The 123,399-nt window shown below is 39.2% G+C and overlaps 8 protein-coding genes across 22 annotated transcripts; 2 read left to right on the forward strand and 6 right to left on the reverse strand.

The window, feature by feature from the left end:
* Window positions 1-1,130: 1,130 nt before the first annotated feature.
* Window positions 1,131-4,269, reverse strand: LOC120103899 (putative F-box protein PP2-B12). The gene is made up of 3 exons (XM_039114998.1): window positions 3,913-4,269; window positions 3,397-3,515; window positions 1,131-1,984 (listed from the first exon to the last, which is right to left on the reverse strand). Exons 1-3 carry the CDS (start codon window positions 4,180-4,182, stop codon window positions 1,402-1,404), a joined length of 972 nt encoding a protein of 323 aa, XP_038970926.1. The 5' UTR covers window positions 4,183-4,269; the 3' UTR covers window positions 1,131-1,401.
* Window positions 4,270-6,096: 1,827 nt separating this feature from the next.
* LOC120104222 (translation initiation factor eIF-2B subunit epsilon) lies at window positions 6,097-24,851 on the reverse strand. The gene is made up of 15 exons (XM_039115001.1): window positions 24,625-24,851; window positions 24,314-24,547; window positions 22,599-22,913; window positions 20,950-21,057; window positions 19,803-19,995; window positions 18,245-18,507; window positions 17,318-17,447; window positions 16,259-16,338; window positions 14,358-14,609; window positions 14,150-14,223; window positions 12,732-12,823; window positions 11,910-11,992; window positions 9,994-10,065; window positions 9,288-9,413; window positions 6,097-6,402 (listed from the first exon to the last, which is right to left on the reverse strand). The coding sequence occupies exons 1-15, from the start codon at window positions 24,757-24,759 to the stop codon at window positions 6,367-6,369; spliced, it is 2,193 nt and encodes a 730-aa protein (XP_038970929.1). The 5' UTR covers window positions 24,760-24,851; the 3' UTR covers window positions 6,097-6,366.
* A 20,216-nt stretch (window positions 24,852-45,067) lies between these two features.
* Window positions 45,068-46,902, reverse strand: LOC103696381. Its single transcript, XM_039115002.1, has one exon. It carries the CDS (start codon window positions 46,797-46,799, stop codon window positions 45,426-45,428), a length of 1,374 nt encoding a protein of 457 aa, XP_038970930.1. The 5' UTR covers window positions 46,800-46,902; the 3' UTR covers window positions 45,068-45,425.
* A 6,267-nt stretch (window positions 46,903-53,169) lies between these two features.
* On the reverse strand, window positions 53,170-67,611 carry LOC103696382. 6 transcript variants are annotated; one of them, XM_008777987.4, is made up of 18 exons: window positions 67,410-67,607; window positions 65,458-65,561; window positions 65,245-65,296; window positions 63,826-63,925; window positions 62,924-63,086; window positions 62,702-62,840; window positions 61,763-61,856; window positions 59,790-59,927; window positions 59,487-59,587; window positions 57,956-58,069; window positions 56,960-57,180; window positions 56,117-56,175; window positions 55,858-56,046; window positions 55,638-55,761; window positions 55,413-55,468; window positions 54,863-55,005; window positions 54,590-54,757; window positions 53,170-53,519 (listed from the first exon to the last, which is right to left on the reverse strand). In XM_008777987.4, exons 2-18 carry the CDS (start codon window positions 65,481-65,483, stop codon window positions 53,226-53,228), a joined length of 2,181 nt encoding a protein of 726 aa, XP_008776209.2. In that variant the 5' UTR covers window positions 65,484-65,561; window positions 67,410-67,607; the 3' UTR covers window positions 53,170-53,225. The 6 variants fall into 6 exon arrangements, with proteins under 6 accessions (XP_008776209.2, XP_008776208.2, XP_026656667.2 ...); XM_008777986.4 differs by lacking the exon at window positions 65,245-65,296 and having other exon boundaries at window positions 67,410-67,610; XM_026800866.2 differs by lacking the exon at window positions 65,245-65,296 and having other exon boundaries at window positions 63,826-63,914.
* Window positions 67,612-75,609: 7,998 nt separating this feature from the next.
* Window positions 75,610-84,600, reverse strand: LOC103696383. 6 transcript variants are annotated; one of them, XR_003383323.2, is made up of 12 exons: window positions 84,445-84,599; window positions 84,196-84,264; window positions 82,963-83,149; window positions 82,329-82,655; window positions 81,985-82,195; window positions 78,966-79,112; window positions 78,761-78,885; window positions 77,948-78,152; window positions 77,823-77,829; window positions 76,694-76,944; window positions 76,355-76,574; window positions 75,610-76,270 (listed from the first exon to the last, which is right to left on the reverse strand). XR_003383323.2 is itself a non-coding variant. In XM_008777995.4 (10 exons), exons 3-10 carry the CDS (start codon window positions 83,042-83,044, stop codon window positions 76,102-76,104), a joined length of 1,434 nt encoding a protein of 477 aa, XP_008776217.2. In that variant the 5' UTR covers window positions 83,045-83,149; window positions 84,196-84,264; window positions 84,445-84,599; the 3' UTR covers window positions 75,610-76,101. The 6 variants fall into 6 exon arrangements, 3 of the variants coding, with proteins under 3 accessions (XP_008776217.2, XP_008776216.2, XP_026656671.2); XR_602394.4 differs by lacking the exon at window positions 77,823-77,829; XR_003383322.2 differs by lacking the exon at window positions 76,355-76,574.
* Window positions 84,601-88,890: 4,290 nt separating this feature from the next.
* Window positions 88,891-97,648, forward strand: LOC103723718. The gene is made up of 11 exons (XM_039115003.1): window positions 88,891-89,051; window positions 89,203-89,286; window positions 92,011-92,106; window positions 92,185-92,260; window positions 92,348-92,443; window positions 92,583-92,671; window positions 93,006-93,110; window positions 94,024-94,161; window positions 95,360-95,465; window positions 96,375-96,574; window positions 97,231-97,648. Exons 1-11 carry the CDS (start codon window positions 88,983-88,985, stop codon window positions 97,297-97,299), a joined length of 1,128 nt encoding a protein of 375 aa, XP_038970931.1. The 5' UTR covers window positions 88,891-88,982; the 3' UTR covers window positions 97,300-97,648.
* Window positions 97,649-98,957: 1,309 nt separating this feature from the next.
* On the reverse strand, window positions 98,958-103,038 carry LOC103723989 (syntaxin-132-like). Its single transcript, XM_039115004.1, has 13 exons — window positions 102,917-103,038; window positions 101,806-101,916; window positions 101,470-101,526; window positions 101,307-101,355; window positions 101,129-101,217; window positions 100,876-100,949; window positions 100,365-100,407; window positions 100,213-100,273; window positions 100,092-100,117; window positions 99,921-99,998; window positions 99,743-99,823; window positions 99,474-99,539; window positions 98,958-99,366 (listed from the first exon to the last, which is right to left on the reverse strand). The coding sequence occupies exons 1-13, from the start codon at window positions 102,932-102,934 to the stop codon at window positions 99,199-99,201; spliced, it is 921 nt and encodes a 306-aa protein (XP_038970932.1). The 5' UTR covers window positions 102,935-103,038; the 3' UTR covers window positions 98,958-99,198.
* A 6,224-nt stretch (window positions 103,039-109,262) lies between these two features.
* Window positions 109,263-118,165, forward strand: LOC103721702. Of its 5 annotated transcripts, XM_039115007.1 has the most exons (11): window positions 109,267-109,402; window positions 109,485-109,556; window positions 109,636-109,702; window positions 110,195-110,711; window positions 111,677-112,095; window positions 113,225-113,474; window positions 113,670-113,835; window positions 113,941-114,043; window positions 115,893-116,021; window positions 117,414-117,633; window positions 117,715-118,155. In XM_039115007.1, exons 4-11 carry the CDS (start codon window positions 110,483-110,485, stop codon window positions 117,987-117,989), a joined length of 1,791 nt encoding a protein of 596 aa, XP_038970935.1. In that variant the 5' UTR covers window positions 109,267-109,402; window positions 109,485-109,556; window positions 109,636-109,702; window positions 110,195-110,482; the 3' UTR covers window positions 117,990-118,155. The 5 variants fall into 5 exon arrangements, with proteins under 5 accessions (XP_038970937.1, XP_038970936.1, XP_038970935.1 ...); XM_039115005.1 differs by having other exon boundaries at window positions 109,485-109,702; XM_039115006.1 differs by having other exon boundaries at window positions 109,529-109,702.
* Window positions 118,166-123,399: the final 5,234 nt, after the last annotated feature.

A 123,399-nucleotide genomic window follows, 5' to 3' on the forward strand; every position in this document is an offset into this window, starting at 1 on the left:
TCCAAAAGCTCTAGGGCTCTAGGACGAATCTGGCCGCATGCCGGACGATCAAGGCCTCTCTCCGCGTCACGAGAGACCGCACTTCTAGACTGCCAGAGCGGGTCGGCTGACAGATCGACTCCCAAGACACGAGATGCACCCCACGGCCCCCACCGAGCGATCCCCATAGAAAGCCCCTAAGGTGCCGCTCGATCCTTACCAGCACCGTCTTCGGAACTATAGTATGAGACATAAGGTAAATCGGCATAGAATACAAAACTGACCTGACCAGGGTCATCCTACCCATCATGGATACAGAAGCCGCTCTCCAACCCTCCAACCGCTCCTAGATGTGCTACACCACATCGAGGCACTCAGACATAGGGACACACGAAGCCTCTTCCCGAACATAGGGACACCCAAGTAACACCAGGACCACACTTGCTCCCTCATAGCAAAAAGATCCATGGATCTCCAGCCGAACCCGCGTCTCCATGCTCGGACTGCTCGGACTGAAACAGACTGCGAACTTGTGGAAGTTCATTCTCTAACCAGATGCCAAACAGTAATCCTCTAATACACTTATGAGAGCTCGACTCAGTTATTAAACAAGCCCATCGAGCTTGACTCAATTATTAAATAAGCCGAGCTAGAGTTAGGCTCAACTCATTCGTGTTCAGCTCGTTTACACCGGTTCAATTCTATATTGGAATCAAATCAGATAAAGAGATGGAGTTCAATATAGGAGTTCTATAAGAGTCTGATTTGATTGGAAAAGAAAGAAGAAAAAGCACGTGGTAGTTTAAGGTGAGCAAGAAAGTTAGTAAAACAACTAACATATGCTTTAAGGAAAATAGGAAGATATTTTCCGGTATAAAATGAGACAAAGGGAATCAAGGAAAAAGCATTTCCAGATTTAAAAACTCTCATTTTAATATACTACAGATTTATTTGGGAGAATGATTCTTGGAGTTCCACCAATCATTTCAAAAGAAATGATGTTAAGATCATCTCTATGTCAAAACACTCAAGAAAGTACCTCACAATATTTGAACATATAACCCCTTTGAACCTGGCATATGTGCATCTAAAGCTTGATATCACAATTACTCGAATATCTAGATGCATACATCAATGACAAACAGCATGAATTCTAGCAGTTTAACATAGGTTCACATTTCCAACCAACTTGTAATTTGTCTTCACATAAGGAGAAATTTAAGAAAGAAAACAGAAACCATGTCTTCTATACTGCAATGAGCAAAAAGTTAATGAGACATAGAGGAAATAAAAGTTCCAATTAGTTGTCTGAGAATGTCCATAGCTGCAAAGCATTCCATGTTTCTTGTTTATTTATAATGACTAATCAACTTACAGTTGTCAAGACAATCCAAACGCCCATACATAAAAGAGCTCTTCTGCCTACTTCTTAGGCCTTATCTCAATGCCTTGGATGGTGAGTCCAGACTTCCAGTTCCCTCCTTTCACCTCCATCAAACTCAGTTCCACTTCCCCATCCTCACCGTCATCATTGTAGAATTCCCCCATCTCCATCTCCATCCAACCATCAGCCCTTGCCTGAGGGGTTCTAGCTGCAATCCGGTTTTCCTCTGCATCAGCATGCCCTTCCTCACCGTCATCCTCGTAGCATTCCCCCATCACCATCCAATCACCATCCCTTGCCTGAGGGGCTCTAGCTGCAAACTGGTTTTCCTCTGCATCAGCATGCCCCTCCCCCGTGGCACCCCAAATCAGATTCAGCATACACCATCTGGTCCTCCGTCTCTTAGCAGCGATGGGTTGTATACTCAGAGTATGTTTGGACACCTGGGATCCCAGTTTCACTGTTGTTTCCTGATTCGGAAACCCAAGACCTCGTGAATTCTGATCTACTTTGAAGATGAGATAGGCGGCATAGATTGTTTTAGGAGTAAGCACTCTGCTTTGAATCGTGCCTCCAAGCTCCAACCAGCAAACATTTATGAGCTCCGCAACCTCTGAAAACCTTTTGGAGGAGAAGGTTACCTTGTAGTCAGGAATGCAACATGATAACATCCATAACAGTAAAAGATAATCCGAACAATTTCAACAGTAAAAAGAAAAGTTCATTTATTCTGAGCACCACTAAGCTAGAGCGAGAAAATCTACATGCCGTCATAAAAGAACAACGTTGATGGTTCAGGCACAATAAACAACGCTGAAATTAAGTATCCAAATCTTTTGAGGCTAAACAAAGGAGGCAGAGTTTTTGAATAAAACTCAGATGCAAATCTGTTCCAAAATCAGTACTCTATTTGCTCGACTCTCTAATATCAACCAATTAACAAATTGCTTAATTTGTGACGCTCAGAAACTGACTGTTGCAGTACTTATGTATTAATTTATGAAGAGAGACCGCCTTATTCCATGAAAATAATCAAAATGGATTATATGGTTCATAGAACAAAATAGAAACAGGACCATTAGCTTACTATGTTGCACACTGTGTTCTAAGAAAAATAAAATATGGAAAGGATAGCAATGATAACTTGTTTTAACATCTGAAAAGGTTCCAATGCTGAATTTGTTTACAGCAGGACCACATGTACAAACTGTACAGGTTCTAGCGGATTTCAATTGCATCTCTGTAATTGGAGTGAGATGCAAGCTCAAGTTCAATTGGAGAGCAAGAGGTTTAAAAGGGCCGGTGGTAAAGGCCTAAATAGGACAAGGGCAATTATCAATTACCAACCAAGCCAAATTGCTTGCATGAGAACTAAACTGTTATGATTTTTAAGGCAGCAAGCCTTGATAAGACACTGGTTGTGCAGCAAAGCGTGGCCCTCAGCCGGCCTGATTATTCCTTCACATGGAGAAAAAAAAAAGGCTACCAGCTTTGCTGGTGTGCAGGCCGAAGGAACCTGAAAAGGAACACCTCCAGGGTGCCCAATTTACTTGGATATCCTCTAGCTGCTCTAGTGAGCTCATACAATTCGGCTCGAGATTCATCCCCATCCTCAGTCGCACAAAGTAAAATGATCTCCCCGCATACATCAGTTCTTGCATATCTATTGAAATGGATTTGGTGCATGATTACCTGCATGACTCGAGCATATTGAGTTATTTGCCATGATGAACATAATTAGTCCATATCTAGCTGAGTCAGATCTAGGACTCCAATCAAAAAGAGGACTGTCCTAGCAATCACAAGGCCTTGACATGGAGACACCGCTTGTAATTCTATAACAAAAGAGAAAGGTGGTTTGCAATTTGTTTTTTGTCGCTCATTATATATTGCATTACAAAAATATAATTCCAGCCGATCTTCAATTCTCGCTCGATTTTATTTATGAACAAAAGATATATAAGAAAAAAGGGGAATCAATCAACTAATCAACTAATCAACCAATCAAGAGATGAAGGAAAGAAGGCACAAACCTGGAATCGGGTAGAGGATGCCACGTCCAATAATGGGGAGTATCCCCCCATACAATAAACAGCTGTCTGGCAGACAGCATGTAGCACTTTGCACCGCTCGATTTATCCAGTGAGAAACTCTGCAAATCAATATCAAGTTTAGCGTTTGGCATTGGCAAAGCTGCTGCAAAGAAGATATCTTGCGGGGAAAAAAGGAGTGGAAATAAACGCGAGAAACAGATCATTGGTGACAACTCCCTAATGGCTCCGAGCCTCCGAGTGAATACGACTGGATGATACCTGAATAAAGTCGGCAATAGGTTGCCTACCTACGCCGGCATTATCTATCTAAACAAGCAAACGGCATGCACGTCTCACCATCGAAATTTTGGGTTTCACGGGTAACGTGTGGTGGCCCGCCGAAATCGTCGGCGGGGACAGTGTCCAAATAATTTGTTCCCAAAAAAAACCCTAGATTTGGGTATAAATTACGATTAAAATTCGAAAGTGGGAAGACAGGAAGGAGTGGTAAAGTACCATTTTGCCGTCATCGATGAGGATGGGTTCGCAGAGGCGGAAGAAGAGCTCCTTCTTGGACGAGTACTCCACCGGATGGACGGCCCGCGACAGTATCGACTGGTAATCGGGCAGCAGGAAGCGCTCCCACACGGTGTCGGACACGGCGGCGGAGCGGAAAGTGGTGCAGACCGCCATCGACCGGCAAGAATCGGCCGGCGACGTCAGAGAGATCACGTGGGAGATGCAACCCTCCGGCAGAGTGCAGACATCACCGCTGCCCGTCTCCATCTCGATCGATCAATCGCTCTCTATATATATGCCCTCTCTTCTGGTTTTCGCTTTGGGCACAATAGAGAGGGGCTTTATATAAAGCAAAGGAGTCTCTTAGCCTCGAAGCATTCCATTATTCATAGCAATTACTTTACACGCGTCACTTAGCGAGGTGCAACCGGACATACCCGGTTGTTTAACGTTTGAGAAATATATTATATAATATTATATAACAGAATATAATAAAATATAATATATATTAATATATAAATATATAATATAATATTATATTATTATTATAATATAATAATATAAAAGCCTGGCTGCCATTGCCCTGCTGAGAGAAGTACCAGAGTCTGATGACATTGCCCGGCTGCCACACGTGCAGGTAGTGGTAAAAAGGAGTTACGGAGGTTAATAAATTTCATAACTTTTATTTTATTTTATTTTTTTTTTGTCAAAACGGCAATTCATATAGCTCGTGAGTACATCCTGCCAAATCAGAAGAAAGTAAAAAATACAAATGTGGCGGTAACTCCACTGTGGATGTCCAGTAGAACTCCCCAAAATGTCGTGCAACATGGGACTTTTATTTTCTTCACTCAAAGAATAAAAGCCTGGGACATTTCATGAATTACCAAGGTTATTAAATTATCACATAATCATAGTTCCTAACGGCCAGACTGTATTGATTAAAGGAAATATTTTTTAAAACAATAAGTTTTCGAGGTTAATTAAAAATTTTTAAATTTTTGGGATAATGTTTTTCATGGACTGCCTGCAAATGAGTCGAATAGCTCACAAACAAAATAACAATAATATTCTTGTGAGCTTGACTCGAATCCAAGCTTGACCTATCAAGCTCGAGCAGTTCGAATGGAATTTTTAAGTCAAACTTAAATAGCAAAATACTTAGCTTAAAGTCCCACGAGCCTAGTCTCCCAAGCAAATATTTTTAGTTTTCTACAAATCTAAAATAATTTTTCTATTTTTTTACTAAATACTATTGTGAAAGTAAATTTAGAAGATCAAAAAATACTTTTTGGCCTAATAAACGCTTTGCCAAATGAGCCTGAATCTTTCCCCTCTCTAAATTTATTCCCTCTCTTGGGGCTCGTTTGGTTCGCGGGAAGCATTTTCTTTCCTAGGAATATGATTCCTGGGAAACAAATTCCTAGGAAGAGGATGCCTAGGAAAGTACTTTTGGCATGTTTGGTTGACCATGGGAAAGTGACAAATTTCCAAGGTGCTTATGTTTGGTTGGCCATCTACTTTCCTAGGAAAGTTATATATAATTCCTATTATGCCCTTAATAAAAATTAAGTTTTTAATGCCTCTTTAATGCTTCTTTAATGCTGAAGGGACTTTTTGGGAAAAAGTAAAAATGGAGTGATTCCCGCCTCATGGGAAAGTAACTTTCCCATGTTTCTCATGGGAAAGACTTTCCCATGAAATGTGGGAATCACATTCCCATGGGAATACTACTTTCCCTTCTCTCTCCTTTGAAAACTCCAACCAAACAAGAGGCATCTCATTACTTTCCCATTGACCACACTTTCCCCCCTTTTTTTCCCGCGAACCAAACGAGCCCTTGATTCCAAATGCTCAAGAACATCACTCGAGTTAGTTGCATGCGCACTCGTCCCTTTCTTTTCTTTCCTCTTTTTTTTTTTTTCTTTCTCTGTAGTTGACCGATTACCAATTGCTGGGCAGCTACTGTTGCACGATCACTGACTGTTGATCGCAGTACAATGGGACTTGGCTTCACTACTGATATACAATTTCCTTCCTTTATTTTTATTCGGAGAAGAGAGCTTCGTTTCTGAGAATAAGCCTTCCAAAAGAAAATAACCTCTCACTAGCAGTCTGCACTCAAAGTGACTTTCACCAAAGAAATTACTGGGCTTTGGTAAGGGTTAATGTTCCACAGCGAAGAAGATAACACTTTGGATGGCACAATTAGCTATTCATGAAATACATTGTTTTCTTCTAGTCGATGCTTTTTGTACTGATTGCAGAGAAATATACAATTTAATTTGTTCCCCCTTATCTTCAAAAATGAGGGTACATGCACTCCAATTTTACATCTCGGATCAATTATTATACAACGGATCATTCCTTAAAAAGGATACAAATAACTAAACCAATTTGATGGATAGTGCACCTAGGTTTTGGATCCACCAACATATGAGTTCCAGTACTTCACTCATCTTCATCTTCGGAAGCCTCTCTCAGCCACTGCATCAGCCGACAGATACATCAAAATTTGTTGACTTGAGGAACAAAACAAGCAGAAAGAGCGTATAATATGAAATGATAGTTTATCATATTAATTAATTGTGCAGAGAATTAGATATTTGCACCCTGTCGAAGTAAGGAACCATGGCATATATGTTTGGAACAAAGGATAATACAACAACAGAGACTGATGCATGCCAATCAAAAATCTTGTTGCGTTATTTAATCAACTTTTTCTTTCAACATGAGTACAGAGATAAATATATCTTGTGATAACAGATGCCTGTGCCGAGAAATAGGGAAAAAAAAATCGATGAAGACATGAGCACCAAAATGATCCTAACAATGCCATCTCACTTATTGGAGCTATTGCATTTTGAGAGAGATTCTGAGAAACATGCTTCTGACATGACATGCTGAAAAAGATGGGAAGTTACAGGAGACAAAAATGATTGCTCGGTTCATCATGATACTATTAAATTGGGGAATGGCTGATAGAATAAAGTACATTTGCTCACAAGAACTTGAGCGGCAACACCGAGTCCCCTACTAGTGTCCAATTTGTTCTAAGATTTAATACACATTGAGATATGGTGAAAGGGTTGCTTGACTAAACAAAGCACATATATAATGAAAAAGAGGAAACTAAAGTTATAAGAAATAACTACCATTTGATTTTTGATATTCAAAGAAAATCTATGATAATCACAAACTCCAAAATGACATCTTCTTCCACGTTTCTCTCCCTGAAACCATAACCTCCACTCACCCTTTCAAAACCTAAATTATATTTTCCCAAGTCCATTCAAATCTCCTCTGATAAATATCTTTTTTTCCACTAGGAATCTCTAGAGTTAATCCATCCATGCCCGCCTAAAATTATTGCATTGTAGCATCATCCAATCCAACTTGAAGAGCATCAGCACTAAAGATATTAATAGACCCCTCCTAACACCAATTTTATCAAAATTATTCTATCTCATACTCTCTTAATGTCTACAACCTCATTTCCTTAACTCTTTATCTAAAATAATTTCCACTCCATTTTTATTCAAACCTTTCCTCGTATACCAAAAAGATTATAATAGATCTTACCAACTTCCTTTGCTTTCTTTGATATCCACTTTGTCTTTTGCAAGCAAGCTATGTTAACTCTCCTCCTAGCCGTTGTATCGATTAATTCCATAAATTTCCCATCAACGATCCTATATTCTAAGTTGCTAAATGTACCTTTTTTTTAGGACAACTTCTTGATCCACACATATCTATTTAAGTGAGAGAACACTTGCCTACTTCTCACATCTAAGTACCAATATGGTGCATTATATTTCTAGGAAGTGCACTAGTTAACCCTTGTCCACCTTTTACTATACCTAGGGTCTGAAGCAACGTGCCGCTAGTAGAGAGCACCCCAATGGTTTTCTCGAGCTTCATGTTCATACAATATAACTATAGTTTTAAGCTAGCCATCAACCTGCCACAACCCTCCTTTAATTAGGATTGGAACTGCCTATGTACAAAAACTAGGTGGAGTAACTTCAAAAAGATGAAAACAGGAAAAGAATCAAGTATACATGTAGAATTTGAAATGAAATCATTCATAAAAAGATAAAGATAGTACCAAAGGAGGATAAATTGAGAGAATGATGACTTACATAGTTCGGACATGTACAATGTGGGCTGAAGCACGCATCAGTATGAAATAGTGATTTGATTTTTGAAGAAAAAACAAATAGGAGTAGAGGTAGACCAACAATCACATGGGATGGAGTAGTATGTAAGGACTAAATATCTTAACATCATTCAAAAGTATAACACTAAATCTAGCAGAATGGAGGAAATGATTCACATAGCCGATCTTAGCTAGTTTGGTGACAAGGGTTGGCTTGACTTGGGTTCAGGTCAGGTCAAGGACCTATATCAAGTCCATAAGTGCCCGATGCAACCTGAAACAATCCAAGCCAACTAAGCAGGCTGACCTTCCTAAGTCCCAGGTAGATTTAATTTTTGGTTTTTTTATTGTTTAGGCATGAAAACTAAGCAAGTTATCAGAATGATCATTTTGGGCATTTTTCTGCTATTCTGGACTATACCTTGGGCATCCATTAAGAACTACCTATTTCCCATGATTAGTAACAACAATCTAATAGCAAGACATCTTCAATTGCTCATATTATCCAATATGTTTAAAAGTTTTAAGTTTTGTATTACTTTATACCAAGTGGCCATCTAAAGGCCTCAACTGTTCTGACCAGACCACATCAGAACCTTCGCCCCAAATTTGACCCATCCCACTGGCAGGATGGGATCTCTGACCCATGCTCAACCCACAAATCCAGCGGGTCAGCTTTGGTGGGTCAGTTCCGGGTTAGGTCAGATTGTCTAGCCGAGTCTAGGATGAAACAGGTAAGATAAACAGGTCCAGGTTAGAGTTGCTGCCCCTAATAATAATCATATCCCTAACCATTAGTGTCTGTGCAAGAGGCTTTTGTAGCATGCCAATTTTGTTTCCAGTCAAGCACTACGTAATCAAGGTTTTGAATGTTTAGCTACTTGTTTATGCTTTTGTTAGTGATCAGATTATGAAGTAGACTAATGCAGGTTATTTTGGATTTTTTTAGATAAATCTACCAGTTTATACGACTGCATATGTTACTCGAAAGTTGACCAGCACATAAGGTTTTAAGATTATTCTCCTTTTACATTAATAACTTCGCAAAAACTTTAAGTTTTGAACATACAAGATATATTCCAGTCAATCGTTACTTCAGACTCCTAAGTCCTAACAATGCCCATATTTGGTATCATCAAAAAAAAAAAAAAGATGGACAGCTGCTAATGAAGATTATTAACCTTGATGGGTTTTAATTATCCTAAATGCATACCTTGAGGAATTGTTCAGACTGTTTAACAAAGATTTTATCAGATTCATCCGCTCCTTCTTTCTCCTCTGCCCATGACAAAATTGCATCCTCTGATAAGATGTCCTTCTCATACAGGTGGTTCAAGATCTACCAGAAAAATATATATATTCAATCAACAAAAGCTTCAAAAATCTCACTCACAGATAAGAATTTTTTGCTTTAAATTGACACATTGTGCTACGAATACAATTATCATTATCATATGCACTATATCCAATTTTCACCACTTTCTTTGCTGTTCTTCATGAGAAAAAATGAGTGTTAAGGTCCAAACATGCCCGATGCATCCAATTTGGTGGCAGTCATAGCTATCCATAAGTTTCATTGTCACAAGTGATACACCAGATTGAACATCAAGACATGCGGATGCCTTCAACCAGACTGAACATCTTCATTTTTCAGCAAGTAACAGCAAAACCGTCAAACACCCAATTGTAAATGTACAGCATAGTTAACACAAAGGCATACTGAATAAAGCCATAATCTTCTTTATTATACAGCTTTAGCAACAACCACCAACTTATGTAAAGTTCTGAATATTTCACATCCAGCTAACAATATTCAACTCCATGTTATAATCTTCACACTGATGCACCCTCCATTATGCAATAGAATATAATGTAGCTTTCACATTAGGATATTTATTACTTTTGTAAAGGAGACTTACGGCTGAAAATAAAGGAGCAAATTCCTTGGCAGTCTCCAAGCACATCTCCTCAAACTTCAATAATACTTCAATCTGCAATGTCATTGGGTCAGAACCAATTAAGACAGTTCAATAGAATTATGAACTATGTTCAGGAAAAAACATTTCTTTTAACAAAAAAGAGTAAGGAACAAGTTATATAAACATCATCTGAACAGTTCCTGGTAAGGTAAGAAAAATTTTAATATTTAGATGACATAGTGTGATAATAGATATAAAAGTTATTTATTGAGAAAAGAAAAATAGATTAGAGTGCCTAATCATAAAATAACTGGTAAAAATTTTAAGTGGAATTGGTATTTAGGAGGTAGCACAACCATTTTTTTCGGTTATCTTGGAATTATTATACAGAAAATAGAGAAAAATGAATGCATATCTAGTAGACTTACAGTAGATGGAAACTTGAGAAAATATCTGGTTGCTGCATGACATAGACATGCCTATGAGACATAAATGGGAAAATCTTATATTGTATAATATAAAAAGTAACATTTTATAATACCAACCTAATACCAAGAGAGATAAGTGAGCTCATCTTATGAGCACATTTAGCAACGGCAATTTAACTGCAGTAACTACAAGATAGGTGATGCCATGAAAGCTCCAAGTTATATTATGACCTAAAGCTAGAGCAAAAACCACTGGCACATCATCATCACATCAAAATTCAAGATAAGAAATATGAGATCCAAAAACATTTTTGGTCACTGATGCAGGCCGAAAAATTACTTGAGCAATTAAATATTGAACAGTTAATTATGTATCAAACAACGCGATATAACTAGGAAGACGTTTCAAATACCACACATGGGTCACTGGACATGCGAGTTTGATGTATCCCATTTGATATCTTCGTATCCTAGAATCAACAAATTCCACCCCGCATTGTTCACAAAATTTCGGGTCTTCTTTTTCAACTCTGATTAAGCATTCGGTAATTATAATGTTAAGATACACCTTAAAGTGTTGACACTATGATCTGACCATCTATTTGTAATTTATATGAAATAATAGGACTCTATTTTATGTGCACCAGCAAAGGCAACCACAGCCTAAGGTGTGTACGAGTTAGCATCGCCAAATGGAGATATTTCATAGTCAGAACGCAGGACAATATTAATTCAACACAACTAAGGACGCACTCTTAACAAACACAATATAAGGGTGGATTGCTATATGATGTGATTGGAAGAAATTGATGGATCCAAGTAAAGCCTGGTTGAACATATTCCTTATTTCTACAGGAATCCAAGCATATTGCATAAGCCACATGTATACCATCTTCCAAGACAAATGTAGTTATGTACATGGTACTTCTGTTGGCAATCAACAACATAAAAGTTTCCCCATCTGAGATGATCTGCAATCTACTAAAGAAGCCATCCATAACCAGCCATATCTATCAAGAGGAACCATGTGCCTATCGGCTTGTGAAATTTGTTTCTAGCAATGATGACTTATTCTTTTGAAACGCCCTTCCAAGCCCCTTTGGTGCTAGCAATGATGACTTATTCTTTTGAAACACCCTTACAAGCCCTTTTGTATGATCTAGTTTGGAATATAGATAGATGCAAGTGGATGGATTAAATGCAGAAAAGCATTGCAGTTATGAATTAATATTTTATACAGAATCAATTTATGGAGAAAATTTTTATAAAAAAAAATATATAGAGAAGATCCAATATTCTGGCGGCGATCATATCAATAAAAAAGTGGCAGAAAGCAAGCTTTAGTATGCTTAATAATGAGAAATCAACTAAAGCAACTTTATAAAACAGATGCAGCCAACATTAAAATTTGGTTTACTGCTTCAAATTGTAGCAATGACAGGAGTAATAGTTAAAAGGATGACAACTATAAAATCTACACAGAAATACCTCTTCATCTATAGTTTTGAGGTAATGCTTCAAAAGATCCTTCCACCTGCCGAGTTCCTTTCCAGTATTCAGGAGCAGCTCACCTGAACATTAAAGTGAAATTCCTAGTGACAGTAAAATAAACAAGCTTTAAATTATCTAAGGACAAAGAACTCAGGTAAAAGGAATGGAGAATATCAAAATTATTCTTGCTAAAATTTGCAAGCAGTAAGCGATGATATTTACTATTAATTTTCAGAATTCTTGTACTTAAAATCCTAGCAAGAATTCTACTATAACCATAAGTATCGAGCATTCTGGAGCTCAGTTTCATATACTGGATTTTTCCTTTCACATATATGAATGGTTAAAACAGCTACCAAAGCAAGCTTCCAAGTCTTGATAATTTGGTCCTTGGTTTCCAAAAAATTATGGTCTGCATCATATATATGTACTATGCTATTATCAGATAAATCACCGAAGTATCTTATCCAATCATGCTAGCAGGGCACAGAAATGACAGAAGGACGTGTATCACTGTACCATATGCATCAGGTGCATGTGTATTAACCTATATCAATGTATATCTCTTCTACATGCATGATACAAATTGAATAATACAATATTCAAATTAATTTTACATGAAAATAAGCATGCCTGCAATAATCAACCTTATAAAAGAACCTAGTCTAAAAATCATCCAAAACATAGTATGTCATACCATACCGGACATACCGTACCGTACCATACCGGCACTATAATAGTGTAGCATCAGTACGGGGTCCGGTACCGAGACAGCGAACCTTGATCCATAATAGCCACAATTTCAAAATAAATACTTACGGTTACAAGAATGAGGAAATGCTAGAGCTGATCTCATTATGGAATAAAATAATGACCCAGCACAATCTGCATGTGACATGTTGTATGATAACCTGTTCATCAGAATAGACAGATATTAATGAAATATGTTGCTAAATTGAGGAAATTAGTATCATAAGAAAAAAGCAGCACAGTACCTATTCTAAGTTGTTTTGGAAACTAGGAAAACTTTAGAGAGAAAAAAAATACGTGAAAAAAGACCAGCTACTGTTTATTCATATAATAGCACTATGATTATGGCAGTCAATGTGCATTAGATGCTTTTTTCCATCCAAAATGTGCAGGATACGATGACACAGTTCTCGGCCTTACAGACTTATTGCACACCTCTGAGCAATAAATGCAGCAAATCATTTAAATAAATACATATAATTACGAAGCAAGTCAAAGTAACTCGTTATAAGTTTCACAAATAGAGAATTAAAATTGCCAGTTAGTTTAGAGAGAGAGAGAGAAGTGCATTCTTTGGTTGTGGAAATCATCCTAATTTCAAGAACCTTCCAGCTCAGATACCAGATCCACAAGAAGATTGTACGTAGTCCCACAATGGCCATATTACCTAGTGCAATCATGAAATCTTTCTTTCAATTATATTGCGATTCTAAAATTGATACCAGAGAACTTAATTATTGTAATTATTCTAGCATGCACAACCTAGCATTTGAAAGCACACAATTGCTGCTCACTATTGCCCCTATAAACAAGCACCACCATTTACTATGTTCTCATACTGTTAGGAATCCAGGATATCACATACCAGATGGTAGCATTAGAAAAGCCCCTTGAAGCTAAAATCCACATGTTAAGCAACAAAAGGTAGTATCGCATGGGTTGAATAGAGAAGGTAAATCTCTGTGTATGCTGGAGCGATGGAAAGTGATTTTCAGATGTGAAGGACCTAAGCTTTAACAAGAGATATGTCCATAGAGAACAATAACCTGATCATAGTTACCATAAAGTTGTGACAAAACCATCAAACCAGTTTTCAAGCTATATGAGACATCGATTCAGGATCGATCCTGGAAGCTATATGTAAGCAGTCAAAACTTGCACAGCCCATGCAGCAGTCCATTTTCATGAATGTATGTCTCCAGTCACTGAACATTATTCATTGGCTATAATTTTTCTAAATATAATTACATGTCTGAGGATATAGGACAGATGGCACATAACAACCATCAGCAACGGTAATCATCCCTAATCTTATTCACTTTCTTAACAATAAATAATACTCAATATAAAATATGTTGCTACACAAAAGAATAGCTAACAGAATGTCACAAATAGGATTCGCGAACAACAAAAATGCCTTGACACATTAGTCAAATAGAAGATAGAAGACAAGCCATTGAATTCACAGAAGGAAAGTATGATTCTACCGGAGTGAATTAATTTCTAAAATCACATTATCTTGATTCACGCCTGCAAGAGCCCGGTGAAAAGTTGCTTCTACCTAAAAGTGGCAAAAAAAAAAAATTAAAAGTGAGAGCGAGTGAGCGTGCATGCGAGAGGGAGAGAGAATTAAAGCAGCAAGTATGGCAGGAAAAGGATGAACTTATCAAAGACAACAAATTATTTGTGTATTACCTCCTTCTCAAAATCAGCAGAATCTCTATAATCTTCACCATCATCAAAACCAGTACTCTCTGAGTCAACTTGCAATTCCCCTGAAGCTGGAAGACTATTTACATCTTGATTCGATACCTCAAGATCAGCATGAGCACTAAGAAAGAACTCCATTAGTTTTTCTGCAGGTATGGGTGCAATTGAATGCCTCCATTCTTCCTCATGTCCACCCTCAGAGGTTAACCAAATGTAACCAACTCCAGATATACCAACCTACATGACAAAATTTGACACGAAGAAAACTACAAGTTGAAAGAAGAGGAGGCAGAGGGGAATTGAACTATAAGGCAGAAGACTGTTCAAATAGTAAAGGCAGAAAGACATGCTAATAGCAAGTAGGCATAAAATAGCCTAGATCTTAAGTTCTACAAAATAGAAAAGCTAATCATGTATCAATGGAAGAAAATAGAAGGTGCAGGTCATATTTTCTTAGGAATAGATAAGAAGAAACTACTAAAACAATTAACTAATTATATATGATAGACAGGCTTTCTGTTTGGAAAAACTTTAATCAATTAAATCTATAGAGAGTAGAAATTTGAATGAGATAAAATTAAAATAACCATCTTAAGTTCTTAACTGAAAAATCTGCATTCTTACTCTTACCTGATCATGCAAATAATGAGTGTTCAAAAGACCAGATCCAGAAACATCTTGTGTAAAACTTATAATAAATACTAAATTGCAAAAGAAATACTCATGTTATTCATGCAAGGTCCTAAATTCCCCAACTGCCAGATTAGCATTTAATCCGGTGAAAATAGTGAAGAGAATCAGAATTCTAAGATAGAACTAGTTTGAATTCATAGACTAATAACAGCAGGAAAGAAATTAAGGTTTCAGAAAGCTAAATTCTAGGCTTTAAAACGGAGGGAGTGACTTTGATCAAAAGACATATACGTGTCCTTCAAAGCTAAACCAAAAACACAGAGATGATACCTAGATTAGTGATAGGCTGCTTGAAAGGTTTGGTCAACCCAAACAAACCTCCTCATGTTAGGTGATCCCACATGTGTACATAAAGAGGAATAGGAAAGTTATGGGGTTGTACAAGGGTCTAGGGATGAGGAAAATAGTCATTACACCAAGTGAATGGTGGTAATAACAGGTGACAGAGCATCAAATAAAATGGGCAGCACAAAGACTCAGTGCCAAAAAGTCAGGACATGGATTACAAAGATGAGATTTCCTTTAAATACAAGAGCAGAAGTCCTCACCGTCCTCCATCAAGAGGGGGTTACTGGTGTCAAACATAGACTTTCTTCCTTCATCTATACTTTGCTACCCTCTCCTCATATAACTTTGACTGAATAAACCTCTTCCCTTAACCCCATGAACTTCTCCTTTCTTCTTTTATCACTCTTTTCGTATTTTAGTTCCCATCAAGGAAAGTGCCATATCATAAGTGAACCGGTACCGTACAGATCTGATAGGCAACCGGTATACCTACCGGTACCAGTACCGCATACCTTGTGTGAGACTTTGCCAAGAGATGCACATAATTCAAAAGTGTGCGCTACAGTGATTGAGGAAGATTTTGAAGTTGGGAAAGCATCATAAATAAGGCTAGATTAGAACAAGACATGATAGGCCATCCCTTAAGGACTTGACATGTGACAAGTAAATTCTTTGACTATTGAGACCAGGCAACTAAAGTACTTTCACATAATTAATATATGAAAACATATATGAGCTTAGAATTTTTGTTCTCTTTATGAGAAAGTTCGCTTAGCTCTTGAAAAAAAAAATATATGGCACAGGAACCTATTTTAAAAAGCTAATTTTAGACAGCATACAAGCTGCAAGATAAATGTTAACATAAGTTAGAGGAAGCATAAACAGCAGAGAAACATTTAACATGCCTCAGATGTGTCTGAATGTTCTGCATCTGATGAATCTGGCACAGGATCCACATTTCTAGTATTCACTATACTAGTAATTGCTGCAGAATAAGCACCATCACAGCACGTAAGTTACACAACAATAAACACTGAATAATCAACAATGCTTATTTGCAATAATGATCAAACATATATCTTCATTCCATAAAATATGATATGGTAATGAATGGAAAAGAAGGCTTAAAGTAAGAAGAAATTATTAAGCTAATCAACTAGATAATTGAATATTATACCTCTCATCTCATTTTAGCTTGATCTCACAATATTAGAAACAAGACTGGAACAATAACTTTCCCTTTCAAGTGAATTGAAACGTTAATCAGTAAGATGCAAAACACCCTTTTCCTAGGTGGTTTTCTGTCTGAACTCTGAAATAACTTGAAACCATCAAAAACTGTGCTGGATGAGGATATTCATGTCACTAAGGAGCATTTGCCTTTGCATGCATGACAGAGGGCCTTGTCAAGACCATCAGTAATTGTCTCATGAGGCTTTTTGCTAGAAAGCTCAAGCTAGGGAGGAATTTAAGGTCACTGAAAAAAAATAAGCTTCTTAATCCATTATTAAGAAACCATCAAAGACCTCCTTGTGTTAGGCCACAATATTGGCTCAAATGAACTCATCATTTGTTCAGATTGGGGGTAGCATAGCATCAGGCTAAGACTACTATCCTGTGTTATCATCTTTCTGCAACCTTCTTGTGCATATTTATAATCAGTAATCCTTTCTTCCCCAATAGTTAAGGGGGATATTGGGGTTATTTATTTGTCAATTAAAGATAGGACCCCTTAATTATTTCCATTATTTAGAAGTCTAATAGTGCTAGAGGTCTCCCACTTTTATTTGAAGATGGAAAACAATGGAAGGTAGCTTAATAAGAAAAAAATGAAAAATCAATTAGGGGACAGAACCAGAATGTCTAAATGAAAGATTTCATATTTTTTGCAAAAGTTCATAAAACTTTCATATTCTCAAGCAAAATGAGAAAAGAACTAGATTATCAAAGTTTAAAGAATTTACATGGACTCTCCACAACTCCACTATTGGCATCAGCATATTCAAGTTCTTCATCACTGTCTTGCTTGGATGGTTGTGGAAGTAAAGATACTTTTGAATAAGCAGGAATCACAATTTTTTGCCCAACTTCGACCTGAAGAAAAAATCATTAGATATTCCAATACACTTAACTTTAAAGAATTCTTATTTTTCAATCATCTGATGAAACAATTACATGGTGATAAAGACGGTTACATGTTTCATCGAACAAGACCAATATAAATATCGCAAGATATGCATGTTATAACATATAAGACAAACTTCAAGATAGAACCATGAGAATATATGAAACAGTAACATGGTTGCATTGACTTTTCCACCATCAAATGTTCCTTGTGATACTGATAGACAACAATTACTATGAGTAGCCCAAGAAACCATGCAATCATGTCAACCAAGAAGATATCATTAACCTCAGCGGCACTAATTGCTTTTTGCAACATGTATGCTTTACTACAAAAGATTATAAGTGGGAATCTAACAGAAAGCATATATATATATATATACATGTTTGTATATGTATATGGCATCTAGTTATTAAAAAAAAAAAGAAAAAAGAAAAAGGAACAGATATCTGATATGTTACCATGAAAACTTAGTATCGATCTCCAGCAACATTAGCTAGCTTATGTGCTTGGATTAAGATACACAAGGTCCATCTTCAAAAACAATAAGTATTTTACTAATAATTATATTTCCCGGTGACACGCCCGATATGAATCATGTTAATGTATGTAGAAGAAATTAAAAAATAAATAAAGGCCGTGTGACTAAGTAGCCCCTGTGGTATAAATATAATTAGCTCTATATGATAACGTTGCCACATTCTGCAAGTAGAAAAAGGCTTCCTTAGCCTGTAACATAAAAATTTTTAACCAAAAGATTATGTACCTTAAATGATAGTATGACACCAGGTTCCAAAACAACCCCTGCCCTTAAGTGAACACCATCACAAACTAACGCATGACTTAGTTTACAGTCATCTTCGATGATGACATTATCCCAGATGTAGGATCCTTGGATTGAAACATTGCGCCCGATGGTGCAACCTTGACCAATAACTGAATTAGATATCTCACTGTGGTCGCCAATGGTGGTTCCATTTCCAACCAATGAAAAGGCACGAATTTGTGCTGTGCGTGACTGGTTGACCTCTGAAGGAAAAGTAAGAATAGTTCAAATTATCATAAGCAAAATGCAACATTATATCCAGAGAAAAACCAGAAAAGAAGACAGATTGTCAGTTACATGGATTATAAACATCCCAAGGATTAACATTTTACAAGAAAAAGAGTATCTTAATTATGGTGGCAGGCGGTATGCATACAACAACCAAGTCAAACCACAATCCAGCCCTCCTTAAAAGTTATACAGAATGGTATTAGATTATCTTAGCTCCTCCTGATTCTCCCACTTTGATTTGTTCTCTTATGCATATGAATTGATTTTCTAGCATTTTCTCACCATTCAACAGCAAATTTATGTACATTTTGACAAAAAATAGGGAGATAGGTATGGAACTTAAGCTTTAGAAAGTCATACAAGATATTGGATCAACTTGATTAGCTTATCTAATTAGGTTCCGAGTTATGAAGTCAACAAAGCTTATTTTTCTTCCTGCAAAGTCAACAATTGCCACGAGCAGACATGGATCCCAGGTAGTTGCTTGCTGTAAAACAATCGACCATGGATTCAAAAACTGGCAGAATGGGATGGTACCATCGGTCCGGTATTGTTCTGACATGAAACTATCACTAGTACGGCAGTCAGGTTGCCAAAACCAACCGTACCACTGCATTTTGACAATACTGTACCAACCGCACTGGTAGGTACATGGATCCCAGGTAGTTGCTTGCTGTAAAACAATCAACCATGGATTCAAAAACTGGTAAGTTTTTGAATGGGATGGTACATGAATGGGATGGTACCATCGGTCCGGTATTATTTTGACATGAAACTATTACTGGTAAGTTTCAGTACTTACTATGGAAACCGATATTGTTCCGATTTTGTACCCTTCCAATGGAAAAAAGGTATGGGGCTTGGCACCGGTATTTAAAACCTTGCAATCAACAAATCAAAAGCAACTGAAAGTTGGGGGGAGGGCAATGGGGAACATAGGGGCAATAAGGCAATGGGGAACATAGGGGCAATAATGGCTATTGAATAATTTGACTAATTGTAGAAAGTTGTCAAAGTAACAATTCATGTTTTTGAAGGCATATAATCAACAATGGATTTTTTGAGAACATCTATATTTGTTGAGAGCATTTCTGGGGATTACTCCACAAGGTCAAAGTATTAAAGGGAGCTATGCACTACATGTCCAAATGTAAATTAAAGAAGATGCATGCTATCTACATATCTGTACAGGTAGCAAAGAAAAAATCGGCTGGCAAGAATGGCTAATTAATATACGATGATGTTAAACCATATGCGCTTGACATACCAGGTGCTTTGTAAATTCCCAGTCTGTCTAGCTTCATCTGTGAGCAGCTTCCAAAATATTGAACATCCGGCACCATAGGATATGCCCACCTTTGAATTATGTCTTTACTGATTGTGTCATAACTCCTGAAATTATCTATTCTTGCCGCATAACTTGAATGAATTTCATGAGTAAAAATTTTGTATCCCATGAGCTGAATAAATTGCCAATAGCTAATAAGTAATCGCTAAGATGGACTAAAAATCACTACAATACAAATGGGAGAATTGCCACCAAACTCTTAAGGCTTGACCACTAAAACTTCAAGCCTCGCCTCAGAACTAAGAAACAACTTATAAATTTCCCATCAAATAGAATCTGTAACATAATAACCTCAGGCACAAACAACACAAGCATCTCAGCAAATGTCATGCATGAACATAGATATTATAATTTTTGCACTAACTAATAATAGAAAGATTACATAAGCAGTAAGCATAGAGTGAGCTCGATTGGGCATCTAAATATTAAAACAAAACTAGGGAGTCATCACCAAATATTAGTGCCGCACAATAATAACAATAAGAAGATCACATAAGTTGGAGACAACAAATATGAGTGCAAATGCATATGCATGTTTGTGTATGTTGAATTGAACATACCAGTTCATTTGATCCAATGCTAATGGGGAAAAAATGTCAAGAGCCATAAAAAGCAAAAAGAGTATGACTTGAAATCACAGTATAAGCAGATTGCATCATATCATACATACAAATTTAGATACACAGAAATCTGGAGGATAAGAAATCAGATTATAGCCTCATACAACAATCTCTAATGAGATCTGAAAAATTATAAAAGTATCGTATGTGTGACCGCATGACATATGTGTACATCATGATGAATTGGCAATATGAATTACAGGCCTCACATCATCAACAAGCAAACCCTATACAAGATGGCAGTGAAGACATTAGCAATCAAACTAATCAGTAAAATGAAAAATCAGAGAGACCAATGGATGATATATCTATATATATAAATATCTAACATTGTTTTAAGACCAAAGCAAATGTAAATGTGTGTCTGCATGGCACATGTTCACATGATGATGAATGAATCCTGAAAGTGACCAATTACTTATAAAAATATGAAGAACAGGCCTTACGTCATCAACAAGCAACCCCTTCACAAAATGACGGCGAAGGTGTTGATAATCAAAATTATCAGTGAAGAGACTAAGAACTTCTGGAGAGCATATATCTATGTAACAATCCTGCAAAAGCAAATTTTAATGCGTTAGGCACAAATAATTAAATGTCCCAGACAAACCAGATTAGCCGGAAATCATAATCATAAAGACTATCTAGATAAAACTACTTCAACTCATACATATATGAGCATGCACACAAACAAATAGTGATAGATTGATTACAATCTGTCATGATCAAAGAATATGGTCCTGATTCGGTGAAAGGCACCTTTAAAACCTTAAGATACTCAACATACGCTCGCCTTGAGTGTTACTCATTACAGTAACCAAATTATGAGCACCATAAGTGTGCAGACAACTTATCATATTATAGGAGAATGTAATTACAAAAGGCCAAAAATTTCTTCCTAACCAATTCTGGTAATCTAATAGGTTCGATGTCCTCGAGTGGAGCACAATTCAATCAACTTCATCTTTTTTTTTTTTATCATCAAAGGATATAATTATCAGTGGCCCAAGTTTTTTAAGCCATCATATAGACCAAGGTCCGCAATCTTGATATCGGGTATCGTATCGGTACTTTGTTGGTACGGTACAGTACACCTTTGTGCCGAAATAGCTCTCTTATCCGTTTTTTTTAACTTTTATCTCAGTACACCTTGGTACAAGCCGTATGGGGCTTGTACCGACTTGAATGTTTGTTTTGTACCAGTTTTCTTTCGGTATGATTCGGCACATCCCGTACCGGGCAGTACGAGGCGGTACGGCAGATCTTGATATAGATCTTTTTTTTTTGCTGATTCAAACTTGGAATGTGATGTTGAACGGCCCATAATGAGCAATGTGATGATTTCATCAACGACTATCTTAATAAAGATAACTATTACCTTAAGAAAACTATTTAAAGAAAAAGACCAGCAGTAATCAATCCCTTTCCCACCAAAATAGGAAACTTATAGAGATGACGTTCCAAGTCATAAAGCTCCAAAAAAGTATAGAACAGATTATGTTGAGAGCAGTCGTTAATCCTATCAAAGCATAAATTATTGAGGAAATAATAGAATCAATTGTTGCCACAGCAACAAAGATACAGATGCTAACATGGACACAAAATTCAGGAATGGTTAATGAAATTCACAACACATGGTTTGTACGGGAACTTCTTTTTGAAGGGGTATTCTCAATTTGTAGAAAATATTAGTACATCCAATTTGTCTGATTCAGTTTAAAAACAGAAACAGAAGAATGAGCGCAAATCTATATTTACATTCACATGAAAAGTGAGTAAAATGAGAATATTAAACAGCACTAGCATCACAAGAATAACATACTAAGATAAACACCCCGCATCTATATCATGGCAAACAGAGATGAACATTTTCTATCCATAAACTCAGAAGGTTGGACAGCATAGATTGAACTCCATTTTGAGGTATTTTCTCATTATATAAGTTGCAGTCACCATCATTCCCAGGAAAAAAAAGTGAAGAGGACAATTTTTCATCGCCAGCATTCATTGGACATGACAGCACACCTTTATAAATAAGGAGAGATGACAAAGCTGCAAAGATAATATTGAAGAAAATTGGAATCAAAATAACAACCTGCTTATCATTGTGCAAATGTAGAGTAGGAGTATTGGCTAGTAACATCTTATCAAGAGTAATAAACCGCTGCGACTGATCTGTCTTGTCCTCATAGTACAGAAGCTCTTTCGTATCAGGATCAATGGCCATTAGAATTTCATCATTACCAAGCCGTGTTTGATGTGTTAAGGATGAAGGCTTAGACTGTTTGATAACCATGGTCATAACAGCAAGTGGATCCTTTTTCCTTCTTTCCTTGTGTTCTTGAAGTGCCTCTTTTAAGCTCATGTTGCTGACAGTGTCACCACTTACAAGAACAAAATCTCCACGTATCTTCAAGGGAAAAGAGAGAATATACATTTAGGAAAAAGTCATACTTTTATTAATTAACTGAACAACTCAAGTGCAAATGTAAATAACCATTCTAGACTAAGCAACAACCTAGATAAGACTACCTGTCACCGATGCAAGAATTAGTAAAGAGATCCAAGGACCGAAAATGAAGCAGAACTCAGTCCAATAATAACCTTCATCAACATTTTTACATGTTTTCATATTGCAGATTGAATCATTTTATTCAGCATGTAGGCATCTAAGAGAACTACAACAATAGGAATGATTTTACAAATAATATTACCTATTTGTTTATAAAAAAATCAAGGTCAAAAACAACCCATTAGTAAAAACAGCAGATATGTTGCACCAAGGCATAATGAAATGGCAGGGCATCAGAAGACCCGTGTGCCTTACTATGAGAAAGAAGTCACCACAGAGGAGTGACATGTCTGTTAAAAAGAAGCAGGGTGATGAGGGGCAATGGTAGAAGATCACTAACCAACATATCTAAATGCACAATCGGGCAAGACAGCAAAACAAGCCAGGGAAGCCCACGAGGACACAAAGAGAACATGTGATGTTACCAAGAATACCTAGAAGTAACCTTTAAAATAGGTAGTGCAAGGTGGCATAACATCACAGAATGACAAACACAGACCACAATGAGTTTCAAAATTGTCCTATGACCTGATGGCAAACTGGACAAGGCCCATGTGTGTCTACTTATTAATTTCAAACTCAAGGAGTGGCACCAGTATTTTAACACAAACAAGTCTGTAATAACAGAACCATTGGTCTAAGGCATACGACTTGCATTCATGTATTGTTTAAAAGTTGTATCCAAGGAAAAATTGCTGCACATGAATGTGCAACAAGAAACATATGTTGTTGTCCCCACTAAAGCATTGAGCAAGCAAGTGCTACATTCTCTGGTTTTGGCATTCCTAACAAAGAAATAAGAAAAATTCTTTGCTCATCAGCAACCTCCTTCATATGCCTCACAAGAATCCAAAGGCAACAGTCTAGCCTCTTTCGCTTAACGCATTGCACTCTACTCAAAGGTTCGCTTTTAACACACATAAACCACTAAACTCGTGCACTAATAACATGCCATAACCAAGAAAGTGTTCATTACCAGGAGTTCTTGATAAATAACATCTAGCACATGGTAGTCAAGGGCATATGCTATTGTTTAAAATTTTATGCCCACTTTCATCTTCATTTACGATTAAGAGCGTCTTGGAGAAAAGAATAAACCGAAATCTTCTAGTATAGTGCACCAAAATAGAAGGATCCCAAAAAAAAAAACCGGATGTTTCAAGAATCTAGCATGAAAGAAAGCTCTTGAATGAGAAGAAGAAGAAGAAGAAGAAGGAGAAGGGTGCGGGGCCACTCACCACGCCAAAATTATAGATCGCACGGAGGGCATCTCCGGCGCTTATGGAGTCGCGGGACTCGATGGGTTGGACGGCGAACGTGCCCTGCTGCTTCATCCACTGGGACTTGTTGAGGTAGTCCTTAACCTGCTGCGAGTGGGCGCAGCATAAGACGAAGGCCTCCTCGACGCCGACGGATTCGAGCCAGGCCAGGGTATAATCGATCATGGGGGCGTTCACCAGCGGCAAGAGCACCTCCGGAAGGCGACGTCTCGAATCAAGATCGGAAAAGAGGAAAGCGTAGAAGAGAAGATTAGGTTTCTTAGGGTTACCTTGGGGCGCTCGAGGGTGATGGGGCGGAACTTGGTGGCGAAGCTATCAGCGAGGAGGACGGCCTGGAGCGGGACGCGGGCGAGCTCCTCCGGGTCGTCGGAGGACGAAGATCGGAGGCCTTTCTTCTGCGCCATCGCCGCCGTCGTCGCCGCCGCCGCCGGAGGGAGTGAAAGAAGGGAAAGGAGGACAGCGATATGGGGAGCTGGGGTTTTAGGCAGCCGTTTCGACCTTTTAACTCGCTGAGTCGCGAAAAGACTATATATCTAACCCGTTCGAACCGGAGCGCTTCAGGAAATTCTGGTTTGCATAGTGGTAATGCGGTACTGCCACCGCCGATTTTATGGATAGCGGTAATACGGTAATGCCACCGCCGATTTTTTTATTTCTTTTTTCTCTCTCTCCCATAGCCCTCGACTTTTCCTTTATAGCCCAGCCTTTGCTTTTATAGCTGAAATCTTTTTAGTCCGACACTAGATACGACAATTTATGACCCGACCTATTAACTCAATCTATAAATGACCCGCTTTAAGCAGATTTATATTTGACATACAAATATCGGTCATAAACAGGGTCAACCTATTTAGACCTATTTATTAAATCGGTTGGATTAAGGTTTAGATATTTGACCTATTTAACTTGTTTTGATCAGTTTAATAATTGGACCGGATTATAACCCAGCCTATTTAACCTATTTAAAACCAAACCATGTTTAATATGTTTAACCTATTTAAATCTATTTAATATGTTAAAAAATGTTTAATGCAATTTAACTTGTTTAATCTAACTTGGCCTGTTTAATCAATCCAAAATTTTGACACATTTAATAAACATATAGGATTCGGATTGACAAATTTTTGACCCGACCCGACTCAATTGCCACCTTCAAAAGGCATGGTCCTACCTCTATGTCTAAGTGCTTCTAAAAAATAAAAAAAAGTCTATATGGTATAGAATCTCAATACAAAGCATCTGCATAATCTTTAATACTTTGTACATGGATCATACGTTGCCAAATACCGACCTACCATAAATAATATTAGCCGATTTTTAGAAGTTTGAAATCTAAAGAAGTTGAATTCTGGGATTTCTCGAGCCCCAGCCATTCCATAAATGGTTTTAATATTAAAAAAGGAGACACTTATGCATGAACAAAGATTGACACTTTATGTTTCATATTGACTTCTGGAATATCTCTGGTAAATCTGGGATACTTGTTCAGCCTTTTGGTTCCTTCAAGTGTCACTATAAAATTTGAATAAAGAGCTGTTCTCAACTTTGATGGGTGAAATGGAAGAAAACAAATAAAGTGGAAGCATGCCTATCTCAGTATGATCATCTAGTCAGCCAGAAAGGTTTACCCAGACCATCACAATTTATCTGCCAAACAGTTACCACCACTGCTAAGCAATTGCTAGTTTCAGAATATCTGAATCCATCAGCACAATGTGCCTTTGTGATTATGATACACTGTCTTTCATTAATATAATTAGATGTATATGAAGTGATCTAGGTCTCCTTGTCAGCCAATTATTTACAGAAATCCCTACCCGTAGTGGAAAAAGATCATTGCTGAAGTGCACCGTTTATTCTGTCATCCATCCTCTTCAAGCAGAGACTTAAGCAGGTATTCGCCGAACAGAAGGTACAATTGAAACAGCAGTAAATTATTTTCAGAATACATGGGACTATCTGCAAGGTAATACTCTCACAAGTCCATACATCCCGCAGTAGTGTAAAGAGAATTGTTTCATTTGAAGCCGCCAAAGTATCAAATGGAAATTGTTTGGAAATGAGATCTAAGCATCCATTGATTTTGAGATGATCTGAAACCTTGTGCTCATGCTGTAATGCAAGCTATGAGGAATTCTTCTTGTTGGGGGAAAAACCCCAAGTCATCGCCACGGAGGCGCTCGGCTAGGGAGCGCCGACCGGAAAGGCGCTCGGCTAGGGAGCGCCGACCGGAGAAAGCGCCAAGAGGCGCCCAACCGAAATAACCAAGTAGGGATGCTCGGCTAGAAAGAGCCGACCAGCGGGCGCCGACCAAAGAAGCGCTCAAGTAGAAAGCGCTGACCAGAGACAGCGCCAAGTAGAGACGCTCGGCTAGGAGGTGCTCGCCCAGAAGGCACCGACCAGGAGTACTCAAGCAACCCCGCCACAGGGTGCCCCATTGGGCGACCAGCTCGGCTCGGCACCCTTGCCGAGCCGATGCCTTTACCAAATAATTCAACTCTCGCTTGACCCTCTAAGGGACCTGACAACTCCACTATAACCTGCCGCTATCTTCAAGCCATCAAGGCATAAGATCTCCGCAGGTATTCAGCACGACCTGCCATTAATGCACGAGGCTCCCTCAAGTCTCCGATGCACTCAGTCATTTAATGAACACGGCCCAAGACGATCTCCGGATCACTGAACCATCAGAGCGTATGGCTCTCCCTGACCGCCGGTTCATTCGGTAATAAATGCACTTACCATCCACGGACCCCAGGCCCACCACGGCCGGCGGTTCAACCACTTCAACAGGTCCGATCGACCGTGACAACTCCCTGATTCCGGTCTGATCCGGTCCCGTTCTCCATCACGCCATTAATGGGCCAAATCGTGCCCAATTATTACAGAACGGGACAAACCTACTGTCACCTCCCAGGTAACCGAATCCTCCTATAAAAGGGAACCTGGGGGGAAGAGGAAAGGGGGACCAAAACGGGAAGAAAAACCCGAAGCCGGAGAGAACCCTCCTAGACCGGGTGGAAAGAAGTAAACAACACAGACAATTGAGGAAACTGATCCTCTTGATTTTATCCAAATATTCTCTCTGTCTTTTCCACATACTCTCTTCCCCGCTCTCTCCACATATTCGCCCCCTCTGACTTAGGCATCGGAGGGCCGGCGCCGGGGAGCCCGGCCACCGGTTCTTCCTGCAGGACTCGCACCCCACAGTGGAGGACGCCACTAGCCGGCGCACCGTCGACCACCCTTCCAGCGGCGGAGCTCTGCCCCTCCAGGAGGACGCCACCAGCCGGCGCACCGTCGACCACCCTCCCGGCGGCGGAGCTCTGCCCCTCCAGGAGGACGCCACCAGCCGGCGCACCGTCGACCACCCTCCCAGCGGCGGAGCTTAGCCCCTCCAGGAGGACGCCACCAGTCGGCACGCCGTCGATCGCCGCCCCTGCGGCGGAAGCCCCTCCTTCCCCGGCTTCGCGGCGGCCCCCGGGTCCAATTTCCAGCAACACTTCTGATGTTAGAAGAGGGATTGTATACGGAAGCCCCTCCTTTCCCGCGAAGTCTCCCTTCTCATATCCTCCAAGAAGCTTCCGTTGGGATGTAGCATGGAAGGACGCGCCCGAGTCTATCACCCAAGACTCGTCACCGGTAGATAAAGATAGAACGAGGGCATCCATGTCACCGTCTTCAGCAAGATTTGCCAGATCCTTGCTGACTCCTTCGGTGTGGTCGCCTTGCTTCCCTTTAGGAGATTTGCAGTCCCTCCTAAAGTGCCCCATCTTCCCGCAGTTCCAGCACTTCGCTCCCTTGTTCTGAGGTGCTCGAGACCTGCTGGATCTCGACTACGAGTCGCTTCGAAATCGACCGTCCTTCTTTTGTCTTCCCCGGTCAGAGGTGTTTAGTGCACTTCCAGACGACTCCGCAGCTCCAGAAGATTTCCTTCTTGCTTCTTCACTCAGAAGCACTCCCACAACGTCATCAAAGATCAACTTCCCCGTTGCCGAAGAGTTGCTCACCGCCATCACCAGGCCCTCCCAGTTATCAGGTAATCCGGAGAGAATTAGCAATGCCCGAATCTCATCGTCAAAACCAATCTCCACTGACTCCAACTGGGCCGTGAGTCCATTGAACTCGTTGAGGTATTCTGCTACGCTGCCGCCATTTTTCATACGAAGATTAAACAACCTCTTCATGAGAAATACCTTGTTTGATGCTGAGGGTTTCTCGTACATCCGCGACAATGTTGCCATCAACTCCATCGTCGTCTTCTCGTTTTTGATGTTGAATGCCACTTGGGATGCAAGTGACAATCTTATGGTGCCGAGCGTCTTCCGATCGAGAACCTCCCAGTCTTCATCGGACATCTTCTCTGGTTTCTTCGCTCTACCTCCAAGAGGTAAATAGAGATCCTTCTGGTAAAGGTAATCCTCTATTTGCATCTTCCAAAACCCGAAGTTCGTTCCATTGAACTTCTCAATTCGCAACTTCCCTTCATCCGCCATTGCAGAAAAACCAATAGCTCTGATACCAATTGTTGGCGTCCGACCGCACCGGAACCCACTCACACCGGCACTGCCCACTAACGTCGGAAAACAAAGAGAGAATAACTCTCTCGCTCCCTCGACACCGGACTCAAGGATCACCGCTTTGCTTATCCCTACGAAGGGCAAAAGATTACCCCGTGGTATCAATAGGGTAAAACACTTGAGCACCGCAGCGGATTATCAAACCAAAGGAAGAAGAAATAGGAAGAAGATAGCAAAGCAAACACAAAGATGTAACGAGGTTCGGCTACAAATAGCCTACGTCCTCCACCGCTCCAAATCTCAACTAGGATGAATAGATTACAGAGATGGCACACACCCGAACGATCACACGAGATCGCTCTACAAGAGATTCACACAGAATTCCCTTTGCACAAGAAGTAGGATCCCAATCCTCTTCTTCTCTAGAACCCTAGCCTCACAAACAAGAGTCTCTCTCAAATATACGGCCAATCGCTATACCCTAGGGCTCTCATGAGTCCTATATATAGTCTCAAGACCTTCAGATGATCATAGCCGTCGAAACGCCAACAAAACACCAAAAGAAAACTCATCCGTATGATTTCCGCGAGCTCGAGTCGACTCGGCTTTAGTTCGAGTCGACTCGGGCACGTCTGGACAACTTCCAGTATGACTGGCACGATCTCGAGTCGACTCGACTGTGGCTCGAGTCGACTCGACGATGCTTCGAGTCGACTCGACTGTAGCTCGAGTCGACTCTGACAGTCCAGACAGAAACATGGTTTTTCGGCCTTTCTTCTCCCGGGTCGACTCGATGGACCTCGAGTCGACTCGACTGTTCCCGAGTCGACTCGACTGAAGCTCGAGTCGACTCCGACAGTCCGCCAGACAGAAAACTATGCAGAATTGATTTTTCTTCAATTCTCTTCATCACCAAAGGTCTCCACATACCCCAACAATCTTCCACTTGGAGACCTTGGGTATATCCTCTTGTTACTTGGCTCTCCTCTGTGCTCCCACTGAAACTGAATCATCCTAGTGAAATAGGTACGATGCCTCCTCAACGTCTTCAAGCATGAAGACCAGCAGAAGCTGAACAACTCCTCAGCTTCTCCACCGTGACGACCTTCGTCAGCATATCTGCAGGATTCTGACTTGTATGAATCTTCTCCAACTTGACGAGTCCCTGCTCGAGCAATGACCTCACGAAGTGGTACCGTATGTCAATATGCTTCGTCCTCGAATGAAAAGCTGAATTCTTCGCCAGATGAATTGCACTTTGACTATCTGAATATAACATGCAATCCTTCTGCTCCTTCCCAAGCTCCTTCATCAAGCCTTGAAGCCATATTAGTTCCTTGCACGCCTCTGTGGCTGCCACATACTCCGCCTCCGTAGTCGACAATGCAACAACTGGTTGCAACCTGGAAATCCAACTGACGGCTCCACTGCCCAAGGTGAACAAGTACCCTGTCGTGCTTCTCCTGCCGTCCAAGTCCCCTGCCATGTCTGAGTCCACAAAGCCCTGTAACTGGATCTCAGAACCTCCATAGCACAATGACATGTGCTCCGTGCCCTTCAGATACCTCAGTATCCATTTGACCGCGCGCCAATGCTCCAAGCCTGGGCAGCTCATAAAGCGACTCACAACTCCCACTGCTTGAGCAATGTCTGGTCTTGTACACACCATAGCGTACATCAAGCTCCCCACCGCCGATGCATACGGGATTTTTGACATATTGAGCTCCTCCACCCGCGTCTTCGGACTTTGCCCTTTGGAAAGCTTTAAGTGGGCACCCAGCGGTGTGCCAACAGGTTTGGCACCCTCCATGCAGAATCTCCTGAGTACTCGGCTGATGTACTCCGCCTGAGATAGTCTGAGGATATGTTTAGACCTATCTCTGCTGATCCGCATTCCAAGGATCTGTTTCGCTGCTCCTAGATCCTTCATTGCAAATTTTCTTGACAGCTTCAGCTTCAATTTTGCAATCTCATGCATGCTAGCTCCTGCAACTAACATGTCATCAACATACAATAGCAAGATAATGTAAGATGTACCGAAGTCCCGGAAGTAGCAACAGTGATCCTTCTGACATCTCCTGTATCCTATCTTAAGCATGTAGCTATCGAACTTGAGATACCATTGCCTGGGCGCTTGTTTCAAACCATAGAGGCTTTTCTTTAATTTGCAAACCAAGTCACCCGTGCCAGCTGCAATGTATCCCTCCGGCTGCTGCATATATATCTCCTCATCGAGATCTCCGTGGAGAAAAGCCGTCTTCACATCAAGCTGCTCTAAGTGAAGATCCTCTTCTGCCACCATGCTCAGCACCGCCCGAATAGAACTCATCTTGACTACAGGAGAAAAGATCTCCGTGAAGTCGATACCTGCTCTCTGCTGAAACCCTTTTACAACCAGCCTGGCCTTGTATCGCTTCTTCCCATTCTGCTCTTCCTTCAGCCTGTAAACCCATTTGTTTGACAGTGCTTTCTTCCCCTTGGGCAGATCCACCAAATCCCACGTTTGATTCTGCTCCAATGACTTCATCTCATCATCCATGGCCAACTCCCACTCCTTCCTGGTATCAACCTCCAATGCCTCCGTGAAGCATTCAGGTTCGCCATTATCTGTGAGCAGCAAATAACTAAGAGTCCCATCATACCTTTGAGGAGGCTTCCCATGAGTACTACGAGTGGATCTTCTTAGTTGTGGAGGGGGTGCCAATACTTCAGGTTCTTGCTCTGACTGAGTCTTCTGACCAGAATTTGTAGACTCCTCTTCAGGATCCACAAAACACGGCTCAACAGGTTTTGTTTCTGATTCAGTGCTCTGCTGCATTTTCTCATTGAATACCACATCATTACTACGAATGATCTTCCTGTGTTCGGGATCCCAAAACCGATACCCAAACTGTTGACCTCCGTATCCAACGAAAATGCACTTCTTTGATTTGGCGTCTAGTTTGCTTCTTTGACTGGAATCAACATGGACATAACTGGTACAACCGAATACTCGTAAGTGCGCCAAATCAATCTTCTTTGCTGTCCATGCTTCCTCAGGAATCCCAAATTCAAGTTTCTTTGATGGCCCTCTGTTGATCAAATAGGCAGCAGTGTTAACTGCTTCCGCCCAAAACTGCTGTGGCAATCCAGCATGTATCCTCATACTCCTGGCACGCTCATTAATTGTTCTGTTCATCCTTTCAGCAACTCCATTTTGTTGTGGTGTCCCTGGAACTGTCCTCTGCCTGACGATCCCAGCCTCTGCACAGTAGTCCTCAAACTCTCTGCTACAATACTCACCACCGTTGTCTGATCTCAGGCATTTTAACCTCCTTCCTGTCTCGAGTTCTACCATTGCCTGCCATCTCCTGAAGACCCCAAATACCTCTGACTTGTGCTTCAAGAAGAACACCCAAAGCTTCCTGGTAGCATCATCAATAAAAGTAACATAGTACTGAGATCCACCAATGGAAGAAACCGGTGCAGGCCCCCACACGTCCGTGTGCACGAGATCTAGCTTTTCTTGCTTCCGAGGTTTACCTTCTTTGTTGAATGAAACACGCTTCTGCTTTCCGAGAATACAATCCTCACAGAAGTCCATCTCAACACTCCTGAGATCCTGCAGCTTTTCCAACTGGTGCATCACCTCCAGTCCCTGATAACTCATGTGCCCAAGTCTGCAATGCCATAACTTGGCGTCCACATCTGCTGCAGCAACTCCAATAGAGTTTTCTGTGCCATTGGCGACATAAAGTGTCCCAATCTTCTTGCCACTAGCCACCGTCAACGAACCTCTGGATACCTTCTACTGATCAGCTGTGAAAGTAGTCTTGTACCCTTTGCTCGCCAACTGTCCAACAGAGATCAGATTCCTCTGCAGTTGAGGCACGTGCCGTACGTCCTCAAGCTCAAGTGAAGATCTAGAAATCAACTTCACTTCCGCGCTTCCCCTTCCTTGTATAGTGCAAGGCTCTCCATCCCCTAGGTAGACTTTGCCGAAGTCTCCCTTCTCATATCCTCCAAGAAGCTTCCGTTGGGATGTAGCATGGAAGGACGCGCCCGAGTCTATCACCCAAGACTCGTCACCGGTAGATAAAGATAGAACGAGGGCATCCATGTCACCGTCTTCAGCAAGATTTGCCAGATCCTTGCTGACTCCTTCGGTATGGTCGCCTTGCTTCCCTTTAGGAGATTTGCAGTCCCTCCTAAAGTGCCCCATCTTCCCGCAGTTCCAGCACTTCGCTCCCTTGTTCTGAGGTGCTCGAGACCTGCTGGATCTCGACTTCGAGTCGCTTCGAAATCGACCGTCCTTCTTTTGTCTTCCCCGGTCAGAGGTGTTTAGTGCACTTCCAGACGACTCCGCAGCTCCAGAAGATTTCCTTCTTGCTTCTTCACTCAGAAGCACTCCCACAACGTCATCAAAGATCAACTTCCCCGTTGCCGAAGAGTTGCTCACCGCCATCACCAGGCCCTCCCAGTTATCAGGTAATCCGGAGAGAATTAGCAATGCCCGAATCTCATCGTCAAAACTAATCTCCACTGACTCCAACTGGGCCGTGAGTCCATTGAACTCGTTGAAGTATTCTGCTACGCTGCCGCCATTTTTCATACGAAGATTAAACAACCTCTTCATGAGAAATACCTTGTTTGATGCTGAGGGTTTCTCGTACATCCGCGATAATGTTGCCATCAACTCCATCGTCGTCTTCTCGTTTTTGATGTTGAATGCCACTTGGGATGCAAGTGACAATCTTATGGTGCCGAGCGTCTTCCGATCGAGGACCTCCCAGTCTTCATCGGACATCTTCTCTGGTTTCTTCGCTCTACCTCCAAGAGGTAAATAGAGATCCTTCTGGTAAAGGTAATCCTCTATTTGCATCTTCCAAAACCCAAAGTTCGTTCCATTGAACTTCTCAATTCGCAACTTCCCTTCATCCGCCATTGCAGAAAAACCAATAGCTCTGATACCAATTGTTGGCGTCCGACCGCACCGGAACCCACTCACACCGGCACTGCCCACCAACGTCGGAAAACAAAGAGAGAATAACTCTCTCGCTCCCTCGACACCGGACTCAAGGATCACCGCTTCGCTTATCCCTACGAAGGGCAAAAGATTACCCCGTGGTATCAATAGGGTAAAACACTTGAGCACCGCAGCGGATTATCAAACCAAAGGAAGAAGAAATAGGAAGAAGATAGCAAAGCAAACACAAAGATGTAACGAGGTTTGGCTACAAATAGCCTACGTCCTCCACCGCTCCAAATCTCAACTAGGATGCATAGATTACAGAGATGGCACACACCCGAACGATCACACGAGATCGCTCTACAAGAGATTCACACAGAATTCCCTTTGCACAAGAAGTAGGATCCCAATCCTCTTCTTCTCTAGAACTCTAGCCTCACAAACAAGAGTCTCTCTCAAATATACGGCCAATCGCTATACCCTAGGGCTCTCATGAGTCCTATATATAGTCTCAAGACCTTCAGATGATCATAGCCGTCGAAACGCCAACAAAACACCAAAAGAAAACTCATCCGTATGATTTCCGCGAGCTCGAGTCGACTCGGCTTTAGTTCGAGTCGACTCGGGCACGTCTGGACAACTTCCAGTATGACTGGCACGATCTCGAGTCGACTCGACTGTGCTTCGAGTCGACTCGACTGTAGCTCGAGTCGACTCTGACAGTCCAGACAGAAATATGGTTTTTCGGCCTTTCTTCTCCCGGGTCGACTCGATGGACCTCGAGTCGACTCGACTGTTCCCGAGTCGACTCGACTGAAGCTCGAGTCGACTCCGACAGTCCGCCAAACAGAAAACTATGCAGAATTGATTTTTCTTCAATTCTCTTCATCACCAAAGGTCTCCACATACCCCAACAAGGGGCACCCGTCCTTCCGAGCCCGATGGGCCCGGAAGGCCAGCGTCGGCTGGCCTAGGTAGAGCCAACCCCAAGGCTCCCTGACTGCTCCCCGGTTCGGAGCTAGGGGGCTGGGGTCGGACGAGCGGCCGATCTGACCGCCGCACAACTATAGCGGGGCGTGCAAGCACGGGACCCGCTGAACTCCTCCCCTGGTCGGCAACTGGAGCGTCCTGCCGACCAGAAATCTGCGCCAAGGGCGCCGGACATAGGGGCGCCATCGAGGCTCCTCTGGAGCCCGAGCCCCCGGAATCCGCGCCCTCCCTCCGACCAGCTTCGGGGCGCGCGGGCTGAGAAGGACCCGCCTCGGAGCGAGCGGGGCGAGAAGGACCCGCCTCGGAGTGAGCGGGCCGGGAAGGACCCTCCTCGGTCACTGCTGTCGCTGGGGCCTTGGAGGTCGCCGAGACCTTTTGCTTTTTTCTCGGCTCGGTCGGCTCGCCCGAGAGCTCAGCTGCCCTCTTTTGGAAGCGGGCATAGAGGACTTCACTTTTCGTCACCATCTTTGCGATATCTGCAAAGGCAAAAAGGATTAGAACATTAGAACAGTAAGGAAATAAATACACCTTGAAATTACCCTTACCATGGGGACGCGCCGAGCTCAAGCCCACGTTTACCAAAGCGTCCTCACATATGAGGCCGTTCAGTAAGATGCCGTTCCCGAGGCTGCGGACGGCGTCGAAGATCCCCTGCTCACGCTGAGAAAGTCTGGGGGGTTTGTTGATGGCCTTGAGCTGAGCCGGTCCCCACCTGGGGTCAAACCCCCAGGACTGTGCAGAACCAAGGAAGAAGAATTTCTCCTTCCAGCCATGAATGGATGAGGGGCGCCATGAAAAAGTGGCCGACCCACCCGAAGGGCGATGTACAGCCACTCTCCGTCTCCCGGATTCGACTTAAAGATAAAAAGTCGCCGAAAGACGCTGACAGAGGTCGGAATCCCCTGCAGTAAACACAGGGACAGAAAACCGACCACCGTCCTCCAGGCGTTCGGAGTAAGCTGCGCTGGGACCAACTGGCACGTCGTTAGCAGCTCATTCACAAAGCCGTGAAGAGGAAATCGGAGGCCGGCCCAGAGCGACTCCAGATGCACTCCGATCCGGCCTACCGGGGGATCGGTTATCCGATCCCTCCGCCTGGCGGACTCCAAACGGAACCCTGAAGAGGGAAGAACCACTCTTCGGTCATCTCGACCTCCAGGACACTCATGGTGGACTCAACTTCGCTAGGGACAGAACCCATTGCAAGAGAAAAAGAAATCAAAAGAGGAGGGGAACCTGGGGAAGACGCCGGAGAAAAGGGACTTCGGTCTGAGGAAGACTAGAAGAATAAAAAGCTGGAAGCAGAAGGCAATAGAAAGAGGATAGAGGGCCAGGGGAGAGTTTAAATAGACCTCCCCAACGGCCCGGATCAGCAAGAAAAATGCTGCATCCGGTTTAGATGGCGACGCGTGTCGGTCCAAAAGACAAAGCGACGCATCTAATTAGGGCTAGCGCTTCGGACGCCGAAACGCCCCATCGGATCGTGCGGCCCCATCATGAGCCCACGACGCGAGGACGCTTCGCAAGAAGTGTCCCAATAATCAGACTCCTCGGGTAAGGAGAGACGCCGCCTATTAAAGGCATCTCGAAGCGCTCGATAATTCAAAACGCGCGACAAATTAAAATTTTCGGAATCCGTAATGCCCCAACTAAAGTTACTTTCCGCGCTCCAGCTGGTAGCCAACTGGAACTCGGAAGTCGGGGGGTAGTGTTGGGAGAAAAACCCCAAGTCATCGCCACGGAGGCGCTCGGTTAGGGAGCGCCGACCGGAAAGGCGCTCGGCCAAAGAGCGCCGACCAGAGAAAGCGCCAAGAGGCGCCCAACCGAAATAACCAAGTAGGGATGCTCGGCTAGAAAGAGCCGACCAGCGGGCGCCGACCAAAGAAGCGCTCAAGTAGAAAGCGCTGACCAGAGACAGCGCCAAGTAGAGGCGCTCGGCTAGGAGGTGCTCGCCCAGAAGGCGCCGACCAGGAGTACTCAAGCAACCCCGCCACAGGGTGCCCCATTGGGCGACCAGCTCGGCTCGGCACCCTTGCCGAGCCGATGCCTTTACCAAATAATTCAACTCTCGCTTGACCCTCTAAGGGACCTGACAACTCCACTATAACCTGCCGCTATCTTCAAGCCATCAAGGCATAAGATCTCCGCAGGTATTCAGCACGACCTGCCATTAATGCACGAGGCTCCCTCAAGTCTCCGATGCACTCAGTCATTTAATGAACACGGCCCAAGACGATCTCCGGATCACTGAACCATCAGAGCGTATGGCTCTCCCTGACCGCCGGTTCATTCGGTAATAAATGCACTTACCATCCACGGACCCCAGGCCCACCACGGCCGGCGGTTCAACCACTTCAACAGGTCCGATCGACCGTGACAACTCCCTGATTCCGGTCTGATCCGGTCCCGTTCTCCATCACGCCATTAATGGGCCAAATCGTGCCCAATTATTACAGAACGGGACAAACCTACTGTCACCTCCCAGGTAACCGAATCCTCCTATAAAAGGGAACCTGGGGGGAAGAGCAAAGGGGGACCAAAATGGGAGGAAAAACCCGAAGCCGGAGAGAACCCTCCTAGACCGGGTGGAAAGAAGTAAACAACACAGACAATTGAGGAAACTGATCCTCTTGATTTTATCCAAATATTCTCTCTGTCTTCTCCACATACTCTCTTCCCCGCTCTCTCCACATATTCGCCCCCTCTGACTTAGGCATCGGAGGGCCGGCGCCGGGGAGCCCGGCCACCGGTTCTTCCTGCAGGACTCGCACCCCACAGTGGAGGACGCCACCAGCCGGCGCACCGTCGACCACCCTTCCACCGGCGGAGCTCTGCCCCTCCAGGAGGACGCCACCAGCCGGCGCACCGTCGACCACCCTCCCGGCGGCGGAGCTCTGCCCCTCCAGGAGGACGCCACCAGCCGGCGCACCGTCGACCACCCTCCCAGCGGCGGAGCTCAGCCCCTCCAGGAGGACGCCACCAGTCGGCACGCCGTCGATCGCCGCCCCTGCGGCGGAAGCCCCTCCTTCCCCGGCTTCGCGGCGGCCCCCGGGTCCAATTTCCAGCAACACTTCTGATGTTAGAAGAGGGATTGTATGCGGACTGTGAGTATTGAGAAGGCAAATGAGATACAATACCATGCTCTTTGTTGAGTTGATAAAGTCGAGTTTCTATGCTTTTAACTCACAAATTTTACAAATTCACACCCTTGTCGTTGCTTAGAAGCGGCATCCCAATAATGTTGTTGCGAGAACTCGTGCAGACATATATTTAGTTCCACATTAGTTATTCGCTAGGTTGATTTGGGGTACTTATATGGAATCAAAGAATCCAAAATAATATATTCCGGCTAGGCATTTTGGATGAGGAAGAACATCGAAAATCCCATTTTCCCTAACCCTGTAAACCTCTTCCCACATCTCAGCAGCTGCATAAACATTTGACAATCCAACACGTGTATCAGAAATCGGCTGCTTTTTTCTCTAGCATCTTTCGAGCCACTTATCTCAATGCAATCTACATCCCCCAAGCAAGGTGCCTGAAAATAGGAACACCCATGCGACTATCCATGCGTCTGCCTCTATTATAGGTTGTTTCTTCACCTTTTACCTCTTCAACCAACTTCCAAGCTTCCGCAAGCTACCAGGCTCATCCTAACATGTCAACCATGCAAGTATGGCGATCCAACTGTCTGGGAAATACCTGTTAGACTATAATAGGTGAATGAGAAAATAGGCTGCAAAATGACCCACTTGAAAGGGTGCTTCTTAGAAGAGGTATGTCTCTTCAAAAGAGTTGCATCTTTTCATTGCATCTTTGTATGGATGCATCTTTTCATTGCATCTTTGTATGGATGCATCTTTTCATTTAAAAGACATGACTATTAGTATGAAAGACATAACTATTCATAGGGATGTGTCTATTCATTTGAATAGAAAAGACATGTCTCTTCACTTGGTGTCTATTCTGAAAAGTCACCATGAACTCTATAAATAGAGCCTTCCTCCAACCATTCTATACATGGAATTTTTCCAATTCATCTAGTTCTCTCATTCTAGAGTTCTTAGAGAGCATAAGTGAGTTCATTCAAAGAGAGTACAAAAACTCAGTTTTTGTTCGCCGTACAAACAAATTGGTGTGCTCCTTTTGTTTGTGAAGATCATTGTATCCTGGGAGGCAGACGCTCACGAGATCCAAAGCACCTGTGTGGAGGGCGAAATCTGTCTTAAGGACATAGTGTCAAGCACTAGCCTTGATCTAACATAGCTGAATCTTCATTTGAGGTCAGATTTATTTATTCATATATTTATTATTTAATTTATTTTACAAATTCACAATACACACAGACAACAATCTTAAGACAGATCTCCACTTTTATATTGTCTATATTGTGATTTTGTATTTATTTAATTTTTTGCAAATAGTTTTATATATACACTTTTAAATTCTGTTTGCAAAATTTGTTCATTGTTGGTTTGCATTCACTTGACAAACTAAATTTTGATATTACTCATTCTAATTTGAGATTATTCATTTATTTAGTAATTAGATATGGCTTTAAGTTCAAGTAATGTGGTGCCTACCGCCATTCCCATTGCCTCACATGTGAGCCATGGAGAGAAGCCCGAAAAGTTCAATGGGAACGATTTCAAAAGATGGCAACAAAAAATGTTGTTCTATCTCACAACGTTGAATCTTGTGAAGGTTCTTCGTGAAGAGGCTCCTATTCTTGCCGAGGGTGAAGAGAGTGCTCAAACTATGGCTGCTGTAGAAGCATGGAAGCATTCTGACTTTCTATGTAAAAACTACATTCTCAATGGATTGGACAACACATTATATAATGTGTATAGTTCTCTCAAGTCGGCAAAGGAACTATGGGAATCCTTGGACAAGAAGTACAAAACGGAAGATGCCGGAACAAAGAAGTTCGTTGTGGGCAAATTCGACTCCAAGGATGTCATAAGTCAAGTTCAAGATCTCCAAGTAATCATCCATGACATTTATGCTGAAGGGATGATACTAAGTGAGTCTTTTCAAGTGGCTGCAATTATTGAAAAATTACCACCATTTTGGAAGGATTTCAAAAATTATCTCAAGCATAAGCGCAAGGAGATGAAACTTGAAGACTTGATTGTTAGATTGAGAATTGAAGAAGACAATCGAAATTCTGAGAAAAAGATTGGAAACCATTTCATGGAGTCCAAGGCTCATGTGGTGGAAGAGGGACACAAGACCAACAAAAGAAAAAGAAAGAATAATGATCAACAAGATACCAAGAGTGGCAATAGAAAGAGGTTCAAGGGAAATTGCTATATGTGCAACAAACCTGGCCATCGTGCTAAGGATTGTCGCTACCAAAAGGCACACGAGAATTTCAAGAAAAAATCTCCACAAGCTAATATAACCGAGGTGGATAAGCTAGCTTCGGATGTTGCAGAATTAAATTTTTCTGCTGTCATATCTGAAGCAAATTTGGTTTCCAATACCAAGACATGGTGGGTAGACACTGGGGCTACTCGACACATATGTTCTGATAAGAACATGTTCACCTCCTATGAAACAGTTAGTGGTGAAAAACTATTCATGGGTAATTCTGCCACTTCAAAAGTTGAAGGCAAGGGCAAGGTTATATTGAAGATGACTTCGGGAAAAGAACTTACTCTAAACGAAGTGCTGCACGTGCCTGATATTAGAAAGAACCTCGTGTCTGGGTCATTGTTGAGCAAAAATGGCTTTAAGTTGGTTTTTGAGTCTGACAAATTTGTACTCACTAAAAGTGGAATTTATTTAGGCAAAGGGTACATGAGCGAAGGGCTCTTTAAGATGAATGTAATGACTATTGTACCATCTATTAATAATAAGAATTTATCTTCTGCTTATATTATTGAGTCCTCAAATGTGTGGCATGGTAGATTAGGACATGTTAACTTTGATACTATGCGTAGATTGGTAAGTTTAGATTTATTGCCTAAATTTGATATTAATACTAGTAATAAATGTGAGACTTGTATAGAATCAAAACTAACAAGATCCTCTTTTCATTCAATTGAAAGGAGTACTGAACCTTTAGAATTGATACATACTGACATATGTGATTTGAAAAATGTTCAAACTAGAGGAGGAAAAAAGTATTTTATTACTTTTATTGATGATTGCACAAGGTACTGCTATGTGTATTTACTTAGAAGCAAAGATGAGGCATTAGATATGTTTGTCCAATATAAGGATGAAGTTGAAAATCAACTTAGCAAAAGAATTAAGGCAATTAGAAGTGATAGAGGTGGTGAATATGATGCACCGCTTAATAAGTTCTGTCAAGAACATGGCATTATTCACCAAACTACTGCGCCTTATTCACCTCAGCAAAACGGTGTTGCTGAAAGAAAGAATAGAACTCTAAAAGAGATGATGAATGCTATGTTGATAAGTTCAGGATTACCTCAGAATTTGTGGGGGGAAGCTTTGCTTTCTGCAAATTACATACTCAATAAGTTACCCCACAAGAAAATAAACAAAATCCCTTATGAAGCATGGAAAGGTAGAAGACCTTCCTACAAATATTTAAAAGTGTGGGGGTGTTTGGCTAAGGTATTAGTTCCTACTCCCAAAAAGAGCAAAATAGGACCTAAAACCATTGATTGCATATTTATTGGATATGCAAATAATAGTAGTGCTTATAGATTTCTTGTGCATAAATCTAATATTTCTGAAATACATGTCAATACAATTATTGAATCTAGAAATGCATCATTTTTTGAGAATATTTTTCCATGCAAAAATATAAGTGATACAAGTTCTCATAAAAGAACTTATGATGTTGCAACTAGTGATATGGATCATGAGTCCATTGAAAAAGAAAGAGGCAATGAAATTAGACGCAGTAAGAGGGCAAAGACTGCAAAGTCATTTGGTCCCGATTTTCTAACATATTTATTAGAAAATGAGCCTCAAAGCTTCAAAGAAGCAATGTCCACTCCTGAAGCACCTTTTTGGAAAGAAGCTGTTAATAGTGAAATTGAATCCATTATGCAAAATCACACCTGGGAATTGGTAGATCTTCCACCTGGAAGTAAACCTTTGGGTAGTAAATGGATTTTCAAGAAAAAAATGAAAGCTGATGGATCAATTGATAAATACAAGGCTAGACTTGTGGCAAAGGGTTACAAGCAAAAGGAAGGTATTGATTATTTCGATACCTACTCGCCTGTTACGAGAATAACATCCATTCGTATGCTAATTGCTATTGCAGCATTGTATAACCTTGAAATACATCAAATGGATGTTAAAACAGCTTTCCTAAATGGTGATTTAAATGAGGAGATTTATATGGAACAACCTGAAGGTACCATTGTTCCAGGACAAGAAAAGAAAGTGTGCAAACTTGTTAAATCCCTGTATGGATTAAAATAAGCACCTAAGCAATGGCATGAGAAATTTGACAAACACATGATCACAAATGGATTTAAAATCAATGAATGTGATAAATGTGTTTATGTCAAAAATGATAGCCAAGCCTATGTCATTGTTTGCCTCTATGTGGATGATATGATCATTCTGGGTAGTAATAATGAAATCATTAAAACTACCAAGAGAATGCTATCCAATAAGTTTGACATGAAGGATTTAGGTGTTGCAGATGTTATATTAGGAATTAAGATTTCTAAAACATCTGATGGACTTATATTATCTCAATCTCACTACATTGAGAAAATACTTGAAAAGTTCAACAAAGAAGATAACAATGTAGCTAGAACACCTGTTGACATAAATCTTCATTTAGCCAAAAATACTGGAGAGTGCATTTCTCAAGTGGAATACTCTCGTATAATTGGTAGTCTAATGTATGTCATGAATTGCACTAGACCCGATATAGCATACTCAGTTAGCAAATTGAGTAGATATACGAGTAATCCTGGAGTTGATCATTGGAAGGCAATTATTAGAGTGCTTAGATATTTGAGATACACTCTAAACTTTGGTTTGCACTATACAAGATATCCAGCTGTACTTGAGGGATACAGTGATGCAAACTGGATATCTGATACCAAAGATACAAAATCCACAAGTGGTTATGTATTTACACTTGGTGGTGGTGCCGTGTCTTGGAAATCTTCTAAGCAAACATGTATTGCAAGATCCACAATGGAATCTGAATTCATTGCTTTAGATAAAGCAGGAGAAGAAGCAGAGTGGCTTCGATATTTTCTAGAGGATATTCCAATATGGCCAAAACCTGTGCCAGCAATATGTATACATTGTGATAGCCAATCAGCAATAGGAAGGGCACAGAGTAATATGTATAATAGTAAATCTCGACATATCCGTCGAAGACATAATACCATAAGACAATTGCTCTCAAATGGAATTATATCGATAGACTATATAAAGTCTAAAGAGAATCTTGCGGATCCGCTTACTAAAGGTTTAACTAGAGAGCAAGTAAATTGCACATCGAGGGGAATGGGATTAAAGCCTATAATTAAAGAGTCATCATAATGGCAACCCAACCTAGTTGACTGGAGATCCCAAGATCTATGTTCAAAGGGACAACCGAATTATGTGTGGCTTAACATAAGCACTAGGAAGACAAAATCTCCAACCTATTCCTAAGATTAACTAGTGCTGCCTGCAACGTTTATAATTAAGGGTAAGCTTCGCTTTTAATGAACTCTTATATCTTGAAAATCTAAGTGGAATATAGCAGGATATTCCTAATAAGAGTCACCTATATGAGTGTGAATGGGCCGCTTCTATGAGAATTTTTTATAAGGCTGAATTCTCTAGAGCACTCATGAATACCAGGAGTTGTTCAGGGCCAAAATGAACACAATCATGAGAACTAACTGTGTTAGAAAAGAGGCTGTGTGAAGTCTATTTGATTCGATTTACTTAATCAGCTGAATAGTTCAAGACATCTTGTTCACTATTTAGCCAGTAAATCCGATAGCCCTTCACTAGAGAAGGTTCAAGGCCAAAAGCTACCTATCTCGATGCAGAATCTTTTCGCAATGTACTCTCTTAAGTGTCTGCATTAACATTTACATGCATTCAGCCAATTTTCTATTCATGTGGGGGATTGTTAGACTATAATAGGTGAATGAGAAAATAGGCTGCAAAATGACCCACTTGAAAGGGTGCTTCTTAGAAGAGGTATGTCTCTTCAAAAGAGTTGCATCTTTTCATTGCATCTTTGTATGGATGCATCTTTTCATTGCATCTTTGTATGGATGCATCTTTTCATTTAAAAGACATGACTATTAGCATGAAAGACATAACTATTCATAGGGATGTGTCTATTCATTTGAATAGAAAAGACATGTCTCTTCACTTGGTGTCTATTCTGAAAAGTCACCATGAACTCTATAAATAGAGCCTTCCTCCAACCATTCTATACATGGAATTTTTCCAATTCATCTAGTTCTCTCATTCTAGAGTTCTTAGAGTGAGTTCATTCAAAGAGAGTACAAAAACTCAGTTTTTGTTCGCCGTACAAACAAATTGGTGTGCTCCTTTTGTTTGTGAAGATCATTGTATCCTGGGAGGCAGACGCTCACGAGATCCAAAGCACCTGTGTGGAGGGCGAAATCTGTCTTAAGGACATAGTGTCAAACACTAGCCTTGATCTAACATAGTTGAATCTTCATTTGAGGTCAGATTTATTTATTCATATATTTATTATTTAATTTATTTTACAAATTCACAATACACACAGACAACAATACCATACTTCTCCCTCGTGAAATTGAAGTAGTTTATCCCTTGCTCAACTAGACCGTAATGGCTACAGGCACTCAAAAACAGCTAAAAAGAGAGAGAGAGAGAGAGAGTAACCTCATTCGGTTCAAAACCCATGCTTATCATCTGCTCAAAAAAAAAACTCCGGTAGCTTGTAAACTGAATCCATGAATACTGGATTCTTAATTCTAATCCCATGAAAGTTTCTCCTATAAATGTTAGCCACAGCATTCATAACTCAGAGTACACAAATTATGAGACGAGTCCAGATCGTTGATTTTGGAATACATGCCGAGGATGGAGGTGGCGGCGCCATGGCCTATGGCAGGGGAGCGGTGGACGCGGGCAAGGCGCGGTGAGGAGTTGGGCGGCGGCGACGGGATGCCGGTCCAGGCCGAGATTCAGCAACCGCGCTCGATGGAGGGTCAGCCATCCATTCATCTCCTCGGATCTCCCTCGTGAAGAATGAAGAGGTAATGGTTAATGGCAGATTACGTGAAAATAATGTGACACACAGAAAACCAGAAGTTTTGCCAGTAACTGTTTAAGGAATTAAACAACCGGAAATACAAAGAAAATAACCCTCACAAAAACATTAGAGCCGAAACAATGACATGTTATAATCCACTCCTTAATTCTAAATGCAAAAAAATAAAAATAAAAATCACAAGCATATTTCCATCCAGCAGAATCTTCCGGATTGCGCATATGTATGTAGTATTTACATCAACAACCGACAAACACGACACGCCAGAGAGCAAAAACAAAAGAACAGCGAAAATCTAAGCACGGTGGAAAAAATAAGGGGAAAAAAGGGCAGAGATCATTAGATAATTCATCTCTCGGGCTCGGGTTCGGGCTCGGGCTCGGGCTCGCTCTAAGAAGCCGGCGACGGCTTCACCGCCTTCACCTCCGGGGGAAGAGCCACGCTCGTGACCGTCTGATACGTGGGCATCGCGCCCGTGTAGTAAACCGCCCGCCCCACGCTATCATACGCCACCTTGTACCCAGCCGAGTCCACCACCCCCTGCGCCGGAACACGCGTGCCCTCTGCCGCGTATTGCCCCACCGTCGCCGCCGCCGCCGCCGCAGCCGGTTGCCGCACCGCGTACACCGCCGCCGCATCGCGGTAGACGTCCGCCGGCACGACCCTCGGCACCGGCGCGGCGTAGTGGCCCTGCCCGGCCGCCGCGGCCGCTGGATAGACGCCCGGCGCCGACGGGATCAGGTAGATCGGCCGGTCTCCGCCGGCGACCGAGGCGTACCGTCCGGCCGCTGCCACGCTGCTCTGCTCCGGCCAGTACGCCGCCGCGGCTGCGGGCACCTGCGTCGTCACAGGCGGCGGGGCCTTTTCCTGAACTCGCGGGAGGTAGTACTCCGAGGGGTAAACCCTAGCTAGGGTTTCTTCACCGCTGTTCCGCTGGATGGTAGCCTGCTGATGCTGCTGCTGGTTGTCATAAGCGATCTGGAGGCGGTGGAGCTCCTGGATCTGCCTCTGAATCTCCGCCGGCGTCGTCTCCCCACCTCCTCCGATATGCCTCTGATCCTCCTTCCCGACCGGGACCTCCACCTGGAAATTTTCAAGAACCGGCGGCTGCTCCAGGGGAGGATCTTTGACCTTGACGGCCGGGGGCGGCACGAAGCCCTCGTCGAGGCCAAAGAGGTAATCGGGACTCGATGACGCGGCGTTGCCCGCGGGCGCGGGGGGCGGCGGAGCCGCGGCGACCGTGTCTAGGGGCGGGGGGACGGGGACGGAGTTGAGGGCATCGACGAACCACTGGCGGTCGGGCTTGGGGTCGAGAAGAGCGGCGGAGGGGGTCGGTGGTTTGATGGAGAAGAGGAAGACGCGGAGGCGGGCGGTGGGCCTGGCGGCGGAGCGGTGGAGGCGGTCGTACTCGAGCATCATGTGGTCGAGGTCCTCGTCGTTGGTGACGGAGATGAGGGCGTCGAGGTCCTCGCCGGGAAGCTGGTACTTGAAGCAGAGGTGGTCGTCGATGTTGGAGAGGGACGCGAGCTTGGAAAGGAGGGCGGGGAAGCCGATGGAGCGGTCGATGGTGAGGATCTTGGTCTCGCCGCCGACGTAGGAGAGCTGGTTGTCGTGGGGGCGAGGCTGGATACGGCCGCCGTAGCTGATCATCAGCTTGACGCGGGCGGCGGCGGCGGCAGTGGCAGGAGGTGGAGGCTCGTCCCAGTCGATCTCGCGGGATCGAGGGGAGGAGTCGCCGGAGTCCGGGCAGGAGGAGCTCTCCATGGAGGCTAGGATTAGGGACGTAGGGAAGAGAGGTTTTCGGTTTTTGGGGAGGAAGCGGTGAGGAGCGCTTTTGGAATCGAGTTGCTTTTGGGTGCGGGAGTGACAGGTGGGATTGAGGAGGAGGTGGGGCCCCATACGCGAAGAATATCGTCCGTTGCTCGGTCGCTTTCCCTCTAATTTATTACGTTTCTCTCTCTTTTTTTATATCGTTTTCTTAGTAAGGGATGGAGGGCATCTATAAACTATAATTTGCGGCAGCTGATAAAGCTGTAGCCATCGGAAATATTTTCCTAGGAAGAGAGCACGGAAGCGGACTAAATATTAGAGATGCCAGGTATGATGAAATTCCTGAATTGGATTAAAGAATCTGCCTAATAAATTATTTACAAAAATTTAGTATATATATAAGCAAAAAATATATATATATATATATATTATTACAGTAATGATTAACGTACAGTAAGTTGGAGGAGTCCATTAGCTATATCCTACTGGAGTGCCAATACATATATAGAAGGGGGTCCCCCTTTCCCCTGCCTCGGTCTATCCGTTCTGCAGAGAAGCTACTGCATCAGATTCAGAAGGCCTTGAGGAGTCCAAGAATAGCAGTGTGAGGCATTACCTAGGCCTACTTGGCATATCACATATAACTAGACATAAACTTCAGGGTCTTTAAAGAAAAATGGGTTCTTCCGGGAAGAATAGTGAAGAGAGCCTCATCCAGGTTGCTAAGCTTGCTAGGGCTACTATGGAGATTTCACCTGCGATGGCCGGGAATATCTAGGACCCTCATCCTGCTATTATAGTGCCCAAGTTCGTTCTTGCTTCTTGAGGGCCCCCACCTCCTGGCATATCAAGGTGATCTTTGACGGCAGTCCTAGCGGTGATGGTGGTAGAGCCAATATGGATTTGTGATCAGGAGCCATGATACTAGTCTAATTGTTGCTGGAGGGCGATGCACCGATGGGATGACAACTATAAAGGCGGAGCTCAAGGCAGCATGAAAAGGCATCACTTATGCCAGGCAAGTATTGGGGGCAGACCGCATCATCCTCGAGGAAGACTCGACCTTGGTGATTGAGAGATTACGAGGCGGGGGGCGAGGGTAAGGTGAAAACCCTCTGCTTTGTGACTTGTTTTAGATGGTGGAGGACTGTAGAGCCTTTCAGGCTATACATGTGTTTCAAGAGGCGAACATGACAGCAAACTGGGTTGTTTCCTTTGTTGCCCAGCATTCATAAAAAAAAAAAAAAGATAATTTTTTTCACTCCTATTTTATAGGGTCAAGGAAGAAAAATATCAAAATTGGCCACAAGGAAGGAGATTGGTATTCTACGAGAGGAAGGATGACTAGGTGTTTAGTATGGTAGAATCACTACTAATATTAGTAATTTGTTAGGGTAGTCGGAAAAAAAATATAATAAAAAGAGAAGGAAAAAAAAAAAAAGCTAGATGATTATAATAAGCTATGCATCTAATTTGATTCCATCCTACCTGATACCAATAAGATATAGAAAAGAGCGAGCAAAATGGGTGCCAGCTAGCCGAGAAAAAGCCAAGCAAATATGTCTTGCACTCTACTATAATTAAAGCTGATCATGGGATGGACATCCGACCTAACCATATCTATTTTTAGTTGAATTTCACAATAATTTTTTTATATTTATTTTCTGCTGCGGTGGATGATTCATGCAAATTTAATATAAATACATCCAATAAAATTAAAAAACAGTAAATTTCATTCTCCAATCTATAAGATATCTCCGCAGTGACTAGCTACGTACGAAGCCATTCATGCCGTTTTATTTATATTTTTAAATACATATTTAGTCAAAAAGATCATATAATTTTTGATCTTTTTATTTTTAAATATGATTTTTGCTCCCAGGTGACGAGCAGTGATCCTGGGAGAATATTCGTAAAAAGGAAACCGGCAGCGCCCACGGGGTCAGGGGTTCCGTACGAGGTGGGCCTGACCGCGCTGCACGGAAGCGGGTCCAACGGGCCGCTGCTCGCCACCACCTCGCCCCCGCGCGCGCACTGCACGCCTGGCAGGACGTCACATGCCCGGTGGGTACCAGTTTGCTTTGTTTTCTTCGAAGTAAACTTGCCGCTGTCCATGGCAGTGGGAAGCAGCTGGCCGGCGCACATGTTCAGGATTTGACGCATAGGAAGGATTAAACTAATAATAAGATTTGCACTAAACAAAGATCTTAAGGAATTCCGCATAGAAAGAGGAGTAGAGAAAGAAAAACAATAACAAGAATTGAGGGGCAGAGGATTGGAGACATAGGAGAGCAGGCTGTATCAAAAACTCTGCGGACTCCTGTATTCGTATGAACTTTCATTGGCATACATATTTATAAAAAAGTAGATAGTGCGGCTGACTGATGGCTTCATTTGCAGCTGTAAGGGACCTTGGATACCGTAGGATGGGGCGGCACTGGGGCCTCGGTGGGTGAGCAGTGGGAATGGAAAACTGCAAACGAAGAAAAGTTTTTTTGTGATGAGCTGGGAGTGGAGTTTGGGTTGGCAAGCTTGCAGAATTCGAACCAAGAGGTCATACTCGTATATGCAGTCAAGAGAGATCAAAAGCACTGCTTCCCGATAGCATGCACGATACATCATGAGTTCCAAGAGGGAAAATAGATGCAGCATGATATGTTATATTATGTCACCATTCCATGAAATGTTTTCACTTAAATCTCTGCAAATCCTACTACTTTTTTGGATGCATAGCATGTGCGGAGTTATGGGCCTTCTCTATGACCTCTTTCTTCAACTCATAAAGTTTAGAGATGTTGTGGGATGGGGTTCCCAGTTTAGTCCCACATCGGATAATCAGCGGAAAGGTCTGTGCCTTAAATGGGGGGTGCAAACACCTCTTCTTACCGAAGGCCCACGGGCTGGAGGTAAGAGGGCCCCCCTACGGGGGGACAAAACCGTGAGGGACACCTGTCCAGCTGCTACGCGCCTGCAGGTGGGGACCGACCCCGTGCGAGCTCTAGGGCCCACGGTTCCCAAAGCGGACAATACCACATTCGCTCTGAGCTGAGCTGCTCCAGCACTCTCTTATCTGCGAGGGCCCTTTTGCGGGACAAAACCGTGAGGGTAGGGGGCAACCTCCGCGGACCCCCGCGCCGGCAGGGCTCGGGACTGTCATTGGGACTGTCATTGGGCTCCGGCCCTGGGCGACCTCCCGCAGACCCGAAGCGGCAATCCCAGAGCGGACAATACCTCGGGGAGGACGCGGATGCTTTTCCTGCTCGTCCGGTGTGCGGGCTGGTGTCGGGGTTCCGACCCCACATCAGATGGCACTAGAGGAAGGGCCCCGGCCACGCACAGACCTTCTCGCTGGGGGGGCTGTGTTGTGGGATGGGGTTCCCAGTTTAGTCCCACATCGGATAATCAGCGGAAAGGTCTGTGCCTTAAATGGGGGGTGCAAACACCTCTTCTTACCGAGGGCCCTTTTGCGGGACAAAACCGTGAGGGTAGGGGGCAACCTCCGCGGACCCCCGCGCCGGCAGGGCTCGGGACTGTCATTGGGCTCCGGCCCTGGGCGACCTCCCGCAGACCCGAAGCGGCAATCCCAGAGCGGACAATACCTCGGGGAGGACGCGGATGCTTTCCCTGCTCGTCCGGTGTGCGGGCTGGTGTCGGGGTTCCGACCCCACATCAGATGGCGCTAGAGGAAGGGCCCCGGCCACGCACAGACCTTCCCGCTGGGGGGGCTGTGTTGTGGGATGGGGTTCCCAGTTTAGTCCCACATCGGATAATCAGCGGAAAGGTCTGTGCCTTAAATGGGGGGTGCAAACACCTCTTCTTACCGAAGGCCCACGGGCTGGAGGTAAGAGGGCCCCCCTACGGGGGGACAAAACCGTGAGGGACACCTGTCCAGCTGCTACGCGCCTGCAGGTGGGGACCGACCCCGTGCGAGCTCTAGGGCCCACGGTTCCCAAAGCGGACAATACCACATTCGCTCTGAGCTGAGCTGCTCCAGCACTCTCTCATCACCGAAGGCCCACGGGCTGGAGGTAAGAGGGCCCCCCTACGGGGGGACAAAACCGTGAGGGACACCTGTCCAGCTGCTACGCGCCTGCAGGTGGGGACCGACCCCGTGCGAGCTCTAGGGCCCACAGTTCCCAAAGCGGACAATACCACATTCGCTCTGAGCTGAGCTGCTCCAGCACTCTCTCATCTGCGAGGGCCCTTTTGCGGGACAAAACCGTGAGGGTAGGGGGCAACCTCCACGGACCCCCGTGCCGGCAGGGCTCGGGACTGTCATTGGGCTCCGGCCCTGGGCGACCTCCTGCAGACCCGAAGCGGCAATCCCAGAGCGGACAATACCTCGGGGAGGACGCGGATGCTTTCCCTGCTCGTCCGGTGTGCGGGCTGGTGTCGGGGTTCCGACCCCACATCAAGAGATATGCAACATACTACCAATCCTGAGAGAGGTATCTTCATGTATCCTGAATTCTATCTGGAACCATATCCTATTGCCTTTCTGATTTTCTATAATTCTGGATCTCCTTCCCGAGACAACCTTGATCCTATCAATTAGGGTAAGGTGAGTTTTAAAATCAGCAAGCTGGATATCAAGATGATGCAGCTGTAATTCAATTCCAGACCTGTCCAAGTCCATCAAAACATGCCTACAGCCCTCTTGACCGTTCCATCTAGGATAAGAGATTTTACCATTTACGGTGACTCATTTTGAAAGATTTGGATTGTATCATGATGCAAAATGGAAGAGTAATAGCCTATGCATCTAATCAGCTGAAACTATTTGATCTGAATTACCCCATTCATGACTTAGAGCTAGTAGGTGCGGCCTTTGCGTTGAAAATATAGGCACTATTTATATGGGAAGCCTCGTGAGGTTTATACCAAGCACAAGAGTTTGATGTATGGCTGAATCTAAGATAGAGAAGGTGATTACGGCTATTAAAAGATTATGATTTTACTATTAATTACCACCCAAAAAGGGCAAATATTTTGGCTGATGCTTTAAACAGGAAATCATCAGTAATTATCGTAGCTAGAGTTGGTTGATTTGAAAATTATAATGTTTCCTCATGGCAGACCTACTGTGGAGCGAAGTCAATTATTAAAACAGGCACAAGCAAAGTTTGCCGCCTGAATACCGGACTCAGTACCTATACCATTTTATCAAGTATAGTATGATATCCAGTTCGACGTACCAAGTGTCACTGTATCAGTATACCTTCTATAATGCATACCAGTTCGATACCGGTACAAAATGGTCGGTACGTATAAGTACGAACTATTACCATAAATTTTAAGAACAAATGAGTAAGCCAAGCCCAGTAATGAAACTTTATACACTCACTTGGTTCTCACGCTCAGCATAAATTAAGGACAATCCTATAATACTGAACAATTCGACGAATTAGCTCTTCAGCCAAATAAAATTCTTTCTACAGGTGCCGGAGCCCAGAGGGGTCACTGAGCCGGCCGACGAATAAAGAGGATATGAGTAAAACTAACCGGGGTGCCTAACACACGGTCATTTCTGCCCGCGTCGAATATTCTCCTGACGGAGTGGGGGCCCAGTAGAGGCTGCTACGCGGTGGTGGGCTTGTCCCTTTCTTTCCCCTTTCCCTTATTATGTACCAAAAAAAAAATAAATAAAAAAAAAGAATGTCCCACCCCCGTGCTAAGAAATTGACCACTTCAGTCATCAACTTGTCCGATCATATCGTTATACTCGGTTTAAGAATGCCAGTCTGGATTCCACAACCCCGCCAAAGTGGACTTGCTATGCAAGAGAAGGCTCAGGACTCGTATGCTCCTAGAAGAGGGGCTCGAGAAAACCATAAATACAATTATTCATATAGCAAAAACCTCTTCTTCTTTTTTTGAGAAAAAAAATAGCAAAAACCTCTAAAGGGAAAATACATTGTACTGCTTGTTCCAACCGTTCATACGGGATTGAGCGGCTTAAAACCAAACAATTGATTTTGTGCACATAAATGAAAATATTAAACAACTACCTAATATTGATTAATGTATGAAAGGCAAACGTTAGAAATTTTAAAGGAAAGTAGTAAAGGGGAATCAAAAGCTGTTCTATCCTTTTTATATGGAAATTGCGAACTTTTAAAAGTCACGAAAGACGTTTTCTAAATAAATGCTACTCTAGCACAAACGCCACCACTAACCTATCTGTGAAACGGGCATTTATTGACCGCCTCACTGGTAGCGAATTCATATTATCTCAATCAAAAATATTATCTATCCACTCTGAATAAGAGAAACTCATTCTCCTGCATGTCAGGGGCTAATTTTCTTGTTTAAAGCTAACAAAGAAAATTACTTGCAAACAATGCTAATGACAAGCTTGGGAATATTGAAGCAGCAAAATCAAAATTGAATATATAACTCAGTACAGAAATATTATATAATTTAGTCTAAAGATATATTGATATTTATCATGGAATCAGTGGTGATTGTCTCTTTATTCGTTTCAGCAGCTGGATGATCACCACACTCGAGCCTTATTCTGAGATGCAAAGGTTTCATGAATATCATATATTGCATGTCCCTACAAGTTTTGAAAAGCAACTCAGTGCAAGCATTCTCTGATATTCTATCTTCATGCTTCTGGTAGTCCAGAATCCTCTCTGCTATATTCTTCTGTTCTTCCCCATTATCTTGTGTTTTTTTTACCTTCAAATAGAGAACAGCAGAAACAACCACCTGCAATGAAAAAAAAAACGAGCAGACATTCAAAACCATGATGATTACCAACTCTGTTTGCAAATAGAGATTTGAAACCCAAAACAACAGAGAGATGGTGAAAAGTTACAAATGCAGTCTTCCTTTTTTTCCTTTTTTTTTTTTTACCCTTGGCTTTTTCTTAAAAAAAGTGCTTAAGAATATAGTGAAACACCAACATGCAGAAAGATGGTCAAATACAGGACATGTGAAATGTGCCTGTCACAAAACACAACTTGGCAGGGATCACTTGCTATTTCATTGCGTTTTGTCAAATCAATACTCAACATGTATTGTAACTCAATAACACATAACAGAACATTGCCTAAACAAAGCTTTAAACTTATCAAGACTAGCACTTAGTAGCTGTCTTTAACATGGAATGTAACTATTCTCCTGGTTCCAAATAAAAGGAATAATAATTACACCGGAGTTCTGCCTAAATAAAAATGTTAATGAAGACAATATACCGCAAGATTACAAACTAGATAACCCCCTCAACCCCATTGTTAATAACAGTCCTTAGTAGCACCGTGCTTAATATGTATGCTTAGCCAGTAGAGGCAAGCCCCTTATTCCAAAAAACAAAACAGACAATCTCTGAGGTTTATCATCAACTACAAGGTTCATCATTCCAAGAAGCAGCTTCCACCACAAAGTAGTGGTGTAAAAATTATGTATCTCAAAGACATAACATCCTCCAGAACCACAATCTAAGCCTTGACCCCAAAGGACCAGAAAGCAACACACACAACTATAACCTCTCAACATACCATTTCCAGAAGCATGCAAATAATCAACAAAACACCGACACAGATTCATTTTACCAGAATGCACCAGAGGAACCTCTTGATTTGGCCTGGTTACAACCACAGCCAAGGATTTAACACGAATTTTTTATTGGGATTCCCCATGAGAATTATGTTAATAAATTTATGGTGTACCAAAATACTTTCCTATTATTCCACTCGAACGAAAAGACATAAGCCCGCACTTGTTATCTTGATTCTACTTTATATTGTCTCAACATAATTGAGATACAAGAATCATACCTCACCAGTCCCAGGACTGATGCTGACAGCACAATCAAAATGCACTTTGTCCTTATCTTGGAAGCCTCTACCTGGAGGTACTTCTTCATCTTGGATGTCTGCTTCCAACTCAGGTTTTGAGAAGGCAAGGTTATCCAACTCATCAAACCACTGTTGTGCAACACCAACCTTGTATACCATCCAAAGTTTTTCAAATTATTAAAAACAATGAAAATAGTATCATGATCCTGAGTGCAAGTCAAAAAAGAAAAAGGAGCTCTGAGAGGTTGATACCTTCTCAGTGCTTATGCCATCTCCTGATCCAGAAAGTTCAACAGCAGATCCTCTTGCTTGGCGCCAGATACAACTCTCCTCCATTGGTGTTGCCAGTTCAGTACCCAGTGGGATATCTACATAAACCTGTATATTACACCTACCTGTGTTTATAAAAAAGTGAGAACACAGGAAAAGTCATATGACAAAGAGCAGGTAAAGTCAACTATTAGCTTATAGCATTGGTAAAATTAATAATAAAAAAACACAAAAAAGGAAGGTGATTGGTCATAACATAATGAAGCTGGGAACACTGTAAGAGTTAGCAATAAGATATCATGATCCACTGACAGCAACATTTCAAGTATTAACATATTAGATAAACATATTCAATACTTGTTTTAAGTAGGTCAATATTAAGAATGAAACAGCTCATATCACACCAGTGAGACAATGAAGCTTGGCATATCAAACATGCATATAACTTCGCCATAGAGAAAAAAAGGAATGCATAAACATAACAAAACCTAAAGGTTTTGAAATGGTAAATGGGCAAGGATGTCAATAATACCAGGAAGCACATTGAAGGAATGAAGATGCTCACTCCATGACCTGCCCGAATATCCACTGGAACATCATAGAAGATGTCAAAGGACTAGAATTAGAAAGCAGAATGACTCGAAATCACTCCTGAAAGGCTAAAACATCATAAAGTTCCTTGTCTACCCTCAAAAGGGTGATATAGAACTTTAAATAACAAAGAATATAGATAGAAAATTGAATTGGAGCATCTCACCTACTACAAACTCTCTCAAGAGGGCATACCAACCAATATGGTAGCCCAAGGACCCCCAAGTTTGAGAACTGGAAGCAGGAAATGCATTGTGATTCCCTATGAAACTTCAGAACCCTTTGACCAGCTAATTGAAGAAACACACGAACAAAAAAATGTGTTAACAATTTGCTGTGACTCTGGAAATAGAAACATAGACTTCATCCATATGTAACTCACCAACCTGCATCAGAAAAAATTGTGTAGTTCTGAAGGTTCGCAATTGATGACACCAAACCAGCATGAGGAATTCCCTCTAAAGAAAAGGAATGTTGAAGTCCTTCTTCTGGTGACCAATTCTCATAAATCTCCTTCGGCAGTGACAATTTCTCCATTATTGTGTGCTCCCATATTTCCATGATATTTGGAATACCTTTAAGTAGGTTAATTAGTTGAAGCATACAAAATAAGATATAATAGAAAAGAAAAAGAAGATAACTAACCTCTTAAAACTTTTTTGATCTCACCAGTTGCCACGCTTATGATCCAAGATGTCTCAAAACTACAGAAAAGTAAATTGATATAAAAACCATTAAACAAAAAGAAAGGCCACAATATACTTAGCAGTCAGAAGGTTTGGTCAAAAGAACCCAATCCATATGTTCTATAGGTAAATTTCTTATTGTAATTTTTTATTTTGCTCTCTTTCTCGCAATGTGCTGGTTCAAACCAAAATACCTAACTTAGCATGAAGCAATCCGAATTGACAACTCTGTTTATGTAACATGCTACTAGCTTTTCTACTTTCAAAGTTGAAGGCTTTTGTATGTGTTTTTGGATGTTTGTATGCCTGGGATAATCAAACACGGACTTTTAAGAGTATCCTCCCAGATAGTATGGAACAAGTTGTCCTATAAATTTTTTTTATTCATAATGCTGCAAACAATGTGAATTAGGTGGTCATAATTATCACCCACCAATACCAAGTCACAGATGGAAAAGTTTAATGGTTGCTAAAATTGTAGTTCAAAATCGAATTTGTGTTTACTTGAACATAGACCATACTGTGAACTGACAGAATTGGTAAAAGGTTTATAAATAACAAAGCTCACAAGCATTAAAGCTTGTTTTTATCACAAGTGAAGAGAATACATATGGGTTCTTACATAAGCATATCTTCTTGAACGACACGAAAACCATCATGACCAAAAGTGAGCATTATTGTGTCTCAAAATTCATGTGTATGTGACAGAAACAAATGATGTATGAAAATCAAGGATACAAAGGGAACATAGTACTAATGTGGATTCTACAATATAAAAATAAAGGTAGATGGCATATATTACCTGCGGTTTGTAATTAAGAGGTCATCTTCCCCTATCTTCATCAAGTGCCAAGGAAAAGCAACGAAGTCTGGCTCATATTCCTTAGGCTTCTGAGCAATTTCTCTTGCAAGTCCAAGTTTATCCAAGATCCAGCTCCATATACCAGTATTTTTTTGTACACATACAGGGTATACAGTCTCCAACATCCTTTTTTCCATATCAGCTCTTCTAATTGCATGATTCTATCAGGAAAGGATATATAGAAACAACAAATAAACAGCATGAATATCTACTGCTGGATCTCATTGCCAGAAAACTACTCATATAACTCTTAATATAGCCACGAAACATTACAAAATAACAAGTATAATATCGAGCAAGGTTGAAAAACTAAATTAAAGAAAATGCCACAACAGAAAACAAGAGCAAAAATCCAGATAAATAAGCTAGGATTATTGTGCAAAAATCTAAAGCCGAACTTGCAAATCTACTGAAAGAGAAAAGTCTTCACATCAGGTGAAAGTGTACAATCTCATAACTATAAATTGATACAGGATGGCCGATAGCCTGATACAGGAACAGCTTGGATGTATGCAGAAGGGTTGGAAAGTTGTGGGGAGGGGGGGCAGGGCTTGTAGCCTCAGAATTTGGACATAAGTTGTGAAGTGAAATTGGAAAAGGCTTGCTTGAATTGGTAACTCAGACCTCAATAAGAACAGGTGGCCCGGTAATGCTGGTTATGTTTTGTGGTGATTACTGACTACAAACAACGAAACATCAGCTCCAAAACAACAAAAGGATAATTTCCATTTTACTGTTCATGTATCAAAAGCCCTTTTTGTGTGAAATGCCTTTTTTCAACAATCAGATATAGATATCTTGAAAGAGTCCATTTTCATAGGTATTAACACATAAAATACTCTGAAGAACAAATAGTATACATTATTTGGAAATCAATATAAGATTTACATAAACAAAGTATCATAGTTATCATAGCTATCAAGTTATACGTTATACCTCGGAGTCCACAAAATATAAGCAATTTTCAGCAGTGCAATAGAAAGAACCAGCAGGCCGCAATAATTTGGCAGATCCAAATTCACCATCCTCAAAACCAGGGTAAGAACCAATCTGCAATATGAAGTTAGTTCAAGTCTACTTGCAAATTTTAGAGGTTGGAATTATTATGTGATAATAGATTGCCAGCACAGAAGCAAGATTATGATAAAATAATTCAAGATTCCATACACTAGATTATAAGAACTATGTTCATGCACAATGTTGAAGGCAATACAAAGATAAATATTAAGATGTATGTTTCCTGAACCACTGAATTTCATTGAAAAAGACCTACACAAGGAAATATGAATGCACCAAAAGATAAATGAAACCAGAGTGCCAAATCATAAATGAAAAAGACCATCAAATCTCTAAAATATTTTCCCTACTTCGCATGAAATCAAGCAATCAATCCCATGGTGGCATGAATAATGACTTACTAAGGTTACAGATTGTGGACTTACAATAAAAAATCATGTATTCTCAACACCAGATCGCTTAAAATATATGTGCAATCACAAAGCCTTCAATTTTACACACCTACTTACTAGCTAAAAATACCTTTAGCTCAGACAAGCTAATATATCAGTAAACACAAGCTGAAAGAAAAAGCACAATTATTTATCATATATCACATTTTTCTCTCTTGAAAAGCAATTTTTCCACATGGAATGCTTATAAATATTATTTTAAATCAGGTTTCTTCTAGCAGTGAAAGGAAATAAGGATCAGATAGCTTCTACTTTTAAAGTCTTAGTTTGCTTTTAGGTCAGTGCAGAAAACTTCAATTTGTTCTTCACATCACAAAGCTCCTTCAAGAGGAAAATCAGATACCAAAATACCATAACTGTACTTCGAGGGCTTCGCCACTTAGATGTCATACTTAGCGAGACTGTTATTCTACAATTTAGAAAAAAGGAAAAATAAGCAAAGACCTTTTCCCGTTTTCTGTTGAAGATATTTTTAAGAAGTGCTACTTCACAAGTCCTTTCAACTTCTTTTTTTTTCTCCTAAAGAGCAGCCAAATATAAATTGATAATAGCTCCAAATTATTTTTTATTGAAATATAAAACACCATCATAATCATCACCAAACCGGGGCTGGTTATGAATCTTCAGCTGCCAATCTTTCTTATCAAGGAAAATTATTGTTTTCTGCAGCAACATTTGTTATACAAAGGAAGAAATAACATTTGGAGGTGGCCCAAAATACGAATGCTTCAAGATAAGGACCATAAAGCTGACCAAATATTTGAGACAAGATTGATGCACATGGTTAAGGTGATTGTTTTCTGCAATATAGACAAATAAAATTTTTTTCCATAACCAAAGTACTTCCCCAACATAACAATATCCATCATCTGCTATATATGCATGCATACATACATATGCATGCATATACGTACGAATTACACGCACACACCCTAAAACCCTAAAGCTATAGCTACGCATCTATTCATCATGTGACAAACAATCAATACCATACTTACACAATCTAAAATTTTCCCGTCGCCATCAGCTATGATGATCCGATGATGGTTGCTGTCAGAAATGAATATGCGATTTCCATCTTCATCCACAGACAAACACCCTAGAATGATCAACAAAAAAAAAAGAGAAGAGAAAAGACAAGAAACAAGATAACATGGTTATGACCATATTTTACATGACCTAATTATAGATAGAAAAACGACTACATGACATAACTGCATGACAAATGACCTAAGATGAACATCTACAGTTATGACCAATATAAAATGTTAATTAAAAATAAATGAGAAAACAAACCATACCTGGATAGTACAGAAGCAAGTTTCTGAAAGAACAAAAATGTGGTTCCTTGATAACCTCAAGCTGTCTCGTTCTATCAAAATTTGAGCTTTGAATGGTGGCAGCACTCTCTTTCTGTAGCACACTGAGTTCCTCTATTGCTGCATGAAATACATTGATTGGGATTGAAGTAAGAAATTAGTAATACTCATTTCAAAGCTTGCAATTTTGATTACAATTAATATCAGTACAGCCAAACACATATATAACACAAATTCATCAATAAGGTTAATATCAATTTTTTTTGTGTAAGAAAAATGCACTCATATTTTGATGTAAGATTTGTACCAAACTTCATAATATGCATGAACTTAAAGAAACGTCTCAGATCATCAAACCTCAGTCTGTAAAACTTAGATAAGAAAACATTATCAGGGGCATCATATCATTCTATTACACCCCCAGTTCAACAGCAACTAAGCTAGCTTCAAGCATAGCCATATGCATATAAAGCAAGTACAATGCTTTCTCACATACCGCCTATAGCATTTTAATAGTTTAGTAAGTGCGGCATGCAAAATGACTAAATTGTTTATGAAGATCCAAAAAACATTATAAAAGCAACTTTGGAATCTTGCTTCTGGTTCCAGCCACTTCCTAACAATTCCAATCACCACAAGATCAAGCACAGTGACCATAAATAGTCAAGGGAACAGCTACATCTATTTTTTTGCAGTTAGTTGAATTTTTTAGTCTCTTTCTTGAAGCACATCAATCTAGATAGTTTAATTCATGATCACTGATATCTTTTAATATAAATACTGCACGGAGACACTTCCTGCTTCAGGCTATTAAGTCATAGCATATAAAAACAATAATGCAAGGAAAAATATGCTCATTATATGCAAGATAAGGCACAAAAAAAAAAGAAGGCACGAAGAGTTGGAACTAGACTTTCTAAACTGTCATCATGGTTCAATTTTCAAGGTTAGATTTTAATACCGCTTCCTATCTTTGGAACAATGAAGATTGTACTATCAAATTTTGTGTTCATGCTTGACAAAATTGTTTCAGCAAAGATAATAAACATACTAATAATATAAGTTTTTATTTACATCACTACATGGAATCTAGTTGAAGTATAACAATTTCGCGTTCCAATGATTTTACAATAAAACTAATTTTCAGTATTAGAACAATTATACATGGAATGTCACGTGTCTTATAAAAAATGCTACTGCCAATTTAAATAAAATATGAATCTTTTTGATGCAGCCAAGTTAGTCACAAGATCTGAATTTATGAATTACAAGATACGAATACGCATTAAGAAAATGTCCGCAAGAGCAAGTTTGATATTCTCCTAGGTCTATTTCTCTTCCTTTTGACTGTTCACATTTATAACAGTCCTCTGCTTATGAGGATGTCCATTAATTTTTCGTAGTGATTAATCACATGATGTCTCATCAAAAAATGTCCACCATTTTATCCACTATTTGAGAATCTAAGACTCATTTTAGTGCATATCAGCTAGATCACTATAGTTTGTCCTTGACATCTCACAAAGACAATCAGCAAGCTAAAGTTGTTCTAGGTTCTAGCAACTGATTAGTGTTGTCACTTTGCCTGCATAACAATTAGCTTTTCCCAAATGTTTCTCAACCATAAGTGCTTCATTTTATTTTGCTGAAACTGTTTCACATGGTATACAGGCAAAGAGAGCACAAAATAGTCCTTCATGTAAGTTTAATAATTTTGATATTTTACATGCTTGACCTTTTTATGGTAACCAGATGTTTAAAAGGGTGCCCATGAAGATCTGAAAATCAAAACTACTGAAGAATTATGAAAACCATGGAAACATATAGATTCCTAAATCACATAATTTCATCAAAGAAATGACTTTATTATAGTCAACTGCTTAGATTTCTCCATATACTGTGAAATGTCAATGATAGTTACGGAATATTATCCAAGAAGACTGCAAGAGGGTTACCTTTTGCAAGGGTTCCAAGCTCTTCATCGAGCTTAAGATGGAACAGACGATTTGTAGAGCCTTCAAATAGCAAGTAGCATGCACCATTTGTCATCTGAATACATCCAAAAATACATAATTCCAACAAAATGTCACATAATAGAACAAATTGAAATTGGGGGAAGGGGGGCTCAGATCATAGTCAAATCTATTGTTTGAAATTTACGATGCACACAAATTAATTATATTCAAGTAAGGACACTTAATAAATTGCATTTTCTTCTGTTGTGGATCAGTACATGAGAAAAATGTTGATAGGCATGCTTGATGAAGGGCATTGTTCGCTCATTTTGATCCATTAGTGAAGATGCATTGTTTCGCGAACAATGAAAGCTGAGGGTGATGACCTGAGTTCTTTATGTCTCTAAGTCTCCTTTACTTGATACATGCATGAAGAAGGTTTCATTTAAAATGAAAGAAAAAATTTCAAAGGTGCATAAACTTAAGACTAGCAAAATCCCAGAAAAGATGGCATGTCATAACAACAGTAAGGAAAAAATAAAGACACATCCAGATGCCCATAAAAATGAACATCATGATGAATGATCAAAAATTTTAAACTCCACAGGCACGAGGCATGTCAGCTAGTGGCTGGCCATGCTGTGCCGTGCTATGCTGACGCTTGTATAGCCATGCCAAACTTATAAAAATTTAAACAAATGCCTTTTGGCTCCAAATTAAGCCATACAATGCCAAACTGGCATGTCACGTGTTAGTCAACATTGCCAGCACCTATATCAGATTGGGAAAGCCCTGGATCTAGAAAATTCTGCTGACAAATTGACAATACAGATGTGACCAAAAAGATGATGCTATCGACAAAAAGGGGAGACACATAAGGATAGTAAAATATTTATGCTAATTTGTGCAATAACTCACTAATAAAGATTTCTGCCTCACCATAGCAAAATTCTTTTCTGATATCAAGACAGGATATGTAATATACTCCTCCATGATAGTTTGAATTAGCTCAGTATGAGTAGCAATTGAATTGACTGAACTTCCATATTGCAAAGCAAAAACATTAAGTTTTGGGTACCTACAAGAAGAGAAGTATAAAAATAATTATCGCACATGTTGAGGAAACTATATAAATACAAATATGTGCCTAAACACAACTACCTCTGTTGAAGCAATTTTACTCTTTCAATTGGAAAGATACATTCATGGTGACTACGTGATGTAGAATAATCAAGAGTTGCATTCACAAGCACCAAAAATATTCCATGTTGATTGAAAGATTTTATGCCACCATCTACATTATTCAGCCAACAATGATTTGGTCCTGCATCACAAAGGCAAAATGAAAATAAATAAAATTCATGCAATACAAAAGGTATGCTGTTCAGTAGATTCTCTTTATGCACTACAAGGGTTAGATGTCCCCCCTAATTTTTTGCATTCATCTTGTTCTCCCTCTAATATTTAATACCATCATATAAGAAAAGAGCTAACTAGCCAATCTAACATGGACCCAGGTTCATGAAACTCTTCTTTGCCACAATATACAGATTTAATGTTCTGCCGACCAAAATTTGAAGATACACAAATTTATGATTTTACCTCACTAATTTGATATCCAACAACCCATTTCATATAAGAGAAATGGAGAAATCACATTGGTGAATTTCCTCTCATAGAGCAAAAGGATGATTATTTAAAGGAATTACAACCTATCACTAGTGGTCTCTAATCCCTTACCTACAGTCACTATAAAAGGATATTACCTACAGCCATTTGACTAGAATTTGCATTAACCATGCAGCAACTAATCACTTTTCCCCTAAGCCAAACAAACCTAGGTACATTTTTTTTGTTATGGAACCTAGGTAACTTGAAAATTAGAAGAAAAGAATTAGCAGGAGGACAGAAACATAATTTTTTGCAATTGGCCCATTATATTATCACAGCTCAGATTATAGGATAAACGCTTTTATATACAAGAACATCATGCTGATGTTAAGATGTCATAGGAATATATGCAAGGAGAGATATTTCCAGAACATTGAAAATCAATATTTTACCTTGAAGTTCACCAAATGTGGATTTGATAAAGGCTAACACTTCTTCATGTGAAACTAAAGCATGTTGTCCTTCTGATGTCATTGAGCACCTGAAAATTAGCTGTTATTTGTAAGTTAGAACTCAGAACTACAATTTAATACAATGGGTTACTTAACACTTTCAAAGTCTATTTCGACATAGCAACCTGCAATGAAAACTAGTAATATTTATGCGCCGTTTGGCATTGTTTGTAGAGAGCCAAAAAGTGCTCCTTGGAGGGCCAGAATCACTTTTGGGTGATTTTGAGGTGTTTGGTAAAAAATTTGAAACCACTTTCTACTTCCTCCAAAGCTGAAAAAAGTCTACTAAGAAAAAGGTCCAATTTGGAGCTTTTGGACAAATACTTTACTTGAGATGCATCAGCAAGCTGTTTTTTGAAAGCTTGACAGAGAGACTTAGGTTCGAGCCCCACAACAGAATTGTTTTAAAATTAATTTAAAATACTTTTATTCCCATAATCATTTAGGTTTGTGTCTTTTTATTGCCATAATCATGCAATTTAGAATTTTGAGTTTCAACCTCATGATATTTTTTTATTACTTGGTAATCATCCCAAAAGAATAATTATACTATTTATTATATTGTTTAGATTACAATATAAAAATAATCTTATATTAATAATATTTTATAATAACATATAATATAAAATATGTATAACTAATATTATATTATATTATGGCAATATAATATTAATGTCATGATTATAATACTATTATATTTTATTATTATCATATAATAATATTATATTATTATAATATATTTAAATAAATATAATAGTTGTGAAAATAATATTATTATAATAAAATAAATTATAATACTTTCATAATTAATATAAAAATTGTTATTTATTATATTATTTAGATTAAAATATCAAAATAAATGATTTATAAATTCAAATACTTCATAATTAATAATTTTTGATGGTACAAATAGTTAGATGATTGAAATATCCTTTATTGTCATTTCTTGATACTAAAAGCGCTTTCCTAGATTGAGTATCGAAGAGATGTTGAAGTTCCACAACAATTTAAAAATATAATTACCAAACAATAAACAACTTTTTGTTAAAACTATACTAGTGAAAGCTCTACTTCCCAAAACCTTATAGACAAAAGCTCCACTACCTACAACAATACTATACGAGGCCTTAGTAAATCCAAGCTTTTCAAAAACTGTAACTTGTATAAGACCTGTCAATTTTAATTATGTTTTTACTTTTTCATTACGATGATATGGCAAGGTGCATATGTTTCCATTGATGTTTATCAAAAACAGCAGTGCATGTTCAATATGTAATGCATCTTTTCTTTCCAAAAAGGCTAGTCATTTAGAGATTGAAAAAAACCTAACCAATACAAGATAATATATTTAGGAATTACCCAAAGTCCATAGCATAACTTTGCACATACTTGTGAGGCTGTTGACCTGACTCTGCATCTTTTCAAGCTTGTGATGAGTGTTGTTATGGTACAATGTCATGCTTGTATCTTAGTAAAATTGACTGATACATGCTGTCAGACAATGTCTCACGTGGAAAAGAAAATATCCATGGATAAGGACTAAGATATCCAGATGCAGTGAATTTGAATTACCTGCGAATTTGGTCGGCTGCTACCATATTCTTGTCTCTTCTCCGCAAAAATTGATGTAACAGAGGTTGCAAAACTATTAGGAAGTTTTCTCCTTGACACTGAACCTGATCGAGTAAACAACATAGAGATGAGAATACGTTCTCATGAAATTTGTTTCCAGCAAGGAGAAAAGCGACGTATTTGTTTGGTAAGCTTTTTACGACAATCTTAACATGGATAAAATGACGGAAATTTAGCAATTTTATGTGAGATGTGTTGAAAGAAGGATCAATTCAACTAGAAATATGCTGAGTTAGAACTCAATTTTCGGAGTATGGGTAGTCAGTTTGTGGGTTCACCTGTTTTTAGCTACGCTACTATACCTTTGAGGCTTTCCCTAGTTGAGGCCAATGTCTTTTTTTGACTTCTTGGATCATGAACCTTGATAACTAGGATCCTTAAAAAAAAAAATCCACTTTATAGGACAAGGCATGTCACTTATAAATATGTTTACATTAAGAAGATCTAGACATCAGCATTTTTGCCTCTTTCATTTTTTCCACCTCTTTCAGTTGATACTTTTGTTTCATTAGATCTTTCCTTATAGCTTCTGGCCAACACCTCCACAGAAGGCTGCACTTACTTTAAGCCATGACACTGAAGATAGAAATCTTCATAGCTACAATCTTAAGGCCTGTTTGGTATCATTGTTTTCGATTTTGTGTTTTGTTTGTCTACGAATTAATGCAATACCAATATCACATGGAGATTGATGTTGGAGATAGCATGTGCGCAAAAACTTGTGCTATTATTTTCTTTTATTTGCAACCTTTTTTTTTAAAAAAAAAGTAATAAACCTTTGCTAACAAAAGATCTTAAGATTTTACAAAACAATTTAAAGACACTAAAAGGTTTTATCATTCGTGTTGCTCAGTCTAGTTCATTTTTTTCTTCTTGGGCATTTGAAAACAAAAACAGAAAATAAAAGCAATACTAAAGGGGCCCTTAACCATTAGCACATACTCAAAACACAACAATATATAGGTATAATGGATAATAACAAAATAGTTTCGGAAGAAAGTGCAGGATCCATTACTAGTAACAGAAGAATTTAGTGAAATTTGGTTATCTGCAAATTTTATGGTCTCCAAATAGAAATTTAAAAACAATCCAACATTTAAAGAAAGAGGGAAAAGAAAGAAAAGCAATCAAGATGTTTCCATGAAACTCAATAAAACAAGTGATCTTTGTTTAAAAAGATACAAATGTTATTTGAACCAAAAAATGGAAGTTTAAAAAGGAATCCTGCCAAAGTTTTTTTTTTAAAAAAAAAAATGATTACGTCCAAATAAAAATCGTTTATCTATTGGAAAATATAGTCATAAAGAAGTCGAGCATATAAATCCCATGTTCAGCAAAATTTAGTCCTCATAAACCAGATGCAGATAAATCAAGATGTTTTGGAAATGAAAAAGGGGGCTGGATGCAAACAAGAAAAGAGGCTCTAAGGACAACTGCTCTTTCTTTAAACATGTGCAAATTTAAGGAATAACCGACCACGGAAGGAAAAAGCGCTGATAAAATCCATAGAAAATTTGCGTCTCCATTGAAAGAAAAGAAAAAGAAAATCATGAAGAAATCAAGAAAATGCTATACTCCGCGAAATTTAGTTTTCATGTAAAGGACTCGCAACTGGATCGAGACGGTAGGGTTTCCACACGGAACACGAATAGCAACACCGTATTTGAGGAAAGAGGGGGGAACAACGAAATCAAGAAGAGGGTTCCAATAAGCTAAAAGAACAAGAGAACTTTCTTTCAAAGATGCAAGAATTTAAAGATTAATCCCACCGTCGAAGAAAAATACGATAACTAAATCCAACGACACTTCTTATCTCCGTTGAAAATTAAACTCGTGAACAGATTAAACCACGAAGAGAAATGAGCTGAGATGAGGATGGATCGGAGAAGCACCTGAATGAAAATGCCGAAAAAGAACCCTAGAAAGGCCCCGGAAACGATGCAATCTGTGAGCCATCGACTCGAAGAGGAGAAACGCTAATTCTTCCAGAGAGGAGAAGAGGGAAGGGATCGGCTGGCACTGGCAGGCGTAGGAGAGGGGCGCGTTCTCGCCCGCCAAAAACCTAGGATTTCAACGTCTGCTGCCGGGCTCCGACCGGGCCGCCGCCTCTATTTATACACCTACCGTCCGAACTGGGCCTTCCTTCTTTCTATGGTGTCCAAAGTGGGCCTTCGCAGCGACATGGGCCGCACGGAGAGGGCGGTTTTTTAGTAAAATATTGTTTTAAGGGTATTTCTTGAATAAGTAAAACGGTACACGCCAAAACAAAATTTACTTAACCAAGTCGAAAATTTTTGGTATTGGGTCATCCTAGGATGTTCATGTGGAAAGTTACCTAAATCAGGTTCGGTGCAACTGGATCATTTTTCTTTTTCTTTTTTTTTTCTGATATAATGTATAGATAGGTTCGATAAAAATTATATGGCTTAATTTGAGGAAAATGGTTATCTAATCTAAAATTATATTTTTTTCGATAAGAAAAATTACATGTTGGCTGTCTCGTACATAATCTAATGTTTGGATGCTGGAGGATCTTCCACCCGATAAGATCTTCCCAAAGAGGCTTTTCCTTGCAAATCTAGAGACAACGAGAGATCATATGGGCAATTAATTCTACTTTTAGAATTACTAATTCGATTTAAGGTTTATTTGAAAAATTCAATAGGGTTGGGCTGGATTTTCTATTGGATTCATAGAGTGGGCATCCTATTTGAGTAGACCCATATCAATTCAATACCTCTTCAGCCCAAATTCTATAGAAGGAATTCTTCATGCAGGCCAACAAATAGAATTTAGACTAAGATTAAAATGAGCCTTTAGAAGAATATAGGTTAGGTAGACTAATAGGTTCGGTTTCTGTCGAAAATCGAACTCAATCCTGTTGGATTTTCCAAACATGCACCTAAAAAGGTTGATTTAATATTTTATCTTTCCAAGTTTCTGTAACTAGGAAAAACTCTTCTATCGGCGCTCTCTCTCTTGCTAAACTTTTCTACTTTCCCATATTTTGCTTTTGCATCTATACATAACTCATGCTCATGAAACTCCATCGAGTTAGGATGGGTTAAAATCAAGTTCTCTTGTATGAAGTCAAAAGATTTCATCACTTCGGTTCAGCTGCGAACCAGCGATCATCCGAACTCCATTCTTTTTAGGATATCTCTGGTGTATTGCATTTTAAGGAGGTTTTTGTGACAGTAAAACCAGTTCTTTCTCATGTTGCAATAGAGTTAGAAGAGGGAAGAGATGATAATATTTTTCTATTTTTTTTATTAACCAATGTATCTCCTGTGAGCTCTTATGCATTTCCATGATAAGAAACCGAATGGACGAATATTATTACGAGAAAATGTACATCCAAATATATGTTAATCCAGATTTTATATGTTGATCCAGGGAAGAAATTGAGGTGTTCAGTCAAAACATTGATAAGCTTGTTGCGTCCATCTCAGAAGGGGCCCGGGGCGGTGTGGAGGGGCAGTAACTGGGGTCTCTTACGCAGAGTAAACAGCAAATAAACTTAATATCCACATATAGAGATTCGAACCAAGATTCGCCGTCTTAGTATCAAACTCCGTATCAGTACTATACTAGTACAATATCCGTACGGTATGGTATGGTATGAAATTTTTTTGGCATATCAGATATCAACACCTCCCGTATCAGATACCGGTACCGAACCAGTACAATATGAAATGCCCGGCGTACCATGCTTTGTACTTTGTTGAACCATTCTCACATCTAACTGTAAAGGGCAGAAGCTCCATTAAACTGTATGTCAATCTAAAGACATGGAATTTCCATTGGGAAAAACCCGGGGGTGGGGTTGGGGGGGTGGGGGGGGGGGGGGGGGGGGGGGGGTGGGGGGTGGATCTTGACTGGTAGTCAAAGAATTGCGAATTCATGTCTCTAGTTTGTAAAGCTATTTACTCTGAATCACTTCATTGACTGAAGATTTCTCTTCAGTTTCTTGTTAAATTTTTTGCATGGCTGTTTAAAAATTAGAACTCCATACAATATGGTCAGTAGTAAATTGATGTAAACCAGAGTTACAAGAGGATGCCTGCCTCTTATTCTTTTCTTCAGATCCTGGCAGAACTCTTTTATTCCCATCTTCACCATTAAAAAACCTGACATCCTGAAAACACTGTGGAGACTGGTAAATTGCGCTCCTTATCTCATTTGCAGAAAATATTGCGATTATTCTTGGAGCTATACAGGAGCCTCATTCTCTTGGATTACCCTTTCGAACAAAGTTCGCCGTCGCGGTACCAGACCATATCAGTGCCACACTAGCACAGTATCGATATTGATACCGAATTGGTATGGTATGTTACGCATCGTACCGTGCTTTCGAATATGGATCGAGAATGCAATTATTTGTGTTTCAGTGAATTATTGAAGATAGAGTGATTATGCATCATACTGGATGAAATTTTACTGGGGATGAGATACCAGTACTTCTCTCATTTATGACGTGCCATGTCTGACAGTCTGAGATGCACAGCTACTGCTATATGGTAACAGGTCGACTATTTTTCCAACTAACATGAGGTGAGAACATGACTATTGTTGATGTTAAATTTTCTCATTCAGTGTTTTACCCCTGCCCCAACAACACCTAACCCCAAAGCTTCATTTGGATGCTGCAAAGGACAATGAACGGTTAAGGTGTGAGAAGTTCATGTGTAGAGATGATCCGAGCTGCAAGAGATGGCAACATTGAAACAAACAAAAGAAAGAGAGAGAACTGCAGCAGGACTAGTAGTTCTCTTTTGATAACTAGCTGCCCTTTCATGCTGCATGTCTGTTAATTGCTTGCCTGCTGAGGTTTGAAGATGCTCTCACCTCTGACATCTGACATTGAAGACGTAATGTAACAGAGCATCTGGCTCAGCAAGGGATGATCTCCTTCCTACTAAACTCACCAACCAACTTTACTGTGGTGGTTTATTTTATCCATCACTACTAATTCTGCACATATTTCCCACCTCTTTATAGATCTATACAAGTTATGGTATTGGTAGACTCAGTGGTAAATGATATCGAGTCGAAGTGGCTGTGTATACACGTAGATTCTCACCATTGAGAGCAAAGACAACATCCCGTTAGCTTAATGCATCAATCTAGCATTATCATGTTCCCGTGAACAAGAATACAAATCAGTAAATCACTCTTTAGTTCTGTGAATTTCCTTACATGAGTAAATACCAACTCATAGCCATAGTTTTCAGGCACCTTGGATCCGAAGACAAAGCAACCCAATGGATTGCCGTAAGTCATTTTGCTCAGATCTGACGACAGTGGACAATGTTTGCCAGGTTTGGTCCCTATCCAAGCAAGCATAGAGGGGAGTACGGGCATCTCATGCTGCAAAACTAGAGTCATGGGAACCATCTTTTTCTTCAATTTTCCTTCTCAATGTCTTTTTTCCAAAATAATCTCACAGCAAGCAGTGCTCCTCTGAGAAAATTATATGGTCTTAGGAAATATTGGGACATTCTATATACTTGCTTAGTTAGTGAGATAATAGCCATAATTGATGGGACTGTAGCTAGATCCGAAATCTATGGTAAAAGGACATTCGAGGGTCAGATATATACAGTTTTGTCTGTGTGTGGAAAAGCTGTTTCATATGTCGGATCATCACGCTCGGATCAAAATAGAGCAACCTTACCGTTGCACCAAGGCGCACACTTTATGCTAAATCTATGGTGATAATTTTAAGTCAAAATCCCCTGCCTTGATTACAATTTACATCACTGACAATACAAAAAGGAAAAAAAAAATCTCGATTTTATAAAGCTTTCTTATATTTTCACTGCTTGGCCTCAAACTAGCATTTTCAAACAAAATAAGCCTTGAGCTGATTCACTGTTTGAAGGTTCTAGACAGCTGAATCTTCAGTCCATCCGTATTCTCAGGTATGTGAATCAAGATTGACGAGCATGATTTCTCAGTCTACACAACGCATCTAATCTATTCATAGATACGCATACAGGCATATTAGACATGGATTTTTGCACACTGATGTTCCCTAAGAGCTCCCTCTCAGTGAAAGAAGAAAAGGATGTATGGCGATTATTCATATATACATTGTTGGGTGAAGAAGAAGGTGCTGACTATTACACACACACACACACACAAAACACACGTTAAGTTTGATTAGCGACCGTAGTACAAGTGATCAAAATGGCAGCAGTGTTTCTAGCGAGAAGCAAGTATTGGCGGCCATGCCAATGAAGCTACCTATTGGAGACGGGGTTTGGGCCGCTGGGGACTTCATGCTTGCTCTCTTCAAACTGGGAAGATGGGACGCCAACCTGCTGTGGATGCAACTTGGTGGTTTGGGATGCAGAATGGAAGAGAAGCCGCCGGGTAGAGAGAGCTGGGGCCATGGAGATCTTCAGCTGATCAGCTGGCCGAGCCAAGGGCAGTAGAAAGAGGCAGAGGAACCATAAGCGTAGCAGATTTGATCTCCTAAGAAGGCTTTGGTCGATTGCCATGCAGATTTCAGCCTGAAGACCTGAAACTCCCACCCGAAGAGCCCACAAGAGACCAGTATCCATGAACCACTCGAGCCAACAAAGTGAGGAAAGCCTTCGAATGAGAGAGGAAAGGAGGCCCGAGGAACAGAAGAACACATGTAAAGATAAGCGGAAAAGGCCAAACCTTACTAGTTGAATTCAAAATATGACAGAAGAATCATTGAATGGGGATGGAGCTGTTACATGGCTACTCCTTACTTTATCTACCTCCTAATGGACGGGTTGTTAAGATTCATTAAATGAGATGACATGTGCCACCTTGTTTTCTTAAAACGTTGTGCGCCTCCGGCGGTGTGGCAGGGAGCCTGTCGTTGAATTGTGGAAAAGAATCCAAGACTCTTATAGCCTATCTTTCCACAAGATTGACGACCATCACCATCAACATCATCACCATAAAAGATGGAATGCTAATTTGAGGTACAAACAACTCGAAGGATTGCTTGCGAAATGATTTGTTGCAGGGTGGAGATCAAAAAGCTATGATTCGCTCGAAATAAAGACCAGCATTAAAAGCATCACGATTTAAATAATGGTATCATTCTTCAGCAAATTTTTGTTTTTTTTTTTTTTTATGAGGAGGAAAGCAAAGCCAGCCAGCCGTTATTAGAAAAGAAAAAGTTCACAGAAACCATTCATAAAAGATTTGCAAGAAAATCATTCTTCAAGAGCAAATATTGGTTACTTCTGACTGTTGGGGTACTCAAATTCGGTGAAATTAGCCTTTGTTTGGATTCAGCGCTGTGAAGCGGTAAGGGTACAGGATGGACCTGCAACCTAAGTCCCATTGGTTGGGACCCTAAGAAAAACCGAAAAAATCTGGACTCATGGCTTGGATCATGCAAATGATATTCTCGTAATCTTTCAAAAGGGTCCAGGTTTTGCACAAACTGTTCATACTTTAATCAGACTAGACCAACCAACAAAGGTTAATATATCTAAAGGGTTGACATCAATCCATCAAACAAAAATATAGTTTACCATGAGACAGAAATGGACCGATCATGCATGACGTGAATAGGTCGGACTTGGAAGTTCAAATAGTGATTCTTAGTTAGAAACTAGCTTATCATTTCAGTGCAAGCCAGTATTAAGTGGGATCGCAGCGAAGGTGTAACTAATAAGCAGCTAAAGCATTTGATGGATTTTGCACCTAAGGTTGGGGAAGGGCCTCCATGTAAAGACACAATAGGAGAGCTTTTTCTCGGTTGGGTGGCTGCTGAAGATATCTGCTGTTTGGACTTGTGACATAACCCTACGCATAAAAGATGATGAGGGAGATCTGGCATGCTTTTCCAAAGACAAGGTAAAGCAAGGCATCCTACTCTACGGGCTGCTGTGAAATCCCAGACTTGTCTCCACAATGGGGTGTATGGGAGCCCCCACACCCAACCAGTTGGGTAAATAGTTCGAACAGAAAAGTTGTACCTAATGGCCGCTTCTGGTTCTGGAAAAAGAAAAAATAGAAAAGAAAATAGTGTTCGCGTCGGAGTAGTTATTCCATCAGTGATTTTTTCTTTCTTTCTTTTTGGCTAAAAAGAGGCTGGAATAAATGAGGGCTTTATGCTACATACAAGTCATCGTAGCCTTCCCCTGGAGTAGTTATTCTCGGTATAAGCAGGACGGACTAGAATTACCATTCCTTCCCATTTTTCCAATGCCGTTTCCGTTTGGCAGGCGTAAGGCTCAGGTTCGGAATAAGTCTCGTGCCTGCTTCTGTCCTGGGGGGGGGCGTCGGTATGGCTTCAATCATGCTCCTCGGGCTCCCAAGCCAATATCCTGGTGGGAAAGGGAAAACGATGCGATCTTCGGTACTTTTGGCTCTCCCAAGAAATTTCAAAGGTTCCTTCTTTTTATAATGGAATATCAAGTCACATCTTGAGGTGACTAGGACTGTAATTGATAATTGAGCAAGGAACCACAAGTGAAGGATGAGATAACAACCATGCTCTGGCCTCGCATAATGGCGCTCGAAGGTTCGACAGAGAGATATTCATTCACCAACACCAACGGGCTATCATGGTCGGAAAAGAAAGCAGAACCCCGGGGGGGGCTTTTCAGAAGAGGCTGATCGATGAGATAGTTTTATTTTTTACGACAATGATAAGGAATTATACTTTTTGCTTTTTAAAGTTCATTTACAGAGAGAAGCATTAGTATTACTAGCCAACATGCAAAACGTCTTGCTTTCCTATGCATGCTGCAGGCTTTCTACTATAGTATCATTACTTTCTACTCCCTTCAGCTCTCCCTATCCAACCAATATTACAGCCAAAAGAAAATGCACCTCCAACCTGCGGGAACTCTTCAGGGGGTAAACAACCTCAATAAGGGAGACCCAAGGTTGGACTTTCTCGGCCGATGGCACTAGATGTCGAGCGAAGGCACCGGATTGCAAAGAGAGTGAAGTCAGGCAAGACATCATCAATTGGTAGCTCTCTCTCTCTCTCTCTCTCAATGTATGGTGGGCGAACGTCACCCTTTGAATTTGAATCCTGGACCTCGCAACCTCTTGCAACGCAAGCATCATGAAGATGCGCCAACCAGCATTGATTAGGCTCCCTTTTTTTATATGTTTTCCATGGACAGAGTTATTTTCGATTTTATGAATTAGATTTTTCTTTTTTCCCATTTCATCATCTAGTGGGTTTCTTCCCCCCATCCATATCATCATCTAGTGGGATTCTACCACAGTTCCTCTTGTAATTTTAAGATTATGCTAAATGGGATTTCATCCATAGTTGCCATTAACAGCTGCTTACGAGTTACCATACACAGATCGTATCAGCCAATACAAAAGGACAAGATCCATGCAGGATTCTATGTTCCAGTACGATAAAAGGGGCACCATGACAGCTAACTTGCTACAAAATTATTCGAGGGACCTATCGCTATATCACATGCACAAGATTGCATGTCCTCACCTTGGATTCCAAGAAATCATCATCTTATCTTCTGTTGCATAAATTTGATTATTAGGAGAGAAAAAGGCTTATTTCTTTTCATGATGGAAGCTGAACTTGGAAAGGCGTTCTCTGTGCAGGGGGTTGGGTTGCAAACAGGCAGCTGATAGGTAGTATAATTAAAATAATAATTTTGGTGAGATGTCAATGACTCGGCTTTTTTTTTTTAAGGTTTTCTGAAGGCCCATCTCATCTGCTCATGTAACTTTCTGGGGACTAAAGCTTGGAATGGCAAGCAAAGCTAACAAATAGGCGAATTCATTAATGAGAGCCTCTTTCAACTGTTCATTTTGTCTCTCATATTGTATTAACGCAAATTTATTTGTTTTCAAAATCTGAGTGATGATAAATATTAAACTGCATCTCTTTTACATGCAGTAAAGGTTCTCCATATATACTTGTTTTTTTTTTTCGAGAAAAAATAAAGGTTCTAATACTTGGAATTCAGTTTATAATTGTGGTTAGCCCTGACAACAAACATCACGGCTCACTCATCTTCATCCTGAAGCTCTGGACTCAATCTTTACCTAATCACAATCAATTTCACCTCAAATTTCTCAAAACAACTAAAAAACTAAACATACAATGAGAAAATATCGAAACAAGGTCTAGTATACATTGAACAGATATCAGAAGAATTTCTGGACTCAATCTTTACCTAATCACAATCAATTTCACCTCAAGTTTCTCAAAACAACTAAAAAACTAACATACAATGAGAAAAGATAGAAACAAGGTCTAGTATACATTGAACGGATATCAGAAGAATTTCTAGTACCAAACAGCAGTGAACTATCAATTTCTTGGAAAGTTATAATCCTTCAAGAAGATCAACAAATAGAAGAGGTAGTTGCAGCAGAAAGTTAAAACATAAAAAACAGAAGAAAAGCCTTTATCAATCAAAAGGTGCTTGCTCAAAAAAATTCATTTGCTTCTAAAATATTTATATTTTGCGGGTAATAGAAGAAAACAAGTTTAACTTCCAAGTGTCATGCATCATTCTTTCCCCATAGTTTCAGGAAAAAAAAGATGTCAATAAATGGTGACAAATAAAGGAAAACCGAAACAAAGACATCTTACCTCCAGCCCAAGGACTGCCTTATCCCGTTAAAAATAAGTCCTAAAGACCTTCCAATCATACACATTAGGAAGAAAGAAACAGCACCCCTAATCTTGGTAAAAACAGCTCTAGCAAAAGGCATTGTGATATCTGAGAACTCCAGATACAAGCTAAAGTAGTACCTCCTGCAAGAACATCAAAACCTTCTGTCATATAATTGTCCGAATATATCTGAACAAGACTGGTTTAGCTTAGTAAAAGATACCCACTTATATAAATCAGTTCCGCAGGAGTTAAAAAGCTTTTAGAATTAAGAACCAATCAGCCACAAGTTGTCGGGTGATTGAGGCCCTTAGACAGGCCATAAATAAATAATCACCCATCAGTACCCCATAAAGCAATGGTTAAAGATGGATCTTAGTAGTATGGAAGGTAACCATGCCCCATCATTTAGCTTGGATTTTGAGATGAAATAACCATATGTAGACTCTGAAAAACACAGGTAAATGCCAATTCAATTGAAAAGGCATGCTGAAAATTTTGGTTTGAATGATTAAGTTAACATGACCAAAACATTCAATAAGAACTGCACTAGCGAATAACAGTACCATCCAGTCAGGGCTCTCAACTCCTTGGTTCGTTTGACAGGCAAGGAAAATGGGTTGATCTGGACATGATGCAATAAGGATGGTCTTGTTGACTTTCTGAAAGCAAACTTCTTCCACCAAATAATCTTCTCATGTCGACTGTCCACTGAGTCCTCTAGCTGTTTCCTGCTGAAGACAACTAACTCAAATCGGTCCTCATACATTGTGACAACCGACTTGAAGTTTTGCTGAAGCCACTGGTTCAATACCACCTGTAAACCAAGATGAGAGATTAGTCAGTGAATATCAAATTAAAAGATACATCAACCTAAAGAATGTGCAAGTTTCCTGCTAACCTGCTTGCAACATCCATGACATCATGCATATGTCCGTGAGTGCAGATGTCCTATTATGTACATGGCAAAAGCTACCACAATTGTGTAACAGGCCAAATAAAAGAGACCAACTATTCCATTAAGCAACAAGACAGTAACTGTTTCACACAATTCATAAAGTAACTAATCAGGACCATCGATATCCTGTATATGACAGAAGGAGATATAGCAGTCAAGCAGATTGCTCTGCTGCACTGATCGGTGATAAGTCACCTCCTCATACGACTGCTTCTTTCTTTCTTTTGCCTCTTAAGTTTGGCAAATGTAAATAACAAAAACTACAAAAAGAGACTGTAAAAATAAGGGAAAAAACAAAGACTAACTATAGATAAGTTAGAACAATTCATTTTGGTGAATAAATCAATTAAATCAGCACTATCTTATATGAGAATACTGCTTTGTTTTGCTCCAGATGAAAGCTTTGGTTTAATGTATAAGCTGACACAATTTCATCCTTCTTCCACTCTATCTACCAGGTAGTAGAGATGATGAACCTTGTCCTAATAACTACTGTGAATTTTTTATGTTCTTTTTTCTCTCTTCACCCATAGAAGAAGTCACCTACCTATAATGCTCGCATCAGATTATGGGATTGTTGATAAATCGTTGTGTATATTTTGCAGTAGTCTTTGTTGTATATATTGCAGTATATACATCAGCAATGTATATATATTGGCAACAAGTTTCCAAATGATTAGAAATGGATAAGTCACCATGTACATCATTAATGATGCACAGCATAGAACGAATCTTACCAAAGACCTGCATGACAATGTCACAGATCTATAAGACTCAAAATCCAGGATCAAAGTTGTCATACATCAGTTCAACAAGTAAATTGATAGCAAAATTTGCTAAGAAAGCATTTTAGTCACCTTACCTCATTTCTTAGTCTTTGAAGCGATCTGGTAGACAGAGAACACAAAGTTAAGCCCAAGCCATTCATCTCACTGGACATATCACTGTCAATAGAAATCAGTTCAAGATAAATGCTTGCAATTTCATCTGCTAACAGAATCACCAGATCTTCCAGAATGTCAACTCCATGTCGAGTCAGAAGTCTATTGTCGTAACAGCATCCATTTCTGGTATCAGAAGATGGAAAATATTATTTTCATATTGGTGTACACTTCACATGCGCATATATTTCCAAATGGCATAATTATGTATGAAATCTAACATGCAGATATTTTCTATGTAAGAAGAATCCAAATTTAATATTCACTGATTTAACGACACCTTGGCATAGAATTTGCATAACAAGAATGTACAAGTTAATTGATTGCTGAGAAGAATAGAGCAGTAGGAATGTTGAATTTTATAGACACATTACAAAAATGATAAACCCCTTCATTCTTTTATTGCAGTACATGTTCCTTTTAAGCAGTCGGTAGAAAACCACAAAAAGCTATTTAAGTTATTGACAACAATTCGGTGGTCATACTTCTTTAATAGTAGGTAAAATTCTGAAGTTTATTAAATCGTGAGAAGTAATGTTAAAGGTTATCCATTATTAAATTCACTGAGTGACAATTTGTCAGTTCTTGATTCAGAAATTACAGAATCCTAAACAATAAGTTTACAGATCTTGACTTGTTAGGCAGTAGTATATTAGGACATTGAAACATGCTGGTTCTAGGTCATGCATACTTCAGATATATAGCGATAAGAAATGTAGAGGTTTTCATGATACCTGAGAGAACCAAATCTAAGGAAGAACAGCAAGTCAGCATAGAGTTCAGCCTTCCCCGATCTACTAATATTCTGTAAGATTCTATCAGCTCCATTTAACTTCCCGAGCATTCTATCAGTAAGCTTCTGAAACAGGAATGCACATTTTAACAAGTCAGCAGAAAGTTAAAAGACAAATAACAAACATTCTGAAAGTTCACGGGTACCGTATCAGGTTGTCCAATTTCCAGGGTCAGTTCCTTCTCGAGCCATTTTATGTACACCGGTTGGATTGCTCCTTTTATGACTTCCAAGGCAACAAGTAGCCAGATATCCCGGCTAACAGACTCATGGGTTTGTGAGATATGATGGACCTGAATAAAATCATGGCATCTTCAGGAAGATGGCAAATGTTTACATGACACTAAGAAAATTGATGCTTCTAGAGAAAAAGAATAACACATATTTAGTTTTTTGTAATCCTTGAGGCTATGGAACTATTTAGGCACTCACAAACATTCACAAATCATTGGAAGAGAACCTAAAAATTAATGATTTTCGCGATGCAATCTTTACAAATTTTTTTTGACCATTTTGTAGATTAAGAAGCAGTCGGAATAACCAGAATGCAAAAACCCAAATACGATTTCTAGGAACAAAATTGTGAAACTAGACAGACCAACAACGCGTTATGACTTGGATATAGACATTCTTTTAGAAACCTCTATAATGTATTAATTGTCAGAAATTAAATTTATTACTGGTTAAATCCTTAAGCTTCTGAAACAAATGCATAACATCCCAGTCATAAATGCTATCATAAAAGCATGTAGAACAGCAGTTAGAACTTAGCAATCATATATCTAATTCAACTCTTAAGAGATAATCATAGTATGTAATACATATGGAAGAGAATGAAGCCTAACTCCAATATTTTTCGTTGGTTGCAACAAGGACATGGCAACAAACAACCCAAATAAATAACAACAAAGAGGCATAAGAGCTCATAATATCTCATCTTCAAGAAGGCAAAGACATGCATCAATTTCTGTTCTTCTATTGCCAAGGTTATCCACAATGATGATCCTCCACAAAACAGTCATCTAGACAAATATCATGAATCTTGAGTTCTAAATAAAAAGGAAGTTATGATCAGACTCATTGCAATTGATGATCTACTATCCCGAAAGAAGTATCGATGATCATCACGAAAATTGTTCTTTACAGAAGCTCAATTTCTTTGTTGTAATTGAAGATGACGATAAGAAATTGCCCAAGTAGTTTATCATGACTCTATCCACTCGGGTTGAAAACAGATCGAATATGGATCAGATATTGATATATACATATTTGTACCTATATTTTTTAACGAATATAGATACTGATACGGATATTAAATGGATATCAAAATTAATATTCACATTTGTTCTAAATGGATACGGATACAAATCGGATATTAAGCATATCCATATTTATTATAAACACAGAACGAATATTAAACATATCCATATTTTTTTATTCGAATACGGATATAAATTGGATACTTTTTCGAATATTAATCAAATATGAGCAAAATTCAATGATGAAAACTAGCAATAAATATATGATCAAAAAAAAATAAAAATATAATTTTAACAAGCATTTATCAACAATAAACCTAATAACTTCATAAAGGATATACTACTCAAGGTTGCTCAAGGGCGTCTCACGACTGTCGACGGTTGCAATCACCAGATGGAAACTAGGAAGTAAACAAAATCTTTGAAATCCTAGTTGCTTAAAGACGACAAAAAAAAAAAGAGGGACAAAATGGACAAATGAGAGATTTGAGTCTTTCAGGCATGCGAGATGATTCGAAAGATTTTATTCGACTCGGGTATTCTGTATTTGGGTTATTATATTAAGTAACGATCATCCAATATCTAGATTCTTTTTAGTTTAGGTTTAGCTAATCATCTAAATTGGTTCTCTAATTTAGCTTAACTTAAACTTGATTTTACTTATCCTTGTTATACGGATATCCGAATCCGGATCCGAATCCGAAAAAATCAGGTGTATTCGCATCTGTATCTGAAAGATTTTTGAACTGACTATCCGAATCCATATCCGAAACCGATTGGACCAAAAAAACAGCATCTGAATCCGACCCGAATCGGATACGGAAACAGATATGGTCAGATATAATCCGACCCGCTTTCAGCCATACTATCCACTTTGGGGGATGACTTCTAGGAGTTAGTCACTTGCTTGCTTTATGTATCACGGATAAATGGGAAGGAAATTACCATCAACAACAACCAGTGAGAGTTTATCCAACTTGATCTAAGTTGCCAATTTGTCAAGACTTTCCAACCCCTACTTGCTAGTGGTTGAACTTGTTGACCCATAAACAATCCACTTGATAAAACAGCAAAGATGCCTAGTTCTTTGTGGCATTGCCGGAGGGTTATTAGCCAGAGAAAGATCCTACAAAGAGGTTGACACAAGAAAAATAAGGATGACTCTAATGTAGACGAGGAAGAAAATTGTTGTTTTGAGAAGGATTGGTTGGAAGAAGATATAATTGAATGGTTGTCTAAATAAAATTAATTAGCAAATTGAAAACTAAACACCTAGTTCTTGCCGCACTGGGGATGGGTATTGGTTGCAAAGAGATCCAAGGAAGAGAGTGTCGTAAGCTCGTAAGTACTGAAATGATGCCCTTGGAGTTGACAAGAAAAAAAAAAAAAAAGCCCACCCAAATGTTGTTTTGCAATGCAAATTGACAAATAAACATTTAGTTCTTTATGGCAACAGGGATGGGTATTAGTTGGAGAGAGATCCCAGGAAGAGAGTGACATAAGCAGATCAATACTGACATGATGCCCCTGGAATTGACAAGAAAAAAACCCACCCAACCGTTGTTTTCGAATGCATTGGTTGGAAAGACATATAATTGAGTGCATCTTCGAAAAAGCTTAGTGCATATTTATAAACACATTCTCTTTACATATTACTCCTTCTGCTTGGTCCTTGACAAAAATGTAGGATATACTCTCCTCAAGAGTCCAGGAACCCACTGTTTTTTTTTTCTTTTGGGGGTGGGCGGGGTGGGGGGGGGGGGGTTATGATCCAAAATATTTTGAGAGGCAGCTGGCTCAATTCCTTTAGAGCATGAAAGACAGGCCATAATATAAGATTATGCAACTCTATACGAGTATGCAATGCGATCAAATATATAAAAGGAAACTAAAAGTCAGTGCCTGCCTCTTTTTGAAGTTGCTGTAAAGTAACCCAAAGCAACCGCAGTCTGGGACCTTTATCAACAGCAAAGATATTCAAGGGATGCATTTTGCTTTCATTTTCATGTTCAGCTGCTCTGTTCTCCATCCTTCCATCATGTTCAATAGCAGTCAAAGCATCCATAAGTTTCTCTTTTACTTCAATCCAAGGATCATTCATATTGGACTCTGTAGACCTGCCAAAGAAACAATGTATCCATATCGACCACAAAAGGATAAGCTCATTATGAGCATGGAGTATTTATTTTGAGAAATGTGATGAATATGGCACCTAATACACTTACAAAATTTTGAGTGGCCTACTCTTACCTACCATAATTGGTCGAGCTTGCAGCATCATGATGTTGACTTGTAGTGTTATTATTCATGCCAATGTATGCCCTCCTGCCGGGTATTACCCCAGCCAGATGTGCAAAGACTATACTGACCATTAGAAGCATTTGGTCGACAACAGACACCCAATTCGATGGTACTGCACCCTCAGGATTTGTCAAAGACCCAAAGCAACAACACTTACAGAAACTCTTCTTCATGCACTGGCTTCCTTCTAATGCTATGCGAAAAGAAGCACCATCCACATGAACTTTGGGTGATTGAAATCGAGAAACAAGATTACTTTTCATAAATAAGTAATTCCTGTACAAGGATTAATCCATCTAAGCAATCATATCACTAAAATGTAAAATAACTGAGGAAAGTGCTTCAAATTTCTCAAATTCCTTGAAAGTATGTATTATCAGATTACAAATGGTTTTCTCATAAAGGCTACACTTATTTGCCTGATGAATAAATGCCATATATACATGGCAGAACGCCCCAACTACGAAAGAGGTAAGAGAAACAAGAAAAATGCCCTTCTACCGTGCACAACAAAAAACGCAAACATGCATGAAAGTGAATAAAAAAATAAATGAAAGCAAACTCACAATGAAAGCAAACTCACCTCCATGATATCCTTGCATAAGCTTTTTTAGGCACGAAGAGAACACTTTTGGACCAAATCCTATCCATTTGTAGATGGGCATGCAATGGCATAACAGCACAATCCGCCATTTAAAATTCAAATGTTTTATTCAACGCATTTCATCACATCATTAAAGGGCAAATTGGACCCGACGCCAGATCATTTTCTGCATCATACGGATGGAAGTCAGCTATAGCTTAAATGAATCCAAAAAACTAAAATTGGAATCAAGCCCCATTTAACACGTCAATTTACACATCAAAGCATATCAAAGCAATTGTAGTTTCTTGGAAGGATGGTTGAACATACCCCACCCCAAACCACCGCCACCACCCCAAAAAGAAGATCCAATATTATGTTTCTCAGCATTAGATCAACAGAATTTATCCAAACCCTAATTGTTTCCAATAATGGTTAGGTATTTCGCTATTAAGAATGACGTTTCAATCAATAAAGAAGAGCACCATGATTTACTTAACAATTTTAGGGCCTCAAATGAACCAGTTACTCAAGCTGCAATTTTAGGTTTGTCTTATGAATGATCCAATCCTGAAAAGTTGCCAGCTCACCCTTAACAGGCTCATTGACAAGGGAATATTGATAAGTGAGTCTTATGTCAATGTTGCAAATTGTATGGGTTTTCTGATGTGCTGCAATGAATATATTTTGGATTGGTCTATGTGGTAAGTTGTATTCCCTTTTATTTTAAAAAAAAAAAATCTCGAATATGTTTATAGGCGATTAGGTATATCAAGGTTGGGTTCATTCTCAGCTTGCTCCCTAACAAGACTTGTCCAAGCCTAAGCCCAAGTTTGCATGCCTTCTTACCCAAGCATCCAAGCCAAGCTCAAACAACCCATTGCTTGGTTCACGCCAGAACTTTTGGAGCCCTAAGAAACTAAAAGAACCACAGAGACCACGTGCTTCTTAACAATACAAAAGACACACAAGTTATACTGTAAACAAGGGCAGTTCACAATCCCTGGTGCATTCTCTGTAATTCCTGGTTACAGAATAGCTGAATCATTCGCACAATATCCATGGCCGTATTCAAAGCGATGCACATAAAATTTTGAAGCACAAAACCGGAATACAATAGAAAAATGAAATCACATCCGATGAAAACCTTAATTTCCTAGCTTGCTCGTCCAGCCATTGCTAATAATCTTGAAATCAAGAAACCAATAAATCAAAAAATAAAGAAAATCTTACACTCAACTAGCGATGATGCCAGCTTGTTCCCTCATCCACGTTTGATGCGATCCAGCGAAACAGAAGGCCCTGAAACCGTATAATACGGATGGATATTAAAATCCAAGAAGAACGTAAAAATAAAAAACCTAGATTTCTCCGACGCACGCTGAATCGAGAATGGAAACCCTAGGTTTCTCGGAGGAAATCTGCAAAGAAATCTTTCGGGCTAGTGTTTCGAAGATAAGGTAAATGGAAGTTCATTCCTACCTTGTTTGGAAAACTCCACCTCCTCGGGCTCTCCTTCCACCGTCGCCGAAAGACGACGGGGGAAGGACTTAAAATGCCGTGGTGGCCAGAGCTCTGCGGGCTTCGGAGAAGAGGCGGGCAGCTCCTGGGCCCGATGAGATCTGGACCGTCCAATCGTTGGACCCATCAACATTATCCCGACTAGCTAGTTTCTGTGGCTAGCCTATTCTACGAGGGAGCGCCTGGTATGTACCAAGTTATCCGTCGCGTTATGGACCGGGATGTGGACCCTTCCGTGGGAGTTGGGAACGAATAAAAGAGCTAGGCGTTCTATGGCTTGTGCAGAATATTCTAATAATCAGACGCGCAGACCACGAATATTATTTTATTATTATTATTATTATTATTATTATTATTATGGCCCTGTTTGGGGAGCTGTTGGCAGTAGAGCTGTTGGAAGTAGAGCTATTGGAAGTAGAGCTGTTATAAAAAACTGTTTGCTGTTTGGTAACTACATTCGTAAAGTGCTGTGGTACTTTATTTTGTGTTTGGTAAACAAACTGAGAAAGTACTTTTGTATGACAAAATTACCATAAAGGACATTGCATAGTATTATACAACAGAACATAATAAAACATAACATAAATTAATACATAAATATACGATATAGTATAATATTATTGTAATATAAAATAATATTATGTTAATATAACATAATAGTAATATAATTATTAGAATAAATTAATATTTGGTAATATAACATAATATTAAATTATTTAACATAACATATTAATGTATTATGATATAATGTAATATATATTATATTTATAGTATAATACAATAATAAAAGTATAAAATATTATAATTATTAGTATAAATTAATTTCTCATAATATAACATAATATTAAATTATTTAAAATAACATATTAATGTATTATAATGTAATGTAATATAATACAATATTTATAGTATAATACAATAATAAAGGTATAAAATATTATAATTATTATTATAAATTAATTTTCCATAATATAACATAATATTAAATTATTTAAAATAACATATTAATGTATTATAATGTAATGTAATATAATATAATATTTATAGTATAATACAATTATAAAGGTATAAAATATTATAATTATTAGTATAAATTAATTTTCCATAATATAACATAATATTAAATTATTTAACATAACATATTAATGTATTATGATATAATATAATATGATATTATATTTATAGTATAATAAAAAATAAAGGTACAAAATATTATAATTATTAGTATAAAATAATTTTCCATAATAATTTCCCATAATTTCTCATAAAATAATTTTTCGCGGTCCAGGGGTTCTTCTTCGTGGTCCACGCTCGAGGAGGACCTCAGCGTGGGCCGCGAGGTTGATGATAAAAAAAAAATAATAGATTGATTTTGGAAGGTATGGAAAAGGATTAAAAAAATTTTCTTCTAAAATGTGGTTCAAGAGATGCATACAAAAATTGAAAAGAAAAATACCTTTTCTTACAGAAGGGAGTCTGACGGCTAGGGTTCTTGGCTCCAGCAGATTTTTAGGTTTATAAAGGGACAAACTATGTAATTATGTTATTTTAATATGGGCATTTTTGTCAAAAATACAGTTTTCCGAAAAAGCTGAAACAGCTTCCTCCCAAAAGCTCCAAATTGCAGCTTCCTCCCAAAAGCTGTTTTCAGCTACCCGCAAAAGCTGAAACAGCTTTTTGAAAAATTTACCAAACACAGTTTTTCATCTAAAAGTACTTTTGGAGGGTCAGAAAGTGCTTTCTGGCCCTCCAAAAGCTCTCCCAAACAGGGCCTATTTTGGCTAAGGCGGATAAACCACGAGCACGGATGCATCCAATAAAATCAAAAAATAAAATACTTCGAAGTACCAGGGGCAACTTCCCATCACCAGCCCACGGAATACTACCAGAGTAATTGGCTACATAAACAGCCACCCAATCCGCAACTCCATTAGTTTTTTTTCCTGAAAAAAAGGAGGGGGGAGAAAGGGACAAGCCCACCCCCGCGTAGCAGCCCCTATTAGGCCTCCACCCCGCCAGAAGAATGTTCGATGCGGGCAGAAATGACCATATATTGGGTACCCCGGCCGATTTTACTTATACCCTTCCCATCCATGAGCCCGGTTCGGTTACCCCTCTAGGCTCCGGCACGAATACCACGTGTGGGTACGTCACACCTGGCAGGCTGGCACCACCGAAATTACTAACAGGGCAATATGCTCTTCTAGACCCCATGTCCGAGCATGGAGCATCCGGTCTCCATAATTTAATCGACACCCGTGCGTTTCGAACTCGGAACTACATGGTTGGAAGTAGTAAGGCCACGCTACTACTGGACTACCATCTTAGTGGTAATCCCATTAGCTTCATGGAAAACATACTTCGCCATAAAGCCGCAGCCCCATTAATATTCTATTTGATATCACTTTTCATTTCTTAAATTAAAATTTTATAATATTTTTATTTTAAATATACAGATTCATTTGTTATAGTTAATTTTTTTTTAAATATAAAAATGATGGGGGCAACCAAGACGATGATAATGATAATAGTCGAGACAATAAAAGATGGTAATAGTGGTGGTACCGAAAGAAGGGTCGGTGATATGGCAACATGGTTATGATAATGACAATAATGATGATAGAAGTACCAAAAATATGTTGGTGGTAGCAATAAAGATAATATGTCAAAGATAGTGGTATGTCATATTTGGTTGACCATGGAAAAGTGATAAATTTCCAAAGTGCTTATATTTGGTTGGCCATCCACTTTCCTAAAAAAAGTTATGTATAATTCCTATTATGTCCTTAATAAAAATTAGGTTTTTAATGCCTCTTTAATGCTTCTTTAATGCTGAAGGGATTTTTTGGGAAAAAGTAAAAATGGAGTAATTCTCGCCTCATGGGAAAGTAACTTTTCCATGTTTCTCATGGGAAAGACTTTTCCATGAAATATGGGAATCATATTCCCATGGAAATTCAACTTTCTCTTCTCTCTCCTTTGAAAACTCCAACCAAACAAGAGGCATTTCATTACTTTCCCGTTGACCACACTTTCCCTCCTTCTTTTCCCGCGAACCAAACGAGCCCGTAGAGGTTATCATAGTAATGGTGAGTTGCTGAGGAACGGTGGTGGTAGCAATTTTTAGTTATGGCGGTGGTGGTCACAACCTAGAACAACATCTAAAATGACTAGCCGAAATATATTATTTAAATTTTTTGATCTTATATAAGTATTCAATATCTATCTAACAAATAACCGATATGGGACTAAACACACGCCCGCACACATCCTCGCATACTTTTTCCGTTCAAGCCCTAACGTCTTTGTCAGGCTTAAGGTTCAAATTCATTCAATCCAATCACGAGCATCACGATCAATCCGTAGTCAGCCTCCATGAATCCGTATTGTAGTGTCCTCTAGTCCACATTAGGCTATGGGTCGAGTTCGTTCTGATGGTGGTAGTATCAATAGCAACAATACCAATAACAATAGATTTGATGACACTGATAATGGTAGTGGTGATGGTAGCATCAGTAAAAAGCATGACTTTTTTTTATTTTTAAATATAATTTTTTTTAAATAATAGAAATATTACAAAAATAAGAAAAACATCAAATATGTTATTTATGTAAATTTCTGTGATTCTATTTTCAAAACTAAAAGGAAAAAATTAAATCGCTGCCAAACAAGCTCGAAAAAATTCCAACGGACTATGCCTATGTTATCGTCCATTGAATATGTTTCAGAATTTTGATGTCACTAAATATATGAAACGTCTATGCTTAAACAATAATAGTACAAACAGATATCAATATTAAAAAGAAAACCGTAACAAAAGGACATCAATATTAAAAAAGAAAACATTGTCCTACTGAAATCATATACCAATAACGAGATGAAAAAAATCTTTATTAAAGAGATCCATAATTTTTTCGTTGGATTATGATCATCTTCATGAAATATTAAAAAACCAACAATATGTTCCAAAAAGGATTCGCTAAGGGTAATCAACTAGTATCAATTTTCCTCGACGTTATTTGATGTAGCAATCGAGCAAGGAGTCCGAGCTGATCAGAACCAGATCACATGAGCAAGGGGGAAACTAGGATAACCTCAGGTCCTGGCTCGAGCCGTTGAGCTCACGACATGGCTTTAGACCAAAGCCCAATTTAAGGCGCCCACACGTTCTCATCAGGTCATCCTGTCCACAAGTGCAACCGTAACGTAGGAACGAAAAAACAAAGAGCGACGACGTGGATCGACACAGTAATGGACGGACGAGATCTGTTCATAGAATTCGTGGACGGATGACCGACCATCCGCACAGAACTTTCTATGCCCATGCGCACGTCGAGAAATAGCATCTCTAGCATGCCTTCTGGTATTCCTGCGGCACAGGATAAACAAAACCTCCTTTATTTCTACCGTTCTTCTCCTCTGTCCGGAGATCCTCTCTCTATCCACGGGTGGCCGATCCCAGAAACCCTAAATTCTCTGTTTTCCCGATCTCTTCCGCCATGGATTTCCGCGGCGTTGCGAAGATTAATTTTCTGATGTTGATATCCTTTCTCTGCCTTCAAGCCAGGGTTTGTTTCATTTCCTCCCCGTCTCTTATGCCAAAATATTTCGTTAATTTGACGATCGTTTTAGATTTCTAATGCATCTCATTCGATTTAGTGGATTTACCGATAGATTTTGTCGTAATCTTGCTAATCTAGTATGCAATTGTGCGTCCAGGCTGAGAGTAGCCGTTCGGTCTTCTTTCTTGATGGTTCTTCTCAAAGATATATTCGGAATCGGCCATTGGATGCCGCAGGCGAGGTAATTTCCAAGAGCGGTTGCTCTTCATGGACTTGTTTTTCGTTTCGTTTCAAAAGATTCTGTCTTTCCAGGATTTCTGGGTTATCTGTTGTGAACTAGGGATTTGAACGTGGTGGATCAAATTTTCCTATCGGTTCTTAGACTCTCAATTGCAGGAAGTTGAATAGATACGTCCAATGATATAAATGAACGTTTTATAAGGTTAGGTCTCTAAGAAAGAATTGAAATCTTGGTTTACCAAAATGCTTTTTCCGGTATATCACATGGTTACCAGCTTCGGGATTTTCAAATTTGATATGTCTTGGATTTTGTTGGGAGTAGTTACCGTGATACTGTACAGTAGATGCCTTGCTAAGAAGCCTAAACTTAGGTATGATTTATTCTTCAGAACAATATTCAAAAGAACTGTTTTAGAAGGCTTAAAGCAGATATGAGGCAGTTCATGAATAAGCTTAAGATGGTTTGCCGCAAAAAACTAAGACATTTGATTTCATTACAGGATGTGCCCGTGATTCTAATTCTAGGCATGGATTCCCCATCTCTACCAGCAGCTGCTGCTAAAGGCTGGGGAGCTGTAGCCCTCAAGTTAGACTAGGGCTGTATGCAAACCTTTTAGTTTCCTTCACTAACGAAACCTCATAATATAGATATGTAAAATAGAGGGGCTTATTTGTATCTAGAATTCTAGACAGTCATATGCAATACTTTTTTCTAAATTATAAATCAAATATCAAATATCAAATATCAAAAGTTTTATGCAGATTATGTTATAGACCAATTGCTTGGAAGGTTGAGATGGACACTTGGCCCAACATATGGATTCCCCAACATTTGTGATACACAAACACACACACACACAAACATATATATGAATGCATATATGTATGTGTACGTACAGGGCCGGCCCGAGCCTTAGGCGACCGAGGCGGTCGCTTAAAGCCTTGGACCAAAGGAAGGCCTCCGGGAGGCAAAGAGAAGATAACCACAGAAGGAAGGGAGAAGGCAAAAAGGCACCGACTTGCGATGAAATAAAGAGAGGAGAGGAGAGAAAGAGCTTGTGATAGAGAGAGAGGGGGAGGGAGGTTCCTTGCCCTGTTTTCTGTGTCTGACCGTGACCAAAAGGAAGCAAAGGCCCCATATAAAACGGGAACAAGAGCTGGCTACGAGTCTTCCCCCTTGATGGAAGGGAGGTGGAGAGTTTCCTGGCCTGCAAAGGGGCAATTTGGGAAGTTGGGGACAATAGTTTTGTTTTGGGTGGAGAGAAAGAGAGAGGAGGGATTTGGTTGGCTTGATACACATGTCTGAAGCCACTCTTATCTTTCATCCCTTCTCTTTTTTGGTTTTGGTCTTGGTTTTCCTTCCCTCACATTACTCCTGTTCCAGCTGGGCCATCAGGAAGAAAGATAAGGGGATTGGAGATGGACTTCTTGGAGGGTGGAGATTCTTTTAATTTTCTCCTCTCTGTTTCTTCTCCCCTCTTGGGTGGCAGAGAGAGAAAAGGAGGGAGGGGGGGGGGGGGGTTTGAATGGCTGCTGTGCTGTGATGTTGCAGTTGCTGCTTGGGTACTCACTTGAAGGGGAGATGGTGGGATGGGACTTTTATTAATTAGATGGAGTGAATTTCCCATAATGCCCTTACTTTCTCTTACAGAGAGCTCCCTTTCTGGACAAATTCTTTGCTTTACCTTGACCATGAAGTGCCATGGGATAACCTTTTCCAATTCTGCTCTTGCTTGACATGGTAAACAGTGTTGCCAAGCATTGTCTCAGTTATTTAATCAGTTTCATGGGCCCTTCTTTTAGAGTAATTACTTTTCCATGCTTCCATTCAAGAATTATATTAAACCGAAGAGGCTTCTTGTCTATCTTTGTTAGATTTATGCATCTTTGTTGAAATAGTGTACTTGACAGCGATCTATTTCGATATCATTTTTTGAAGTATTTTGTACTTATTAAAATTTTTTATTAAAAAAAAAAAGCCTCATTCACTGAATTTTCTTTAGGCCCCCAAATGTATTGGGCCGCCCTTGTGTACGTATATATATGTATATATATGTACGTACATATGTTATCTCAGAGGTCCTAGGTATCCACATGGTGGTTCTAGTTTAATGCAGAAAAGTGTCAAAGGTACAAACAAACCTCACATAAGCGCATTGGGCCTTGTCAAAATTAGATATCCAGCAACTTGTTGATTAAACCATGATGACTTGAGGACTTAAGAGAGCACATATGATCTCTATCCTTATGTTTGTTGCATGACAGTCTCCTCTAACATATTTTGCAGATTTCCAGCAGGAGAAAAACCTGCGGATCTAAAAAACTACCTTTTGCTCATTTTTCTTTTAATTCTTTCACTTATTCTAATGTGCATTACAAGAAGATGTAGATTTTTGCCTGAGTGCAATTATTTAGAATGATCAGTGGTTTTTACAATTCAAGGGTACGGATCTCGAAGCTCTGATAAGAAGAAAATAATTATGGTAATATATTTTGAACATCAATTGGAATTAGAAGAATTGCTTGAAAGAAACCATGTTGGCCTGTGTCATCATTTATCACACACTAGTGCTGGATGAGAAATGCTATACTGTTGATTCTTGTTAAACCTCCTTTTCACTCTCTTTGTTGACATCTGGTATATCTCGGAAGACATCATTGTGGTTTCTTTACCCCATGTTTATATGCAGCGTAATTTGATCATGAAATTTTTATATTGTCACAGACCGATTCAATGTCATTATATGAAGTTGCAGCGGCTACATCAGTCTTACTTGGTTTTGCACCACCTTCTTCGCTTCCTGCTGATTCTTCATATAAGGTGCACGGTGAAGCAAATCTTTTCACAGATGCTTTTATCACTATCATACTCTGACACTTCGGTCCATTTTGTTTGCAGTTAAATGAGGTTCTATCCCCCAACCCTTTTGATAGGCCTCAGGCTGTTATGATTCTAGAAGTTAGGGGAGTTAAGGGTCAGTATCTTCAACTAATCAAGGTTCGAAATGAGTTGTTATTTTGCGTCATTTTAGTTTACATGACTTACAGTGTTCTACTTGCAGGGCCATTGCTGCCTGCTGACTATTTAAATTTCCAAGGGAGTACACTCTTTAGAAGTAGGGTTATTGGTTCAAGTAAAGCTGAAATTCGACTTCCAGGTTAGTGAATCTTGCTTAATTAGTTTTTGAGGACAGCACATTACAAATGCTGTTGTTATTTCTTCCTCTTATATGTACTTATTACACGTAAAAAAAGAAAAGAAAAACTGATGCTATGATGACCTTGAACTTTTTGCAGGTGAGGATGAAGTTTCTGTTGTTACTTTAGATGAACCTTTAGATGATGAGTGTAATGCTGCTTGTGTTGATAAGGAGCTCAGCAATCTTGTAAGTTCAATTTTTCACATACACAAGTTTATAAGCTGCTGGATATGCCAATCCCGTTTTAAAATAAGTAGTTAATATGATGTGAAAATGCTTGTAATTGCTGGATATGCCAATCTCCTGTAGTAACTCAAGTAGACTTCCTCCCTTAGACTTCTCCTTCTGAGAGTCCAGCAATATTATACATTTTTTATAGAAGTTTAGCATGGTTCACATGTTTTAGGAAGAAGTCTAATTAGGGTTACTACAGGAATTGAAAGTTGGGAAATATTGCTGGTTTTATATAGTGTTAGGATTATAGTCTTGGTGATGTGCACTAACATATCAAATTATGCAGGCACACTGGCTGAGGGGGTCATATCTTGGTTCTATCAAGTCCCTAGATGGGGAATTGAGTGTTCCTTTGCCAAGTGGTAGCACTTTAAAGCTGCATCTTTCAAAGGTCAATCATAAATTTCCCTCTTCTTTCTATGAGCGTATGTGTGCCTGAGTGCAATGGTTAGGCTTCTGCTGTCATATTTTCTGATTAATGTGAATGATGAATATGCTCTTTTTTGGTGGATGTCCTTATCTTGTTTTTCTCTCTCTAAGTTTTTTTTTTTTGATGAATATGATCAAGAGAGGGTTGTGTCAACTGAAAAAAGGGAGTTTGTTTATAGAGATTCACAGCAGTAATTGGCTTCACCCATGTTTTCACTTTTATATATGGTTGAGATATATCTGTATGTAGTATGTGCTTATGTATTTTTATGTTTATATACATATGAATATAGTGACTAAATTAATCCCCTAAACTGTTTCTCGTATTGTCGAAACACCTAAAAACAAAAATGGATGTCATAGGAACTCTCTAACTGTGTTCCAAGTGATTTTGGAAATAACATCTTTTTAGTTGGAAGACCATTCATTCATTCTTATCCATGGCAAAAAAATATCTAAAGATTCTAAACCATATAGCAATGAATTTGGACCACATGCATCTTACAAGAGTATATAGCAATGAACAATGCATGATATAAAAAATTGAACATTTTGCCATAGGTCATGATGAACTATTTGTCTTGTTAGCAAAAAATTCATTTTCAACTTTGTACTGCATGGTTAAATAATGTTAATCATAATGATCAGTAAACAATGGTAACTGAACTTTGTTGTCCTTCCCATGGATTTTTTCCCCAAGAGGATCTGGAATGATGGTTTGAGTGATCCAGTGTATGACCATTTTCTAGTCCATTAAATTACTGACATATATACATATTGTGTTCAAAAGTTCGGGGATTCTCTCTCTTAGGGACATCACCAATGCAAGCATGCAGTTTTTAGTTGCTGACAGGTTGAGTGCTGATGTCTTGCAGAAAACGGACCTGCATTTTGCGTCTAGTCTTGTATCCCTGTTTAGAAGTATCAAGAAGGTAGTGGAGATTCATGAAGATTTGGCTGGTAGCAGTGTGAACCCTGCAGAATTGTTGATAGGCCGTTTCACAGGCATTGAGGTGATTTCAATTTTTTTTTACGTTATTATTAGTTCTATTTATAGTCTTGATATCATGGATCATATCCTATTCATTTTAGCACATATTTCCTGCGAATAGGTGTCAATGAGGCTTCATCATTTTAATATACTTTTAGCAAGAGATTTTGGCAGTGTATACTTGTATCTGTATCTATACAGCATGTTCATGTAATTTGCGCAAGGATTGTTTGTGCGGGGATGTAGCCTATTATTACATTGATTTGTTGTTGTTGTCTAGTGTGGCGCAATATTATCGTGCATCCTTTCTAATCAAACATGAATAGATCTAAGTGGCTTGTTGCTGATCGTGACAGTTTACCTAATCTGGTTAAACTAGAGTTTATTCTTCCATTTCTTGGAGAGAAGTCTATCCTTATTGGTCCCATCTCCTGAGTGACTGCAGTTGGGATTGAAATCTAATTTTGTGCTCATGCTGAGGAATTTGAGATCGCATTTTGACCAAACCATTGCTGCACCTTATATTTCATTTCTTTTTGTTTGCTTTTCATGTCTGCCGATTCTCAAGTGGCTCTTTTTTATTCTTCACCTTTTTTAACACAGCAACCCCTCTGCCTCTTTCCTAGCTGTAGTTATTTCTTGAATAACTTCATTCAAATCTCATTGGTGGATGCAATCTCTTGCTCCCATGTCAGCAGCTAGAATTTTCCTTTTTGTTTTAACCTCCAATTAGATTTTTCCAGATCTGTACCTTTTATCAATGGTGTTTTTATGCTTATTTGGTGCTAATAAATGGTTGAAAATTTTCTTTTGTCTGGCTTATTTATATGCCAGCATCAATAAAATTGAACTTTAAAGCAAATTTTAAGTGACAAATAATAATTTATAATGTGCTGTTTGTTGTAAACTTTAGCTAGCCTGTGCTGGGTCTTTTGGAGCCCAAAATGGCCCACCTTTTGTTTGGATCCCATTTTCTCCCCTAAAACCCCCTGATTTGTGAAGTCATCATCCATTATTTTCTTCCATTTGTATCTTAGTAGAAAGGAAATTGCCTTTTAGGTAGGTTGGTCAGTTATATCAATATCACATGCTAGTGTTTTTGTAAGCACTCTGTGGACACCAAGTTGTATTCTCTTTTGGTTTCTGATATCTATATGCTGAATTTTTTTTTTGCTACTTTTGACTATGTATGTGCTGGTAAATTGACAACTCTGATACAGGTGCTGGAAGAAGAATATGGTCCAGAAGAGATTACTCAGCAGGGAGTACAGTTGTTCCAGACGACTCTTGCCAAGTTGTTTGATTTGCTACAAACGGCTTACGGAGGTCAGTGGTTTTTGTAGCCTTGTAGATTTACATCTGGACTTCTACTCATGCTCCACACAGCAAACATATCAGTGCACCTGCGAAGTCCTGTGACAGAGCAATTTGTGATTCAATAGAAAACCATTTAGGTTTTTCTTCCTTTGTAGGGCTTCCATATCATAGGCCGAAGAATATATTGTCCTTTTCTTTGTTAAACAACTTAATGACAAAGGCGGCTTGTAAATGCTCAGCACGTTGTATGAGCAAGCAATGCCCAAACTCTTCACTGCTCGGAAAACCATTTTGTCAGCAAAATTTTTTCATCGGTCGTTCCATTAACATCTGCATATCTGAAAGTAGCAGTAGTCCATTACAGAGCTAACTTACTGTTTCTAAATATGAATGGATGTCTATCAATTTTCTATTGTGATGCTTGTTGAATTTTGGATCTGAGCCTTTTCATTAGCTCTAGTTTTATTGAAGTTCTTAACAAATTCTTGGCTGTTTCCATATAAAGCATTTATCTGATTAATATGTTGACGAAAATATGGTCTTCTTTAGTTTTTTCTTAGTAACTTTTATGAGGTTGCAAGCTATTTCTAACTATGTGCAAATTAATTTTGATTTTTGTCTTGAATTTTTTAATGCTATTATTTGCTTCTTTTTTCTTTTTTCTTTTTTCTTTTTTTACATTTCTTTTGCTTATTTCTACTTTCTGAATTCTTCCAACCTTTTTTTTGATCTTTAACAAGAATCAATTTTTCTAAGTTAGTTTGTGTAAGCAAAGAAAGGGCATCTAGGTCTTTTTCCAACTTAATTAAACTGAATACTGGTCTTTAATTGACTTGTTGTGGAGTCCTAATTGTGTAATACCTTTTTTTTCCTATTCTCCTGTTTTGTTGTTTTTATATAAGTCCTTTACTGCTACAGGGAAAATTGTCCTAATTATCATGTCAAATGAGGAGCCCTCTTCCCACTCAGGAGCGATGCTAGATGTGACTTTTTCTGCACGGATTTCACGATGGTTAAAAGAAGAAAGCACAACTAATGCAACTTCAGAGGTGTTACTGGTCAGGCGAAGTTTGGCCTGGATAACTGGAATTATCCTGCTCGTGTCAACTATTATTGGGGTGAGGACCATTAGTTCATAGCTTTTACTTATAGTTGGAATAAAAATCTGGGGTACACTCTTTTGCCACCTCGCCCTTCCCCATTTAATTCTGAAGGTTCTTTTTTGACAAGAACTAACTAAATTGCTGCCCATCATTACTCATTATTTCAGGAGTGCCCCCCTCCTTCTAACATATTGAATCAAGAAAATCACTTTAAAATCAGCTTTCATCTAAACCGATTTTCTCTCTTTTTTTTTAAATAAAAAAAAGCTTATGAAAATGACAATTCTTATTTCCTATTATATGGCCAATACTGAATTCTTCTTTGGATCAAGCATCAGTTAGTCATACTTATATAGCGAAATTGGAGTGCCCCCTTATTTACTGCCAGCTAATTAGTGGAGAGAGCATCCTCAGTACTGAATAACTTAAAATTTACAAATGAAATTTCTTTATTCCATCAAAAAAAATTTAATTAGACCTGCTGATTTGTTGCATAAAAGCACGCCTTTTTGCTACAAGGGCCGGATCCACTTTATCAAACCATGAGAATCTGAAGACATGTTTTCACAAAAATAACTGTATGTGCTGTGCCATGGAGATAGTTGCATTTTCTCACGAATTTCAAAAGCCTAGGAGTCCTGGATGCTGGTATAATGTCTTTGGCCTTGCAGGTCTACCTTCTACTGAACATGTCGCTTACAAGGGACACCCTCCTTTATTCCAATGTCAAGCTTGATTGATTACAATAATAGGACTGGAGCTCTGGAAGCAGCGTACAACAGGTTTTTGGGCCACGCTGTGAGTGAGGTTCTTGGGGCCTGGCCATGCAGAAATAGACAAACATTATCCTATCGTGAATTTTACTCTTATGTCTGTTGCTAAATGACCACTGACTGTAATGTTCGAGTCAATGTTGTATTTAGATTTTAGAGACAGTGCTTGCATGATTGCATGTGGGACAGATTTGGAATATTTTGAGCAATTGCAGCTATAATAGACCCATTCTGTAAACATGCTGTCATTTGCTCATTTGTATTTTTCTTGATAATAAATTTTCAGGAAATTCCATTTTTTTTGGCAATAAGGATATTCTCGGTTATCATGGAACCCTTTATGAAAATTTCAAGACTAGGATGCTGTTGATAGTATTGCATTGGATTATAGTTCTGAAACAGGATGCCCTGAATCTAGGTTTGGAACATGGTGAAATCAGTATCGGTCATTGCAGTTGTTCAGGCAGTGGAAGGTTCTGCTGAAATTTTTATCTTTGAGCATTTAGCTTCTACCTTGGCAGCCTTAATCTGTATGATTCAAGTCCCATAGAGCCTAGTGGAGGATGGGCCAATGAAGGGTGCTTCAGATAATTAAACTGTCGAGGACGCTGCTTATCTGGCAATCTGTCTTAGGATGAGTGCTTAATTTCTTAGGATTGGGATTTCCTCCAGGGATTCAATCTTTGCTTTAGGACCTAATTGACTGAACTGTTTATAATTCTTTGGTCAACTTAGGTTCAATTTTCAGAATACGAAAGAAAATAGTAGAAAATACTGTGCAGAGCTCCAACTGAGAACTTTAGAAACTCTTGTCTACCAGAAGAAAAGAAAAAAAAGAAACAACACCAAAACAGTCGGCCTTTTTTCATGAAAAAAGGAGCAATAGGGCACACAACGGGTAGCTCTCCTTCAAATAATCTTAATCGTCAAATCTTGGAATTCGATTTGAATGTAACTTGATAGCAACAATCAAAAACTTCTAACAACTTGGTCAACTGGCATTATAAATCCAAGTACACTTATTGTTATTACCATAATGACGCGAGACCGAAGATTGTTAGATATATTGAACCTTGCATGGATAGCCTAATGAGTTAGATTTTTGTCCTCATGTTTATACCCTTGTGCATGACAACCAGTGACTCCAAGTTTGATTTATGGACGGCGCATTCATAAATTTGACCTCAGATAATTATAATGCAAGTATGCCTCTATCCCTTTCTCTGGAAACCTACCACGAATAGTAATCTGTTTCAATCTGTCTTGCTAACTCGTTCAAGAGTCAACCACAGGTCGCCCCATTGACCCAGGACATCACAAATATGAGAAAATAAATAAATATTTAAGATATTATTTTTAGAATCCAAAATATGAGAAAAAGATGAAAAATTACAATAAAAATTCGACCATTCCATAAAAATTGGTAGGATCTTACCATTTTACTTTTGTTAAAAAAAAATATACATTAATATCTCCTACCAAATATACCCTGTAAGTAACTTACGATGGCAGCAACGACCAAGGTTTTTTTTTTGTTTTGGTTTCAGTATGGCATCCTTGCAGTGGTTGACTTAGTTGACCTCCCTGGGTCTTAAAACATTACTTGGCATAATACAAATAAAACGGAAAAAAATAGAACCATAATGACTCATCATAGTAAAAAGTAGGTCTTAACAGCAATGCTCATATGGTTGACGAAAGAGATATAACTTTGGATTTTCTTGGGCATCAAACATTCAGCAAAAATTTGAGTGGAAGAAAACAATTGAACAGCACAAAGAAGCTACGGGAGACTGTCTTTAACACGCTCTGAACACATCCCTAGCTTCCATCCACAGCAATGCATCTCTTGGCACTCATCGGTTCTCACATCGATGACTTGGACGTCTTCAGAACTGCAAAGAGTGCGATGATTATGACGACGAGAAGCATGACAATGGCAAAGCACACGTACTTTCTGGAATTCTTCTGCAATTTCCTTGCTTCCTGTAGGTTCGCCGTTGCCTTTAGGACATGATCGACTGAGTTGGTGACCTAAGAGGGAAGCACTCAATATCAGAACAAAGATTTGAAGTAGTGCTGTTTGTTCTTTTTCTTTTCTTTTTGGTAGTGGGAATTTATAATATGCAAGTGCATGGCACCTGAGCTTCGATGTCATTCAGCATATCTCCTTGTGCATCGACCAACACTGACATGTCCAGGAACATCTGAGACCGTGGGAAATCTCATCAGAGGCAATATAAAATTTGTTACTTAAAGAGCCAGTAATATAAAATTTGTTTCATGTATATATGTGTGTGCGTGTGTGTGTGTGTGGAGAGAGAGAGAGAGAGAGAGAGAGAGAGAGAGAGAGAGAGAGTCCAACAGGTTGTAAGGTAAAAGAGTAATGAATTTCTTCATAACAACATACTTGCTGCAGATCAAGAAGTTTTTTCTCTAACTCAAGGACTGCATCGCGTCGCTCTTGAATCTCTGCCAATGTATCCACAATCTGCAGAATGAAAGCTATCAGGAGCAGTTTCTTGGCCTCCTAGTGGTATGATTTTGATGTCAACTGTTTTAGAAAGTGAAGATAGGTGAAAAGCTACCTGTCCTCGGCCATATCCTTGAATTGCATTTTCGAAGATTTGCTCACTCTTCCCAGTCTCTATCAATTGATCTATCATCTGCTCCATAAACATCATAAAACTAATGAATGAGACTTATGGCTTGTTAACCATGTGAATTAGGAGTTATCTAACATAGTAAGACCATCTTACTTGTTCATCAGGTCGTGTTCCTGTCACTGCGAGAATAGAACAAAGACAAACATCATATGCAGGCCTTATGATTATACTGTCAGAATATGAGTGCTGAGTGTTTGCGTTGACAAGAGGTTACCCGTGAACACTCTTCTCTCAACGACCTCACGGTACTCCTCTTGGATGCTCTGCCTTAGGGTCTGGAAACGAGATCAAGAAATAGGATCAATCTTACATATTAAACACAACACAATGCGCTCTGTTTCTGGATTAGAAGATGAACTTAAGCACCTGAAACTGGGACATTCGCTCTTTCAACTTCTTTTTCAATGCACTGCACCATGAAAAACAATATAGAAATTAAAACACCCTCCAACTTGATTCCTAGCTAAAATACGTTTCAGTCGCCATGTAAATGTGGCAGAAGAGGATAACGATTAATCAGTTCAGAGTTTATCATATGGCAAATTCTTCTTGGTTTAGTTTCCTGTTTCGCTGCATGACCATATTTTAAGATGCAAGGAACCGAGTGTCTGCGATTATATTTCTAGACCATTGCATCCTTGTATTTAGAAGTCGAAATAATATAATATGGGAAGTATATTCTCTGAAATAGATGATAAGTGTTAATAAATGCTGACCAAACAGAGCTAATTAAGTTTTCCTTCTGTCATTCAATCTTACATTGTTATAAAATAAAGTAATTGCATTTTTATGTATCATGCCTTTGGGCAGGTGGTGTAGCAAAAATTATTTGTTTGAACAATCAAAGCATTCACATGAGCGATAGTAACTTACTTACAGAGTCATTGCCATTCTTGACCGATCTACTCCTGTCCCTTTTTCACATCCTGGTTTCTGCCTGTTGACTAAATTCTGCAGGAAGTAAAATGCTATGACAAACCTCTCTTACCCCAAAAACACTGATTAAAATTATTCTTGCTCACATTTGATTGCTACATAGATCTACGCTGCTCATCATGTCATCCAAGATAATTTACGACGTCTAAAGCATTATGCAGTGAGCAAACAAGGCAATGAATAAAAAAACTTACATCTCTATCAATTTCTTCTAGGCTTGTTTTGACCTTCAGAGCAATTTTTTTGCCTTCATCAACATCCTTCTCCATTCTTTGTTTGATTGCTAAAATGAAAGATGAAGCATAATTAAGTGATCCGAAAGATATTGAAGAATGGCGCAGTATGTCTTGATATGAAAAATTTTAGACACACCTTTCATATCCGAGGCCTTTGTTACGTGCTGAGATTCCTCATTGGCAGCCTAAATTAACAGATCATAATTTTTGTGAAGCATATATGGAAGTAGCACTTCTGTAATTTAATTCAAAAAGATCATGCAGTTAGTATGTAAGGCTCATGTCAGATGAAATCATACCTGAAGCTTATGCAATTGGCTAGTAATTCTCTCAATTTGTTTCTCTATTTCTCCCACCTGAAATTAGTGCCATGAATAGATTAGTTATACTCTCAAGAAAGAAAAGGAAAAAGGATACACAAACAGTTCTAGGTGATATAATTAGATTCAGCAGCTTTGGAACTAAATTGTTCTGCATGAGCAACAACTCGCTAAATGTGTTTTACACCTGCGAATTAAACTGCAGGAACTAGGACCTGTTCTGTTCTTTATCATTTCTATTTACAGCATTCAATTTTGACAAAGGCATAGGTATTGGACTTCGCATTATAGGGCAAGCAAGGGAGAAAGTTTAACCTTTTTGAAAAACCCATCCATCCCCATATCTCTAGCATCGGGCGAAAACCCATTCCCTGATTCAGTATCTCCCTCTCCAGCATAACGTCCAATGACCCTCTCAAAGGATTCCTGTAGAAGACATCATACGAAGGAAAATCCAATAGTTGTTACACTAATATGAAAAAAGAAAAAGTTTAACTTAGATACATAAATGTAGTTATTCTGGTTAGCAGAATCAAGGTGATCAGTATTGTTCTTCTAGATTGGTGCTCTCTGAATAATTACTAAAAAGTATATATTGCTGCTGAAAGCACTGATATTATTTGATTTTTTTTTACATATTTTGATGGTTAGTCTTGTTTGGTGTTTAATAACTAGGATCTTATGATAAACAAAAAATTGAGTAAAAACAAAAACATACAATGACCCTGGCCAAAGAGCCTTAACAAGCAAATTTGCTCATTGGCATTCATTTTCCATGAACAAAGTTTAGAAGTCTTCAGTACCACCTTCCACCAAACATCAAATACTATACATTTAACCTGATGTATAGTACTTAGCATGTGCTTTTGCAATTTTCCATAGCATATATTTATCTTTTGAATCCTCTAAAAGAATTATATTAGCAAGCATGAGTGGTGCAATGACAATGTGGGCCTACTTCGCAAAGCCGTTCCAATTATTTCAGACTATAATTTGTGTTTAAGCATAGGCCATCCTAAGAAAGAAATGGATTTAATAGGGAGAAATTTCGCTGACATCCGACATTTATAACTAATAACATTGAAAAGCCAGCGATAATCTCCAACTCGACTGCATGAACTTTTTTTTTTAAAAAAAAAAACCAATTCAGACATGGGCAACAAAATTACAGATCAACTAATGATCAAACAAGCGTCATCCTTTTGTTAATTTTGTAATCAGTTGATGGATTTTCCCATCTTTTCGAAAAGAGACATATTCATCCTTCTACTGTAACACATGGAGGGTAATCATCAACAAAGCAAGATATAAAAAATATACACCATATAAATGAAACTTAATAATTATGTTTGATTGCAATGGAAATAAGTTCAGAATTTAACTCACGAGAGAAGGAGAGAAATAACCCAAAAGAACAGGGAATTACCGTCATAAGGTTGTTCATTTTGATCGGAAATTCCGTCAGATGGTCGGCGAGGAGACAGAATTGAAGAAGGGGGGTTTCGCACCCCTGTGAAGGGATGGAAGGAAGGGGGGGAAATAAGGGGGTCTTTTCCGGTATTTTCTCAGCCAGACCAGAGGAATTGATCTGGCATTCCCCGCCAAAAATAGCGGCTTGCAACGGTCACATATGGGTTTCTCTGAACCACCCCTGTACTTCACCAGAATCTCAACAATGCCACAGACCGTTAACCACTCAACTGAAAAGCCCTTCTCTAGGCTCCATGTGGTGACTACACACAGGTGAAAAACACCATTTAGTTAACAAAGCCATCGGTCTGAGCACAATAACGAGCAGGGAGGCTCTTTGATGATAGGTTTGGGCCTCCTAATTAATGTTTTTGATTCGGTGTTCATGTCGTGATCCTATCAAACCCTTGTGAATCAAATTGATTTAGCTGCCGGGTTCCTCGGAGATGTAAACAAAAGACAAATGTGAATCAAATTCAGATAATGAATCCTGTTGGCATCCATTGATTTGTGGCCACAAGCGAGTCGAGGTGGTTGTGTAGTTAATAAGAGTTGTTGAATGCCTTCTCCAGATGTTGTCCTTGGCTTGCAAGTTAGTTGGGACTCATCGAGCAAATGATTTCATTGTAGTTACAATGAAACATAGGCTTACTGTCTAGTTACTGTGCCCAAATTTATTGTTTTGGAAAAACAATGGCTGTTATTTCGCACAATTTAAGTCTTATTATAGGATTTTTTTGAAGTAAATTTTTTTTTTATTATAGTAGCAATTTTAGTTTTCACAAATGGGTAGATAATATCAAGAAAGCAACACTTTTGTTTGACATCATTCGTAGATTATAGCATAAGTTTATTTGATTTTTCTAGTAGAAAAACTTTCATTGATCTCGTTGTTTTTATTGATTAGTCGCATTTAGCCCCCAAGTAGACAGTAGTCAATATCTGGGATGAAGGGGTAATTCACCGGAATCTGATTACTCCGATCGGAAGTGGCAACTCCAGCTTCTTGGTAAAATTTAGACCAGCCATGATCCACGGTGTTTCTCTTTGGAGTTAAAAAAATTATAATCACAATGTTTTCTTCTATATATGCACGAAAAAATGAATTTGTTACATGACAAGCCACCAACTATTTCATCCTTATTGTTAGGATAAGTGTTGTTGCTTCATGCTTGCTTCCATCTTCTGTAGTACCTTTGCGCCATCTAGGAATTGCTTGTACCATTTCGCCGATAATTTTGGAATTCGCTCTAGTGTATTGTAGTTCACATAATGAAGCCCAAATCTTAGTGTATAACCTTCGAGCCATTCAAAATTATCGAGTAGAGACCATTAAAAGTAACCTCTTATGTCAGCCCCTTTCCTGCAATCACACAAGTGAAGGAATGAAACTACACACACAGATGTCTGTTGGAGACACACTTCTTCTGCGAACGAGTTTACAAATAAAGAATAACATATGTGCAGGAACAAAGGGAGGAGATATGAATTCATACGAAAAATCTAAAAGTACTGGTTAAATATTGGCAAATCTTGTGTTGTTATGTAATACCTAACCATGTACATAAAGCTTTCTTCGATAAATAGACATAAATTTAACATCAATTCCATAAAGGTAATCTATAATAGAAACAACTCTTGTAAGTTCTCTCGAAATAAATACCTCATGGCTTTGGTTACAGAAGTGAGGTATTTATGTATATATTCTGCTCTGTCAATGTCATTGAGTAAGGCACTCCTTGGTAAATTGCTATGTTGTGCATGACCTGTAAAATTATAAATTTATATACATATGCAGAGTTAGAGTCAGAATCACATATTGGAATGCCAAGTGAACTGATGACCAATAGATGGATAAAACATGCATCTAGTTTCATGTATCTTTAATTTAAGAACCCTAATAATGAGCCTATCAAGTCCCTGCAATAAAATCCTTTTATTGTTTACCTTCAAAACCATTCCAAAATGATCATTTACATGATTAGCATAAACTGACTTTTTGTAATCATTAATAACAATATAACTTTCTTTTTCAAATTAAAAAAAAAAGAAAAGAGCATCAACTGGCGCTTTGCTTCTATTATACCATTTTCTGTGATGAACATAGGTGTGTTATTGTATCTCTCCATGGTGTACAGAATCACTTTTTCGATACCTCGTGGAACCGCATAATAATTTGACATTGCAGTCTGCAAGAAAAGTAAAAGTTGATAAGCCTCATAATGGATTAATTTAAAGAACTCCTTACTAAGTGGTACAACTACTTTAGTATGTCTGATGTAAATGGTTTAATGGTTTACAGAGATATATATTTGTAATAACTACTACTAGGCACCAGGTGATCCAATTGTTTCAGGTGTTCCAATAGGAAGACCATTCCTTTCTCCATCAATGAATGAATCATCTTTCCTACAGTCTTGCTTCCACAGGGAACGGTTGCAGTACTTTACAAATAAACTTGTATAACGATTAATTCCAATGAAATCCGGCTTATTACTAAGTCTTCTCCTATCCTCAGAGGAGAATGTTGGTAATCTTGAACCAAAAGCTTGATGCATTTCAGCGGGATAATCACCAGAGATTATTGGATCAAGAAACCCGTAAAAGCATGCAAATTGCGGTTAACCTCATATGAGTTTAAATTGGATAATTATTATAGGCTATTTGATCCAATAATCTGGAAAAGCAAGTAAAGTGCAGTTAACTGCATGTATATTGATTCAAAAACATCAATATTAGATAAGTGGATGGCATAAACATCTAAGGTAATTAAAAAGAGTACATCGCCTAATTTCTCAAAATAAAGAAATGTAACTAACCCTCAAGTTACTCGGCCAAATAACTAATAGCAAAATATCATTAAAGTAATATAAAATACAATACGATATTAATCACCATCAGCAAATAAAATAACTGTCATCTAAGTCATACCTGAATTGAACTTGAACCGACACTAAAAGGGAATCGAATTCAAATGAAATCATGTATTGTAGGAAATATAACATATACCAGTAAATGAATGCTTTGTTTGTTTGTTAAGGGAATTACCACGCAATTTGGAAAGCCAAAGTTTCTTTTGCTGCGATATAATCCAAAGATATATTCCTTAATGCCTCCTTGCGTCGCAAGGAAAGAATAACTCTAATTGCTTCCCCCACCCCAACTAACCTCGAAAACCGAAAAACAAAGTGTCCCAAATGACATCATTTGGTTTCAAGAAAGTATAAAACAGAATCAACGTATCAATTAGCAAACGGTGATTGATTTTAAATTAGTAAACTATTGCTATTGTGGTTTGATCAGCATGTTCTTATCAAACATTACAACGAGAGGATACAACTATTATTAACGATTAATAGCATACGATGAAGAGTGTTGTAATATTCTGGAAAATGATACTGGTTGTAATTGATATTGCAGTTCTTATAATCTCATTATTCAACAACTTTGACTGGTCATCATTGGGAAAAAAATTAAAAAAATAAGTATTTATTAATATCATTTGTAACAATCTAGAACTTCACTTAAAATGGTTGGTCAGAAAATATTTTTTAAATTTTTTATCCAATATAAGTACCCAAATTTTTTTTGATGAATAATCGGATTAAACATATGCCCACACTGTTCCTCACACCTTTTATTTAGTCTGAATGGCCTAAAAAAATTTAAATAATACCTGGCTTTTTTTGAATAATCATGAACGCAGCTTGCTTAAATAAAATTGCTCGACCGGATGATGACGTCGGCCAGATGGCCACAAATGAGGAGAACAAACAGAAACCCGTTCCTCCTATTTTTCTAACCTGACGGGTTGGGTGGGCTTTTATTCCAATGCCGGCCGGGTGAGGCCGGCGTTATGAGGGCCATGCGGCGCAAGGGGCTGTCACTAGGGGTGCAAATGGGTCGGGTCGGGTCGAGTCCTGGGTGACCCCGATCCGATCCGATTTTTTGTCCGGATCCTAATTTTGGACCCAGACCCAACCCGGTTGAAAATCGGGTCGGGTTGGGTCCGAGTCGGGTCCGGATCGGGTCCGGGTCCGAGTCGGGTCGGGTTCGGGTCCGAAGCGGGTCCATTTTTTTATGCTTTTAGGAAAGAATTTGGACAAATCTAATTTGATCACAACATAATTATGAGGTGCTGGGTGACCCATGACTTGAAAGACTTGCAATTGACCTCCAGCCAGAATAGATAGCCTCGGACTTACTAAGGCTCTGTTTGGGGGAGCTGTTGGCAGTAGAGCTGTTAGAAGTAGAACTGTTGGAATTAGAGCTGTCTGAAGTAGAGCTGTTATAAAAAGCTGTTTGCTGTTTGGTAACTACATTCGTAAAGTGCTGTGGTATTTTGTTTTGTGTTTGGTAAACAAACTGAGAAAGTACTTTTGTATGATAAAATTACCATAAAGGACATTGCATAGTATTATATAACAGAACATAATAAAACATAACATAAATTAATACATAAATATATGATATAGTATAATATTATTGTAATATAAAATAATATTATGTTGATATAGCATAATAGTGATATAATTATTAGAGTAAATTAATATTTGGTAATATAACATAATATTAAATTATTTAACATAACATATTAATGTATTATGATATAATGTAATATATATTATATTTATAGTATAATACAATAATAAAAGTATAAACTATTATAATTATTAGTATAAATTAATTTCTCATAATATAACATAATATTAAATTATTTAAAATAACATATTAATGTATTATAATGTAATGTAATATAATACATTAATATATTATTTTAATATGGACATTTTTGTCAAAAATACAGCTTTTCGAAAAAGCTGAAACAGTTTCCTCCCAAAAGCTCCAAATTGGAGCTTCCTCCCAAAAGCTGTTTTCAGCTTTCCGCAAAAGCTGAAACAGCTTTTTGAAAAATTTACCAAACACAGTTTTTCATCTAAAAGTACTTTTGGAGGGCTAGAAAGGGCCAGAAACTTTCTGGCCCTCTAAAAGCTCCCCCAAACAAGCCAAATTTCATATCACACTATTTTTTGTCCATATGACTGGTTGGACGGAACTTGGTGTCTCCCAGCTCCCCTCTCACGAAGACTAAAAAAATCCCAGACCTTCTTCCAAAATCCAATTCCATTGCAGAAAACTGGCACATGACCCATATTCAGTTGAGTGTTCCCACACTTCACCCCAGCAAAAGTTAAAAAAAACAGAAACAAAAAGATAGAAGGAAAAAAATAAAACAAGCTACCGAGACACCAGAGGTATCAATAATATAATAGATCGAGAGGGGATCCAGACGGATCAATAATACCACGACCCGTACAAAAAAAAAAAAAAACTCTCTTTTGCTTTTTTTCCCCTCTCTCTTTTTCTCTTCGGATCTATTCGGATCGGATCGGATCCGTTCGGTAAACCCAGACCCGACCCATAAAATGATTCGGGTCCAATTTTAAGACCCGACCCGGACCCGCGGGTCCTAAAATGCGGGTCGGGTCGGGTCTACACGGGTCGGGCCGGATCGGGTCTCGGGTCAAACCGACCCATTTGCAATCTTAGCGGTCACTTACGGGCCACAGTACGGCTGCTGTCTCAAGTCAACATTAAGATAATTATTGTAGTTAACTCGTCACTGAAATAGAAGTAATGCTGTGAATAGCGTGATTCGGTGGACTGAAAGTTTGGGTCCCCTTCTCATCTCCCCCTTGGGTCATAAATCTGGCCGTGGCCACCACAAAGACATGCTTAAATTGTGAGCCTGGCAAGGGAAAGAAGAGCCTTTGGCACGTATGATGACTTAAAAAATCGCACAGCACTTAGCCACTGGATTTGAAATTTTAAATATTAATATCCTTCTCCCACGGGAAGGCTCAACCACTTCGATTGGACCCTGATTGCTCTTTTTGTCCATCGCCTGCCATGTACCTTGATTCTGATGGGGAATGCTATTCAAAATTAAGCAGTGATTTGACTGGTGCAAATTTATTGGGTAAGGCTTTTAATTAGATGCAAAATTGACCTCCGGTGCTTTTTAATTAAAATTGGGCCGGACCAATTAAGCTAAATCCTCTTCTTTTTGGGCCCGGTTCTCGCTGACCTAGAAGAGTCATGCACCCCGCGGATAGGAGACACCCACCATCCAATTCGCTTACGAATACTTTCAAATCCGCCGCTAGATTCCCATGGCTGCCGACCGGTCCAGCTGGCCTGACAGCGATAGCGATGTGACATACAGTGTTCATCTCCTCCATCGTCATCAGACGGCTACCGTGACCAGACCCATCGCGTACTCGAACCACTCCAAGAAAAGGAACTATGACTGCCAGCCCACCAAGCAGAAAGTTCGAAGCAAAAACAAAACTTTACGATTCTTTGTAATAATTCTCTTCTCTGATAATGCCTTATTTTGCTTTTCTCCCACTGAAAACGAGATTCTCTGTGTATTGTTAGTGTAAGTTTTTCCTTCTACCTTCTTTCTCCTTCTTTATGCCATTTCTTTTGTTGCTTCGTATATTTTAATCTTCTTTTTCTAGTGGGCCGCTCTTATAAAAATGGCTGACGTTTTAATCAAGCAAAGGTGGCTGCGCGGGATCCACCTGGGGCAGGTAAGGGGGTTGTTTGCTGCTCCCCAGGGGATGATTATTTCCTGTCAGCCTGCTGATTCTTGTTCTTCTCGCTCGGTAGACCCGTGGAGGCTCCATCCATGTCTGCTTACGTGAGTTGAGGAAAGGAAACGAGAAAATTGAACAAGGTAACTTCAATTATATTTCTTGCCCTGTTCATGCTTATTTCTTCTATTTACTCGTACGGATCGAGCTCTCTTTAATTCGAACACTTTTCATAATTTCATCTGGTCCATTTTCATGTGTCCTTGTGAATTTTTTCTGAAAAGCCTCTCCTTCTAGGTCAGGATTGCATGCGTTAGGTCATGCATGTGGGTGATATTTATGTTGGACACGTAACATTGTTTCTATCTAAGGTCTCATGAGATTAATGTGCTTATGTGTTTCCGCTTTCCTTTTTTTACAGAGCAGAAAAAGATTTATGACGGTTTTTTTTAGATAGGTTTTTCTATTATTAGATTTACCAGTAGTAATGGATTTTAATGGTCTTGTTGTTAATCTTTTTTTATTTTGCCTTCTTATTTTTGTTGATGCTTCGATTTTTTTGTTTTTTCTTTTATGTGAATATTATGACATGAGTACTAAAGGAAAGAACCTTTCATGTGATGTTGCGGTTGAAGGAAGGAGGTGAGGCTCATTTATGAGGTGAAGGTGAAACGGCTTCGGCGGTCCTTTTTGTCTCCTTGGTGTGGGAAAGAAAGACCCAGATTCCAGAAAGATTTAACTACGCTTCTCTCAAATTTAAGGTCTTATGGAAACTCTGCTCTCTGTCATGTTCTTGAATTGAGATTCTTGGGCAAGAGTTGGTATCAATTTGGAGAGCGCTAGTTAAGAGATTGGTGGGGAAGGGCTCTTTCTGTCTTGGATAAATTATTTTGGATGAGGGAATAGGAGAGGAGGAGGTCGGAATGGAAACAACAGCAGCTCAGAAGAGTCTTGAGAGGGTGATCTCTCAGAAAGCCTTCCAGATGAGCAGCTCCACTCCTTGTAAAGTATGGGTACTGGGCTTCTTCTGTGGTGTCTGCATCACCTATTTATTTCTGGCTTGTCTGACTCCTTTTAGAACAGAAGAGTTTGGATTAATTTTTTCGAGGTCCTCAGGAGCAGTTTCTCAGAGTTCGAGCATGATATATTCCGGTAATGGCCATCTCCGAGCCTGATTATTTTTTGTTTTCTTGTTTTATAGTAATATCCTCTTTCCTTCCTATATTAACACCATAATTTCAGTACCATATCAATTTGAATGACCATCAGAGTAATTTGTATATTGTGTTGATGAAATATATATTTCTTGTATGACCTGTGTTTAGTTTAATCAGTTGAAATTTCTAGGAAAACTAGCTAGCTAAGTATGGAGTGCTGATTCTTCATACCTTTTGCTTTGCACTTTGTCTTAGTTTACGAAAGACTTGCAAATATTCTCCCCCTCCCCTCCCCCCCAAAAACGTTTCTCCTATTTCTTTTCCTTTTCTTTTCTTTTCCTTAAGTAGACTTCATGTTTTTCTGCTTCATAACTACACTTGTTATCTGATTTCTCTTCTGAATTTTGATTGTTATCTGGTTTTCTTCAAGATGTAGTTTTATTGTGCTTCCAATAAATTCATATTTCTTCTTCCAATTAATCCATGTATATGTTTATCTATCAGACTTTAAAAAAGTTCTGGTAACCGTCCAGTGTTTAATTCTTGGGACACTCACTGGACTAGCATTGATTTCTTTTCTTGTTGCAGAGAGTGATCAGGAAAAAAAAGGTGAATGATGCATAAACTTGACTTATATGGTCCAATTTGCATCTGCAGATTAAGCAGTGCATGGCAGCAGTAAATGAAACATCTAGGCAGCCACAATGAGCAGGCTTGCTGGCTTTGATTTTTAGCAATTTAATCATGAATTTTAACACTATATTTTAATTCACTATGCTATAGAGTATGGAGTTGACCTTCCACTTGCAATGGTTTCTGAGGTCAAAAGTTTCTTAACAAGCAAAATATAGCTAGCATTGCATAACTAAATAATTTTTTTTGGAGTTAATATTCATTTCCACTATCTAGGTATTACATTTGATGACTTTGAGATATATTTGTTTTCTTTGGTGATTATAGATGTTGGTACAGGTGGAAACTATAGTTTTGCACCCAATTTTTCTCAAAGAAAATACATATATTTACCAAAAGAAAAGGGAACTCTAGATAATTCTCAAGGAAGCGAAACACAGAGCCATGAAGAGAGGGTCCTGATGCTGTACTCAGCTTGGAGTGCTATACTGGATGAAGTGGGTAATATCTTTGCTCGGGGACTGCAGAGATCAAACGTGCCTCAAGCTCCTCATTTGGAAAACTGCAGATCAAGTGTGGAAACAAATAGGCGTTTTGACAACCGTGGTGAAAATGGAAGTCTTCCTCCTTGGACATTGTGGAAAGGATTGTTAGGGTTAAATTTACTTCAGCCATCATTGTCAAAAGGTCCAGACCGGATGCATTTTGTACGCAGGGCAAAGTCTGAAGGTGCTTATCCTCCTTGGGTATGTCTTTTTGTGAGCATCATCTAGTTTAAAGTTCATAGGAATTGTTCTAAAAGATGTTCTCCGTTTGTGCACTATGAATGTAATATGAAAACCGAAACTTTCTCGTGCACATTCTTTTCTAGATATTTAGTGCGTCATACATTCTCCTGATCTTGATTGTTCCTTACCTTGGAATTCATATACAGAAGAAATCATGCATCTCTTTATGCAAGCATGACGTGCATCTACATTCATATCCATTCACTTGCATTTATCTCTCATGGTTACATTTTATTGCAACTTGTTTAGTTAACAATTCTTGAATTGGAGATATTTCATAAATCATCCGGGCCCGTTTGGACATAATCTTCTGTAGATAAAATCCCTCCAAACATATTGGAAGATAGGAAACAAGGGACGGAAGGAGAAGCTCATGCACCTGAAGAAGCCACTGAGCATAATATCTCCGAAAAATAGAGATTATATATTTGCTTTAAAAGGCTGTTTCACTATCTCTGTTTTTTAGGATTCTCCATTCTTTATTTGGCCCCATAATAGAAATTCTCATTCTCCACACTGTTTATCTTTCTCTCGTTGCCTCCAATATTAGGTTAATCCATGGATAACTTAATCTGGTGGCCAAGCAGGCCCTTATTCTTTTCTGGGATTGCGGGATTCTTGTTACATCATTGTTAGATTGTGATAATGGAACATGAACCCAAAATAATCAGACTAAGTTTATGAACTAGCTTGGTGATAAAGAAACTAAACTGCAATGCTGAGAGATACCATATAGTAGGAATTCTCTACAAACAGTAGGGAAACAACTATCTTATAAGCAACAAAATTTGGCATCCACTGTACAAGCATGACAGCCAGTGTCCTTGAAAAATCCGGCCCTTATATTTCTGGTCAAACTACTCTCTTTTCCACTCTCCACTAGATGCATGGTATAGTCCATATTAAGATTCTAATTAGTTGGTGAAAAATGTAAACATCATTTGCTTGGAAGTTTGTTCCTTACCTTGTCTACTTTCGTTTGCCTCCTTTTATGACATTTGCTTCTTTTGGTAGAGGTGTACTGATAATTGCTTCACATCTATTCTTAAAAAACTTAATAGATTTTTTTTTCTGTTCAATATTTCAGATTGTAGGATCCGATGAAGATAACTTTCCACTTACTAGGCAAGTACAGAGAGACATATGGATTCACCAGCATCCACGAAACTGCAATGATCCTAACCTGCGGTTTCTAATTGCTGATTGGGAGAGGCTACCAGGATTCGGTATGGGGGCCCAACTAGCTGGAATGGCAGGGATGCTTGCGATTGCAGTCAATGAGAAACGGATTTTGGTTACAAATTACTACAATCGAGCTGATCATAGCAGTTGTCAAGGTGGCATTTCTATTTATGAAAAAAGAGATGTCTTATGTTTCACTTGCTTCATTCTGAAGTCTGGAGTTAAAACTGTTCCTTGTTTTTATTGGAATCTGACTAATTTAAGAATCTTATCCTTGTCTTCATTTTTTTTAAATACTTCCCTCTACAAAATAAGTGGATCAACTTGAAATAATACATGCTGATTGACAGGTTCATCACGGTCGCATTGGTCTTGCTACTTTTTCCCAGAGACATCTTTTGAGTGTCAAAAACATGCCTTTGACCTCCTGAGGAGTCAGGAAGCTTGGAAAAATGGAATTATAACCGTGAAGGAAAACTACACATCAAAAGAAATATGGGCTGGGCGTATACCAAGGTATAATATTCCTCAGTTTGATTTCTGTGACTTCATAGTGCATTTTATTGACTTAATTTTTCCTTCTCTCAAAAAAACTTGCTTCTTTATTTAATTTTCTCATAGAGTATGGGGTGATCCATGGAGTTATTTGCAACCCACAACTGATATAGGTGGAAATTTACTTACACATCATCATAAAATGGATAGAAGGTGGTGGCGAGCACAGGTACTGCGGCTTTAGATCTGTTCTTTCATATAATGAAGTTTGTTCTAATAAAGGTTAATGCCATGCCCTCAAGATCTTGGATGATAACTTTCAATATTGTTGGTTTCTATCATATCTGTTCAGTAACCAATTTATCCCAAAAGCTTAAGCTAACAGGGAATGGGTCAACAATGTATGTCAGGCTTAACACCATCCCGTCATGCATGGCCCAAATCATGCACGTGGAGGGACAATAAAAACTGAAGTGAGTCGAGACTATAACCGGGTTAATTAAATAAATAATTAGCACAGAGGGATTCAAACTCACGACCTCCATCAGACTTGAGCTTTGATATCATGTTGAGTAACCAATTTACCCCTGAAGCTTAAGCTGATACAATATCAGTTACTCAGTTTATATCTTCGATATTCAGTTTATCAGGTCCACCGACTGACTTTTGTTCCTCAATATCTTGGCATCACTGAAGTTTTCAAGAAGCATGGGAATCGTGGATGGCCATGAACACAACAATCTTCAATTATCTGAATACTCTGTCAATAGGTTCGCAATGTTTCCCCAGATTTGCAGTGAATTTGCTGCATAAGCAGTGTTAGATCTTGTATCACTCATTGCATACACAAAGCTTCCTGCCAATCTAAAACTCATATTAATTTTCTTCTTTCCTGCATTGGGCATCGTAGGTCATATTCTGCTATCTGACCATACACCATGCACTTGCTTCACTGTCAACATATTAACTGATTTGGCAATCTTATCAACATAATTCATCTGACATCGTAATTTTGCTCTGAACTCGTGGGTTTAATTTGCTAGATCTTGATGTAAGGCATGAGGCAGCTTAATCTCATGCTGGATTGGGTTATAGTAGGCAGTACCATCAGGGAAAACCTGGGTAGTGCCATTACACATTATATCTGTGAGTTAAAAAGGAATAGATGAGGCATATATTTGAAGAAGTGAAATGTGCTCCCAGTTAGAGGCATCAAAAATCCTTATAAGAGAAAATACAGAGATTACTGGGGAATGACATAAATGAAAGAAAGGATCTTAAGAAATTGAGATTAAATTGGACATGCTGGTGATGGATGTAAGGTTGAGACCTTGTATTTTGTAATATATTTTTTCCTGGTTTCTTTATAGTTTTTCTTTCTTTTTCATGTCCCTGTCAGGGTCAGTTAGATACCTAATAAATCCTGCTTATGTTTGCTAAATTTTTTTAAAAAAATCTACGACATGATCATTGAACTGTCTTTGCCTCTAAAGAGGACCCCATATGTACGAACTGTCTTGGTTTGCCACAGATGGTGGCCTAATATACGTGCCTCACTCTCTCTCTCTAGAGAAAGGACGAGGAGGAGGTCGAGGCCCATTGAAGTTTGTGAAGACCATGAATTGTGGTGAAGGCAGGTCTTGAACCCAAGTCACTGATACCGAAAAATAGTGACTTAACCAACGAAATTAGTTGGCATAGTGTGCATCTGTTTTATAAATGGAAAATTAGAAGATGTACATAATATTGCTGCTAGTCAATCAAATCTCTGAGATAGTAATTTAGATGTAGCAGTTTGATTGTTATTATTCTTCTTATTGATATCTGAATTTCAATTTTTGTGTATTAAAGATGACATTCATACTGTTTATGCTCAATTGTTTGGTTTATTTCCTATTATTCTTTTCTCCTTTTCAGTTCTGTCCTTTTCAGGCACTGCATGCTTTTTACCAATTTTCTCATCTTATTTCCTTCCCCAATCTCTGGTGACTCCAACTGTCCGATTCCAAAAATTCCTGAATATTCTGTTAAAACTTTATCTCTGAATTTTGTTATCTTTTCAACCTTTTCTTTTGCAGGCTATACGATATTTAATGAGGTTTCAAAGCGAATATACATGTGGTCTCCTGAACATGGCTCGGCATAAAGCATTTGGTTTGCAAGCAGCTAAAATGGTTGTTGAAAATCTCCCTGTGGCTTGGCCAAAGGTTTGCAATGGTTATAATCCTTTGCTTTTGTTGGTTTGCGTTTCTAAATGATTCTAATACATCCATTTTTTTTGTTTTAGTCATCCGGCAAAGCTCGAAGCATTTATTTGCAATGTTGCCACTACTTTTTCCTTTGTTCATATATCATATTGATTAGCTAGTATGATTAAGTAAACTCCTGTAGTGTGCTTAGCTTATGTGAAAATTTGTGAAAGTTGACATCTGTACCAGACCAAGGAAAATGAAGATTTGCGCTTGTACGAGGAAATAAAGGGGCTGGTAGGAGAATAATTATTAAAAACAAATGGAAACAATTTACTGATCACTTAAACTTTCATGTTTTACTGGAGGAAGTGGGTCAGATATTTAGATCAGACATTTGACACGGGCACTTAAATATGAGCAAGTCCAAGGAACAACATAAATGATTGAACTTTTAAGAGTCAAAGTATTCGAGCTGAGATGATCTATTTTTTATTGTTTAATGGCTAAAGAGCCTGTACATAGCTGTGAGCTTCTGAAGGTTGAAGCATACGGATATTGCGTCTAGTATTGCTAGCACATCTTATTCACCTACTGAAAGCATAAGAGAACTGACAACTTTCATTTGCTTAAAGAGAATGCTGAGCTTACATTTTTACCTTTGAAAGAAGCTTAATTTCATTGGCCAAACCTTTAAAATAATCATCCTGTGTATTTTCAATTATTTTCTTCTCTGTTGGGGTTGGTAAGCACATGCTTGAATGCCAACAAAATGGTATTTCTAGACTTAGTTGTATCACTCATCTGTATTCAGAGAAATTAATTCATCAAAAGATAAATGCGATCCATAAAATGCAAGTCCAGTTTAACATATTTCTTATCCAGGTGCATCCAGTTTTCTTTTTTTCTTTTCTGATGCATAATATATTTATGTTTTTGTTTGTGTTGATTTATTCCTTAATTTCTCTTTAGGAGAAATGTGAATCCATTTGCTAAGTGCTCAATCAAGCTTTTTGCAATCTTAAACCTATTCTTACCAATAAATGGAAGCCTGTTGGTTGAATGATTTGAGTTCACCCTCGATAGGGTCAATTGACCCTATGTATTAGAACTCCCCATCTTTCCTAGATATGTTCAAAGAGGTTGTTTTATCTTTGGATAGTCATTTAATTGTTAATCGCCAAGTGAGACCATTGTATGTATGGAAGGGAAGAATCCAATGCAACTTCATTTAGACTTTTTGAGGTTCGATAATGCCATTATTCTTGTTTATTCACAAGGGATCCTATGATGTACATAATACATACACAATAATTCAGCTTCTGCCATCCAAGGAACGTAAGTAACAGAGTTACGAGGGTTTATATTTTCAGGTATAAGAGAAATGAGTATGAAGGTTTTGTTTTTCAGGTGGTCAATAACAGATCTCAAGCTGACATCGAGCGATTTGTATGGTCTAACCATAAACCCTGGATTCCGAGACCGCTTCTAAGCATGCATGTGAGGATGGGAGACAAAGCTTGTGAAATGACGGTTGTTGGATTCGAAAATTACATGCAACTGGCAGAGCGCATCCGAGAGCGCTTTCCGGACCTCAACAGCGTATGGCTCTCCACAGAAATGCAGGAATGTTATTCTCACTTGATCTCTGTAAATCTTTGTGCTTATTCGCATGACTTCTGAATTGAAATAATTAATTTTGTGCAGGAAGTCATTGATAAATCGAGATTGTATCCCCATTGGAACTTTTACTACACAAATGTGACACGCCAAATTGGCAATATGACAATGGCAACATATGAGGCAAGTCTTGGCAGAGAGACCAGCACAAACTATCCCCTCGTCAATTTTATGATGGCAACTGAAGCAGATTTCTTCATTGGTGCTTTGGGATCAACATGGTGCTACCTCATAGATGGCATGCGGAACACCGGAGGGAAAGTAATGGCTGGTTATCTGAGTGTCAACAAAGATCGGTTTTGGTAGCTCAGGCAAATTAAGGGAACAAATGTGGATATGTGAAGTCTGTGATATCCTCCGTTTTATTTATGTATAGAGCCATTCTTTTTGGTACCCATGGTGGGTTATTGTACATAAAGAACAGAAGATAGTGCTTCATAAAATCAATAAATATTTTGAGACTTCTTATGAATCTTTTTTCATGCATTCCTCTGCTTTCTTTACAGTATCAAATAATGGCAAATGGGAATGTGAGTGTGGCACCAGATACGTTCATGATGCGAAGCTGTTCTTTTTCCATATTCGGCGTTGACCCGGGTTATGGGTCTGACCTTTTTCAAGGGAATGCCCGAGTCATGCAGCTTTTGAGATGCTATCCACCAGAAGCGGTCGGTGGATGGTCTCGGACACAAACAGTAGGTTAAAAGCGTGAGAATATGATTGGGTTTCGATTGATGGATACAGCACAATCACCACTCTATTATGGGTGGCCATGATCATGGTGGCATGCATGACTTGCTCCTTCGTGTGATGCCAAAAAGGCTTCAAAATGCAATGTCTCTACAAGTGTAAGTGAACTATACCATGCAGCCCTCAATGGCCATTATTAGGAAATGAACCGCCATCAAACAACACGCGCCATATATGACACGGTAGTACTGTGTGCACGTATACTAATTGAAACTATAACTAGTTCTATATTAGGCTTGTTATGTACTCTTTATTTAGGTTCTCTTAACATATGACAGGCTAGCAGCAAGCAAAAATTAGCTATTTTCCTCATTTAGCTCTTTTTTTTCTTTTGCTGCTCCTTTTTTTTAGTTCTTTCATTGCAGCCATTGATTATTTTTTAACGTATGACAGGCTAGCAGCAAGCAAAGACTAGTTGTTTTTCTTATTTAGTTCTTCTTTCTTTCGCTTCTTTCTCTCATTAGTCTTTAATTGTAGCTATTGATTATTTCAAACTCCTGTATATATAGATAAAGCATACAACAATACAATAACAAGGCATAAAGCATCTTTTCTCCAATATTGGGTTTCTTCATATTTTGTCAGGTTCTAAAACGAAATATAAGTTTTCCTTCCTACTTTTAGCCCTTACATGTTGCCAAATATTAGCTCCAAGTCTCAGCTCAAGATTAGAGTCATATCGATATTGTTCAAGTCATAAACTCATATCAGACGGCCGTTGGCTGCAAAACGCTCGATTAGTGCTCTCGGAATTGGATGGGCCCGTGATGACAACCTTCTAAACCCACTAGAAGGGTGAGGTGGTAGAGTCAATGCAACCCACTAGAAATACTAGCTTTCAAATATTTAAGCCACCATGAGATCACTCGAGTGCTGTGTCTATATCTATGGTATTATATGGATCCACTAGAGAGTAGTAGCGGTCATGAACTCTGCATAAATTCAGCATGTTCCCCACTCAAGGGAGTGGCATCAGGTGACTGTTCTCCTTCCATGGTGGGAACCCTTTCCAGGGGCAAGTAGAAGTAGTGCAGCCTATGAATTCAGGCCAAATTGAGAAGATAAAAGATTCCTCATATGAACTGTGCCATTCGTTTGCTTGCTTCAGATTCAGGTTCATAATTTGCAAGTTGGACCTATCGAAGAGAAACTTTTGCCATTGATAGAATTAAATAAGTCAGTGTTATAAGTTGGTAGGACCAAGCGATCTTGGCTACTTCCTGGAGTATCTGGATTGAGCTGTAACTCCAGAGTCCAGTCTTTTCTAACAAAGCTATAAGCCAGTCTCCCAGATTTGTGATATCATCCTTTGAAAGCCCTCGGAAGTGCTTATCCCAGAAAACGGTAAAGAGAAATACGTGATGATCATGGGAGCTTTAAACTCTCTATCTAATGTAACCAACTTCTGCCTTGAGTTCATCTGTCCTGAGGCCAGCTATTGGTAGGGTTGCTACCATTCTGGCACTGTAGTCTGTGTTTCTTTATCCCAATGAGGTTGGTGGACTTCCCCCTCCCTTTTCTCAACAAAAAAGAAAAGAAAAAAAGAAAGAAAATTTATTTTTTAATTATGGCAATTTCTGATATAGTGAACCAATTAGGTGGCTTTAAGTAATTAAATATTTTTGTTTTTTTGTCAAATGTATTTGTCTGGATGACACTGTCTATTGAACATCACAGAGTTGTTCCTAGCTATATAGCTATATATATATATATATATATATATATATATATATATATATATATATATATATATATATATATATATATAACCTTTCAAATTTGGCAATTAATTATGGCCATATTTCAGAGTAGCTTCTCCTAAATAATTCAGATAGCTTGTTGCTAAAAATGTTTTTTTTTTCCAAAAAAGAGAATCAAAGCAGTTTCTCTTAAAAAAAGAATCCAGATATTCTTCTGCAAGACTATTAGAAGATCTCCCACTTGGTTTAAGGATGATTATTCTTGAGATAAAACATTCTCAATGACCTTTTTCCTTTTCTTTTCCTCCCAAAGAAAACCGTGTGAAGACATCCAGAACAGAGTTTTCCCAATGTCAAAATGTTAGAAGTGAAAAAAAAAAAGGCTTGCAGAGGCCTTTAGTTTTTCACTTTACCAAGCTCTCCTCATGTGAATAAGTTTCTAGGACATTGGAGTCATACAATTTGTCCTGGCCTTTTCCTATGGTACTGACATTGCACCCTTGATGGAACGGGTGAAAGTAGCATAGAATTTAAGGGGTCAGCATCATGGATAAGATGACATCACCTTTCCCATATCATCAGCTAATCTAAACAGTAAAATTTGTTCGTGGATGATTAAGAAGGAAGGAAGGAAGACCAAACATCCAAGCAATGGGCAATTGGGCATATAGCTCTTGTCCAACTCAACTCAAGCACCTACCCACTATTACAAGCGTATTGCATGTCACTTTGAGGGCATGCAGATAAAGCTGAATACTTCTTTATTGACTTAAGGAATCATTTGTGCTTGTTTTTAGTAGAAAGATGTGGTTTTCCCAATGATAAATATAATTCCATAGAGATAAATTTAAAACCCGAGCAGTGAACAATATAAGGCTTTCCATTTCCTGATTGGATGCTATATATTCAAGTAAATTTTAATGAGATTTTATGATTATTATTTATTTTGCATTAAGTTGTACGGCAGTTGCAGTCTTTCATATACTTTGGACTTTCTGGCAGCTTCTTCCTTTTAGCTATAAACTTCTGTCATGCCAAATGTAAAAGGACCTTCCTTCCTAAGTTTAAAAGAAAAGGCTGAACTCAACTTCCAGTGGCACTTCGCATATACTTAAAAATGATGAAATGGAAAAAGCAGCAAATGAAGGAGGATGTTCTGGGCACCAAATCTCCCTGGTCATGTCATTACCCAGGCACTAGGGATTAAAGATAATATAATCAAATAGCAGCCTTAAGAATAATGGCAAAATTTCCCATTGGCAACAAATCTCTCTCCATGTCATCAAACTAGTATTGATTGAAGTTACATACCACTGAATTGTTAGTAAGTAGGTGGATAAAAATGTGGCAAGATGTTTCCATATGTACAAATCAGCTGGCCTAGACCCAACTGTTTAGGTTCCGAATGCCACAGAGCTGCATCATATCTGTGTCTTCCCTTTAGGATTTCTCAAGCTCTACAGCTTGCACTTCTTAGAATAAAACACACAGTACTTGATTCGGCCGCAAAGTTGTCAGGCATGGATGAGCACCGATAACAAATATCTAGCGACACATCTTAGCTGAATGCTATGTGTTCAATTAATATTTTTATGCCAATATACCTTAATTATTATCCCTAGATATTGCACAAAGCCATCTCTGAAATGATGTCCTGAAATTCAGAGCCACCCAATACATATATGCCAGAGTATATATATGGATCGTCATCAAGAGATTACGGGACGTATATGAACTGAATGCAAGCAAAGGTGACATTGACATTTAAGGGATTTGGATCAACACTAGAGAAAGATGAGTTGTATCATGTCACAAAGCGTCAGCATGAGAAAATTTGGATCACCAAAGCCACCAAGTTTATGCTTGGCTGATAGGATTTGCATCGGTGCATGTTTCTTGCATCAATTCATTCTCAACAAACGGACTAAAGCTGTAGCATCGGCAACAGAATCATCTGGATAAAAAACTTACAGAATGATGGTTCTTAAGATCTTCAGAAGATGGTTTTTAAGAACTTTATTTGGTTGAGCATAACAAATTAGCAATGTCAAAATATTTTCTTTTGGAGCCAAAAGGGAATCCTCACATGTACTGATGAACAAGGCTTAGCCAGGAAGAGAATAAAACTTTGCAACGAGGACGTAGTGCAATTAACATTGACCAACCCACTTATTATCTATTCAAAGAATGCTAAAAGCCGAAGCACACCTGTATTGCAATATGAGAACTTGTTTGGATCAAACAAGCAATAGAAATCGATTGACCAAAAGCCTAGCATCATTAAACAATCACCCAACAGGGGATTAGGCTCCACTAATCTTGTATTATAGTGGCCAAGTGACAGAGGCTGCAAGGAAAGGAAAAGCTATGAGGAGGTTATAATGGAGTTGCTTTAACCTTTTCATAAAAAGAAGCAGCCAATAAGAGATGACTTGGGAAAAAGGACGATCCCCATTTCCGCGTTGCACAAAGACTGCTAACCTCTTTAAAGTATGGTGGACATTCATTAGAGAGCAACGAGACCAACAAGGGAACTTTTTTCCTTGTATCATTGAGCGTAAAAGGAGTTGTCAGCCAGCATCTTTTGTGGATTCATCCTTATTTTATTATATCTTATCTTCTGCACAGATTTATATGTTATAACCTATCACTCTAAATGGTCCCTAAAGCTAGAAGTCTCTCTGCCACAGCCCAATAAGCTGTCCTGAAGCAAGCTTGAAGGGCTCCCTGCATAACATCATGGGATCAATGATTTCTTGAGGGCATTGTGATCAAGTGGGGGGAGAACAGAAACGGGTGTGGTGCCAACCTCACACTACTCGCCTCCTCATAACATCAGCAGCAGATCCCACTAATTATTTGTTTTTTCATCAGTATTGGCGTCCAACACTGTGTCCAGCTACTGAAGAACAGTTCGAGATCCCACTGACACACCAAGCATTTCCTGAAATGTCACTTTGATCCAATTAAGGATGGCAATCTGGAAAGCTTATGCTAGGTTAATATAAATGGTAGCAGATAACCCATGCTATGGAGTAGTGGGAGTTGTGAAGCTGAATCAGCCATTATCTCTCAAATTTCAGAACTGGAATCTTAATAACTAACTAAAGTTCTCATAAGACGAATCTTAACTTTGTTTGATGAATGTTATGATATAAGTTACGTACATATTCTTTTATTGTCAAGAAGAACAAATATTTCTAGAAAGAGTAGCTGTTGTTGGATTTGCTCTCCTTGATCAGCCTCTCCAATTCTTCTGATGTTCT

The sequence above is a fragment of the Phoenix dactylifera genome, chromosome 17 (assembly GCF_009389715.1).
Source record: "Phoenix dactylifera cultivar Barhee BC4 chromosome 17, palm_55x_up_171113_PBpolish2nd_filt_p, whole genome shotgun sequence".
NCBI classification, from domain to species: Eukaryota; Viridiplantae; Streptophyta; class Magnoliopsida; order Arecales; family Arecaceae; genus Phoenix; species Phoenix dactylifera.

Coding starts and splice junctions, on each gene's coding strand:
- LOC120103899 (XM_039114998.1), bottom strand. CDS start 4,182: ATGGAGACGGGCAGCGGTGATGTCTGCACTCTGCCGGAGGGTTGCATC. Junction 3,516..3,912: donor TCATCGATGACGGCAAAATG/GTACTTTACCAC, acceptor ATTGATTTGCAG/AGTTTCTCACTGGATAAATC. Junction 1,985..3,396: donor CATCCTCTACCCGATTCCAG/GTTTGTGCCTTC, acceptor CTCCTCCAAAAG/GTTTTCAGAGGTTGCGGAGC.
- LOC120104222 (XM_039115001.1), bottom strand. CDS start 24,759: ATGGCGCAGAAGAAAGGCCTCCGATCTTCGTCCTCCGACGACCCGGAG. Junction 21,058..22,598: donor ATTTGCACAATGATAAGCAG/GTTGTTATTTTG, acceptor TTGCTTTTGCAG/GATTGTTACATAGATATATG. Junction 17,448..18,244: donor GTGTCATACTATCATTTAAG/GTACATAATCTT, acceptor TTTTTTCTTCAG/GTCGAAGTTGGGCAAAAAAT.
- LOC103696381 (XM_039115002.1), bottom strand. CDS start 46,799: ATGGAGAGCTCCTCCTGCCCGGACTCCGGCGACTCCTCCCCTCGATCC.
- LOC103696382 (XM_008777986.4), bottom strand. CDS start 67,473: ATGGCTCACAGATTGCATCGTTTCCGGGGCCTTTCTAGGGTTCTTTTT. Junction 65,562..67,409: donor TTTTCGGCATTTTCATTCAG/GTGCTTCTCCGA, acceptor TTACTCGATCAG/GTTCAGTGTCAAGGAGAAAA. Junction 61,857..62,701: donor CAGAAAAGAATTTTGCTATG/GTGAGGCAGAAA, acceptor GGATGTATTCAG/ATGACAAATGGTGCATGCTA.
- LOC103696383 (XM_008777994.4), bottom strand. CDS start 83,072: ATGGCGGATTGTGCTGTTATGCCATTGCATGCCCATCTACAAATGGAT. Junction 82,196..82,328: donor AGCTCGACCAATTATGGTAG/GTAAGAGTAGGC, acceptor TTTCTTTGGCAG/GTCTACAGAGTCCAATATGA. Junction 76,271..76,693: donor TTGAGAGCCCTGACTGGATG/GTACTGTTATTC, acceptor ATGTTCTTGCAG/GAGGTACTACTTTAGCTTGT.
- LOC103723718 (XM_039115003.1), top strand. CDS start 88,983: ATGGATTTCCGCGGCGTTGCGAAGATTAATTTTCTGATGTTGATATCC. Junction 89,287..92,010: donor CATTGGATGCCGCAGGCGAG/GTAATTTCCAAG, acceptor ATATTGTCACAG/ACCGATTCAATGTCATTATA. Junction 92,261..92,347: donor AGAAGTTAGGGGAGTTAAGG/GTCAGTATCTTC, acceptor TTCTACTTGCAG/GGCCATTGCTGCCTGCTGAC.
- LOC103723989 (XM_039115004.1), bottom strand. Junction 101,356..101,469: donor GCCAATTGCATAAGCTTCAG/GTATGATTTCAT, acceptor CTGTTAATTTAG/GCTGCCAATGAGGAATCTCA. Junction 101,218..101,306: donor AAAGGCCTCGGATATGAAAG/GTGTGTCTAAAA, acceptor CTTTCATTTTAG/CAATCAAACAAAGAATGGAG.
- LOC103721702 (XM_039115008.1), top strand. CDS start 110,483: ATGGAAACAACAGCAGCTCAGAAGAGTCTTGAGAGGGTGATCTCTCAG. Junction 116,022..117,413: donor TCCCTGTGGCTTGGCCAAAG/GTTTGCAATGGT, acceptor TTTGTTTTTCAG/GTGGTCAATAACAGATCTCA. Junction 117,634..117,714: donor CTCCACAGAAATGCAGGAAT/GTTATTCTCACT, acceptor TTGTGCAGGAAG/TCATTGATAAATCGAGATTG.